This window comes from Rhodotorula paludigena (assembly GCF_050403205.1).
Source record: "Rhodotorula paludigena JCM10292 DNA, Rt_paludigena_JCM10292v1_ctg4, whole genome shotgun sequence".
Classification (NCBI taxonomy): domain Eukaryota; kingdom Fungi; phylum Basidiomycota; class Microbotryomycetes; order Sporidiobolales; family Sporidiobolaceae; genus Rhodotorula; species Rhodotorula paludigena.
In genome coordinates, this window is record NW_027481454.1 from 1 (window position 1) to 125,102 (window position 125,102).

Here is a 125,102-nt window from a genome sequence, read left to right on the forward strand (position 1 = left end):
CCTCGCCGCCTTCCTCCCCTCCGCCGCGCCCGCCGCCACACGCCCCTCGTCCGCGCGCTCCCGTTCCCGCTCTTCCTCGCGCCCCCCCCCCCCCCCCTGCAGCCCCCCCCCCCCCCCCCCCCCACACCCCCCCCCCCCCGCCCGCCCCCCCCCCGCCCCCCCCCCGCCCCCCCCCCCCCCGCCGCCCCCCCCCCCCCCCCCCCCCCCCCCCCCCCCCCCCCGCGGAAGCGACGGGGTATGAGGAGACCAGCGGAGGGAAGGCCACGCACAGCTGCTTCGAGCAGACGGGGCACTTGCCCTCCGCATTGGGCGCAAGGTTGGGCTCATACAAACCCAGACTGGCACCGCCCATCATGGTGGCCGGGCTGAGGAGCGCGCTGGCGATGACCCCGCGCAAGGCAAAGTTGGTTGCGGTGCCCATTGCGGCATGGAGGTCCTCGGGGCTGTTGATGACAGCAGCAAGGCTGAAGGTGACCATGGTGAACAAGAACTGCAGATTGCAACGGACGGCAGAGCGAGAGACGAGGAGGGCGCGCGCCGCGAGACGAGGAGGGCAAGAGACGAGGGGAGCAAGTGATTGCCCGAAGAGGCGCAGGGTTGGCCAGCGCAGCGCAGCGGTTCAAGCAAGATTTGGTTGCAAGGCAGAGCGTACATCCCTGTGCTACTGCAAACAAGCGGCAAAGGATCGGAGGCCAACTCGAGCCGGTTGACGTGCGCTTCTTCTCTGCTCATCCACGCCCTGCCCGGCCAGTCAGCGTACCCTGAGTCAACTTGATGCAGCTCACAACACCCTGCGCGCGCCACACCAAGTTGCACGACAACCGCCCTGACCACATGCGCTGAGCCCCCACACACCACCCTCATTGGTTGGTCCATGTGGTCCGCACCACGCCACTGTGCGCATGGCGAGTGCTGACTGTGCCAGCACCCTTGCGCAGGCCCGAGCCTCCGGCGCCCTCGCCCCGGCGGCATTGACTCCCGCCCGAGCAACTCCGACGGCGGCACAACCGGCAACACCAACAACAATCACAACGCCGGCGAGGGCATCCCTTGCAACCAGACGGCCACGCTTCCCACCCTAATGCCATCACGCGCCTGCCTGCCCAGCAGTTGAGGCCCCAAGGCTGGCACTAGCACGCAGTCCTTGGACTTGTCAGACAAGCCTGAGGACATCACAACTAGTTGTAAATGGGCTTGCACGGGCTCAATGCACCCAAGCAACAACCTGCTCTGGGCATTTGACAGCAGCCAGACGTTGTTGTCAAGAGGGATTCATCCTACGGAGGTCTGTGGAGGTCTGGCGCTGTAGCAAGACTAAACGTGCATGCACCACACAGAACAAGCAGCGGCAGTGGGAAGGGAGGTTGAGGCGGCCCAGCAGGGGTCATAGTCTTCAGTGGAGTACCAAAAGCCTCACCGTCCTCTCAAGCGGGCCTCAGGGCGCTTACTGCCAAAACACCATTGCTGGTAATTACTTCACATCCTTATCTGCTGCTTGCTCAGAATCACTTCAGACACCCATTGTCAGCTTGCACATCAGCCAGACCCTTTCTTGTAGGGCAGGCAGATCCGGCACATGCAACAGTGAGCATCAGGACTGCACCTCTGAAGGTCTCCATCTTGCACCAATGTGCATGCCGAGAGACACAGAAGGCTGCATAGACTGAAGAGACAACCGCTGTGCAAGCATGCACAGGATTTGTCCGGATTGCTCGAGCTTGTGGGTGTGCAGGAGGTTGAGAAGGCCAAAGACAGAGGGACCTGTTGCAACAAAAATCCGCTTGCATGATACGACCTATCTTGTAGCTGCTCCAGCCATCTGCTGGGAGCACCAGCTCAGGGATTGGCCCATATCTGCAAGTGTCCCACACAGTTGCTGACAGTTCACCTTCTCGTGTCCGGTGCTTCCTTTTGATAGGTACCGGTACCAGCCAATTCCACTTGATCATCTGTAAAGACCAAGCTCTGAAATTGCTTAACGGATCGAGCTGAACTCGGCCCGAGGCAAAAGACAGGACAAGTTTCAGCCAGGGCAGCCGCAGCCCGCCACAGCGCATTGTGCAGTCCATGGCAGCCACTACAGAGCGCGCAGGCGCAGAGGCATCATCCACAAAAAGCAGAATACACTGTAACGAATTCCTACGCTGCAGCAGTAGGACTACGGGACAGAGAGAGAGAGAGAGCGGGTTTTCTGCGGTTACTGCGGGAAGAGCGGTACTGCAACGACTGGGCACAGGGGTATGCGACGGGGATTTGCAGAACAGATGCTAAGACGACATGAAGAGAGTAGGGAACAAGCGGATCAGCCGAGCACCTTGCGGATACCCTCGGCCTGCGAAGACGACACGCGATCGGGGAACACAACCTCGACGCGCACGATGAGGTCGCCCTTGGGCTTGGTCGCGGTCTTGCGCGTGATGGGCATGCCCTCGCCGGCAATGCGAATCTCCTGCCCAGGCTTGAGAGGCGATCCGCCGCCACGCGGATAAGGGACGTTGTAGCTGACGCTTCGCCCGTCGAGGTGCGTAAGAGTCTTGCTCGCGTTGCCTCCGCCTGCCGGACCCGCCAACGCGTCCACGAGGGGCACCTTGAGCGTGTAGACGAGATCGTCGCCTTCGCGCTTGAACGTTGGATGCGGCTTCTCCTCGATGACAAAGACGACGTCTTGTGCGCCGCCCGGCATCTCGTTGCCGGCCTTTGCGAACCGAATCTTGGTGCCGGGTTTGTAGCCAGGTCGGATGGCGACTGCAGAAATGAAAGCGTCAGTCGACGACAAGCGAGAGGAACACCCGGAAGTAGAGAAGCTCACCTTCGAGGACGTTCGCCTCCTCTTGGCCGCTCATGCGCTTCTTGGTGACGCGCAGCTTCTTCGTCGCTCCCTTGTACAGATCTTCGAGCGAAATGGGCAGCGGCTTGACTATGCGCAGAGTAGCGGCCCAAGAGTAACAGGCGAGAGCCGGAAAATGACGGCGATGGAGGCGGAGAGGATAGAAAGAGAGTCAGTACGACATGACACAATGTGATCGCCGAGTTAAACGGACGCACTCGCTTCAGGTGGAGGAGGCGGCTTCTTCGCGCTCGCCCCGCCAAAGTCGTCGTCGGAGTCGATGTCCATGCCGAATCCACCGGGGAAGCCGCCGCCCATACCACCGCCCATGCCACCCATACCGCCGAACGGGTTACCTCCGGCACCGCGCGAGCGCCGCGCACCGCCTGCGCCTCCTCCGCCTATGCCGCCGCCCATGCTGCCGAACAGCTGGGCGAAGATGTCGTTCGGGTCGGAGGGCGTGAAGCCGCCGCGACCGCCGCCGGGCATGCCGCCGCTGCTGAAGGAGAAGGATGTGCCGCCGGGGAAGCCGCCTGCGCCGCCTGCGAAGGGGTTGAAGCCTCCATTCATACCGGCGCCTTGCGCACCAGCGAACCCGCCCTTCAGGCCCTCCTCGCCGTACTGATCGTAAACGGCGCGCTTGTCCTTATCCTGCGCAGCGTGTGATCGAAGAAGACGGTTAGCCTACGGAGTCGACAGCAGAGAACGACTTCAGCGGAGGACGCACGATCAATACCTCGTACGCCTCGGAAATCTCTTTAAACTTCTTCGCCGCCTCCTCCGAATTGTTGTTGCGATCGGGATGGTGCTTCAAGGCGAGCCTGCAAGAGGGGAGGGGTGGGGCGAGATCGAAGGCGAGCGAAAGTGGGGGTGAAGGGGAAGGACAGCGTCAGCATTGATTGTTCCAGCCCGAGCTTGGGGGTTCGTGTTTGAAGTGCTCGTCAACGAGCCTCGCGAAACGCACTGCGAGCCAAGAAGGCGAGCATCGAGACGGCGATACAAGTGGGGGTGTATGCCTTCTCCGCCCGCCTCTCCTTCGAGGAGCTGCTCGAGCCCGCAGGCGCCCGCACAATGCCTCGAGGACCGCCGACCGAACAAGCGCCACACAGGAAAGCGCCGTACTCACTTCTTGTACGCAGACTTGATCTTGCTATCGTCGGCGTCCTTCGAGACGCCGAGCACCTGGTAGTAGTCGCGAGCCATGCTCTGTCGTGGTCGAGATGAAGCAGCAACGCTGGAACGGAGTGAGCAAGAGGATGAAGGAGGAGAAGAGACGCGGTGATGTAGCCAGGAGTGTGCCGAACGCAGTGGAAGCCCGCGGGCGGTGGCCGACCCGGGCACCGTTTCCAGCAAATCCGCGGCGCCTCTCGCACAATCGGACGGCTTCGACGTCGCCTCACTCTCTGTTCTTGCCTTCGTAAGAGTTACGAGGCGGCTGCGGCCCGAGAAAGGGAACAACAGAACGAGATGCATTGCAGAGGCGACGGGACATGCGGAACGAATGAGGATGGTATGCGGTACAGGACGTCAAGACGGGTCTTTTCATTCGACAGTCACGGTCGGCGTCGCGGTGCGAGGGGCAACGCGATCCCAGCTTGCGCGCTGGTCGTCTGGCCGGTCGGCGTCGAACCATCGCTGGTCGACAATGCGCTCCTTCACTGTGAGCAGCAGACTGCAAGGCAAGTCAGCCAGCTGAAACCCATGCACCTTACACGCGGCGAGAAAGCAAAAGCACCGATAGCCTGTCCTGATTGTCGAGTCTTGCACGCCACCAACCTTCGCAATCTCCTTCGGGTCGACTCGCTGGCCCCACAGTGCCGAGACAAATAGGATGCAAGAGCTCGCGATCGTGATCGGGTTGCGACCGGCGAGAACGCCATCGTCCACAACGCGCTGGCCGGTGAGCGAGCAGGCGCGCTGCAGCGGAACGGAGAGGGCGAGGTGGTTGCAGATACGCGAGATGAGCGAGTCGAGGTCGGTAGACGCTGCTCCATGCGGGGAGGACGTGTCAAAGAGCTTGTCGATCTGCTTGAATGCGGCCGCGATTTCCTGAAGACGACAGTGCAGAGTCAGCGTCTAAGCATGGCGCAGGCACGCGCACGCGGACGGAGGGAGTCTGAAACGATTGGCTGAACGTACCTTCTTCGACACGTTAGTCAACGCGACTATCTCCTTGAAGGTGCGCGCCACCCGTCCCTGCCTGCAGGCAATGAAGATGCAGGCGGCAATGATGGCGGCCTCGCTCTTCCCCCGCAGCACCTTCTCCTCGTCAACGCGCTTGAAGAGCATCTTGGTCGTATCGATGATGCTGCGCGGCAGGCTGATCGCCTCGCACATGGTCGCGATCTCGCGGAAAGCACTCTGCAGGTCGCGCCCGCTGCCGCCTTGCTGGTCTTTGGCAACGCGCGCAGCCGCCATCTGGAGCGAGCGCGCGACGCCCGTGTTGTTGTCTTTGAAGGAGATGACCGTACTGAGCTGCTCGGCGCTGTCGAGCAGAGGGTCGGCAGGACCTCCGACACGAGACGGGTCGTCGCCCTCAGAGTCGGCGAATGAACGCCCTGGATTGCGAGGAACGCGAAGGAGGGATGGAAGACATGTTCAATACAAATTCGAAGCATACAAGCGAGTTCAAGCAGAGTCGCACGGAAGCAGCACTCGTCTGAGAGACGGCGGCTCCTGCTTGTTGCGCAGCGAGCCTCGCCGGCCCTCGACCCGCACGACACAGAGCGAGGCAGGGGACCGAGGGACGAAGAGACTCACACTCCGAGCGCGTGTCGACGACCTTGTCTCCCAGCACGAGACCTGTCGAGCGCCACAAACGCAGAGAGCGAAGTCAGCACCTGTCACATCTCGCGAGACCGTGCGGGGAACAGGCGCACCACAGTTGCCACACACCAGGTCGCCCGAGCTGAATTCCTCCATGAGCTCCGTCTGGTCGCCGCAGTCCGGGCAGGTGAGTCGGACATTGAGGTCCTGGCGGAACTCCTGCGGCGCGGCGGGCGCGTCGGGGTCGACCTTGAGCGCGAAGGCCTGCTGCATCTTGTGGGGACTAGCACGCTCCCGCCTGTCCGAGCGAGAGTTGAGTGTGACGGCCGGACGAGAGGACCAAGGACGCTTCCTCTCCCCGAGACGACTGACCCGTCGACCGCGCTTTCACGATGGAGCTGATGCTGTGGCTGCTCCTTTCCACGCTCGTCATCGAAGTCATCTCGTGGGTCGGATCCGACGCCCTCGCCAACCTCGTGCGTCCTCGATCTCCTCGTCATGTCCCAGCCGTCCAGCTCACCTATGTGTCCGCAGGTGTACGCGCCGTTCTCGCCCACGGGCAAGCAGAACAGTAGCAAGAAGGCCGAGATTCTCCAGCTTCGCGCAGAGCTCGCTGCGACCAGCTCTCAGGACGAGTTCAGCAAGTGGGCTCGCATCCGCCGCAAGCTCGACAAGGCCGTACAAGAGCTCGAGACGCTGAGTACGTGCCTTCTCTTTGCATCTCGAAGCCTGAACTGACCCGCTCGTCCTGCTCAATCAGACGCTGGCTCGTCCGCCCACCGCAAGAAGTTCGCCTCGACCTTCAAATCAGCTCTCTGGGTCGTCACGACTGTCCTCCCATTCATTGTATCGAGCTGGAACCGCAAGGCTCCTGTGTTCTGGCTCCCCGAGGGCTGGTTCGGACCCCTGGGGTGGTGGCTCAGCTGCCCGAGTGCTCCGGCTGGTAAGTTCTCCTCTCGCTTCCCATTCTCCGGCAGCAGTCACACACGTGTGCAGTTGCGCTCACTGTGAATTCACCGCTGCTGGCGCGGTGCCACATATACCGAAGGGTGCACGACTTGACACAATCCATCCACAGGCGCTGTTGCCGTGACAGTCTGGACTATGGCGTGCCGCCGCACGCTCAACCAGATCAAGACGGCCGTGGTCGCCTTCATTCCGACACCCGAGGAACGTACGGTGCAACAGCTCGCCGAAGAGCAGGTCAAGCAGGCTAAGCAGAGCGAGAAGAAGGTCAAGGTTGGCGTCACGGCCGCGGGCGGGGAGGAGAAGGTAAAGGACGAGCTGTAGTCGGGCTTCATTGTATCATCCACTTCGTCTAGTACTGAGCAAGATCGCCCTGAGAAATGATGCAGGAGAGCGGAATTACTGCACGCGAAGCAGAGGCGGAAGGCGAACAGCGGCAATGAAACGGCCGCAATGCTAGCAGCCGATCTTTCTGTCCCTCCTTTCAGGGCAGATGCACTACCCGAGCTGCCTCGAGCCGCCAGACGAGCGCCAATGCTGTGATGCCCGAGCCTGTGGAACGTTGTACGCGACGCCGCCGCGCACAGCGCACAAAGCCGCCCACATCGATGCGACTCAGCCAGTAGAGAACAGGAGTCCAAAGTGAAAGCTTCAATGGGCGTAGCAGACAAGTACGGCGAGGTAGACAGCCAACAGCCACGGAAGTCTCGGAAAAGATGAACACTATGGTGCTGTTGGATAGCGCCTTGCGAGCCTGATGCGTGCTGCACTGCACATGGCAGCCAGAACGGCGGGTTCTGCCGACATAAATCGCAGTGCCCCGAGACCGGCGAAAGGCAAGCCGCGAGAGCGCGCGACGGCTCCTCCTCTCGCTCTACCCTGCCCGCAGCTGTCTCCGCCCGTACATCCAGTCGGGCACACAGACCAGCAGAAGCACTCTCCAGGGCCACCCTTTCACCCCTCCCATCCCTCCATCATTCCTGCCCAGCAGAGTCTGATCGACCCGAACCAAGTCACCAACTTGACGACCGACATCAGACTCGCGTGAGCTCTCCCGACACCCGCACGAGGTCCAGCATGATTCTCACACGCACTGCCCGTAGCGCTCAGCCGGCCCACCCGTCTTTGACGGGCACGGGGGAGGAGGAGAACGGGTGGGGGGCGCACCGAGTCACCTCGGTCGCACGCGGTCGGGAGGTTCGTGAGGGCCCCTACGAGCTCGGGCACGACGCTTTCGCTCCGACCATGCCGTCGCAGGCTACCCTGCGCGCGCAGAGCCCGCTCTTCGGAGACGGCGCAAGCGGGGCTTACGCGGCCTCCATCTCTCAGGAGCAGCAGACGTGTACGCCTTGTGAGTCAACGAGTCTCCCTTCGACCCCCGTTCAGACCCCCGCCAAATGCGCACCTGCGGGCACGAGCGAGTTTGCCGCTTTGCCACCGCCCGTTGCTGACTGGGCTCGCCTTCTCGTACCAGCGGACCTCGCCCAATTCGTCAACGACGATCTGTTCGGACCGGCCGCCTGCGCCGAACCCGTATTCATCGAAGAGCCACAGCTAGCGAATGAGGCGCTCCCGCCGCTCTACGGCCCGCCCCTCATCCCGCTCGCCTCGCGCCCGACCTCCACTCGCGCGCCCTTGTCGTTCCCGGACGTCAACGCTCCGATGCCCGCCGCAACGACTTCGCTCTCGTTCGCACAGCCTCAAGAGCGTGCACTCGAGTTCGACGCCGGACTCGCATCGCCGCTTTTCGACCAGGGTTCGCCGTTCGATGCTCCGGGCAGCGCCTATGCCTACGGATTCTCGAACTCGGGCGGCGAATACGACGCTTCTCCGGCGTTCTCGGACGTTTCGCCTGCCTGGGTTGAGAACGGCGACTTCAGCACGGGTAGCAGCGTCAGCCCGGAGCTGCGCGATCTCAACCTCTTCGATCCACTCGTCCAGCAAATCAAGCCCGACCCGGACGCCATCTACTCGCCGGTGATCGCGCCGACCGAATTACAGGACATCCAGATCTCGCCGCCCGCGCTTCTCCCGCCGCCGCTCGCCTCGACCGCTGCGCTCTTCCCGCAACTCGGCAACCTCCCCGCGCTGCCCAACCTTCCTCGGTCGCAGACGCAGCAGACAGCGATCGAACGCGCTGGCCCGCCCTCGCCGCCCGCTACGCCCGCGCTCGATTCCGACGCCGAGGCGTCCGTGCCAATGGAGGACGACCCGGATGACAGCGACTTCAACCCGGACGTTGCCGCTCGTCGCGGCGTGCGCGCCTTATCGACCGCTTCGCCTGTGCGCTCGACCCGGCGCTCGACGGCTCGCAGTGCTGTCTCGCCGTCGGCCCCGAGTGCCTCCGCGTCACTGGCGCCTGCCGTTGCTGGCGCTCGCATCGCTCTCGACGCGCCGATTCAGCGGCGCAAATACCAGGTCGACTCGCGCACGTCCGCCAAGCCCGTGCCGAAGAGCCTCCGCACTAAGCGGGCTCGCGCCGAGGCACGTGGCGAGGAGGTTCCGCCCGAGGCGAAGGCGATCGACGAGGCGGCGCGGCGCCGCGAGGCCAACACGCTCGCTGCTCGTCACAGCCGTGCGAAGAAGGCGGCCTACGTCAAGGGACTCGAGGAGGAGAACGAGATGCTCAAGAGCATCATTGCCGAGCTCAGGCGGGCCAACGAGGAGCTGCGCGGGGAGGAGACGAGCAAGAGGAGGAGGTTGTCGGTCGAGGGCGAGGGCGAGGACGAGGGGGTGGACGCTTGAGCGCGAGCCAACGATCGAGCGGCGACGCCGTGCAGAGGCGAGGGTGACGACGACGCGGACCGACGAGCGGAGACTGTGCGACACGTTGTATCGACTACTACACCATTCGACGACACGCTCAACCCCAAAAACACGCGCAAAACCCCAGATAAACCTCGAGGTCCCGACCTCGAGATCAAAAACACCACCCTCTGCGCGTTCGTCCGTCCTCTCGTCATTACCACCTGTACATGTCTGTACTCTTCCGCCCTCGCCTTCGCCCTCCGACTCGCCGTCGGCTTCCCCGCCTTCTGTGCCTCGCCTGCCTTCGGGATCCATTCTCTCCTCCCTCCTCGCCCGGCCCGCCTCCACATCGACCGCGCCGGCGCGACAAAAGCCCCTCCTCGGCAAGAGCGCGGTCGTACGAGCGGCACCGGTGGACGACCTCTTCATTGAGTTTGCTCGTCCACGGAGTTTTGCCCTCGTCGCTCGGTTGCCCTCGGCCGGCACGGTGCCCTTCTCCCAACTTCAGACCCGACAAAACCTCCGAGACGCACATGATCGTAGCGCACGGACTCGGCAACGCATCGACAATAGGGAGGGCGGAGGAAGGGAAGATTGGCAGCAGGAGCTATTAGGTTAGCTGGCTTGTAGCAGCGTCCTTCTTTAGTTAGCGCTCCCCACCTCGTCGTCGTTGTCTGCGCAATTCGTGTGTTTCTGAGCATGTTTCGTGCCGCATGCGAGCGCGAGTGCGAGAGCCAGAGATCCCGATGAGATCCCGGCTGCATCCCCTTCCGCTCGCTGTGCTCTTCCACGTCCTCTTTTTCCGCTTGCCTGTCCATTTCGACGCTCAGAAAAGTCTACTGTCTCGCTGCTCTCGATACGAAGCCGTCGCATCGCCAGAGCTCGAGGCTCCTTCGCGACCCCCCCTCGAAGCTGTACTCCGCACACACCTCGTGTCACCACACGTGGGCGCATCAATGAGCTCGACGTCTGGCAAGCGTCCTCGCAAGGCGGCTGCGGCTGGCTTCAGCTACGCCGAGCCCGCGTCGTCGAGCGACGAGGACGGCTTCGACGAGTCGCCCGAGTTGACGCGGCAAGGTGAGTCGCGGTCTCCCGCGTTGCCAGACTCGACTAGGAGGCTCATTTTGCCCACCAAAACAGCCCCAAAGAAGGGCAAGGCCTCGGCCCGCATGACGGAGGACTCGAGCGACGAGGACGCGCACCCTCGCAAGAAGGCGCGCAAGGGCAAAGCCAAGGCAAAAGGCAAGGGCAAAGCCAAGGGGAACGGTGGCGGCAAGGGCGGTCCGACATTGCTCGATCTCCTCCCCCCCGAGCTTGTCGTCGAGGTGCGTCGACCCTCGCCCCGTCGTCCGCAAGATCCTCGCTGAACCGCACATCATGGGATTTGCAGATCTTCTCGCACCTCGATACGCCCGACTTGCTCTCCCTCAGCCAGGTCAACAAGCAATACCGCGCGCTGTTGACGGCCAAGGCGTCGAAGCGCCTCTGGGTCGAGGCGCGCAAGGATTTCAACCTCCCGGACCTCGCGAAGGGCGACATTCAGGAGTGGCAGTACGCGAGTCTATTCTTCGACGATGTGTGCCAGTCGTGCGGTCACAAAGGCGCGATCGTCGTCGACTGTTTCCTCCGCTCGCGACTCTGTAAGACCTGCCGCAAGGTCAAGTGCGTTCCGTTCTCTTCCTTTTCTTCCTGCAGTCCCGAGGGCTCATGCGCCGCTACCAGGATCGTCAAGCTCGAGACGCTCGACCGTATCAATCCGAAGCTGAAGGCCAAGTTGCACCCTCTCGCCATCGACTGTGTCATCCGCACGCCCGGTGCGTTAGCAATGCTTGTGAGATGAGCGACTCGACGGGCCGACTCTGACTTGGTCGGTACAGGTGTCGATTACGGCCACACCTATGGCACTGCCACTCCTCTACGTACGTGATCTGGCCGGGTTTTGGGGACTGATACTGACCAGCGATACCGATAGCGTGCGCTTCGGTGGACGACCTCGAGTACTTCTCGGCCGTCCTGCGGGACCTTGAAGACCAGGACGAGGACAGCGACATCGCCGAGGGTCGTCCGGACCTTCCCTCACCCTCGCTCATTCCTTCAGGCGAAGGCTTCCGCCGATTCCGCTCGAGGCATTCTTCGAAGCGCGTGCACGCCTCCAAGCGCTGGAGCAAGCTTCAAGACATCGACAGCGACATCGACGACGACGGCGACTCCGCAAGACCCTCGCAGCGCATTGTCAATTTCATCGCGGACCGCAAGGTGGCCCTGATGCAGTACCAGCAGGTCCGTTGACCATGTCTATGCCGTACGAGGGGCTGATTGACACCGGCTACAGGATGGCGAAACGCTCAGCTGTGTCTCCCGGGACGTCAAGGACAAGAAGCGTGCACTTCGGGACGCGACCGCGCGCGCTGCACAGCGGGAGAAGGACCGCAAGCTTTACAGCTCCGACGGTCGACCCACGCAGTATGTGATCCCGCTTGCCCTGTCCAAAGCCGCAGACCAACCCTTTTCCGCGGCCACGCAGGATCAGGCGCAAAGTCCTCGCCCTCGACCTCGACTACGACCCGCGCTCGTACGTCTTCCGTACCTTGTCTGCGCTATGTACGAGCTGAAGCGCCGGAAGCGTGACAGGTTCATGGATACTTCGTCGTGGAACTCGAACAAGCTCGTCAAGAGCGACTTGCCGCTCACCGAGGACGGTGCGTAGTCTTCCAGCGCTCCTGACACAAACCGCTGACCCTCGCAGCTTGCGACAGAATGGTCGCGCATCAAGCCTCAGATACTCGAGCTGCTCGACCGTCAGCGCTCTCTCGCCCAACAGCGCAGAGACAAGCACGATCCCTGGAAACGCCAGCTCAGCCAGCAGAAGTCGCTTCGCAAGCACTACGACGGCCTCCTTCAGTCGCTCTCGGCATCCGCGCGCCCCTTTGCTCCTCTCTTCGTCGACTTCCTTCTGCTTCCCGCCGTCAAGGCTCTCTGGGAGCCGGGTACCAACAAGACCGTCGCCGAGAACGATTGGCTCCGGCAGCTCGACGGCATCAAGGAGGAGCTCGAGCAGTACCGCCTCGAGCTCGGGATGCATGCCCGTGCCATTATCCTTGAAGCCACGGTCGATCCGAAGAAGCGCAATCCGGGCGATGACGAGGGCAATCTGGATCTCCACGACGACTTCTTCGCTCTCGCGACTTCGTTCGTCTGCTGCAGCTTCAAGAACTGCCCTGTCAGGGACCAGAAGCATCACGTGTGGGATCCGCAGCAATCGAGGTCGTGGCAACACTACAAGACGATCACGACGACGGCGGATTCGCCCAACAAGCGCTGGCTCGGCCCGCTCGTCGAGGTGCTCGAGCATGCCCACGAGAAGCACAACGAAGCCGACTGCCTCAAGCACAAGAAGGACCTGAAGCGCGACCCGCAATTCCGCTTCCAGCTCCCGCTCGAGGTCGCTTGCGGCATGTCGGCCATCCTCGAGCTCAACGACCTCGACCCGGCGACGGCGGGCAAGCGCGAGCTCGACCACGTCGAATCGGTCCTGCGCGAGTACGAGTGGGAGAACGCCGCCACGACCCGCCGCAAGGTGCACGCGCGCGGCGGCAGGCCCGCGTGGCTCAACCTCGTGAGTCCGCACGCTCTGTTCCGAATAGCGAGCACGCCTGACTGCGTTCGTTTCTGACTGCGCTACAGCTCACGCTCGTCAAGCGCGAAGGCGAGCGTCTCGGCCGCATGCGCCCGCCGGCTACACTCGACCCGCCGTGCATCGTCATCCGCCGGAACAAGTCCGAGAAGCTCGAGCCGCTGTCGGACGATGACGACGAGGACGAGGACGACATGGACGGCGACGGCGAAGATGACGAGGCGCCCCGCAAGAAAAAGGGCAAGCGCCCCGCGAGCGTGTTCGAGTCGGACGAGGGCGACGAGGACGAGTGAATGCGCCTGACGTGCCGGGTCGATGCAAAGGGGACGTCAAGGGGACGAGTCGCTTGTTGTGCTTGTCGCAGGGGAGGGTCGCTTGCAGTCTGTGCCGTCTTTGCCCCATCGTTTGACCTTGCTGTGCGAGCGAGTCGAGGTTGGCCCAGCGGAGAGAATGGCAGCTTCCGATTGTGTAGCTAGCAAAAGCCGAGGGCACAGAAAGGATGCGAAGGAAGGAGTCGTTACAAGGTGCAAGAGTGGTGATACAACACGTCGACGCCACGTTCATCCCTGCCTCTGCGAGAGCGAAGGGAGTGTCAGTCGGACGGAGAAGACGGACACGAGCATGACGCGAAGACCCACCTGCTTGTGCTTGGGGTCGTTCTGGCACAGGATGAAGAGGGTCCCCTGCCGCCGGACGGTGTAGCACCCGCTGCACAGCTTCTTGACGCTCGAGCGGACCTTGTACCCGCGGTGCTCGCCGACGGCCTTGGCCGCCGCGTTCGCGCCCGCGCTCGGCCGGCTGGGCACGCCGACGATGCCACTCGCGGCGGGAGCGGCGCGCGGGGCGCAGCGCGCGCAGCCGCAGCCGCGCGGGTGCGACGCCTCGTTCGGGGCGAGGCGCGAGGCGGGGCGCGACTGACCGGCGAGGGCGCCCGGCTGGGTCGGAGTCTGGACGATGGTCGAGACGGGCGAGGTGCGCGATGCACAGCGGGCGCAGCCGCAGCGGGCGGGGTGCGAGGCCGGGGTGAGGAGGGACGAGAGGGAGCGCGAGGGAGTCGAGGCGAGCGAGGCGCGGAGGGCGCGCGCCGGGTGGCGCGAGACGGAGAGCATGTCTGGCGAGTGCACGGGTGTCACAAGAGAGTTCAAACGAGGGCGCAGGCGGGTGCGAGGGAGATCGGGTCGGTTGAGAAGGGCGAGGAGGAGAAGGTGAGCATCGTCGAGTCGCAAGCTGCGCGAGAAGGGCAGCGTGGGAGCCAGCGTACCTGTCTGAGACGTTCTGAGGAGACTCGTGCTACTCTTGCAAGTCCAGAGGGCGGAGAGGGGGCTGACGGCCGGCTGCGTCTCTCGTCGCCGTCTCAGAGGCTCGCTCGCTCTCGGCCGCCGCCTCTCGCCTCCGCCGCCGCGCTCCCGGGCACACGCAGAGCCGCTGCACGCCAGACACCGCACTCGCGCCCCGCCCCGCCCCGCCTCCCACGATGCTCCGCGTCTCCCGGCAGCGCATCGCCTCGTCGCGCCGTGCCCTCGAGGCCACCCGCGCCCTCTCGACCACCCAGCCCCGCCGCGCAGACATCACCCTCGAGATCGATGGTGTCCCCGTCACCGTCCCCCAGGGCACCGCCCTCATCCAGGCGTGCGAGAAGGCCGGTGCGTCGCCGTTTCGCCTGCCCGAACCAACCGTTGGCGACAGGTTGCAGTCTCGCCACGACTCGCTTGCCTGCGCCTCTGGCGGGCTCTCCGGGCTGCTGCTGGGGTATCAGGGCAGAGTGGCGGCTCAAGTAGCCGTACGAGGTGCCGTGGGATGGGGGAGACGGCAGTCTCCACCGTCTGGGCGGGGCAGTGCCCTGGTCACCTTGGCACGCCTGGTCGAGGTCTGCGCGCAAGCCGGCGTCGTCTCCGCTGTCAGTAGATGCAGCTGCGCCGCCCTCCGAGTCGCGCACGCCCGTCGCCTCGCAGCAGATCCTCTCGTCCTCCTCGAGCGACTCTCGCTGACCCTTTCTTGCACGTTTAACCCCTCCAGGAGCCACTATTCCTAGGTTCTGCTATCACGACCGCCTTAATATCGCAGGAAATTGCCGGTGAGCCTCCGTACGCGCTTGAAAGACGAGAAGAACGCGGCGGGAGAGGACTTCGATCTCTCCCTCCCGCTCTCCGTCTTCACACGCTCTCTCGCCCGACTGACGCATATTCTGCTCGTAGCATGTGCCTCGTTGAGGTCTCCCCCGGCCCGCCCAAGCCCCAGGCGTCTTGCGCGCTTCCCGCCATGTCCGTTCTCGCTGGCCCCTCACGTTTCCACCTCTGCACTTTGCTGACCTGCTTTCGACATGTAGGCCCGGCCAGAAGGTCAAGACCAACTCGCCTACCGTGCACAAGGCGCGCGAGGGTGTCATGGAGTTCCTCCTCGCCAACCACCCGCTCGACTGCCCGATTTGCGACCAGGGTGGCGAGTGCGACCTGCAGGACCAGTCGATGCGCTACGGCTCGGACCGCACGCGCTTCCACGAGATCACGGGCAAGCGCGCGACCGAGGACAAGAACTTCGGCCCGCTGATCAAGACCTCGATGAACCGCTGCATTCACTGCACCCGCTGCGTCCGCTTCGCCAACGAGGTCGCCGGCGTCCAGGACCTCGGCACGTCGGGCCGTGGCAACGACATGCAGATCGGCACCTACATCGAGAAGACGATCAACTCGGAGATGTCGGGCAACGTGATCGACCTCTGCCCCGTCGGCGCCCTCACCTCGAAGCCGTACGCGTTCGAGGCGCGTCCGTGGGAGCTCAAGAACACCGAGTCGATCGACGTTCTCGACGCGGTCGGCTCGAACATCCGCATCGACTCGCGTGGCCTCGTCGTCATGCGCGTCGAGCCCCGCCTGAACGACGACATCAACGAGGAGTGGATCTCGGACAAGACCCGCTTCGCCTACGACGGTCTCAAGACGCAGCGCCTCAACACGCCGCTCGTCCGTGTCGGCGACCGCTTCCAGCCCGTCACTTGGCCCGAGGCGCTCCACGCCATCAAGGACGGCCTCGCGCAATCGGGCGCGCAGGGCAACGAAATTCAGGGTGTTGCCGGCGCGCTCGCCGACTCCGAGTCGCTCGTCGCGCTCAAGGACCTCGTCAACCGCCTCGGCTCGGACAACACGACCCACGACGGCGTCCTCGCTTCCCTCCCGCCTGCGCACGGTGTCGACCACCGCGGCGCCTACACCTTTGGCTCGTCGATTGCTGGCGTCGAGTACGCCGACCGCGTCCTCCTCATCGGCACCAACCCGCGTCACGAGGCGGCCATCATCAACGCCCGTCTCCGCAAGACGTGGCTCCGCAACGAGACCGACTGCGCCCTCATCGGCGAGGAGTTCGACTCGACCTTCGGCTACGACCACCTTGGTGCCGACCTCGCTGCTGTGCGCAACGTCCTGAACGGCAAGACAGGCGACTGGGCCAAGCAGCTCAAGGACGCCAAGCGCCCCATGATCATCGTCGGCAGCGCCGTTGCCGAGCACGCCGACGGCGCGAAGGTATACGCCGAGGTGGCCAAGTTCGTCGAGCAGAACCAGGCCAAGTTCGTCAACGACGAGTGGGTCGGCTACAACGTCCTCCAGCGCGCGGCGTCGCGGACAGCGGCGTACGACGTCGGCTTCGTCCCGTCGGGCGAGGCGGCCAAGGCAACTCCCAAGTTCGTCTACCTCCTCAACGCCGATGACTTCCAGCCGTCGGCGATCCCGCGCGACGCCTTTGTCGTCTACCAGGGCCACCACGGCGACGTCGGCGCGCAGTACGCGGACGTTGTCCTCCCCGGCTGCGCCTACACCGAAAAGTCGACGACGTGGGTCAACACGGAGGGGCGGACGCAGCTCGGCCGCGCGGCGGTGCCCCCGCCCGGCGCGGCGCGCGAGGACTGGAAGATCGTGCGCGCGCTGTCCGAGGTCCTCGGGCACACGCTCCCGTACGACGACACGGGCGCGATGCGCGACCGCATGTGGGACGTGTGCCCGACGCTCGTGCGGTACGGCGACCTCGAGCGCCCGAGCAGCGTGCTCGACGCGGTCAAGGCGGTGCGGGCGCAGGGCGAGCGCGAGGCCGAGCGGAGGAAGGACCTCGGCGGCAAGACGGGCGCGTTCCAGAAGCCGTTTGGCGACAACTTCTACCGCACCGACGCCATCTCGCGCGCGTCGGTCACGATGGGGCGGTGCGTCAAGGCGTTCGTCGAGGGCAACCCCGAGACTGGGTCGCGGGTCTACGGCGACGACGGGCAGGTGCAGGACGGGATCCACGAGGCGCGCGCATGATGCTTGCTAGACGCGTAGACGACCCGTGCCTCCCTCTGTCTGCAGCCTCTTCCTTTTCCTTCTCGGCCTTGCATGTGTAATCTTTGATCTTTCGCAGTCTCTGCGGTTCTGGACTGAGTAGAGTGGCGGACGTTCGAAGTTGCGCTCTAGCCTGGAACCCTGCACAGGGCAAGAGGTGTGTTCCGCCTGGTTTGAGGGGGAGCACCACCTCTTGCCGCTCGACGCATTCTGTTCAACTCGCCGGCATGGCCGTAGAGGGCGTGCCGCGCTCGATAGACGCAGTCACACGCGCCTGTCTTGCTCGTGGTCTGCCCAGTGCCACAGTACGGACTCTTGTCGCCTAGTCGAGTCGCTCATCTAGTTGACGAGGTTGCCTCCCTGCAGTGGCTCTCGTTGGTCCGGCAGGCGACTGCAGAGCTCGACAAGAGCACCACGGAGCTCGAGCTGGAGGTGACTGGTGCGCACTTTCACGATGTCGCCTGGCGAACTCGCTGACCTGCATCTCCACCCCACTCAGACTCGCTGCTCGCCCTCTTCGGGACTGCGAAGGTCCCGTCGCCGCTCGTCATCGAGTACCTGCGAGCAGCGCTGCGGAGCGACTATGCCGGTCACATCACTCGTCCAGGGTACACCGCCTACGCTGCGACCCTTCGCACCGATCTCTCCCTCCCGGCGGCCGAAGCCATCTTCTCAGGCGTTCTCGAAGCTCTCAATGCATCACCAAAAGCGCCTTGTCACTCGGCGTCGAATGGCGAACAAACAGCTCAGGGACTCGTCACGGCTCTCGGCCGTATCGTCCCGCTCATCCTCTCCAACCCGTCTTCTACCTCGTCAACTGCGATCTGGCTCGCCCGCTTCGTCACCGAGCCGCCGCACCGCTTGGCCAAAGGCTCTGTCGACGAAGTGCTGCTCGAGCAGTGCGCCGCAGCTCTGCGCGAACGAGTCGAGGAGCTCGCGCAAGCGAGAGGCGTGTCTGCCGGCCGCGACGAGGCAAAGCTGCAGGCGGCGATGCAGTCTGCTCTCGCAAGACTGTCGGCAAAAGGGCGTCGGAGAATGCCGGCACCAGTCAATCTCGACCTCGTTTGTCGGGGTGCTGTTGGACCCGATCTGATCCTGCTTGTCTCCGACCTGGTGCGTCTCGCCGGGCACTGCATCAGCGTCTGACGCGTCTCACTGACTTCTTACTGAAACAGGTAATGCACCCGTACATTCCGACTCGGCATATCACATCACGTCTCGCCGCCCTTCTCGCTTACCGCGTCGCGCAAGCACCGTTTCGATCTTCGACCACGCATGAGGCCCTCTCGTCCACTCTTGCCGAATTTATTCGCGCGTGTGTGCAACTCGTTCAAGGGGCAAACAGGGAGGACGTCGTGCTCGAGTCCTGGCTATTCGCCAAAGTGAGTGGGATCAAATGAAGCCGTCACATCCGCCGGACTGATCGATGGCTTGCTTGCCCCACAGCTTCCTCGAGTTCTTCAACAGGTGCAGAGCGCGCCAGGATTGCAGCAGGTATGCCCGCGCTGTTCTGAATAAGCCATCCTGCTGACCACATCATTTCCGTAGCTGCACGACCCACTCGTGAGCGCCATGAGGGCGCTGCAAGGGGACGAGCAGGAGTCAAGCAAAGGCATGCAGGTCGAAGGGTGCGTCAATCCTTCAACTCCACCTCTTCTTCACGCTGACCAGCTTTTGCAGGGCCACGAGCACCTTCGACTCGTTCATCGCCGCGCTTTGCCAGCATGAATTGCTTTCGCCAGACGAGGGGGCTGAAATCTCACGGCAGCTCGATACGAGCGACGTCCAGCCATTCATGGTACGTTTCTCTCCTGCTCGGCTCCCCTTTGCGCCGTTCTGACCTCCTGCAACAGGCTGCCGACTACTCCGACCGACTGAGCGGTGCAAGTCCCGACGACGTAAAACACCTGCTTGAAGAGCTTCTCGGCTCGTATGCCTTGCAGCAGCCCATTGCCAAGGCGATCGTTGAGGTGAGCAGGCGATTCCTCCTCGGCTTGTCTCCGTCACTGACGGTTTCTCTCATTCAGAGCTTCGCATCGCAAGCACAGTCGAATGACCTACCGGGACTGGCATTTGCTTGCGATGTCCTTGTCGAGCACAGGGACGCCCTCGCTGTCTTGCTGCTGCACATCGAGCCTGTCGAGCTTCTCAGCCCGGTCCGCGAGCTGCTTGACTCGGTTGACACGTCACAGGATTCTTTCGGTGCGTCTCGCTATCCCAGTGTGGGCTGAATAATCCAGCTCATCCAATCGTCCGCAATAGGTGACAGCAACCCGATCGAGCGATACGGCAGCCTGGTCTTGTTCCTGGAGATTGTTGTGCACCGGTTCAAGGTGCGCCTTCTTTGTACCGTGCACCAGCACCTTTCCTCACTATCAAATAAACGCAGCTCCACGACAACCTCGCCCGGCACCTCGGCCAATCAACAAGTTTCTTTGTCTCTTGGCTGCCTGCCTCGTCCGCCGTCTTCGCTCTGCCCACGCTCAGCGACGACGAGCGAAGCACCATCAGCGGCTGGATCGGCGCGCTTTTCGGCGAAGGAATCTCGGATGACCTCATGCAGTACGCACCTTCGCCCGACTGCAAGCCCCTGCCTGCTCACCCCTTCGCACGTGCAGCGCGACGAATCCCCGCACGTTACTCCGCGTCGCGCCGACAATCCTCAAGCAGTCGCTCAGGGCGTGCCAAGCTGGCGTGGTCGACCTCGACAATCTCCGCGATGCGCTCTCGTACTTTCTGCAGGAGTTGCTGCGCTTCACGCTGCCTGGCGTGCTGCTCTGGCTGATTGAGAAGCTCGGACGAACGCCGTGCGTTTACTCGAGCGCCGAATCGTGTTCTCTCTACTGACTCCGGACCTGCTACAGACCGTCGACTCAGCAGACCGCGATGCTAGACCTCCTGCAAACGCTCGTCACCTCCGATTCCCTGCCTCCGCCTGTTCTCGAACTCGTCGCGCCAGAGCTGGCACGCTACCTCCTCGACTCGGCCGCACCCACACAACCACTCGACCGCGTACGCATCCTCAAGCTCATCGCGCCTTTTCGGCCCGTCGAACCAGCGCTCGTCTGGCCAGATGTCGTCGCGCCGACGCCTGCCGACCAGCTGCGCGTCGCGCTCGCTGAGGTGTGCGCCCCGCCCAGCTCGAGTGCACGAACGCAACCGGCCAATCTCGCCTCCGTCACTTCAGCCGCCCTCGACCAGTCCCTCTCACCCGCCGCCTTCCTGCGCAACACGCTCCTTCCCCTGTTCTTCTCGCTCCTTCCTTCTGCAATCGGCGATGCTGTGTCGATGCAGCGCACCTACAGCAACCTCGAGGGCGCCGGCGCAGCTCTTCTCGCCCTTCCGCTCGACGCGACAAATCGGCAGCCACTCCTCGAAACGTTCGTCTCGCAGGTCCTACTCCTTGACCTGCCGAGCTGGCTGGCGCAGCTTCACGGCGACACGGGCGTGGGCAGCGAAGCGGGCGGCGCGCGCGAGCGGCTCGAGCTGCTCGGCGATATCACAGCGGGCGCATTCGTGATCGCGCTTTCGCAAGCCGAGCAGGCTGCCGAAACCTTGCTCGATCTGCTTGCGAAGGGTGTCGAGCACGCCGGACGGGCGAGTGCACAGAAGCAGGACGGGCAAAGCGAGGAGGACACGGCGACGCCGCTCAGCATCTTCGTAGACCGCATCGTTAGCTGGTCTGTCCTGGTTGATAGATCGCCGCGCCTCGCAGCACTCGCCCAGAAGTAGACGATACGCAATTGGCAGTTCATTCGACTTCTTGCATGCGTGAGGTAGAGACAGTCTACAAGGGATGGCGCGAGTGAGCAACGGGCGACGATCACCAGTCGCTGTACTCGAATGGCGGCGGCACGTCCGCGATCGGCCCACTCAGCAGATCTTCATCGACGCCCGGTCCTCCAGCGACCGCCGCATCGCCCGCTGCCAATGCTGCCGCACCCGCGCCGCTCGTGTCGATCGCCTGCAGCACCGTGAGCTCGAGAAGGTCCTCCTCCTCGCTCGGCCGCGTGTCGCGCACAAGCAGGATCCCGCCTCCACTGCCGACCGCGGGTGCCGTGCGCGTCGCCGTGCTCGCCGCCGTTGCTGGAGACGACGGCAAGCCGGCATTGACAGGGCGGACGGGGACGTAGCGGGCGTCGGAGGGGAACGAAATGTAGGCGAGCTGGGCGGGCGTGACGCGTGAGAGGTTCTCGAGGCGCGAGGACGAGGGCTCGGGCGCCTTGCGCGCCGCCTTGTCCTTCTTGGCCGGCGACGACGTCGACGCCTCGGCGTTGCCACTCGACTCGTCCGTCTTCATCTCGGCATCGTCATTCGCCGTCTTCTCGTCGGCCGCCTTCTCGTCCTGCGGTGTGAGCATGAGGTCAGCTATTTCTTCTCTGCAACGGGACGGTCGAGGACCACAGCGTACCGTCTCCATGTCGTCGCCGCCCTTCTGCTCGGCCTCCTTAGCCTTCGCACGCGCAGTCGCCTTCGCCGTGGTCGAGAGGACGGCCGTCTTGACCTTCTCGACCGTCTCCTTCTCCTTGGGCTTGGTCGCCGGCTGGTAGGCAAAGAGCGAGGGCTTCGTGTTACTGATGAACTCGAACTTGGGGATCTGCAGCGTGGAACAGCGGATCAGCAAGCGGTCAGTGACTCTGGAAGTCGGGCGAAGCAGAGACAGGGCGCCGGACGCACCTTGAGGTCCTTGTTGACGCCGATGATGGCAGTCGGCGTGAAGGCCAAGCTCAAGCAGTGCGCGAGCGGGAACCAGTACCAGAACTGGGCAAAGAGCGCCATGCCGACGATCGAAGGCATGTTGCCGCTCCCGCTCTTGTTCTGCATCGAGATGGTGACGTTGCGCCCGCCGGCGTCGATGATGCCCTGCGAGAGGGCGGCGCCAAACTTGGCCATCGGGTCGGCGTGCTTGTCGGCGAGGATCTTCTCATAGATCTCGCGCGACGACGCCACCTTAGGGTGCGACGTCTCGTTCTGCTCGATGAGGATCATGGCGAGCGACATGCACGCGCCCTGGCGAACAAAGTCGACCGGGTCCTTCGTGAGGGGCTCGAGCAGCGCGATGGCGTCCTCGAGACCTGTGCCGGCGCACGAGATGCCGAGCGCGAGCGCCGAGCCGTAGCGCACGTGCGGGTTGTACGACTCGCTGAGGAGCTGGACGATGCGGGGCACCTGCGTCGGGTTGCGGAAGAGGATGAAGCCGAGCGCCGTGACGGCCGCGCGGCGGACGTCGTCGTTGACGTCCGAGACGGCGACGTGCAGGAGCTTGCGGATGGCGCCGTTGTTGCCCGTGCCGGCGTAGGCGAGCGCGAGCGCATACATACCGCCGTAGCGGAGGATGGCATCCTGCGGGCTCTGAGCATGAGCACGGCTCACAAGACGAGGAAAGTAGGAAGGAAACGCACCGCCTCGCCGATGAGCGTCTCGATCACCTGGTCGGCGCCCTCCTCCTTGCCGTAAACGAGGAAGGCAATACCAACGGCGAGGCCGCGAATGATCTTCTCGTGCTGCGTCTCGTGGGCGTACTGGAGCATCTCGTCGAGCGCCTTCTCCGACGCAGTGCCGAGCATGACGAGACCCATGGCGTAGCCGGCCGCCTCGCCCGCGACGGCCGAGTCGTTGAAAAGCACGGTGCGGAGCTCGTCATATAGCTCTGCAGAATGCAGAGGTCAGCCCACGGCGTAAGAGGAAGAGACGGATCGAGACGCACCCTCGTTACCGCTGCCCATCGCCGCAACACCGAGACCGAGCGCTGCGCCGTGCTGGATGACCTCGTCCTGGCTCGTCTTCATCGTGTCCATGAGGTACTTGACGATGTCCTCCTTGCCGTGGTTGGCATTGACGAGGCCGAGCGCGTACAGACTCCCGCCCTCGGAGTAGACGCTGCCGCTCGGGCCGGCGCCGGCGCCGTCCGCAAGCGGGAGGTACGGCTCGAGGATGGCCTTGCCCTGCGCGAGGTTGCCCTTGTGGATGACGCCAAGCGCGGCCGTCGTCGTGAACTTTGACCAGTTGGACGCCTTGCCGAGGAAGTCGAGATTCTCGCGCAGGAAGAGATCCGACGTCGTGCCGGCATGCGCGAAGGCGTTCATGAACGAGATCGCAGAGTGGTAGATCGAGTTACGCGGCTCAAGGGCGTCCTGCAATGTACGACCGTCAGCATACGGCAACGAGGAACATACAAGAACGAGAACGCACGAGAGTGCCCTTGAGGATGAGCAGGTCGGCCTTGTTGTTGCGGTACAGGAACTCGAGGTACAGCTTGATGCTCTCCTCGCCGCTGAGGATGGTGACGATGCGCTCGCGGTGGAGCTCGGCGCCCTCCTTCGGCTTCGACTCCTCCGCCGCTGCGGGCGCCCCCTCGGCGCCCTCGACTGCCGCAGGCGCCGACGCCGGGCCGGCAAGCGATGTCCGCACGACCTGCAGGAACTCCTGCGTGGCCGTCTCGGCGAGGTCGAACGCGATCTGGTACGCGATGAGAACGTTGTCGTCTGCCGGCGCCTCGGATGCGGTCGAGTCGAGCTTTAGGAGGGACGAGAGAAGGGAAGAGGCGAGCGACGGGTCGTTGAGGTAGACGAAGCACTGAGTGATGGCGAAGTAGTCGGGCGACGGAAGGGATTCGAAGAGCTTGATAAGGAGTTGCAGGATCTGCGAGCGGCTCGTCTGTGAGCGTGCTATGCTCACTCAAGACGTGCGGAAGAGGACGTACCTCGTTCTTGTAGCTCCTGCTCTGCCCGCCGACCGCAACGCCTTCCCGCACCACCAGGTTCAAGATCCACTCAAGCAGGCTCGCGTCCTTAGTCTTGTCAAAGATGCGCTGCACGACGTCCAGTCGCCGCGACGACAGAGCGACACCAAGAGCCTGTCCAGCAAACGGGTTAGCCCAAAGAGCGAGGAGTGGCAGGGGAGCAACGCAGAGGAAGCACGCACCTGCTTGAACTCGCCATCCCGCTCGCATCGCTCAAACATGCGCTCGACAACCGCCTCGAGGCGAGCGTCGACATCGCGCGGTACAGGTGCCGGGTCAACGGCGCTGGCGGAAGGAGCGTTGTGCGAGCGCGAGGTGGTGTACGAGTCGATGGCTTTGGCTGTTGTGGCAGGATCAGCACTTGGTCGTGAAGCTCATCAACTAAGCACGCACAGATGATGGTCTCGACGTATTCTGCCTCTGCGGGCGAGACGTCTCCGGCGAGTTCGACATCGAAGAGCTTCTGAGCACCGAGGGCGAACGCGAGCGCCTCGTCGAGATTGCCGAGGTGATAGTAGACCTTGGAGCAGACGAGAGACGCCAGCTGACGCGCCGGGAAAGCCGTGTCCTCGCTCAGCGCCTCGCTGTCAACGCGGACGGCGAGGAAGGACGTCGTCAGCGGGGAAGACAAGTCGACGGCAACTCGCTCGTCTGGACCGGGGACCAGCTCGCAAGAGAAAGCCAGACGCACATTTTGACGACATGGTCTGCGACTTCAGTCCAGAACGTGTCGATGCGGGCGTTGACGGTGCGGAGGGCGTGCGCCTGGAGGGCGGCCTCGGGCTCGTCGAGCAGCGAGAGCAGGCCTGTTAGCGGGTGGGATGCAGTCAGTAGGTGCTCTCGAGCTAGTCTGGCCCAAGTCTGGCTCACCCTGGGCGGATTGCACCATGACGGCGTGAAGGGTGTCGAGGTGAGCGAAGCACCGCCGCTCTCGCTGCCACCACCTCGACGCTGTGCCAGTCTCAGCGAGTCTGGGTCTGTACGAGTCTGTGTTGCGCCTGGCGACTTGAGCTATACAACTTGTGCTCCGGTCCACCTCGCTCCACCTCCGCCTCGCGTCTCCTCGCTTGCGTGACCTTTCCGTGCTGGCCTGCGCTCCGCAGGGTGTACGCTCACTCGCGTCAGCATCACCCCGACTCGATGACTGGCACTCGCCACCTGCCGCTGCGCTCGTGGGGTCGGTACCGCCGCTCCGGCTTGTCCACCATTCATGGGCTGTCTCTGCTGCATCCCTCGCGCTCTCTGGCTTCTCCGTGACGCTCGTATCCTGTGACTCGCAGACCTTTCGCTACCGAAGATCCGGGCTCGACCGTCTAGCGTCCTTGTGCGTGGTCACGCTCGCGCCGTTGATCCCTTCGCGCGAGAGTCGACGAAGCAGGCCTCCGCTTTGCCTGCGCTGGACATCGACATGCTCCTGCTTCTGTCGATCCGGCACGTTGACAAACGAGAGATGCTGCCGTCGAGCTGGGCACGGACTCTCCGCGGACCGTCCGAGATCTCGCTTGTTTGTCCACTCGCTGGCCCGCTTTCTCACTCTTGTCCATCGGCATGTTGCTTCCTTTGCCGAGTTGTCACGCGCGTGCTTGGCTGAACAAGTATGAAGCATGCGATGCCGCACTTTGCCGCATGCTAGGCAACATCGAGCTCAGCAACGAACGGATCAAGACGCGGCTGATCCTCTGCAAGGCTGAGACTTTGCTGAGTACGACAAGCTTGCGCCTACCCCATCCGCCTTCAAGCTGCACATCATTTTCAGGCGGTTTGAGCAGGCGGCGAGTTTGGCACTGCAATACATATAGACAAACCGGCCGTCGGTGCGTGTCGTCCTCCCATTCCTGCGTGATGTGCCAGATCACAAAAGCTCAAGAGCGGCACACCGTGGCAGTACACCCGACAGCAATCAGCGTGACGAACCGGCTGGCGGGCTGCAGCATTTCAGCTGGAAGAGGTGATGCAAACCGTGTCAGAGCGAGCGGAAGCAGGACAGCTCAGAGCATGACAGTGAGGAGGAACGCCCGGGCCGATGCAAGCGCGTGTACAGGTTCAAGGATTTGCAGCACAAGAACGACGGCGCGTGCAAGGGGAAGGGCAACCGGGGGCACGAGAGAGAGCCTCGACCACGTGCGGAGAGAAGCACGCCGGCGGCAAATGCGGGGTAGTTTGGCCAGGGGGCATTTCAGCAGCCGCACGTTCTCCTGTTGAAGCGGCGCCTTGCGCGTTGCCCTCGCCCTTCCGAGCTCCTAGAGAACGCGCGCATCCGAGGGCAAAGACTACCTCTGCTCGCTGTTCGGACAAACAGCCCAGCCGCACCTGCCGAAACTCCCGCCTCGTCTCCCCACCTGGCTCTCATCTTCAACTTGGTGCAGTCGTCATGAAGGTGCGCACCAGTGCGGCCCTTTGGCTGACGCGACGCAGCGAAAGCTCACGCCTGCTCGCAACCACAGTTCGGCGCAGTCATCAAGGATGCGCTCTGTACGGTGATCATCCTCCTGGACGGCTTGGCGTGCAACTCGTACTGACCCTGGTGCACCTCTCCACCTCCTTCCGCTTCTAGACCAGGACTGGCAAGCATCCTACATCGACTGTGCGCCGCCTCGTCCGCACTATGCCGGGCTCGAGCTCTCGCTGACCGTTCGCCGTGACGTCGCGGTACCGTGCAGATGGCGGCTTGAAGCGCTTCATGAAGGACCGCCAGGCCAAGCACCAGTGGGACGATGCGGACGAGGCCGACTTCATCAAGGGTGCGCACGACCGCTTCGAGCTGCCAGTGCTCCGGGCTGCCTTGTCGGGGATGGCGGAGATTGACCCTTCGCGTCTTGCGGTCGTACAGCGCTCGAGAGCGAGCTCGACAAGGTCGCCAAGTTCCAGGAGGACAAGGTGCGGCAACTGTCAGGGTGGTGGAGACTGGCGAAGCCGCTTTGCACCGCTTAGCAGCTGACCTCGACTCTCGCCATTGCAGATCAACGAGCTGACGGACAAAATCACAAACTACGAGCGGGAAGTGAAGGAGTTGATCAACATGTCGGAGGATGCGCGCAAGAGCAAGAGGCGCTCAGGCCGGAACGAGTCGGCGACCGAGGGCGAGGAAGGTGACCCCGAGGCGTCCATGGCCGACACGACGGACGATGACAGCATGAGCGACACGTCGGACGACGAATTTGAGGACCGCTTCGTCGACCTCGAGGAGGACTTGGCGAATGTCATCGCCGACGTGCACGATCTGGGTGCGTCAAGCTGCCCAACCTCTGTCGTCATGTGGAAGAGACTGACTGCTGCTTTGTACAGGCCACTTCTCGCACCTTAACTACACCGGTTTCATAAAGATCGTCAAGAAGCACGACGTAGGCGGGAGTCATACCTCCGCTTCGAAAGATTGCTCATGCTCGTCCTCGCAGAAACGCACCGGCTTCACGCTGAAGGGCCAGTTCATGCGCGACTTCCTCGAGAAGCGCCCCTTCTACAAGGAGTCGTTCGACGAGATCATCGTCCAGCTCTCGCGCCTGTACAACCTCGTGCGCACGCGCGGCAACCCCGTCATGGGCGATTCGAGCGCCGGCGGGAACCAGAGTGCCTTCGTTCGTCAGACGACCAAGTACTGGGTACGTGCACATTTCTCAATCTGCTGTTGAGCAGGAGGTGGGAGGCGGAAGTGCCGAAGGGAGTAGGCGAGGACTCATGCTTTCGCTCGCCACCCGCAGGTTCACCCTGACAATTATGTCCAGCTCAAGCTCGTCATCCTCAAGCATCTCCCTATCCTGGGTGAGTAGGCCCCAGCATGAGCAGGCTTATGAGTGAAAGAAGAGGCTGACTTGTTCGTCCAACACTCCGAAACGGCTCCTAGTCTTCAATCCGGACAAGAACTTCGAACAGGAGGATGCAGCGATTTCGTCCATCTACTTCGACAACGAGGTGAGTCTTCGACTGCACGGACAGGTGCGATGTGACGCGCTGACCCTGTTGTGATCCTCCAGAACCTCGATCTCTACATGGGCCGTCTCGAGAAGACGGAGGGCGCAGAAGCGATTCGTTTGCGGTGGTACGGTGGCATGGGAGTCAAGCAGATCTTCGTACGCCCGCACGCTGCATCCGGCGAGGTGCGGGGCTGACGAGAAGTCCGCATGCAGGTTGAGCGCAAGACGCATCGCGAAGACTGGACAGGCGAGAAGTCGGTCAAGGCGCGCTTCCCCATCGCGGAGCACCTCGTCAACGATTACATTGCGGGCCGGCATACGATGGACGAGACGTTCGAGGCGCTGCGCAAGAAGGGCAAGAAGACGGACAAGGAGGTCGACTCGATGATCAAGCTCGCGCGCGAGGTGCAGGCGGCCATCAAGCACAAAAAGCTCGGCCCTGGTACGTTGTGCCTGCGGTACTAAGAGGAAGCCGCTCGCGGTCCCGGGAGGAAGCGGCGCTGACTTCCTCGACCGGCAGTCATGCGGACGTTTTACAATCGCACGGCGTTCCAGCTTCCCGGCGATGCCCGCGTGCGCATCTCATTCGACACGCAGCTCTCGCTCGTGCGCGAGGACAACTTTGACGGGCGGCAAAGGTCGGGCAACAACTGGCGTCGGACCGACATCGGCATCGACTGGCCATTCCCGCAGCTCCCGCCCGAGGACAAGGAGCTCTTCCCGTACGGCGTACTAGAGGTCAAGCTACAGACGCAGATGGGCCAAGAGCCGCCCGAATGGGTCCGCGAACTCGTCAGCAGCCACCTGGTACGTCTGAAACGCGCCTCTTTCGCTCCTCCACGCTCACGGGGTCTCCTCTACTTCCCAAATACGTAGGTAGAAGCCGTCCCGAAGTTTTCTAAGTTTATCCACGGTACGCTGCATGAATCGGAGGGTTGAGCGGTCGTTGACGCGATCTCTGGTGGTCCTGCAGGCTGCGCGACCCTCCTTCCCAACCGCGTCGACCTCGTCCCATTCTGGCTGCCACAGATGGAGTACGTTGACCTTGCTACACTGCTCAGCAGAAGGAGCGCTGACTCAGATGCATCGGTACAGGACCGACATTCGCAAGCCGGCGACCCAGCGTGCGCAGATCCAGCGCCCGGTAGCCTCAAACTCGAACACCAACTCTGGCACACCGTCCGAAGCACGATCGACCGACCTTGCGCAGTACACCGAGCCGCTCTCGGAGGACGAGGAGGACGAGGGCAACCGGCACGTGTCGGCGACGACGGACGAGGCGGGTTGGGCGGACCTCGACCCGCAGGCAGCGGCCGAGGCCAAGGCGTACCGCGATGCGCAGTCGAAGGCGCAGAAGCCTGGCGGGCGACCTGAGCAGAGCCACCTTACAGCGGCGCCGGCCAAGCCGAACAAGATGCAGGAGTTCTTCCCCAAGCTCACCCCCGCCAACCTCTCCAAGCTTCTCGACTCGCGCTACGAGATGGAGCGGAATCGCGGCCTCAACGAGGGCGCGAACGGGTCGCCGGACGACGCCGTGGCCGAGGCCGAGTCGACCGGAGCATCGGCGGCAACCGGTGGGCCTGCTGGTCTCTCGCTCGTGCCCGGCCGAGTCGAGTACGTCTCGTCCTTCCGCGCTGCGACAGGGAAGAAGATTGCCATTCCTGTCCGTGTCGAGCCGAAGGTGTTCTACGCGAACGAGCGCACGAGTGAGCCACACTTTTCCCTCGTCGTGCAGGAGCGCTCGCACTGACCTGCCCACTGCTCAGCCCTCGCCTGGATCGAGTTTTCCGTCATCATCTCGGCGATCGGCATTGGCATCCTCTCCTTCTCTGACCCACATGGTGCGACAACCTCGCTCCTGCGGCGATTCGAGACAAGCGCATCTCCGAGCTGACTGCGTGCTTTCCCCGTAGACGACATCGCTCTTGCTGCATCTGCCGTCTTCACCGCTATCGCCCTCCTCGCCATCATCTACACCGCCGGCATGTACTGGTGGCGCGTGACGGCCATTCGCAACCGCCAGGCGGTCAACTACCACGACTACGTCGGCCCTACCGCGCTCTGCGGCGCCATCCTCGTCGCCGTCGTCGTCAACTTTGCGCTCCGCGTCAAGCAGGGCCTGTGATCGTGCCAGCCGCCCTCGCAAAAAGACCTGTTACCTTTGCCGTTCTCGATGTGCCCGTCTTTTCGTTCACCTTTGTTCCCGGCCTAGCTTGATAGACTACTGCGCCCTGCGCCATGTAACACCGCATTCACTTCGCGCAATGCGTTCACGACGCTCTCTTTGAGGGCTGGAAGCGCGATTTCCTCTTCCACTCGCGCTGTCTCTCGCGAGTGTGCCACGGAGATGAATGGTGTCATACGTTGCATAAAGGCGTCAAGAGACAGAGATACCAAGGCGGAGCGACCCAGAAGACCCTCAGGCCAGCAGAAGGCGGATGCACGATGGACTAAAGAGGCAAGGGGAGAGAAAGGACAGGAGGGACAGCAGCTTCAGGCTATGGCGGTGTAGATGAAGCGATCCTTCGATGCGGCGGCCTCCTTTGTCTGGCGCTGGAACTCGAGCTGACCCCAGGGGACTGCCGAGGAAGACAGTGAAATGAGTGCCAGCCCGTGAGACAAGTAGTGGAAGTTCTGGAGCGTACAGAGAGTGGTGCACTTGCCGATGTTCGGGTCGACGTACCACGACTGCTCGCGCGAGAGCGTCGAAAGAGGCAGTCAGCGCGTGCCTTCGCACGGTAAGCCTGGGAAGCGCATGGGAAGGGGGACTCACGATGCCGCCATCGTTCTCCCAGACCTTCTTCTCCATCTCGGCACGCATCCTGGCAAACCACTCGTCCTCAACCTCCTGCTTGACCTCGACCGACGGCGCCGGTGGCCCGGCGTCCTTGTCACGCTTCGCGAGCGCCGCGAGGACAGGCTTGACGAGCTCGACCATCATTTCGACCGTGCACTCCGAGTTGAAGATGACCGACGAGTGACCCGTCACGCTGTTCGGGCCCATGAGAAGGAAGAAATTCGGGTAGGTCGCGACCATCGAAGCTGTGCGACGCGCGAACACGCGATGAGCGTCCTTCTGAGCAGGTGCGAGGGGAAGAGACGGGTCGCACTGAGGTACGTCTTGACTCCGTTCTTCTTGAGGCGCTCGACGAGGCTCTCGCCTTCGCCGTTGAAGACGGACAGCGGATGCAGGTAGTCGGTCACCTTGAAGCCCGTGCTGAGGACAATCACGTCCGCGGGGACCTCGACGCCCTTCTCGGTCGTCACCGTATGCCCCTTGGCCGACTTGATCGTGTCGGGGTAGACGAGGGTGAATTTGGGGTCGTTGGTCGCGGGTGCGTACTTGAGAAAGTCGATGATGCGGCGCTGCGGGACCGCGAATCAGCACTTGCGGCTTGAAGGGCGGAAGGATACGGGAGGGGGCACCTTTTGGCCAAACGGAAAGTCGTATTTCAGCTGCTCCTTGTACTTCGGGTTGGCGACCTTCTCGAGGCTGCGGACAACTCCGACCGGTCAGTCAAGCTGCTCGCAAGGGCGCAAGAAGAAGGCGTACTAAGCATCGCTTTCGCGCTTCATCTTTTGCTGACCTGCGACACCGTCGACCTTGTCCGTATAGGTGAAGTACGACTCGCACAGCGAGAAGACGAGGTAGCGCGTGACCGAAAACAGCTGGCCAAACCTCGACCGTTAGCGCTGCCGTCCGCGCGAGGCGAAGCGAATGGTGCGCACACCGGGGATCCACCGCGAGAGGGCGTTTGTGAAGGCGTTGTCGGGAATGACGGGCGGCGGCACGATGGCCTGCTGGCCGCGGGCGATCTGCGTGAGCGACTTGACCTGCCGTCGCTTGACGCGTCAGTAGGAGACAGCTGCAGCAGAGTGAGAGGGACCACAGACCTCGGGCAGGATGGTGGGGACGATCTGCGCTGCCGAGCAGCCGTTGCCGAGGATGACGACGTCCTTGTCCTTGAGCGACACGTCGTGGTCCCACTTTGCGCTGTGCATGACGGGGCCGTCAAAGTCGCTCGTGTCGAACGGCGGGTCGGCCGGGACCGAGAGGGCGCCGACGGCCGAGACGAGGATGTTGCACGTCTGGACGTGCGTCGCGCCCGTCTCGACGTGGCGCGTCTGGACGGTCCAGAGGCCCGTCTCGCGCGAGAAGCGCGCCTCGTCGACGACAGTGCGCAAGACGATGCGGTCGCGCACATGGTACTTGTCGACGATGCGGTTGTAGTACTTGAGGAGGCCCTGCCAGCCGGGCCATTGCGTCGAGAACTCCTTGGCCGGGTCGAACGAGAACGAGTAGAAGGCGACCGGGATCTGCGCGCGCGCCGACATCCGCGCTGAGCTGTTGCCACATCGCCAGCGCTACTCACCGTGACGGCCGAGTCTGCGCGACTCGACACCGGCCGATGGAGAACAAAGGGAAACGGCGACGCACGTCGCAGCTCGCTCCAGGGTACACGTTGGCCGACCAGGTGCCTCCGACCTGGCTGTCCTTCTCGCTGCGCACATCAAAGTGTGAGCAATGGCCTCTCGGGGAGCGAAGGGAGAAGAAGCGGACTAGACGACGACGTCGGTGAGCTTGAGGAGCCGTTTGAACTGTACGAGAGCCGCGATGCCCGACACGCCCGCACCGACGATGACGCTGTATGGGAGAAAGGCAAAGGCGGTCGAAGCGGTCAGTCGGGCGGAGAAGGTCGCGGCGGGACACGCGACTGATGAGGGAGGAAGGCGCACGCAGTCGAGTGAGCGGGGGCAGCAGGCGCAGCAGCAGCAGGCGCGGGAGCAGCAGCCATATCCTCTGGTGGCCAAACGCAGTGGGAAGCAGAGACAAGAGCTAGTCGACGGCAATCAGAGACGGAACAGGTCCGGGCATGGAGTCCGAGCAAGGCCCGAGCGGAATCTGGGGCGGACGCCGGTGGGCCGGGATAGCGACGCTAAAATTGCGGAGCCCGCGGTCGCGCCACGTCCGCGAGCTGCGGCGTGAAGTGCGAAGAAGAGAGACGCGGGAGTTCACGAAAGGAGGCGAGGGGCAAGGAGAGTCGACGGTTCTCTTCCTTTGCTTCCGTGTGTTCTCGGCTCGTTCAGACCTTGTTGAATCCGAGACGCAACGCAGCAGGGAGGCTCGCGAGAAGTTTGACGAGGAGCAAGCGCGAATCACCCTGGCACGCGGAAGCTTCCGACTTCTCGCAGATGCACTGAGCGCTACCCGTCTCCGGACCTGCGCACTGCAGCTTGCACTTTGGCAGAGAAGACGTCTCTGGCAGCCACCGCGCAGCATGGGCATGGCCACGGCCTCTCCCAGGGCTTGTCCGACCCCACCAGCTAGCTGGCTCAACCGGGCCACCGTAGCACAACTCTGCATCTGTGCGGCACAGAGACGAAAGACTCGAGCAAGTTGCACACTGCCTCCGGTAGGGGAAAAAGGGGAACAACGACGGCGGGGGAATGCGGGCGAGAGGGAAGGAGGGGTTTACTCGGCGGCGATGTTGACCTGCGACGGTGAAGCACTCGGGGGTCAGTAGGCGCCACTGCAGGAATGGGTAGGCGAGATACGCACGTGGGGGTTGAAGAAGCTGCAGGCGTCCGGGCCGACGAGGGAGAGACGAGGCATGAAGGAGGAGAGTCGGGCGCAGGGTCAGCCTTTCCGATGATGTGGTCAAAAACTGGCACAGATTGAGCGACGCACGGAGTCTGGTCGCCCCAGCTGTGTCGCCGTATCGACAAAGGCGCAGGAGGGAAGCGAGGAAGGAAAGAAGAGGTCAGCACTCGTGATCGTCCTCTCGACGAACGCAGAAGAAAGCAAGACTGGGCGCGGAGATGGCGTGTGGCGGTTCCAGACACTTACGGGAAGGCCTTCTCGCGCTTGTTGAAGTCTGTGAGCACGACCAGCGTCAGGTCGGGCCACACTCTGGAAGCGCCTGCATCTTCTCGCCGGATACCCAGCAAAGACACGCTTCCGCGTCTCGTCTGCTCCGGCGGCTCTCACATGAGGGAAGCACGTACAAGGCTGTAGAGCAAGGCCGAGTCAGTACCCGCCCAGTCAGAATGAACGAAGGACAAGGGGCGACGCACGTAGACGATGCGCTCGGGGAGCTCGCCGCCGTTCTCCTCCTTGATGTGCTCGAGGTGGTGCTCGTGCTCCTCGGCGAGCGACTTGGCGTTGAGGAGACCGATGATGACTGTCGAGCGGCAAGAGGGGACGGGTGGAGGTCAGCGTCAGCGGAAGTGAGGAGGGGGGAGGTGCTGAGAGCCAGCGGCTGGCCAGGCCCGCAGTACGCCGCCGTACAGGTACAGCTGTCCCCGAACGAAACGCCAAGCGCGCCCAACATGCCGTACAGCATCATCGACCTGGCCTCCTACAGCACCCGGGCGACCCCCTCGCGCAACTCGCTCGACCTCCCATCGCCCCGTCCCGTCCGCAAATCGGAGCGCTGAAAAACGTACTCGACGGGAAGGCCACGTAGTAGCTGTTTCGGCACACCCAGAGAGCGGGAGGAAAGCGTCAGTTCTGTTTGGCCGGAAGAACCGGGAAGAGGGGCGGTGTGCGGGTAGCAGGGCGGCGAGTGGTGCGAATCGAGCGGGACAGGGTGCATGCAGCAGCCTGCCACTGCCTCGTGCAGCCCTCGTGCAACCGGGGCGCGGTGCCCTTGCTCGCGGCCGGTGCGAAGGGCAGCGCGGGTCGCGGGCGTCCACCTCGGCGCGTCGTCCTCGCGGGGGCAGAACGGTGGGCGTAGAGAGACGATGGAGCGCACGTGATCTTGCGCCAGAGCTCTGCCGAGTGCTTTGCGTGCTCTGCGACGGCCTCGCGGGCCTTGATGAAGTCGTGCGCTGCGCCGGCCTCGGGGGCGGCGGTGGCAAAGGCGCGGCGGGCACCCTGGACGCGGGCGGCGGTGCGGAAGGCGGCGAACATGGTCTGCGTCGGGCGAGCGCGGAGGAGGCGGAGAGAGGACGAGCGACGACGGACTCAACTCTCGCCGGCCAAGTCCAAGTCGCCCTCTGCCCGACTCCGCACCGCTTAATTCGCCCAGACTGGACTGGCGAGGGGTACAGCGAGGCCACACGCAATGGCTGCGTACGCCAAGCTCGCGCCAGAGGACCACGCAGAGCTCGGCGCACTCGCAACACCGCCCCCGCTCACCCGCCCCGCCGTCCTCTGGCGCCTCGCTCGCTCTCATGCCGGCTGGGTCGTCGCCTGTCTCCTCCTCGTCCACGCCGTGAGCCCACTCGACCCGCTCCACCCCGCCAGTGAGCTGACGCGCGAGCGCACACAGCTCGTCAACCGCCCGCGCCGACTGCGACAGTGCTTCGACCCGTATTCCTCGCCAGGGTGTGCGTCCCGCCGTGATCGAGCGCGTCCATCCCCTCGAGCACAGTCTCACGCTTCGCGGGGACCCGCGCAACAGACATCTACCGCCCGACCAACCTCAGCATGCGGCACTTTGCCTACCACCCCGCGGCGTCCCTCGACGACCTGACGTCCTACACCGCGATCGACGACTCACTCGATCCGCCCGACGACGCACTGCCGCTCACGGCGCCGGCGTACGGTGACATGCTCAACCAGAGGGACAAGCCGAGCGAGCTGGACTGGGCGAGGGACAAGAGCGTCTGGTTCATTGGCGACTCGTGCGTCTCCCCGTCGCTCTTTCCGGATGATCCGCCTCGGATGCGCTCGAGAGACTGAGCAGGCTCCCCGCAGGCACGACCGCATGAACCTCGAGGTCTTTTGCCGGCAGCACGAAGAGGGCGGCGCCGTCCTCGACGTCCCGCACTGGCACGTCAAGGCCAACTGCCGCTTTCCCGTGCGTCTCCGCGATTCACCAGTCTCTCACGGCACAAGTGCACCCTCTGACCGCGAAGCCCGGCAGGACCTCAACCTCACCTTTGCCTCGTTCTTCCACTACGGCCTCTCGCCCGAATCCGAGTCGTCGCCGCCCGACGCGTGGAACATCCCCGCGCTCCCGACCTCGCGCGAGAACGAGAACCCGGGCCCGTACTCGGTCGAGCGCAAGGTGCGGGACGTGTGGCGGCCCGCCGTGAGCGAGGTCGGGCACCCGAGCGTCATCGTCCTCAACTCGTTCTTCTGGGTGCGTTTCCACACGCGCCTCTCTATCTCCTCCTGACTCGCGTCGCCGTACTAACACCCCCCAGGGCTGGCTCGACAGGACCTGCGCTACTTTGCGATCCACGCCCAGCACCACGACCACTCGGAGTACCGGCAGCGGTGGGAGCGCGCCCTCACCTACTCGGAGCTCGCGTGGCACCGCGCGCGCGTGCGCGTCTTTGTCGAGTCGGTGCGCGAGGCCTTTCCCGGCGTGCCCGTCATGTTCCGGCTCGGTGCGTCCCGCGCTCTCCTGCCCTCCCTCTCCAGGTGCTCACCTGTACCTTGCCTCGCCGCCGCCGCCGTCGTAGGTCAAGCGCACCAGACGAACCGGAACGAAGGGAACGTCGCAGTGTACCAGCTGAACCAGAGCCTGCGCGCCGTCCTCGCGCGGCTAGACGTGCCCATCTTCGAGTGTGCGCCCTCCTTCTTTCCGTCCCTTCCTCCGCTCGGCAAGAGGTGCTCACGGCGTCTTACCTGGCGCGAGCAGGGGCCGACCTCCTTTCCGGCGAATCGCAATACGGTCCGTCCCCTCTCCTCCTCTCTCCTCTCTCCTTCCCCGTCGCGCCTCCAAGCTGACGCCCCGAGCCACGCCCCCAACAGGCGACGACCAGCACCTGAAGCCCGGCGCGCCCGCGCGGCTGTTCGCCGACATGAGCATGTGGTACCTCTGGCGCGCGGCCGTCGCCGGGTGGGACACGTGCCTCGACTGGCCCGCCGTGCCCAAGGCCTGACCTCCCCTCCCGCGCTAGATGTTTGCGCACCGATACAGACACTCTCAACCTTGTACGACTATAGGCATCGTCGTAGAGCGGCGGCGTAGGGCCGTGCTGAAGTATCTATCCGTGCCTGTTGTTCTCTCTCTTCCTCGTGCGCATAGCACTTCTCACTCGTCTGCAGCTATCGAGAGGGCCGCATGGTTCGATAAAACACGGCATGGCGCATCTCGCAGTCCTGCTACCGCTAGTCTGCGTCGTCGTTCGCTACGTTGTCGCCCTTCTCCTCCCTGAAGCGGTTGAGATGGTCCGTATTCGGGTCGTATGCCCTGTCGCAAACAATGAGGCGTCGTCAAGTCGACGAACGGGAAGTAGACAGGTCGGAGCGCGGACGCACCAGTGGTTGAGCGTCTGCCGGATGCCCGGCGAGACGTCCTCCTCGTCCGGCTCGACAAAGTCTGCCAGATCCACCGCACCTCCGACATCAGCTCCTCTTACTCACGGGGTGCAGACACTAGAGAGGGGGCGAGCGACGCACGCACGCCGCGCTTGCGGTACTGCCCGTACAGCATGCGCCTGAACCGCCCCGTCTCGCCCGCGACGCCCTTCCAGCGCTGCACTTGGCGCACGTCGTCTTCGCACCGGCGACCGAGGAAGAACTGCGCGGTCGACGAGCGAAGTCAGCGTGCTGGCGAGCGGGCGGAGAGGAGTTGAAGGGACGGAGAGCGCACGCGGTAGTACCACTGGAACCACCCGCGAGCATCGTGTTCCGCTGCGCCGAACCCGCGATTCATCGTCAGCGACATCTCCGTGCACCGACGAAGCGGGTCAACGCACGCCGCAACCACCCGTTCTTCTCCCACGCCTCGTACGGCTGCCCCATGTGCGCCTGCCACTTGTTGACCGAGTCCTCGAGGCCGTCCGGGCGGGTCAGGTACTGTTGCTTTGCTTCATCAGCTCATGACGCAAGGGCAAGGGAGGGGAAGGGACGCACGAGCGAAGTGTCGAGCCCGGCATACCATTCCGAGGGGAAGTCGGTCCAGTCCTCGTGCAGCTCCTGCTTGCTCTTCTGGCTCTGCTATCGACTCTAGTGTGTCAGCTTGTGCTCTAAACCGGAAAGCGAAGGCACACGTACCTTGACAGGGCGGAAGAAGCCGCCGTCGAATGCGCCCTGGCGGATGATCTCCCTGTCCCAGGCGAAGGAAGAGTCATTAGTCCCCATTCTCGGTCCAGGAGACGTAAGCGCGAGGCTCACTCTGGGCTCAGGTTTGGGCGAAACTCGGGCCAGTCTTCAAAGATGAAGTCGCGAGTTGCTGCGTCGCGTTCCGGCATCGGTGCCGCTGTTTCGCCGCGCAAAGTGTCAGCATCAGCTTGAACTCCCGGGCCAAGGAACGCACTGATCACATAGTCCATCTGCCCGTCGCCCGGGCTGTACTTCTCGCCGACACGCGCCATCCTGTCGCCCGCTGCTCCAGCCTGCACCGCCCCCTCGCCAGCCTCGGGCCCAACCCGCCGCTTCTTCCGGCTCGCGAGCGCGCCGACGCGCTCAAACTTGGGCTCGACGGGGCGCTTGCGCTTCGGCTTTGGCGGGTCGGGGGACGAGGCGGAGCGGACGGGCGGCGGTGACGTCGGGGAGGACGGGGATGGGTCGGACGTCGTTGGCTCGTTGGGCGCGGCGGGCGGGGCGTCGAGCGGTGCAGCGGGAGAGCGAGCACGGGCGGTGCGTGTGCGGGCCATCAGAGCGAGGGTGAGGTGAATCGGGAAGGAGCGAGAGCGAGGCGCGAGGCGGAGCGAAGAGGCCGCGTGATGGCGCGCTTTCGCTTGTTTGCTGTAGCGTGAGTCTCTGCTACAAGCAGTCTTTCCCTAGCGGGAGCACCGGGACTGGGCAGGAGGGATGACCTGGATCGTGAACCGCCTCTTCCCGTGCTTCCGCGCGGACTCGTGGCTGTCGCAGACGGTCGCGGCGGAGCGGCTTAAAAGTTCACAATGACATTCACTACAGAGCATGAAGTGGAAAGGACGCGAGCTGGAACGGACGGACAGATGCTGAAATTGCGAGAGAACGACAACAAGGACCTCGAAAAGGCGGGTCAAGGTCAGCTACAAGGTCCTTTGCCGCAGGACAGGCACGAACACGCACCAATGAACGAATGCTGGGCATGACTACCGCTCTACTTGCTCTCCTCCTGAGCCTGCCCCTCCTGCGCTGCCAACTCTGCCTTCTTCGAGTCGAGGCGCAACTGGTTGCGCTTGCCGAGCACGCGCAGGATGTTTGCACGCTCGGCAGGTGTGCGGATGTCCCAGTCTACGATGCGCGAGAGGGTCTGTGGACGCACGAGACGTCAGCTGCACCGCCTTCCGCGAGGTTCCCAGGCCCCCCCAGCACGTGCAGGCGACGGAGGGAGCCAGAGACGCACGCCATCGCTGTTGACGACTGTCGGGCCCATCTTGTCGAAGAGGCTGAACGCCTGTCCGTTGACCTCGAGTGTGCCCGCCGTGTCATCGGAAGGTGCGGGCAGAGCGAGTGGGACCGGTGGTGAGGGCGCGACGGCGGCGTTGGCTTCCTCTGTAGGGTTCTGCGCAGGTTCAGACATGCCGTGTAGCTCCTAAGCGCGCGTTCTACAGCTGTGAGCGAGGTGGGGAGACGCAAAGAAGCGAGCGCGACTCTCTCCTTCTCGCCGTTTACGCGCTTGCACACTCGCTGCGTAGGCAGGACCTATCTCAACGTCGTGCACCTAGCGTCGTGTAGCAATGGTTCTGTCGACGAAGGCCAGGCCATACCGCCTCTTCCTCCGCAACCAGCAGTTCGACCTGTCGACCTCGCAAGTCGAGCTGGTCGATGTGCCCAACCGCCTCTTCGACTCCTTCGCGACGATCAAGAAATCCGAGTCCGGCTCAGCGAAGTGGCTCTACGGCGACCGGCGACCCGAATACTTCCCGCCCATCTACGACTACCTGGCAGGCTACCGCTCCGACCGACTCTTTCCCGTACACTTCCCCGGCCTGACTGCGCAAGAGAGCGCCGCCGCCCTCCTTGAAGAAGCGCGATACTTCCAGCTGAAGGGTCTGATCAGGCTCGTCCAGGAGCATCTCGACACGTACGACACGGCGCCTCTCCCGTCCTTTCGCTGGCCTGTTCCGTCTGCGCCCGAGGTACAGCAGACTTTCCGGCCGGCCAAGAACCTCAAGGACTTTGCGGCAACGGTGGAGGCGAGCGGAGCGGGGCAGAAGGAGCTCTACTCGCTGCTCAAGGGCCCGGCCGCCATCCAGCCGGACGAGTCTGTCGACTTCTGGTCCTTCCGCAATGTTGTCCTCCGGTGCGTCTGTCGTAATGTCCCCCATTACATCACAACATGCACTAACAATCAGTCTGAGGTCCGCAGGATCGACTTCCGCCAGCACAAGGCCGATGATCTGCCAGTCGTCGGCGTCATTTTCGTCAACCCCGCTGAGCGCGCCGCCGTCAGCTGCATCTGCCCGCCGCACTCGGACGTTGTGCCTGTCAACACGCTCTCGGCACGCCGGCTGCAGGGCACTGCAATCGTGGACGATGCTGCCATTGCGCTGCACTCCCTGCTGCGCTGGCCGGGCAAGCGTCGCTTCGAGCCGGCAGCAGAGGTGCACAGCACGCTTTCGGGTCTCAATCAGTACTTCAACCCGCAGTTTCTCGCCGCCGGAGACTGCGTGCTCGACCTGCGCGTGCGGAGCGCAATCGGATTCTGGGAGGACGGCAAGCTCGCGCTGGCGCAGGTTGTCGTGCGGCTGAGCGACCAGGGCGTGCAGACATGGGCGTGATCAACGTCAAGACTTGCTCGATGCAAGCCATGCCTGTCTCACTGCCCGAACAGAGCTGATGAACGTCAGATGAATGTTCCGTCCGAAAGACTCTCTCTCTCTCTCGACGGTGATTCCACACCAAAGCCTTGCAGCCCGAGAGAACAACTACTTCAAACCATTTGCATGCTTTACGAGACCGCCTGGATCCCTTTGAGAATTGTGACAACTCCGAACGCGCCCGGGTCCGGCACCTGCGCGTTCTGCAGCCCCTCGCGGTCGACATACGCCGCCCTGCCCGCCTGCGCGACGAGGTCCTTTGTCTCCTCGCACGCCTTCTCCGCCTCTGCAACGGCGGCAGCAAAGTCTGCGCCTCGCGACGAGGCGAAGGATTCGGTGAAAGCCGCGAGGGGGTCGATGAGCGTACGCGAGGGGCGGCGCGCGGCGGTGTAGTTGTAGAGGACGGAGAGAGCGTGGTCGAGCGCCGAAGCCCAGACAGCGGGAGTAGCCTTGGACGCGGACGCGCGAGCGAGGCCTGCCGCGAGCGCGTTCGACCAGATCGAGTAGAGCGCGCCCGAGGTGCCGCCCATGACCTCCTCGACGACATTGGCAAACTCGAAGACCGAGGCAATGGTGTCGTTGGGGTTGAGCTTGCCGGCGCGGATCATGGCGAGGATACCTGTGAGAATGGGAAGCAGGGATTCAGCTCGAGATGCAGGTTTGAGAGCCCGAGAAGAAGGACTGACCCTCGGCACCCGCCTTCAGCGTCAGACCAGCATCTCCGTCACCAGCAATCGTGTCGAATCGCGTGATCTCCGGCTCTGCCTGTACGAGCGCCTCGCAAGCCGACACGACGGCCTTCTCAAACAGCGCCGCGTCGGTCGGCGCGAGCGGGGTCGACCCGCCCTGAATCGCCAGTGCGGACGACGATGCGGAAGAGGATGTGGTACCGGGTATGCCAGGCTCGCCCTGCGAGGTGAAGCGCCAGCCGGGTGCCGAGGCAGGTGCATCGAAGAACTGGAGGATTTGGGACGACGAGTACTTGTCGCCGTCGCGCGGGAGGAGGAGAGTCGTGATGGAGAAGCCGGGAAGGTTCAGCGAGGTCTGTCGCGTACAGGAAGAGGGCATTAGCACTGGTCACAAATCGAGGAGTCACGCGTGAAGGGCGCGACAATCCGCAACGCACCATGACGGTGCCGACCATGATGCGCTTCACAGCGATCTTGCTCTGCCGCTCCTCGAGCGCCTTGACGGTGTCGTTTGCGATAGAGCTGAGCTCGAGCTCGCTCATCCCGCCGAGGTTGTTGACGAGGAGGATGACCTCGTCCTTGCCGTCGTGCTGGTAGGGGAGGAAGGCGCGCTCCTTGTCGGTCGTGTCGATGATGTAGGCAAGCATCTTCTCGACGAGCTCAGCCGAAGAGGGAAGCGAGATCTTGGCGATGCCACTCTCGTTGTGGATCCCTGAGTACGAAGTCCGAGACGGTCAGTTCAGACAAGTTCGAAGCGCCTTGAAGTTTGAGCCGTACCCATGCCAAGCTCCACTTCTGCAGGTCCGAGATGCGCTTTGGCCGGACCCGTTCCAGGTACGTCTGGAGCGTAAGAGATGTCAGCGGAGTTCTCTCCCGCATTCAGAGCGAAAGAGTGAGGGGAGCTCACGGCAATGCTCGAGTCCAGCTCCCATTGTCCCGACCCTCGTAGCGGAATACTCCGCCAGTGCATGAACCTCGTCGATGTCTGCACCCGTCTCCGCCAGCGCTGCCGCCAGCTTGTACACGAGGACGGTGCCCGCGAGACCACGGCGGCCAACGAGACGGCCTTGCGAGCGCGGGACGGCTACATCGTCGCCTACGACAGTAAGACGGAAGGGCTTGTCGGGTTGGGTCACGGCCTGCTGCTCCTTGGCGAGACCGAAGAGAAGGAAATCGCCGGTGCTGAGTGCAATGACCAGGGCGATGTGAGCATATTGTCCACGTTTGGGCAGATGCCGGAGCAGCTCACTAGCGCATGATGACAGCGAGAGTGCCCTTGTCGTTGGAGACGTGGTCGATTGCCTGCCGGATCTGACCGACATTCGGGGAAGCAAAGACGTTGCCGCAGACAGCGGCCGAAAGCAGGCCGTCGCCAACGAAGCCAGCGTCTGCAAAGAGAGTGGAACGAAGATCAGCACAAAGGCCCAGGTGGACGCTGAAGAAGCCTCCAAAACGCACGAGCAGGCTCATGTCCGCTCCCGCCGCCCGAAACCTGCAAGCAGCTCCCTTGATCTCGATCAGCGACCTTCGGAAAGAGTTGACGGAGGATCGCGCACGATAGCCACGCGATCACGCGGAACCTTTCGCAGGTGGGCGATGCGATGTGTGGTGTCGATAGCGAGAGCAGGATTGAGGCGACCGAGCCCCACTAGCGAGTCGACCGCAAGCTTCTGAGGGTCGTTCACGACGTGCTTGTGCGACATGGCGGCGCTCACAACCTCTTGTTCAGCGTGCTCAGCGAAAGCAGGGCGCGAAGCAGCCGGTACGCAGAAATGACCCGATCGCGCTGCACAGCCGAACTCCGAGCAAGGCAGGCGGGTGAAGGCAGAGAAGCGGCGGAAATCAGCGGATCTGCAGCCTCGGCGCCGGCCCACGGGTTGCAAGCAAGCCGCGGACCGAATCGGCGGGAGGAGAAGCGGAAGACCAACGGAAGACGAGGAAACGGCGCAAGCGTCCCTGCGCGCCCGAGCGGTCTACTGCCAGACCACTGCACGCCCTGCAGGGCTCATAGTGATGCTTCACGCCCGGGTGCCGCGGACGAGGCGAAGGCGACGGGCTCGAGCGGCGCCGGAAGTGCTCGAGTTCCCCCTGCTCCCCAAGAGAAAGCGACTTCCGACGGCCTCGCTTCTCCCCCACCGGTCCACTTTGTCGACAGCCGGAAGTCCAGCGCAGTCGGAAACATGGCTTTTGACCGGCGAGCAGGCTGCCGTGCTGTCCGAGGGCTTGCTCTCATTAACCCGCTACGCACTCCGCAACCATGCCCGACGTCGCACCTCTTCCCGTGCAGGAGCTCAGGAGCGACAACAACCCGAAGGTGAGCGCAGACGGGACGGCGTGCATGCTCGAGGCGCACGAGAGACTCATGCTGCGAGCCCGCAGATCGCTTCCGAGTCGCTTGTCCTTGCGACCATCCGCGTCCTTGCTGCCGACATCGTTCAAGCGTACAAGGGCGGCCATGCTGGCACTCCCATGGGCGCAGCTGCGATCGGCGTCGCTCTCTTCCGCGACGTGATGCGTTTCAACCCGCGCAACCCGCTCTGGCTCAACCGCGACCGCTTCATCCTGTGCGTTGCCGAGCTGTGGTGGAAGAGGCGCGCCGATACTGATGCTCTTCGACCTGCAGCTCCGCCGGCCATGCCTGCCTGCTGCAGTACATTAACCTCATGCTCGTCGGCTACGAGGCCTGGACGCTCGACGAGGTCAAGCGATACCACTCGCGCGACTTCAAGACGTCCAAGGCTGCCGGCCACCCTGAGATCGAGCAGGAGGCAGGTATCGAGGTCACGACCGGTCCTCTCGTGCGCTCTTCCAGCTTGCACAGCTCTTGCGAGCCTCGTACTGAACTGCCTCTACGCCACCAGGGTCAAGGAATCGCCAACGCTGTTGGTCTTGCGATCGCGAACAAGCAGCTCGCGGCGCAGTACAACAAGCCCGGCTTTGACATCGTCGACAACAAGATCTGGTGCTTCACCGGCGACGGCTGCATCCAGGAGGGCGTCGGTCAGGAGGGTGAGCGCAATCTGCGGCATTCCCGCACAGAGCGCAGAACTGATTCCTGATGCTGTTCTCCGCAGCCATCTCGGTCGCTGGCCACCTGGCGCTCGACAACCTCATTCTCGTGTACGACTGCAACAAGGTTAGTCGTTGTTCCGATTACACCCATGCGATTCGGCACTAAATAGACTGAACCGCAGATCACGGTCGACGGCACAATCAACAACTGTTTCACCGAGGACGTCCCGCTGCGCTTCAAGGCTGCAGGCTGGAATGTCATCGACGCCGGTCGTCCCGAGCTCGAGTCGGAGGCGGCCAAGGAGATCTCGTCGATTGCCGACGCGCTCCAGGCCGCGCGCCAGCACACGGGCGCACCGACGCTCGTCATGGTCCGCACGACAATCGGTTTTGGCTCGCGCAAGCAGGACACGGGTCCCGCTCACGGCCAGGCTCTCGGCGACGAGGAGGTCGCCTACGTCAAGCAGAAGTTCCGCCTCGACCCCGAGGCCAAGTTCGTCCTCCCCGAATCGGTCAAGCGCGCCTTTGCACACGTTGCACCGCGCGGCGCGGCTGCCGAGGAGCAGTGGAACGGCCTCCTCGCCGAGTACACCAAGGCCTTCCCTAACGAGGCGAAGGAGCTCGAGCGTCGTGTCAAGGGTCACCTGCCCGAGGGCTGGCAATCCCTGCTCCCGTCGCGCGACCAGCTTCCGACGGCTCCGCAGCCGACACGCAAGTCTTCTGGCATCGTCGTCGAGGCGCTCGCGTCCAGGTTCCCCGACTTTGTCGCCGGCTCGGCAGACTTGCTCGAGTCGACCTTTGTCAGCTGGAAGGGGATGGTCGAGTTCCAGAATGTGCGTTCTCCTCAACGTCGCGGCAGCGCTGCTGGTACTGACCAGTGCGTCTTCGCAGCCCGAGACAGGCCTCGGTAACTTTGGTGGCAGGCAGATTCGCTACGGCATCCGCGAGGTGCGTCCCCTGCTCTCAGCAGCTCTGATATCGTTGGCTGAAATCTCGTTCGTGATGCAGCACTCGATGGCCGCCATTGCCAACGGTCTGGCCGCCTACCTCCCGCAGTCGCCCGAGGGCACGAGCGGCATCATCCCCGTCATCTCCACCTTCTTCATGTTCACGCTCTACGCCGCTCCCGCCCTTCGCATGGCCGCCCTGCAGAAGCTCCGCACCATCACTGTCGCGACCCACGATTCTCTGGGCATCGGCGAGGACGGCCCCACTCACCAGCCGATTGCCCTCGCTTCCTTCTTCCGCGCCCTCCCTGGTCTCCGGCTGTGGCGCCCGGCCGACGCCGAGGAGGTCATGGCGGCGTGGCAGTTCGCGATCGAGGGCGAGGCCGGGCCTAGCGTGCTGTGCTTCTCGCGCCAACCTGTTCCCCTCCTCGACGGCTCGACCCGGACCAGTGCGACGAAGGGCGCCTACACCCTTGCGACGTACCCGGCCGGCTCGGCTAGCGAGCCGAGGGTCGTTCTCATCGGCACGGGCTCCGAGGTTGCCCTCGCCGTCTCGGTCGCGAAGCGTCTCGCCGCGTCAGGCGTCGCCACCTCGGTCGTCTCGATGCCGTGCATGGAGCTGTTCGACAAGCAGCCTTTGTCGTACAAGCGTGAGGTCCTCCCCTCGCACAAGGCGCTCGTCGTCGCCATCGAGGCGTGGAGCTCGTTCGGCTGGGCGCGCTACGCCCACGCGAGCGTGTCGATGCACAGCTTCGGTCACTCGGGCCCGCAGGCCGACCTGTTTGAGATGTTTGGCTTCGGCGAGGAGAACGTGACAAAGGTCGTCGGCGAGTACGTGCAGCGCAGGCAGAACGACTTCCCCGGCGTTGGTGACTTTGAGGAACTTCTCATCGACCATGTAGCGCACTAAGTGGCCGTCTGTACTGTACAAAGGTATCTTTGCTCCTGCTGTGCTTCGCTGAGCGAGTGAGACGCCTCCGAGTTGTCCAGTGCGGCCCCCACGTGAAATCCCCTCGCTCCGGCCGTTCACTTCGCTCGCCTGGCCGGGCATGGACGCATTTCTGAGGGTTTGGCGCTTCGCATCGCCCATCGACGACTCTCAGATTCGCAACAATCTCCCGCCCGACGCCCGCGCGACCTCTGTCACGCACCCGCGCCAGAACCTCCCGCAGGAGCACACGCCTCGCGCCGTCGTCTACGTCCCCAGCCTGGCGCAGGACAAACTTGACAGCTTCTGCGACTGGGTCCAGCAGTCGCTACAGGGCACGGCGCAGACGCCGCCTCCGAATGAGATCAACAATCTTACGGCCCGCTTCGGGTCGGGCTCCGCACTGAGGTCGTACAGCGAGGAGCAGCTCAAGCGCAAGATGATCTACGGACTCGACGCCGTCTGCGAGCTGTCCAGCCACTTCGACACGCTCCTGCCGCAGATTCACCAAGCCGGACCCGTCGACGTCGACCTGGAGCAGACGTTCATGGGCAACCTCGACGCGAACCAGCATCCCATCAGCTTTCGCACGAGGATCGACTTCGGCCTCTCGACAAACGGCCAGTTCAAGCTCATCTTCGAGGCCAAAATTCCCAAGGCATCGCTACCCGGCGGCCTCTTCGCGCGTGCCCAAGCGATCTTCGCACAGAGCCCCGTCCAGACGCTCGACTCGCTCGCGCACCAAGACTCGCACGTACACTCTCTCTTCGAGAAGGTGCGCCTCAACCGCTTCGCTCTCGCCCGGTTTCGCAGCTCACGCTTCGATGCTCACAGATGTGCGCCTCTCTCGGCACGCGCAACGCCTCGCACGCCATCTTCGTCGACTACCGCTCGTATTTCTACGCCCGGCGTGTCCCCTGCCAGACCCCCGACGGCAATGCGTCCTTCTACCTCGCCATCTCCCAGCTTCACACATTCACTGCTCCGAGCCCGTCCTTCCCCATCCTCGTCACGAGCACGCTCTACCCCGGATCAGAAGCACCGTCGGCAGTTGGACAGCGCATCGAGGTCGTCATTGCGACCTCTCCGATACCGAAGGCATCGCGCCTGCCGAAGGACATCGCAGATTTGACGGACCGCTTTAAGAGTAGCCGCCGCAAGCTCTTCGACAAGTTCTCTCGCATTCGCAACGGCAAAGGTCAACAGGCTTCTCTTGATATGGCGGACGCTGATGAGGCGGGAAAGCCGGAGGACACGGCGGAATGGGAGGGGGGAGACCTGCTCGCATGGGAGGCGCTTCTCTCTTTCCGCAACTTCGACCAGGTGCGTCGTTGAACATGGCGCAGATGATTGTGCAGGCCACTGAGCCCACTGCGTACTCGCAGGCCTCGCACTTTTCGATCTTCTTCCCCAACTCGACGGCGCCCCGCGACAACCACTTCAAGGTGGTCGACCCGACCGGCATCACCCACGCCGCGCTTTCTTTCCGCAACGGACTCGTCGAGAACTCGTCGCAGCTGAGCGCGACTAAGGGCACAGCATCGTTCGCTGATGACGAGACTCCGACCATTCTTTTGCTCCACACCTACATCGGCAGCGGCGCCGCCAGCCATGTCTATCTTGCGGACGTAGGTCCAACGCAGCTCTCTGGCAACATGGTCGTCAAAGTTTCGCGTAATAGCGAGTCGACTGCCATGCTGCTGGAGCACGTCAAGCACGCCGCATCACTCGGCGACAGCGGAATCGCGCCTCGCCTCGTCAAGGTTGCGATCAGCGCAGACAAGTGTTATCCGCTCCTTGTGGTTGAGGAGTATGGCGGCTCGAGCATCTCGAGCTTTGAGGAGCTCTCCGCCGACGAGAAGTGGGCCTCTTTCTCTCTCTCTCTCATCTGCCTTGACTTCGGTCTCTTGCTTTCTCCCGTACTGAACTGGTGCTTCCTCACGCAGGGAGAAACTGTTCGACCTCGCCATGGAACTCCACCTCGTGCACAACCTTCTCCACGGCGATCTGCGTCCCGACAATGTTCTCGTCTCCTCGCCGAATCTGTCAACCGACAAGCGCTGCATCCGCATCATCGACTTCTCGCATGCGCAGAGCAACCACGACTGTGCACCCGAGATGTGCCCGGAACTCAGAACGCTCGCGCTGGACCTCGGGTTCGATTAAGGGGCACGTCGTGGCCCGATGTTCGCTTTCGGTCCCTTCGCTTTGCCCCTTCTCGTAGTGATTCAACGCTATCTCCTGTTTGTCTGCTGTTCTGTCTGTTCATTGTTAGTTTACGCATCCACCTGAAACGCGACATGTGTCCGCCGTCCTTCTGCCGGTCTGCCTCAATCGCGGTCGCTCATATCCGCGCAACGGAGGCGGCTTCAACACTAGGCGCGCTGTACTTCACTCCGTCTGCCGTCTGAGCTATCTCGTTGCGGGATCCTTGCCAGCGACGTGGCCCTCAGACTGCGCGAGCCGCTCACTTCGCCTGCATCTCTCGCCTGTTCCCATCTTCAAATCCTTCCCCGCGAGCGAGCGCCCACTCGCACACGTGCGGGAAAGAGGTCCTGAGCTCCAGCTTGCTGCGCACCGCGATTGAGCCTCACCCTTCTACTCGTGCTCCACAGTCCTTAGCGCGATGAAAGCGGACGTGGGGCGCAGTGTTCGAGCAGACGCGCGCTCGGCCGCCGGAAGAGACTGATCGCTGTGCTGCTTCTGCTTCTGCTCCTACGCTGCACTGCTTCGCGCCACCATGCGTCGCTCGCTCGTCCTCCTTGCTGCCGTCGCGGCTCTGCCTGTCCTTGCGGTGATGCGGGTCCACCCACGCGCCAGCAAGACCTACTTGCCACCCTCGCTGGACGACTTCTACCGCCGTGCAGACGGCTTCGAGTCGGCCGCGAACGGCGAGATCCTCAAGTCGCGCAGCGTCGACACGATCTAGACGCTCTTTGTCGGGTCGAGCTATCAGGTGCAGTATAAGACGACAGCCGCGACGGGTGAGCCCGACACGACCATCGCAACGCTGTTCAAGCCGCTCGTGCCGGCCGACCCGCCGCGTATCTTGCTCCTCATGCGTGCATCGCGCTATCCCTTCCAGCTTCCCTCGTGCTTTCGCGCTCATTCTGGTCTCGCAGCTCTCCCCGACTCGGCCTGCATCGACTGCACGGTCTCGTACGCCTACGTTCCGCACCGCGATCCGCTCAACGCTTCTCTCACGCGCCTATCGATCGCCAACAACCCGACGACGGTGCACGATCTCCTTGCCGGGCTCGCGAAAGGGTGGTACGTCGCGGTGCCCGACCATGGGGGAAGCAAGGCCGGATGGCTTGCCGGCGTCAACGAGGCATTTGCGGGTCTCGATGGCTTGCGGGCAATGCTCAATCATCGCGCGACGCTGCCGAGCTCTGATGGGTATCAGGCGGTCTTGCGGGGCTACAGCGGTGGAGGCGCGTGACTGCATCGGCCCGCCTGCATGTTCGAGGCGTCTCACAACTTGTCCGCGTACAGCGCATGCTGCGGCTCGGGCGTCTCAGTACCTCGAGTCGTACGGCGCCGATCTCAACGTACGCTTCGCCTTCTCCACGCAAGCTTCAGTACCTCGGCAGTCTCGAGGCCTTCAGCGGCGGTGCCTTTTCATCCCTCCCTACGGCGGCTCTCGGCGGTCTCGCCAATGTCTACCCCGAGCTTGCGACCTGGCTCAACGCCTCGCTCAACGACAAGGGACACGCCGCGCTCCGTCAGGCGCGATCCGAATGCTACATCTTCGAAGTCGGGCTCGAGGTCGCGTCGTTCTTCACAAACGGCTGCGCCGCGTTCGACGAGGACGTCCCGCGGCGGTACTTCCCGTCCGAGGACCTCGGCGTACCGCGCACGGCGCCGACGGGCGACGCGACGGACGGGGTGATCCGGATCCCGACGCTCATGTATCACTCGTCGTCGGACGAGCTCGTGCCGTTCGCGCACGTCGAGCGCTACTTTGCGTCGCAGTGCGCGCGCGGCGGGAACGGGCAGCTCGTGAGCACGGCCGCGTCGGAGCACGTGACGGCGCTGCTCATCTTTCTCGGCGACGCGCTCGTGTTCCTCGAAAATGCGTTCGAGGGCAGGCTGGGCAACGAGGGCCAGGGGTGCTCGAGGAGGGACAGCCTCGTCGCGCCGCTGTTCTCGCAGGTGTACATTGACGCAGTCGGGGGGCAAGCGTGGGAGCAGATTAGGGGTCTCAACTTGACCGACGTGGTGGGCGGTGCGGTCGATACGGTCGGAGGTGTTTTGAAAGGGGTGACGGGTCTTTGTGGGCAATCTCCTAGACGGACTATCCTAGTGCCTAGGATTATAGAATGCACATCACGCAGGTTCTCGCGTCATCGTCACTCGAGAGCGCATCGAGAAAGCAAGCGGCTCCTTCCACCGGATCCACCTCGTCGCGCTACTCGTCATCCACCTTGACCTTCTTCCGTCCGCTGCTCCTCGTACCCGCACTCGCACTCTTGGCCTTCGCCTTGCCCTTTCCCTTCTCCGTCGTCTCCTCTCCTTCGCGCTTCTCCTCCTCCTCCCGCTCCTCCTCCTCCTCCTCAGCCTCCTCCTTCACCCTCTTCCCCTTGCCACTACCCTTTGCCTTCCCTCCCGCCGCCTTCTTCCCACCCTTCCCATACCCCTCGCAGTCCTCCCACCCACCCCGCTCGCCAAGCAGCTTTACGGCCTCGAAGAACTCGCGCTCGACCGGCTGCACACTCAGCCTCCCGCGGCGGATGAGCGCCGAGCCGGCGATCGCAGAGAGGTGCGAGGGCGTCAGGTAGGCGAGCGATGCGGGAAGCGCAGGCGTGGAGGACGTGGTGGAGGAGGAGGGCGCGAGAGAGGCGAGATGCTGCAGGAGCGAGAGCGGGACGAGGTGCTCGAATTTGGCGAGGAACTGAAGTTGAGCGAGAGGGTTGAACCTGGTCAGTCCGCAGCGCTGTGCAGAGACGAAGCAAGAGAGGCAAGAGTTGCCCGAGGCAACGCACCTCAACGTCGACCATGTACCACGTCGGGTCATCTTTCTTGCTCTTTGCGTCGTAGTACCTGCAGTGCGTCTCTTTTTCGTTGAACACCTGATCGTCACACGCGAGAAAGCGCGAGAAAACCAAGATGGAAAGGGCGAGACGCACGGGTGTTTCGCGTCGAACGCGTTGTAATCCGGGTAGCCCTCCTTGATTACCTTGGCCAGACCCGACACGCCCGGCACTCTACATCGTACAAGACGGGGCGCATCGTCAGCTCGGCATGCGGAAAAGAATGCGGCGAATCCGCGGCCCAGCCGAGGAACAGGACGCACTTGCAGTTCGAGGCGTAGAAGAGGCACTCGTGGCCGAGCTTCATCTGGTCGCGGAGGTACTTCTTGGCCTCATGATTGCTGAGGATGGGCGTAAACGATCAACAAGAGCCAGGGTGCGCGAGACCCTCGGGTCAGCAAGCGGGAATAGGCGAACACGCACCGCACGCCCTCCCAGGTCGTCGTCTGTGCGCAGCAGGCAGCCCAGCTGTCAGCGCGCTAGCCCTCCAAGGCGATTGCGCCTCGGCCGTGTCTCTGCGTGCGAGCAAGCAGAATCGAAGGGAACACTGCGACGCACGCGCTTGTCCTCGAGATCGTCAATGGAGAATTTGACGTCTACGCCCTTTTCGATGCGCGACTCGGGCTCGGCCTGTGGCGGTGTGCGGGTCCCGAGGTAGTACAAGTTGTTCAGAGGGATGGATGGGCGGACGAGAGGAGGGGTCGGGTGTGGGGAGGGGGTGAGGGAGGCGATGGCAAGGTCAGCGGGAGCGTTGGTTCAGCGCAGGGCGTGTCTAGGGATCCTCCAGCGCCCCTGACTCCCTGCCAGCCCTCCCTGCTGCGTGTGCGAGCGTGAGGCGGCGCAACTGATGAAGGGTGCGAGGTGGGGGAGAGAACGAGGCGACGGCAGCACGCGCGGGCAAGGCTGGACGTGCCTTGATGAGCCAGTGCGAGTACGTCGCGCCTTCGCTGCCCTGCCCGGCCCTTGCGCGCGGTGCCATGTGAGCCGACGAGGCGGTGCACCTGAGCTCGGCGCAGTTGTATTCGCGGCTACAACTGCTCGCGCCATTACAACTCCGTCCCCGCTCTCTCCTGCACGCGAGCCTCGCCAGGATGAGCACCAGCACGCGCAGGGACAAGGGCAAGGGCCGCGCCGCCCCGCACGCCGAGCCCTCGCTCCTCTCCAACTCGTCCGGCGCTCTCCCCGCCCAGGACGCTTCCTACGTGCCCCCCGCCCTCGAGCTAAAAAAGTACCTCCACGGCGCAAAGCAGCACATCCTCAAGAAGCACGCACACCCGCCCAAGCGCCACAAGGGCAGCGCCGGAGCGGGCGGAAGCGGCGGCGGCGACCGCAAGCTCGCGCACCATCTCGCGCATCTTTCAGCGACCGCGACCGCCGCTGCAGAGCACGCGTACGAGCACGACGACCTCTTGCTCAATCGCAGCAATGCCGGCGCGATGGAGGCGGAGGGCGACCTCGAGCGCACCTGGCGTGTCACCCAGGACGAGATCGCGCAGGGGAGTGCACTCGCCGCAGAGGGCAAGCAGCTCAAGCTCGAGTTGCCCGAGTTCGGCCCGTACGCTGTCGACTACACGCGCAACGGACGGTGCGTCACTCTCTCGCTCGGGTGAAGTGCGGCGGAGCAGCCGGCTGACCTGCGCTTCCGCGCTCGCCTCGCTTGGCGCGCGCAGACACCTCGCCATCGCTGGCCGACTCGGGCACGTCGGCACCTTCGATGTGCTGTCGTCGGCGCTGCATTCCGAGCTGCACCTGCGCGAGACGGTGCGCGACGTAAAGTGGCTGCACGACGAGAGCTTCTACGCCGTCGCGCAGAAGAAGTACGTCTACGTGTACGACAAGTCGGGGCTCGAGGTGCACCAGCTGCGGAGCCACATCGAGGTCAACAAGATGGAGTTCCTGCCGTACCACTTCTTGCTCGCCACCATTGTGCGTCCCTCCCTCTCCCTTTCCTGCGACCGTCTCTCGCCCTCGTTTCGCTGACGCCCGAGCGCTGCAGGGCAACCCGGGGTACCTCAAGTACCAGGATACGTCGACGGGGCAGCAGATCGCCGAGCACCGCACCAAGCTCGGCGCGTGCGACGCCATGGCGCAGAACCCGCACTCGGCCATGATTCACCTCGGCCACCAGAACGGTGCGTTGGTCGCGCCCACTGCCTGCGTTCTGCAGTGTCCGCCCGAGGACCCGATGCTTATGTTCTTTCCGCTTTCGATGGCGTGCAGGCACGGTCACGCTGTGGTCCCCCTCGGTCTCGCAAGCGCAGGTCAAGCTCCTCGCGCACTCGTCGCCCGTCGCCTCGCTCGCCGTCGACCCCTCGACGATGGGCCACCGCATGGTGACAACGGGCCTTGACGGGAGCGTAAAGGTGTGGGACGCGCGCATGTGGAAGTGCCTGAACGAGTATGGGTTCAAGAAGACGCCCAAGACGGCGTGCTGGAGCCAGAAGGGGATGCTCGCCGTCGGGTGGGGGAATCACGTCTCGGTGCGCTCTTTTCTCCTGCTCTTTCGGGTGTTGCAGGTGGACTGACGGGTCTTCGCTCGCACACCAGGTGTTCAACGACCTCTCGCGCCCATCAACCTCGCCTCGCGCCCCACCCCCGCCCTACCTCACGCACACCTTCCCTTCGACCGCCGTGCACTCTGTCCGCTTCACCCCCTTCGACGACACGCTTGGCGTCGGGCACTCGCGCGGCTTCACCTCGCTGCTCGTCCCCGGCGCGGGCGAGGCCAACTTTGACTCGCTCGAGGCCAACCCGTTCGAGACGAAGCGCTCGCGCCGCGAGCGCGAGGTGCAGAGCCTCCTCGACAAGATCCCCGCCGACCTCATCACGCTCGACGACTCTGTCCTCGGGCGCGTCGACAAGTCGGTCCTGCGCCGCGTCGACGACGAGAACCCGCACAAGCCCGGGTTCAAGGCGACGCCGTTTGCCAAGCGGACGCGCGCCGAGCGCCTCGTGCTCAGCGGGCAGGCGGCGCGCGACGAGGACGAGGACTCGGCGAGCGAGGACGAGGGCGACGACGAGGGCGCAAAGCGGGCCGAGCGCGCGCAGTGCAGGATCGAGAAGAGCGACGAGAAGAAGCGCATGAGGGGCAAGAGCTCGGGGTTGAAGAAGGCGCTGCGCAAGCGCCGGAGGAACGTCATCGACCCGCAGACGGTGCGTCTCTTCCCCGTGCTTATCTTGGCTTCGGGCCCGTCCAGCCGACTGACCAACTCGCTTGCACGTGCAGGTCGCGCTCAAGGAGAAGCTCGAGCGCCAGCGCGCGGCGGCGCAAAAGGCAAAGCAGAACCGCCTCGCCGCCGCGAGCGCGCAGAGCGGGACGCAGAGCGCGCTCGATCGCTTCAGCTTCGGCAAGTAGGCGTTGCGTCAGAGCGTCCGATATGTCTGTCGAGGGCTGTAGAGGCGCATCTTGTTGTCACAGTGTCCTGTTTCTCCACCAGCAGCAGGGTGTCTCAACTAGCGCGCGTACGCGGCGAGAGTTCATCTCGTTGCAGAGTACAGTAAAGGTGACCTGGCATGACGTAGGAGCACAACTGATGAGAGGCAGCCGAGAGGGCTCTGCGCATGCTAGACCGGCCGGGCATAAACCTGTCCTGACCACTGGCGCGGGCGAGGGAAAGCTCGCACTCAGAGCGGTGTTCAAATCACCCCTGGAGTACAATTTTACGTCAGCAACGGAAGGTGATGTGACGCGGAGATTTGAGACGGACTGCCACAGTCGGTGCCCTTGATCTTGCACGTTGAGAACGACGTGCATGAGTCGCAGCTTGCCGCGCGACCAATACCCAACCGCCACTCGGACACGGAGGACAACAATGCGTTCGCTGATTGGCGTGAGGTCGAGGCGAAGGTAATCGGCAAGCGACTGCAATGCAGGCGTTTTCGCTGCAGCCGCGCTCGGTGTGACGCAGTAGCGGAGGAGGACAGCAAGAGTTGTCGCCTGGTCGTCACTGACGAACGATGCCTGCTGGCTCGTGGATTCCCAGAATTCCACCGAAATTGGCATGCCGGGCTCGGTATCGCCGGTGTGCGCCAGTCGCGAATCCTCGGCTTGGAGGAAAAAGACGCCGACTTCGGGGAGACCTGCGCTGTCCAGCTTGCGACAGTTGATTCTGTGGACTAAGGGTCAGGAAGTGACCGTTCAAAGCGACACAAGTTGCGTACCGGAGCTGAACATCCCGGAAGACCCAGCATGGGTCGCCGATAACCGCAGATCCCCCTGCGGTGATTGACTTGGTAAGCTTTGGCGTGTAGTTGCCCTGTGCCGCCTGGCGAAAGCTCTGCAAGACAGGATCGGGCTGGCTGGATTTGCCATCCTGCCTTGTACGCCAAGGCCAGTACATCGGCGCAGCAATATGGGAAGCTTTGCCGAGCTCCCTTGCCGTCCGAGCTTGTAGCTTCTCTAGCTTGAAGAAACGCGCCTCCGCCAGCAGCGCCCTCAACGTTTCCTCCCGGCTAAGTCCCTCGAGCGGCTTGTCGAAGAAGTCGTCGTAGCCCGAGAGCCACTCCAGGATGAGCGGGAAGCACAACGGCCTGCGGTCCGTGTACAACACGCTCGTGTGTCCGCCCTTGACCCCGCCGAGGAAGTGGCCCGTGAACGAGTTGGGCGAGTCGAACCGGATCTGCGAGTCGGAGAGCGTGAAGCGTTCCTCGCGCGAGACGACCGGGTACGACGGCGGCGACACCTTCGAGGCAGTGTGCGGTGCGTTTCGAGCAGTGCGCAGACCGGCGAGGGCGTGAGCAGAGAAGGGAGCTGAGCGTCAACTTCATCAGCTTCGGCGGCCCTCCTTACACGCGCACGAAACTCGCCTAGTATGCTCGTTTGCTCCCGTCTATGAGTCTCTCGCATCCTTACTATAGCTCACAAGAAACCGCAAAGGCGCGCTCAAGGGACTGCTTTACGGATGCTGCTGTAGCTGAGGGGGCGGTGCAGCGGGCTGCCCAGCATCTCCTCCGAACTGCGCCATGTCCTGAAAGGTCGAAGCAAATGTGTCTGCGGAAGTGGAGAGCACGTGAGGGCTGGCCCTTGAGGTCGGACGGGAAAGGCAGCACGCACACGCCATAGCGAGATCGTCGGACGTAAACTGGTGTTGCTGGTTCGCAAAAGCGTCCGTCTGCAAGCTGTTGAGGAATGCGGAAAGAGCTGCACAGACGCAGGAGTGAGCGGGAAATTGCGCGAGTGACCAAAGGCATAAGCGGACCGTCATTGTCGAATTCTGGCGGTTGGGCTCCTCCGCCTATTCGCGCAGCCAGTCGCCGGAAGATGGCCTTTGTGGGTCGAAACCGTGGTCAGCCTATGCATAAACGATTGAAAACTGGGAGCGCGCACCATCTCGGCCTCGGAAACAAACGTATTCAGCCCAGCGGTGGCCGTCTTGATGCTCGTCCTCGAAGCCTGCGCACCCTTGCGCCCCGCCAGCGCACCAATCCAGCCTGCGCCAAGCCAGTACTTCTCTTGACGCGCCAGTGCATTGCGGCACAAGTCGAAGTTCTCGGTTGCACTTTGCGCGAGGAGGTCCGTCGAAGGCATGAGGCCTTGGTTGGCCGAGACGGAGCTTGCAACGACGGAGCGGCCGGTGCGGATGTGGTGGTCTGGTTGTACAACGGTGGTCAGACGAGGGAGGCCCCGAGCCAGAATAAGGAGACGCACCCTTGATCCAGGCGGAGATGGCGACAAAGAAGCATTGATTTACGAATGGCGCCGCAACATAGTCGGGCTCGTCAACAAGCTGCGACTTCCGCATGTCAGCACATGCATGAAGTAGCGAGCGGTGTCACACGCACGTCGGCAATCCCAATTACCTGCGAGATCTGCAAGCAGCAGCGGGTCACGACGCTGAGTCGGTCCGCCAGCGACATGTTCGCCGCCTTCGTCCGAGGATAGATGAGCGGCGGGCCATAGAGCATAATGACGACGCAATTGTACTGCGCATGCGCAGCGTAGCACTTCAGCCGTAGAGTCGAGCAGGAGTGGAGCGGAGGAAGGAGCCGGTGACGTACCCAAAGATGCAGGTGCAGGAATATGGGGCCGGTACCAGCGTCGTGATGCTTGCGGAAGCTGCAAGAATTTGATCGCTGAGCGCTTATTCGTACAATGCGCAACGTGAGGCGGGAGAAGGGGAAACGTACTTGAGCGAGGACCAGCGAAGAGCGGGAGGCAGCTTGGCGTAAGCCCCGGTGATGGCGTCTTCGAGCGGCTCGAGACCTCGTACGTTTGCCGCCTGGTGCAGTGGCGCGCCCGACTCGCTCGTCTGGTCATCTATCGAGCCTGCTTGACCCGAGGTTGATGCATCGGCGGGAACCGCCGTCTCCCATTGTCCCTTGACGTTGTTGACAAAGTCGCACATGTCGCCGTATAGGAGCATGAGCTGGCAGTAGGTGGGGAATGCGGAAGGAATGGCCGGGTCGGCGCCTGTCACGCGAGCGATGTCATCGATTGTCGGAGCCGGGACCTGCACGTGCGTGTGGTGTCAGTATCGAGCACGCAAGGGCTGAGAGAGGGTCTGACCGAGATCTCGTAGCTCTTAATCGTGACTGGGCGACCCGTGCCGAGCGAGAGCATCCGGTCGTGGGCCACGACCGCCCACCAGGTGAGCCGGTTCACAGCTTGAGCCTCCGCGTCAAGATGTGCGTGCTTGATGTTCTGTGGATCAGACTGCGCGTGAGTCGCGGCTCGAGCCAGCGAAGTGACAGAGGGAAGACTAGCGAGGGTAACGCACGAGGTGCAGCCCCAGGTCTTGCGCCATCCGCAAAGCCATCCCGCTGAAGCTCCAGAACGACCCGTCATTGTTCAGACCGAACTCGTGCCAGCTGAGCAGCAGGAGCGATTGGACGGTGCGAGTTGACGGGTAGCCCAGCATCGGAATGAGCATAGACTTGGCCTTGTCGGCGAAGGGCACGCCGTAGAGCCCGGGCGAGCGTGAGGTGTCTGGGCCCTTGATTACAGGAGACTCGGAGAAGCTGTGTATTGCGTGGTCAGCAGGACATACGAAAGCTGGTGTGAAGGGCACATCGCACCGAGCAGCCACCGCGCAGATCGAATTAACGAGCATGGGCGCGTCGACGCTAGTTGGAAGTTCGAGGTTGTCGAGCTGGTCGACGATACGGCGGTTGAGAAAGGGAAAGACAGAACTGAGGCGGCGGAAGAAGACGTCGAAAAGCTCCGACTTGATCTCGGGTCGCGGAAGATCGGAGCCTTCCGCGAAGAAGCGCTCGGCGCGCGATGCAGGGATGTAGGGAAAGGCGGGAATCTGACTGCCGTGCTGGTTGTATGGCGCGGCAAAGGAAGCGGGCTCGTCGAAGGCGGGGAAGGGGAACGAATCGGCCAGCGATGGTGACTGATCTCGAGAGAAGGCAGGCGGAGCCGCCATTGAGATGACGATCTGCTCGAGACCAGGCTGGATACCGGTGGGGCCGAAAGGACTGTAAATGTGAGCAGTTAGTGGACCCCGAACGCGACGGGGGCGAATCGGCCGGATCAACGCACCGAAGGTAGGAAAGCGGCGGGACAGGCACGTTGTCTTCCGGAGGACGCGCGTGACCTGAACCTCCAGTGTGGCGGTCATTGCTGTCCAAGAGCCCGCTTGTTGCGGCAGATGCCGCTGTTAAAGGGCTAGACCGCTGCACATCCGCCTGAGGCGAGGCAAAGGGCGCGAAGAGGTCGAAGCTGGTCGGCGGCGGCGGCATGACAGCAGCGTCTGCCAGGACTTGAACGGAGTTGAAGCCCGGTTGCGGTGGTTGTGGCGGCCGCACAGCCGCGTCGAGCAGGTCGTTGAGCGACGGTCCGACAACGGCTGCCGGCGAAACCGACTCTCCCGCCGAGCTGCTCGCCTCGGCGGCAGCCGGCGCCTGCAGTCCTCCCATCGTTGTCGCCCAAAGCTGCGGACCGTCGGCAGCGGACGACGCTGCAGTAGAGCGAGAGGCGGCGGCTGATGGAGCGCGGCTCTTTCGCCTCTTGCGCCCGTCTTCGCTCGGATCTGGAAGCTCGCACACTGCGCCGCCCTTGACACACTCGCCGCAGACGGGTCGCACACCGTCACAGCGCGCTCGACGCTGTCGAGGCGCGGCGCAGGTCAGTGCTCGCTCCTGTGGGGGATGCAACCAGAAGTCGCGAGGTCGACGACGCACGCTTTTGCAGCGACGACACGCCTGCGTGATCCTGCTCCTCTTGCGCTTCGACTGCTGTTCGTCTGCCGGATCCTGCGCTTGCGCAGCCGGTCCCACCGTGTTGCCCCGCTCGACGGCAATGTCCCCGCGAGTCGTCGAAGCATCTCCGACGGAAGTGCTAGCCATCGTGAAAGCGGCCGAAGTGCTGCGACAGGGCTACTGGTCGCCCTTTATAGCTGCCCACGCTGCTCCTGCGGCGACAGAGGGCGAGATAGCGTGAGGGAGACTTCCGAAGGATCGGGGATCAGCCTGCGATGAGGTGCCGCGGTGTCTCGCATGAGTTTCCACAGGCCGCGCCTCGGAGCGCTTACAAGGATACAGAGACGTCTAGATGCAGATTATGCGCACGATGCTACTCAAGTGTCCTCCGGCTCAGGATCTGGTTGATCTCGTACCGCTCACTCAGATATTGCTCGAACGAGGGGAAGTCGTGTGGCTTCTTGCCGTCGGAAGCGTCGCTGTCCTCGGCGTCGGCCAGGTGCGACGCCTTGTCGAGGAGGAAATTGGCGAAGACGATCAAGGTGGCGTAGCTGGAGGAGCAGGCGCTCGTCAGCTACGGGGGCGCGCATGTTTGCGCTGAGTTCAGAACGCACCGGTAGAGGTAGTTGAGTGCTTGATGGAAGAGCGTGCGGCGCTTCTTCGAGTTCTCCTCCGCCGCCTCAACGCGCAGCTTGAAAGAATAGATTGCCGTGCGGAGGTTCTGCACGGCTTCCATGTCGCTGCGAGCGCGAAGAAGGGCACGCAGGTTCGCGAAAGACAGTCGAGGAGGAGGGAATGCGTTGTAGTTCGAAGAAGGGCGAAGAGCGGAACGGTCAGCGTTACCTCGTCCACAGGAATGGAAGACACTAACGCACTCGATAGCCCGATCCGTCAGCCGCTTGGCGAGCTTGCCATGCTTGAGCACGCCAACGAGCTGCAGCACGAGCTTGTACTCGCCCTGCAGGAGGGGCTCTGCCTCTCGCCCGTCCCAGTGCAGATTGTGCCCTTGCTCGGGCTCGATGTATGAGGACGACATCTCGAAGGCAGCTTGGCGATTGAACAGGATGCGATAGACGAGCGCACACGCAACCCTAGCGGAGACTGTATGTCAGCCTGGATAGAAAAGGAAGACAGAGAAGCTCAGAGCACAACGCACATTCCGGTGGTCGTGCGGCCGCGACCTGGGGACCGATTGAGGGCCGTTAGCGAGCCAGTCACGCAGCAGGGAGGCTATGAAACGCACCCATCTGGCAGTTCCATGCAGCTGAGAAGTTCTCCTTGTCGTGGCCCGTGAGCGCACTCGACAGGCGGCGCTCGATGCGCGAGAAGATGCCGGGGATCGGGGCCTGCTCATCGGTGACTGCACAGCACAGGAGAGGCTCAGCGAAGCCCGAAAGAATCACAAGGGCTGAGCGCAGAGCGAAGACAGGAGATGTGCCTACCAGGAAGGCGGTCATAGTCGACCTTGAAGCCCTCTTTCTGCATGATCGTGTAGACCTCGCGAGGCGTAAGGATGCTGTTGGACGACGTCAGCTCCGTAGCGAATCAAGAAAGCGGGAGACGACATACTCCTCGGCTTTGACCTCCTCCCACATCGCCGTAACGGTGAAGTTGCCGTTCTCTTCGATCTCATCGTGCTGTCAGGAGAGGCGTCAGCCATCCAGTGCTGCAGAAAAAGGGCAGAGCGATCGAGGCGTACCAGCAGCACCTTCCCGCCGGTTCCTTCGCGCTCACGGAGCAAGTCCTTCTTGAGCTCGACCTCCATCGCTTCGACGGTGGCCGTCGTGACACCGGTGGTGACGACGTTCTCAAGCGGGCGGTCGAAGAGGCGGAGGACCTGCACGGACAGTCGGTGAGCAACTACTTGAACCATGCCGAGTGCGCCGCTCGCAGCCGAAGTGACCAGACAGACTAAGACATGAGCAACGTACGTGCGGCCTGCCGCTGACAAAGACCACCGGCTCCTCGCGCAAGCTCTGCCACAGGATGAGCGTGTCGCGCGCGCCCATCTTCTCGAGCGCCCTCCTGAGTCCATCAACGGTGGGCATTCCTGTGCCATACACCAATGGCCCGGACTGCTGCTGCGCCTGTGCCGAGGCGGTGCTGATAGGCGTGCGGAGCGCAGCCTCGCTCCCGGCAATGCTGAGCGGCACCCGGCGGAAGTTGGGCGAGCCGTCAACCCGCTCTGGAAGTGCCATCTTCTGCAGGCCGGAGAAGAAGTCGCTCTTGACGACCGTGTACGCCGAGAGGATGCGCCCAGAGCGATGCGCGACGAAGTCGGCAATCTCGTCGTTCGAGGCGGTCCCACTCGAGATGGCCGACTGGGTGAGCGGCGTGAGCGCGTCGAGGCCGGCCTCGTCAAGCTCTTTCTCGATCGTGCGGAACACTGGGCGCTGGCGGACGAAGTCTTCGTACGAAGCGGTGCGGCCGAGGTCGCGCCACGTCTCCGGGCGTGACTCGTTGAGGAAGGCGCGGAAGAGGATGAGGAAGAAGTACGCGCTGCGCGTCGCAGGAAGGTGAGTGCGACCATGAGAGTGAAACGAAAGAGGAGGACGTACCGAAGCTCGCGCACGCCACGGGCGATCCACTTGTCGCGCGTCTCGCCCTCCGAGTCGAGCGCCTGTTGCCGCGCATTTTCGACCGCTTCGAGCAGGTCAAACGGCTCGCCGCAGGCAGTCACAGCTGCGTCGACAGCGTTCTTGACCTGCGACTCGAGAGCATCATCAGCGCGGTTCTGCCGGCCAAGTTGCCTTGCGAGCGGAACCTACCTCGAATCCGTTGCGGATGACGCGCAGCAGATTGTTGATGATGGCGAAGCTGGGCCGGCTGCTCTTGGGCGCGTGGTGCTTGCCGCCGTGTCGCAGCCAGTCCTGGAGGAGCTTGATGATGACGAGCGTGCGAGTCGTGCGGCCGCGCCCGAGCTGGTCGTTGACGAGAATGGCGGAGGAGTCCATGTCGAGCTCGGTGACGACTTCGATGATGTCGCGGACTGCATGATCTAGCGTCAGTACCTTGAGAAGCGGAAAATAAACGGTAGTAGCGCACGGTCGGAGAACTCGGGGAATTTCTCTGCGGTGATGGGCACGCGGATGAAGCGGAACGCCTCGCCGCACTCGGCATGTCCAACAGCGTCCATCATCTCGCGCATCGTCTTGATCTGCTCCTCTCCGTCCTCAACCGTCTCCCACACCGGGTTGACCGAGCCGTCGTCCGTCTCGGTCGCGACGAGGATGCGACCCTCGAAGGTTTCTAGCTCGGAGAGAACATCGGACTTGAGACGCGACTCGAGGAGCTCAAGGCGGGAGCTCGAGATGCCGCTGTGTCCGAGCGTGTCAGCGACTTGACCAACAATCAAGGCAATCGGTCGAAGCACCTGTAGGACTTGACATTGCGCAACGAGACGGCTTGTTGGCGAAGCACGTAAGGTGTGCCGCTATCGCAAGCAGATGTCAGCGCGGGGCACTTGTACAAAGCGAGACGCGACGCACTTGATATTGACCAGCGGTTCCTCCCTCACCCCGATCCACACGATCTTCTTGTCTTTGACGCCGTCGTGCCCGTCCATGCCCAGATCGCCTTTCACGCGCTGCAGCACGGCGCGGATTCCTTCCTCGGTCGGCTGGCTCAAGCCGTACAAGAAGGTCGGTGCATCGGCAACGGCGTCCGAGATGTGACGGAAGTTGGTCGCGCCCCGGATGAGAGGCTTGGAATCGGGAGAGGTCGAGAGCCACTGGTCGAGCTTGAGGATGAGGTTGGGCCGGAGGATGATGCCTGAGCGAGCCTGCGAGTAAGGTGAAGTCAGTTTCGTGCTGGACGCGCAGAAGGAGCGGAGCTTCGCACCCGGATGATTTGCTGCGCCCATTCGTCTCCGACCATCTCGCCGCCCGCTGCCGCATCCCCCTTGAGCTTCCTGCTCGCAACGACCACGGACTCGCCGAGCCTGTCGGCCTTGGCAATCGCGCTCAGGTCCTGTACGGGTGCAAAGACGTAGAAGTGGCCCGGCGTCGATTTGCGCAGCCGGGTGAGCATCTTGGCGATCTCGGAGCGGCGCTTGAGCCAGGTCGAGAACGTCACGTGCTCGGTCGGCGTCTCGCGCGAGGACGGAGAGGAGGGCAGTACGGGAGAGGGGGACGAGGTGTCCGAGATGAAGGCGCCGAAGGCGAGAAGGAAGAAGTAGCGCTCGAGGGCGGCAAGGGCAGACTGGCGGTAGGCAGCGGCGGTGCGCTCATCAAGGAGAGCGAGCGAGGCGTAGCGGACGCGGTACTGCACGATAGACTCGCGCAGGTTCACCATGGCGTCACCTGCAGAGACGAAGTTGTCAGATGCGTTATGCCGCGAGAAAGTCTCTGACTCACAGCTGTCGACAACGGCATCGACGACCTTCTTGACCTGGCTGCCATCGTCGAGGCACGAGAGGAGCGAGAGGATGATGTCAAAGTTGCCGAGGAGCGCGGAACTGCACGGCGCATCAGGCTCAGGCTCAGTCGGCTGACTTTGTTTGGATATGGAGATGCGGGACGGACCGCAGATTCTCCAGGAGCGTCGATTGCGAGCTGAGGATGCCAAGGATAGTCGTCTGGCTGCGTGTCGGCAAGCCTGGGCGTGGTGATGCACCGAGTGTCAGCGAAACAAGCGTTGCTGAAAGCGGCTGACAGTCGAACGACAGCGACCCACTCTTCGAGAGAACGTGCATGAGCCTGAGCAAACTCCGGTCCCGCCGCGCCTGCTCGCTCTGCATCCTGATGACACGCATCGCCGCGTCTCTCGCGCCGTCTCCGCTCCCCGGGCTCTTCGCGCCCGACGCGCCGCCATCGTCGTCGACGACCTCGGCGAACGGATCCTTCCTCCCGTGCTCGATGAGCATCCTCCGCCTGACGAGAAGCGCGACGCTCATCGCGAACGTGCTGCGCACTACGCCCGCGCCGCAGTTGAACACGAGCGCCGTGCTCGTCGGTATGCGGCGCAGGCGCTCCGTGTAGGCGTCGAGGTACCCGTCCATGGGCGACTGGTCGCGCGCGACGGGCGTGCGATGGTACGTCACGTTGTATCCCTCCAAACGGATCTCAGCGAAGAGTTCGGCGGCGGTCAGGACAGAGGAGGGGGAGACGGAGACCCAGGACGGGTGGATCGGGCCCGAGTAGGGCTCCGAATGGATGAGAACGAGACCGCCGTAGCGAGACGCTTCGCGCAGCACATCGTCCTTGAGGCTGCGGGAGCAATTACTGTCAGAAGCGCAGGCGAGGTTGAGCTGGAGGGAGAAACACACCGAGTCTCGATTTCCTCGAGGTTCTCGACGCGATTGCTGATCGAATAGGTTTCGGTTGGGTCTGCGGGCTGTATACGTCAACACCCTCGCCGATGCTCCGCGATGAGAGCGAGACGCACGCGCTGCCTCCCTCAGGACGTAGGGCTGTCCTCCGATGTACAGAATCGGCTCCTCACGCGTCACAAACCACGCAACCTCCCTCCCCTTGTCCCCCTGTCCGCCCTCTTTACTCCGCAACAGGGACAGAAGGGAGCGCACGCCCGTCGCGGTGGGCTGCGCAACTCCCCACACGCCGAGCCCGCCCTCGCGCAGGTTGGTCGCGCCCGTCACGTTGAGGCCAGCTTCTCCGCCCGTTGCCGCCGTACCGGGATCCGAGCCCGGGTCATGCGCTGCGCTTGCAGCTTGCGCCGAGTTGTTCGCTGCGGTCGGCGACGAGGCGGACGAGGGCGGCTGCGCTGCAAAGCGATAGTCGGACTTGAGGATCAAGCCGCGCGAGAGGACGCTGCCGTGCCGCGACGGGACGACGCCCGCCGCAAGGCGCGCTAAGTTGAGCGGCGCTGCAGGCAGCACGTCGCTGTCGTCGTCTGCGGTGCCCTGCGCGCTGGCAGAGCGGTCGAGGAGCGACCCGAGTGGGGGAGCGGGACCATCCGACGAGTTGCGCCGGTGCGGCGAGTCTGGGCGCGTCTGCTGCCTCCTGGCCAGCAAGGGGCTCTGCGCCGGGCGCTGCCCCGCAGTCAGGTTGAAGCCGCCGTGCTGCACCGTCGGGGACGAGGCCGGGGTGGAGTCGAGGAACGCGCCGAGCGGGCGGCCGAGTGGAAGCGATGTGCGGCGCTTCGAGTGCGCAGTAGGCGAGTCTCCCGAGTCGGCCATCGCTCGACCGGAAGGAAGCGCCGTAGAGTGCGGAAGCGAGCCTTTGTCGTCGTCGCTCGTCGCTCGATCGCCGTCATCTCCGTTCGACCTCGTCGGTGCTCTCCTTCGTCTTGCCTGAGCCTGTGCTAGCGCGGATCCAGTGTCTTTACTTCCACGCACCCTATCTCGCGCTCGCACTTTTAGTCTAGGTGTCTGCTCACGTTCGCTCACCTTCATCAGCTGCAATCTTGCTCCCGCTGTTGCTCGCTCTCTGTGTTCTATCGACCCGTAGGACCTACACGTCACTATGTAGGGCTTACAATGCTCACGAGACAAAGTCGAGCTCGACCGAGAACATGGCATATGTGCAATCGCTAGATCCAGTTGTACACGTTCTTCGCCTCCGCATCCTTCCAGTGATTGACGGCTGCTACTCCCGCTTCTAAAGGGCCTTGTCGGAGGACTCCTCGACGTGCTCGAAGTCGAGCGGGCGCATGCCCGCGATGCCAGCCTTGCTCTTCTCGATGTTGGCCGCACCCGTCTCGATCTGCTCCTGGCGCTGGGCGTTGCGGGCGTAGCGGATCTCGCGCGCGAGCTTGGCCGACTTGGGACCGATGAACCACGACGTCTCCTGCGAGAAGAGGAGGTCGAGGTCCTCGAGCGTCTGGCCGGTGGTTTCGACGTCTGTGTATAGGAGGATCATCGTCGTGAGCAGGTGGGACAGGGTGTTCAGCGTGAAAATGCGAGCGTACAGAAGAAGTAGACAAGGAAGATGAAGGCGAAGTTTGTGCATGCCCAGACAATGTAGATCCTGCGAAGGGGAGACGGATGAGTCGCTGCAACGTGCAGAGGAGCGCAACACATGCCGCACTGGTAGCCGATGGTGTCGATGGCCACAGGCGTAATCATAACGACCTAGGGACAGGGAAGAGAGGCATCGTCAGCGCGGCGCGGCGAAACTAGCGCATTGAACGTCATCTGGACGCACGAGGAAGGTGAAGAGCCAGTTCGTCATCGTGGCAAGAGCTGCGCCTTGTGCACGGATTGCTAGAGGGCAGATTTCGGCTGGGTACAGCCAGGGCACAGAGAGAAGTCCGGACGCCTGGAAGCGAGGGGAAGCAAGGTCAGTTCGGCTTGCTGCCGCTGGCAACGTTTACCGCTATTCGACCGCAGCGGCGCCTGATGCAGTTCGTCTCCTGACTCACAAAGAAGAAGTTGAAGACGAAGCTGTGCTCGAGAGAGTGTCAGGCCGAGTGAGCGGACAGAGGGAGAAGGAGTGACCCGACTCACAGCATGACGGCAGCAACGATGCCCTTTTTAGTGTTGCCGGTGTCCTCAGTCATGCCCGCCAAGATTGCCATTGTCGCAGCTTGACCCGAAACCGAAAAGATGAGGAGCTTGCGGCGACCGACCCGCTCGATGAGCGGGATAGGGACGAGCGAGCTGAGGAAGTAGGCGACGCCCTGCAAGCAGCCATGATGTGAGCTTCTGTTCGACGCCGCACCAAGTGGTGAAGAGGAGACGGCTACGCACGTTCAGACCACTCAGGAGAAGTGAGAGGTCGTGAGACAAGCCGACCGAGGTTTCGAAGATGACGGCTGCGAGCAAGAACGCGAGTCAGCATGTACAGCCAGGATTGTTGTAAACAAAATGACACTGATGCGTACGAGCGTAACTGCGTAACAGTAGAGGTCAGCAAGCGAGGCGTCTAGAAAACAGAGCTTGACGCACTAAGTGATCAAGTTGATGCCGGAAATCTGCTGCATGAACTGCGAGCCCATGCCGAGCAGCACGCGGTGGAAGAAGCGCTGCTCGCCCATGGTGAATACGGTCGTGAAACCCTTGGACGTCGCACGCTCCGTTTCGATTGCCGCAAGGATCTCGTTGAGCTGAACGTCGACGCTGATGGTCCGTGCCTTCTCGTCGGGAATGCCGTCGAGCCGCCACAGGACATCACGTGCCTCGGTGATCCTACCGCGCGCCGCGAGCCAACGGGGGGACTCCGGGAGGAAGATGATGGACGAGACGGTGATGAGGGCAAAGGCGACTTGAAGTGCGAGAGGAAGGCGCCACTGAGCGTCGGTCTGGTCGTTACGCAATCCGTAATCTACCCAGTATGCGAGCATAACACTGCGGGCGAGCGTAAGTCAGTAGAGCAGTCCCCAAGGGCATCAAGGTGCAGTGAGCTCAGCGGACCCGAAGATGTTGGTAGCCATCTGTGTAGTGCGTAAACGCGGACAGGGGAAAGGCGAGAGATAAGGGGTTGGGCGAGAGGAAAGGGATTAGGCGAGAGAGAGGGGAAAGGCGAGAAGAAAGGAGCGTCAGGATGAATCGTCACGATGAGGGACGGGGGTCGAAGTGACGGGAACTGACCTCGATGACAACGGCCCGCCCGCGATGATGAGCCTTGGATGTCTCGTTCTGGTAGACAGGAATTCTGGGAAGCAGAAAAAAGGGCGAAGTCAGTACCCGCGAAGAGGAGGTTGACCTTCTCAGGCGGGCTCACGTCGCAGTCTGCAGCGCAGAATGTCAATACGAGCATCAGGGCGCTTCTGAAGAGACAAGCATACGTTCAGACCGTTTCCGAGGCCAGTAACAATACGGCCGACAAGCATTTGCGCGAGGCCGTACGACTGTGGCGCAACAACCTCCGGTCAGTCCCTTTTGCGGCACCAGATAGCTTTTCCCTCGAAGTATCGCCTGAGGAAAATGTGTGGAAAGGTGCTACGCACCATGAACTGGAGAATGGCGCCGATGGCGAGAACAAACATGCCGAGGATGATGGACTGGCGACGGCCGAGCTTGTCGCCGAAGAAGAAACCGAAGACAGCGCCGGCAGCGCAGCCGAGCTCGTAGACCGCGACCGTGAAGCCTTGCAGGGTCTTGTTCGTCGTCAACATCGGAAATTGCCGCTGGAAGGGATCGCCGGTCAAGAGCCCGCCGAGGACACCCTCTGTAAAGCAATATGTCAGCGGTGCTTCTGGCACGTCTAGCCTTCACGATGATAGATCCACGAAGACGTACGATCATAGCCGAAGAGGAGCTAGCGGGGAGGGTAAAAGGCGAGGTCAATTCTTCTGAGCTTTGCCATCAACAGAGTCCAGCCGCAGACGCACCATGCCTGTAGAGGGAGCGTTGGACGCCGTCGATCAGCATGCTTAAACGATTGTCACGCAACGTGCTAGGCTCAAAACGTACCAGAACCACAGCATGCCGTGATGGAGGCCATGAGGAGATGCGGCGGCAGCCTGTTCATAACCCATGTGTACGGCTCCGAGAAGGGCTTCATGGTAGCAGCTGGTCGTAGTGCAGCAGCAGAAGCAGCAGAGTTCGATGAAGAAAGAGCACAAGGGCGGAAGTGGAGTTTCTCTCCGCGCGGAGGCCCTCGTAGGAAAAGCGCGTCGTGGGACGCGATCGCGACCCGGATGTTCGGATGCTTGCTATTTGCGAGCGCGGGGCCGAAGTCATCCGGCGCCGCGGCTCGGAGAATGATGATGGGGCTCGGTTGCGCAGGAAAGGAAAGTCTCGTGCGCGGGCGGATGTCGCCTCCACGGACCACAGGCTGTCCTCTCGGAAATCGTCTGCGCAGGGAACCGCCGCTCACCGGTGCAATGTCGACCTGCTCCCACCGCACTCGAAACAGGAGACGACTGCACATATCACCATGGCCCCCGTAGCGACCATCGTTTCCGACACGACGCTGCCTTCGGGCCCTTTGCCGGAGCGCAGGGCGGCTCCCGGTGCTCACGCGCCCGTTCCGGCGCTCTTCTCGCTCGCTGGGACCGTTACTTTCATTACGGGCGGTGGGCGTGGACTGGGACAGGCGCTGGCGAAGGGTGTTGTGCAGGCAGGCGGAAGTGTCGCGTGCATCGACCTACTCCCGCAACCGACGAACGACAACGGCGAGTGGGACCAGATCCAGAAGCTCGTCGCGCTCAACGGAGGAACGGCGTCGTACCACATTTGCGACATCACGAACGAGGAGAAGATGGCGCAGACGTTTGAGGAGGTTGAGAGGTTGGCGGCTCCGGCAGTCCTCCGCGGCGTCATTGCGTGCGCCGGCGTGCAGCAGATGATTCCTGCCATCGACTACCCGATGGACGGCTTCCGGAGGATCATGGAGATCAAGTGCGTCGTTTTTGCGCACCCAGCGCGCGACACCGCGTCATTTTCAGCTTCTCCTGACTCTCGCTTCTCCCGCAGCGTTGCTGGCGCCTTCGTCACGGCCAAGGCATCCGCCAACTTCTGGGCGAAGCGCGACATCAAGGGCTCGCTCGTCATGATTGCGTCTATGTCGGGTTCGATCGCGAACCGCAGCCTGACCTGCACGGCGTACAACACCTCGAAGGCTGCCGTCCACCAGATGTGCCGCAGCGTTGCTCAGGAGTGGGGCCCTGCGCATGGAATTCGCGTCAACACCCTCTCACCTGGCGTGCGTGCCGCTCACATGCTCTCGACTGGCTCACCTGGACTGACAAGCTCCCCACCTCGCAGTACATTCGCACCGCTATGACCGACCAGCTGCTCGCCGAGAAGCCCGAGGTGGAAGAGACCTGGATGCGCGGCGCGCTCCTGAACCGTCTCGGCGCGGTACGCTTTGCCCTGCTCCGCTTGACCTTCTCATCTCGCTGCGACTGACTCTCTTGCTCCCGCTACAGCCCGAAGACTTTGTTGGCCCGGCGGTGTTCCTTCTCAGCGATGCGTCGGCATTCATGACCGGCGCGGACCTCCGAGTCGACGGCGGTCACTGCGCTTCTGCCTAGAGTCTGTTGTGTCTCTCCCGTTCGACTGTATCCATGAAACGCGGCGTCTAGAGGTTTGTACATGAGCTGCCCGATGTCTGCGTCTGGCCCGACAATTGCTGCCATGCTGTCTGAAAGAGCACGTGGCGCTGGGATGGTTTCTTGCTCTGACCCTCTCGCGCGTCTGCTTCTCGAGCCATTCACCTTTGGGGTATCGCGCTATACGTCCACAGCTGTAGCAAATCGCCCTTCTTGCTCGCTTTTTCGATCCTTGGCACCCGATCGACCTCGAGTAACCATCTCTCAGCCGGCAGCGCCTAGTTTTTGCGTCGATTCCGCCTTGAATCCTCACCACTCGCGCGAAGCGGGCTTGGCTTGCCCCGTCACTCGTGCACCGAGAGAAGCGAAATACATCTACGGAGGCGTGTTCTGGTTTCGGGAGGGCACGGCCTCACCGTTAGGAAGACTGGGCGCGAGTGCGGGCGTCGATGGTGACGGTCAGGCCGCCGCGACAGAGGTCGCGACGCAATAGCGAAGGAGCACAAGGTGGACAACCCAAGCGCTGGAAATCGGGGAGACACAGAAAGGGATGAGGGCAAGTCTAGGCGAACGTCTTGTCGGAAGTGCCAGTCAGGAGATTCCCGCCACGCAGCATACGGACCTGAGCTCTCAGATGCGCGCGAGCGATCGACGATTCGCCAGCGTATATAGAGGCTCAGGCATCTAAGTGAAACAGCCATAATGCCGGTCGCGATATGAGCTAAGTGCACGACAGGCTTTCTGAGAGGATGGATCGATAGCGTCGAACAGTGAACTGTGAAAGGACTGTCAAGTGCAGCGCCCACGGGGTAGCCGCAAGTGAGAGGACGAATAGGAAAGCGAGTGGTGCCGCAGATGTGATGAGAGAAGAGCGAGCGCGGGCAGACCCGGAGTCTCTGCCGTTCGCGTGAATGCCTGGGCTAGCCCGTCGGTCCAACGGCCGATACCTCGCGAGAGCCCGTACTTGGTCGAACAACCGGATGTTACAGGTCTAACGGGCGTATGGAAGAGCCCACGGCAAGACGTGATGCAAGAGAGGGAGAGGCAGTTCATGCCTGACTCCGGCCGAGGAGACGGGCGAGCTCTGCGGACGAGGAGCACGTCAGGCCATCGTCCATGATCCGCAGATCGAAGTGCACCAAGGCCTGTTGCCCCTGTACGTAGAGCAGCGGGCCCCGCCGGAAAAGGAGGAGCTGAAAAGGACGCACGCTCAATCTCCATGCGCTCGTGCGTGACCGAGGCCTTGGGCGTGTTGCTCTCGTTCTGCGGAATCTGGACGTCCTGCTCGCGGACGGTCCATTGCCGCTCCTTGGCGAGCGCCTCGAGCTGCGCCTTGTCTGCGAGTTGGGGGGTCGTCCGAATCAGCATGCGGCCTCGAGCGCGCGCGGAGGGAAATCGAGGCGAAGGGGAGAGTCGGGCGACGGATAGAGTCGGGACGCACCCTCGATGCCCAAGAAGACCTCGACCGTCTCGCGCCGGACGCTCCCAAAGCTCCGCTCGACCTCGTCGGCAATGCTCTTCTGCACGCGCGCGTCCCACCCCTTTGCGCCCTTGCGCAGCGCAGCAACACCCTCGCTCGCCTTTTTGTCCTCGTCGCCCGCGCGGGCGAGGAGCCAAAAGGCGCGGAACTGGCGCGCGTGGAGGAGCGCGCTCAGCTTTGCGAGGCGCTGCGCCGTCTCCTTTTCGCCGTGCGGCTCGGCCGGCTTGGCCAGCTCGTCGTCGTCGTCGTCCGAGTCGGGGAGGGCGGGCGGGAGGGCGGCGCCGGTGACGAACGAGTCGGAGAGGAGGGACGACGCGAGCGAGAAGTCGGGCGCGAAGGGGGCGTGCGAGAGGGTCTGGAAGAGGATCGAGAGCGAGGCCGAGGGGGAGAGGATGGCGGGGTTGAATTGGCTGCGGAGGGCGTGGGTGCACACGGGTCAGTGGGAGAGGAGGGCAGGGAGGGGGAGGGGGGACGGACTAGAGCTTGAGGAGGGCGAGGTTGGCGAGGAGGTCGTACTGGTCGTTGGCGAGCTGCTGCTGGAGATAGTCCTCGAGCAGGTGCACGTCTGCACAGCGCGTCAGTGCGCGCGAGAGGGAGTACGAGCGAGGTCAGCGCGAGCGATGAAAGGGAAGGGCGAGCGGGGGAAGCGGCGCACTCGAGGGGTTGTAGCGGTCGACGCCCGAGATGAGCGTCTGGATGTGCGCGGGGCGGTCTGCCTGGGCCAGCATCGTCTCTGCGCGGATCTGCAGCGTGGTGAGGTCGAGGCGAGGCGACTCTGCGAAATCGCGCCCTCGCGTCGCCTGGCTTGCTCCCCTCTCGCGCGCTTCCCTCTCCAGCTACGCGTTCAAGTAGACATGCGCTCAAGCAAACGTGCAATCAGAGCCGCACGGCCATCGTCAGAGGCAGAATGTCTTTCTCCAGCGCGCTACGAGGAAGCGAGCTCAACGGTGCCCGACGTGCCCCAGGCAAGTACGAAGGGGAAATGGATTGATTTGGCTCTGAGGGACCTCTACAAGACAGTCTTGCGCGAGCCGCGTTCAGCGCCGCTCGAGGTCGCCCTCCTGCAGCCTTCTCGCGACGATCCCTCCTCCGCCTTGTTCTCCTTGTCGAGGCGTGCAGAGGGTGCAAAGCACGGTAGCCAAGCACACGGTCGTTCGCGCGCCAGTGGGATAACCCCTCGACGGGCCCCGAAAGTTCTCGACAGACACGGCCGCGCAAGGGAAGGTCGAAATCGTGATGCAAATGCAGAACCAGACAACAACGGACACACACAGGCGTACAACACGTCCGTAGGCACGTACAACTGCGAGTGCAAGGGCAGGTCAGCTTCAGCGCTGCCAACGATTTGCACTGCAAGGAAGGGGAAGAAGACGCACCTCCTCTCGCAGGACCGCAACCAGACAGCGCGGCCGGGGAGTCTTCAGCGCCGCATTCCGCCGCCGCCTCCGCCTTGCGGACAGTGATTTGCGAAGTGGCCCTGGCCCCCGCATTTGTAACAGGTGATCTGGCTGTCGAGCGCGAGTAACGTGGCAAATGTCAGTACGAACGCTCGTATGAACGCCCGGTCTCGTCGCACGCTCGCGGCGCCCTGCGCACGACAGCACCGCCGCGGAGCGCGCGGAGACCTCTTTTTGGCGCGTTTGAAGACCCCAAGACCGGGAGAAAGAGCGAAAGCGCACCTCATGTCCCTCCTTCCCCCTCCGCCACCAAACCCTCCCCCTCCTCCCCCGCCGCCTCCTCCTCCGCCGCCGCCCCAGTTGCCCGCCCCCGCGCCGCTCCGCCCCGTCGGGTCCGCGGCGTGCTCGAGCCAGTCTTTGCGGTACAGGCGGAAGGTCGCTTCGGGGAGGAAGCGCGCGCCAGAGACGTCGGGGATGCGCGTCGACGAGGCGGGCGGTTCGGGCTCGGGCTCGAATTTCGGACTAGAGTGAGGGAGAGGGAGGGAGAGAACGTCAGTGGAGGGCGAGGAGACAGGGGAGAGGAGAGGGAGAAGACGCACTGCCCGAAGGGACAGTCTTTGCCTTTGGGGCAGAACCCGACGAGGTACGAGGGGCAGACGACGCGGCGGATGTGCTTGAGCTTGCAGTCGGGCCCTGCGTGAACGGAGGAAGGAGGGTCAGAGAGAGAGCGCAGAGGCAGAGAGAGGGAGGAAGACGAACCGTCGGGGCAGAACCCCTTGCGGTACCGCGGGCACTCGCGGATGCGCATCTCCTCGGTGACGTGGAGGTACATGCACTGCATGCGCGCCAACGTCGGTCAGCAAGAACACGACAGAAACGAGAGAGATGACTGGGTCCGCACCTCGTCGCCGTTGGAGCAGAAGCCGTACTTTGCAAAGAACCAGCACTCTGGCATCTTGCGCAGGTGGTACTCGTGCATGAACTCGCACGACGTGCCCTTCTTGCACAGTCCGCGGAGCCAGTGCTTGCACACGGTGCGGGCGTGGGCGCTCTGCGGGATGGGCGGCGGCGGCTGGAAGTTGAGGGGCGAGGGCTGGACGTGGCGCTTTGGGCAGTGGGCGCCGCGCGGGCAGGCGTGGGTCTGGACCCAGTCGGGGCAGAGCTGGGCGTCGGTGTCGAGGCGGAGGGCGAGGTCGTGCTTGAGGAAGGGCTCGACAGAGAGGTCGAGGTGGTCAAAGAGGCCGCGCGGGGCGAGGTCGAGCACCTGGGCGGCCATCGTGGCTAGTGCGCGCGTGCACTCGCGGGTCCAGCTGCCTCGAACCAGAGAGCGAGCGAAGCGTTACCGAGCGGAAGGAGGCGGCGACTCGTCGCGGCGAGCGATGACAACGACGGCGGCGCTCTCCCTCTTCCCGCTCCCCCGTGCACTCGAGCACTGCGCGAGACGGGTCCGCGCTAGCTACGATTTGATTCACCTCGTCACACTGGTGACCACTCCCGCTTCCTCGTCCTCCGGCACGCCGCCGGGCTGAGGTGGCTTCCGGGATCGCTGTCGGGGCAAACGAGGCCTCGGGGACGAGCTGAAGAGCTCTTACAGGTGACTATGAGGCCGCTTCCCGGTTCGGCCCACCCGCGCTGTGCCATTCGGTTCTTGCTCTCTCCCAAGGCGCGTAGGACGGCACTCTTTTACCCCGCGTCACGCTGTACCTGGCCGACTGGCCGGCCTTTCTCGCACAGAGCATGGAGCGCACGCGGGCGGACCGGGAGGTAGCGCACGGATTGTGCTTCCATGCTGCATGCGAAGGGGCCCAGACTCTCCTCGCCGTGGCTGGGCTCTGCTGTGCACGTCCTACTTGCAGGGCATTGCCGCCGCCTGCTCAAAACAGATTGGAATGGGCTCTGACTGGGTGACTTCTCAGCGGGCTTTCTTTTCGGAATGTCGGGGACTGCCAGCGACGGGTCGGGCGAAGAGGAAAGGTGACTGAGGGCGTCGGGGGATGGTGCAGCGGCTGGCGCACGAACTGCGGCAGAGGTGGGGGAAGATTTCGAGAGGAGCAGGGCGCGGCGCAGGAGCGGAACCAGAAGCGGTCGAAGAAAGTTGTCGACGCGGAAGTGGAAGGAGGCGAGGCGAACGAGGCACGCGGCCGGGACCAACATTGTGGCGCGCTTGAGGACGACCGTGTGGTCATTGCCCAAGATTCGCATCTTGCGTTCATCTGCAGTTGATTTGCCCCTGCTTTACCTTGAGAACCTCTCCTTTGCCCCTTCGCTCGTCCCAATCGGGGTCGTCTTCCACGCCATTGTGCCTGGTCGAGAAGTTCCCTGCCCTCAGAAAGTCTATCGGAGCTGGCCAGTCGTCGCTGGAGCCCGATAGGAGAGCAAAGGCGCGTCTCTCGATCCGCCCCACCTCAACCGCGAGCCGCTCGTCCTCTCCGAACACGCTCTCGTCCACGTCGAGAGGATGCAGCTGCACGATCAGTACCTGCTCTACGTCGGGCCCGACGCCTACACGCTCATCGGGCAGTCGGACCGCCCCGAGACGCTCACCCTCACTCGCGCATCGTCGCACGTCTCGATCAAACGTGCGCTCCCGCCTCGTGTCCGCTGAAGAGCCGCGCTGACTGCCGAGGGGCACAAACACGCAGCTGGCGCGCACCCTCCCGCTCGCGCAGAGCAGGAACTCGTCTGCTATGGCTTGTTTGGCATCATCAGTCTCCTGCATTGTGCGTCCATCTCTCGCTCGCAGCACGCGTCGAAGGGGATCAGCTGACTCGCAGAGGCGAACAAACACAGCCGACTACCTGATCGTCATCACCAAGCGCACCAAGGTCGCGACCGTCCTCGGCCACGCCGTCTACGCCGCCGGCGACTTTAGCGTCTTCCCGCTCGAGCGCCAGTCGCACGCCGAGCTCCTCAAGCAGCCCAACGAGGCCTACCTCCTCGGACTCGTCAAGAGTCACCTGTACAGCGCGCCGTTCTACTTTACCTACGGCGGGTACAATGTCACGACCCGGCTTCAGCAGCAGGAACTGTCGGACAAGCCTCTCTGGGAGAGCGTGCGCTTGTGTCTTCTGTCCGCCAGATAATCTGCCGTGATTGCTGACTACGGTGCCGTGCGCGGACCAGGCCGATGACCGCTTCTTCTGGAACCGCCACCTCCAACGCCGCTTGATCGACGCGACCTCGGGTCCCAGTCAGGAGGACGTGCGTGTTCCTCGCTCCCAAGCGAGCGTAGTGCAGCGCTGATGACGAGCTGTCACCGCGAGCAGTACAGCCGCTTTATCCTCCCCGTCATCTTTGGCTGTGCGTCTCGTCCTTTCTTTCACACCTACCCAGGGCTCGACTGACCCGCTTTCTTGCTGACATTCAGTCCTCGAGTTCAAGCCCGCGACGATCAACGGCCGCGACTTCCTCTTCGGCCTCGTCTCGCGCCGGAACCGGTACCGCGCCGGCACGCGCTACTTCTCGCGCGGGATCGACCAGAGCGGCAACGTCTCGAACTTCAACGAGACGGAGCAGCTCGTCCTCCTCGACTCGCAGGGCGGCAAGGCCGGCGTCGGCGGCGCGGTGAGGGGCGAGCTCCGGTTCTCGTTTGTCCAGACGAGGGGCAGCGTGCCCGTCTACTGGGCCGAGATCAACAACCTGCGGTACAAGCCCGACCTCAAGATCCTCGACCTGTCGTCCACGGTGCGTGCGCGCGCTCCCCTACTCTCGTTCGAGCGAGCACCACATCATCCCGCCGAAACAGCTGACCGTCGTCGCCTCCGGCAGGCCGAGTCGCTCAACCGCCACTTTGAGCAGCAAATCTCGCTCTACGGCGACCAGTACCTCGTCAACCTCGTCAACTCGCACGGGTACGAAAAGCCCGTCAAGGAGGCGTACGAGCGCGCGCTCGACGCCATGGCCAACCCGCGCGTGCACTACACCTACTTTGACTTCCACAAGGAGTGCAAGGGGCTCCGGTTCGACCGCGTGGGCGTCCTGATCGATGGGCTGCACGAGGAGCTCGAACAGCAGGGGTGTGTCGCGCCGATCCTTTTCCCTCGTCTCGGCCTCGCGCACTCGCAGCGAGCCGCAGCTGATGCTCGAGTCGCGCGTCGCTACAGCTACTTCTTCCATGACACAACCCAGTCTCCTAGCCAGCCGCAGCGCAAGCAGACCTCTGTCGTGCGGACCAACTGCATGGACTGGTGCATCTCCCTCCCTTTCGGCCCCCTCCTACTTCTCCAGCTGACAGAATGCGAGACACAGCCTCGACCGCACCAACGTCGTGCAGAGTGCGCTCGGCAAGTGGGTGCTCAACAACCAGCTGCGGCAAATTGGCGTCCTCAGTGTCAAGGAGAGCGTCGAGGAGCACCCGCAATTCCTCAACCTGTTCCGCAACGGTGCGTCGTGGCTCGCGGTCTCGCATTAACTCCCTTCCGTGCTCTTATGCGAAGACACCGAGCGCTGAGCTGTGTTGTGATGCACAGTCTGGGCGGACAATGCCGACACGGTCAGCCGCGCCTACTCGGGCACGGGTGCGCTCAAGACGGACTACACGCGGTCTGTCTCCGGTCACTTCCCCTTCTCGCGAAACGGCACCTCATACTGACCACGCCTGCGGCACGTCGCAGCACGGGCAAGCGCTCAAAGGAGGGCGCGCTGCAGGACGGGATCAACTCTGTCGTGCGCTACGTCAAGAACAACTTTCTCGACGGGCCGCGCCAGGACGCGTACGACCTCGTCACGGGAACATGGGTGCCGCGGAGGGGCGAGGAGGTCGGTTGGAACGTCGACAAGCGCGAGCTCGTCGTCCGCGCTGTGCGTCCCCCTTCTCCTGAGGAGCTTGCGAGGGCGTGCGTGCGCGTGAACCTGAGCTGACGTGGCGGTGTCGCGGCTTCACAGGCTCCGTGGGCGCTCCTCGCGTCCGTCTTTGGCCTGTTCCTCTGCGTCTTTGCCGGCCCCTTCATCCACGGTGCGCTTTCGCTCCCTCGCCAGCTCTGACCTGCCCCTTCTCTTCCACGCCCCTTGCTGACGACGTCATCCACGCGCGCAGACCATCTCCTCCCCGTGCGCAACCTCGCGCTCGGCTCGGTCGTGCTCGCGGCGCTCTCATCGCACACGCTCTCGACGCACGGCATCGCGTATGTCAACCACCCGCGGCTCGTGCGGCAGGCGCTCGACGACGTGCTCGACTACGACGGCAAGGGGTACGAGTCGGGGCGGCACGGGCGGCCGCTGCGCCCCAAGCGCGCGGCGGCAAAGGAGAACAAGGGCGGCGAGAAGCTCGTGAGCGTCGAGGGCGCGGCAAAGGCGCGGCAGGCGCGGAAGGAGAGCGTGCTGCCGAGCATGCTCAGCAGCCCGCTCGTGACGAAGCAGGACTAGACGGCGTTTGGATTGGGCGGTCGGGAGGGGAGTGGAAGGCTGTGCCTTCAGAGCGGGTCCGTATGTCACCGCGCGCAACGATGCTTGTCGTGTTCGGAAGCGCTACGTCCCGGGTGTCTAGAGGTGGGACGATGAGAGTACCGTCTATCCCAGCAAGTAGGCAGATCCGAGCGAGAGGGCGCAGCGAGAGCGGAACCCTGCCAGACGAGACGACGGAGAAGGGGACGGCCGCGCATCTGCGCAAGTCGGAGTCCCGCACAGCTGGTGCAGCGCGAGACTAGTCTGCACAGGAGTACTACTTGCACCCGCGCGCGCTTCCCTCGCTTGCATCTCGCGCACTCGCTCCTCGACCCGCATCTCTCCCGTCGTCACCTCCCCGCGCCGCTCGCGCCCACTCTCGCCCGCCAGCGCCGCACCCAGCCCCTAGTCGGCCATGGGCAACTCGGCCTCAAAGGACAAGAAGAGCCAGCGAAAAGCCCTCCAACAGCAGGGGGCGGCCGACCCTCCCGCCTCGGCACCACCACAGCGCTCGGCGAGCGTCAGCAGCGCAGGGGCAGGGGCAGCACCGGAGGGGGCGGCAGCAGGAGCATCGGCAGCAGCAGCCGCACCGGGCGCGGCAGATCGAGCGGCGGGCGCAGGGAGCGATGCCCGAGGAGGCGCAGGAGCAGGAGCACCAGCAGCAGGAGGGAGCGCGAGCGGGGCAACGCTCGGGACAGAGGTGACACCAAGCAGGTCCCGCTCGTCGACGACGGCGTCCGGCCAGGCGCGCACGCCCGCCGCGAGCCTCTCGTTGACGCCCTCGTCGTCGGCCGCCGACGCCTCGGCGCCGCCCAGCGCGAGCACGAGCGCCGCAACCCAGACCCAGACCATCCTCTCGAACCCAATCTCGACCCCGGCGAGCTCGTCCCTCTCGCCCGCACCGGGCAGCGCGGCCCTCTCGACCTCGCCGACGTCGGCCGCGCCGAGCGGAAAGAGCGCCGCGTTCGACATTGACGACATGATCTCGCGCCTCCTCGACGCCGGCTACTCGGGCAAGGTGACAAAGTCGGTCTGCCTCAAGAACGCCGAGATCACGGCCATCTGCCAGGCCGCGCGCGAGGTCTTTCTCTCGCAGCCGACGCTCGTCGAGCTCTCGCCGCCCGTCAAGATTGTCGGCGACGTCCACGGACAGTACAGCGACCTCATCCGCCTCTTCGAGATGTGCGGCTTCCCGCCCAACGCCAACTACCTCTTCCTCGGCGACTATGTCGACCGCGGAAAGCAGAGCCTCGAGACCATCCTCCTCCTCCTGTGCTACAAGGTCAAGTACCCCGAGAACTTTTTCCTCCTCCGCGGCAACCACGAGTGCGCAAACGTCACCCGCGGTGCGTCCCCGTCCAGCCGCTGCCTCTCGGAACCACCGCTGACCCTCACCTAGTCTACGGCTTCTACGACGAGTGCAAGCGCAGGTGCAACATCAAGATCTGGAAAGGGTTTATCGACGTCTTCAACTGCCTCCCGATCGCGGCCGTCGTCGCGTCCAAGATCTTCTGCGTACACGGCGGCCTCTCGCCCTCGCTCTCGTCGATGGACGACATCCGTCGCATCTCGCGCCCGACCGACGTCCCCGACTACGGCCTCCTGAACGACCTCCTGTGGTCCGACCCGAGCGACACGGCGCTCGACTGGGAGGACAACGAGCGCGGCGTGAGCTACTGCTTTGGCAAGACGGTCATCGGCGCCTTTCTCGCGCGTTACGACTTCGACCTCATCTGCCGCGCCCACATGGTCGTCGAGGACGGCTACGAGTTCTGGAACGACCGCACCCTCGTCACCATCTTTTCCGCGCCAAACTACTGCGGCGAGTTTGGTGCGTCTCTCGGTCCTCCCTCTCTCTCGAGCGTCGACGCGGACTGCCCGCGCTGACGCTCTTCTTCCTTTTTTTTGTGCGACAATAGACAACTTCGGAGCGGCAATGAGCGTGTCGGAGGACCTGCTCTGCGCCTTTGAGCTGCTCAAGGTGCGTGCCCTTCCCCTCATTCCTCCTCTTCCCGCCGAAACTCATCCTTGAACCTCGCACGCCCACAGCCGCTCGACACGGCGCAGCTCAAGCGCGAGCTGGCCAAGACGAGGCGACGACTATCCTCGAACGCGTCGAGCGGCAGCACATGAAACGCGCCCGTTCCGAAAAGTACCATTGCTGTTCTCTCCTCTACCTCGCCCACCCACGGACGTTACTCCCCCCTTTTTCCTCTCTCCTACTCTACTGTCTTTCTACCACACACGTCGCGCGCCATCGGCCGCCGCGGTCGCGGCTGTTCTCTCGCCCATCCTCCCTTCCTCCTCTTCGTGTTGCGCCCCCTCGGCCCCTGTTTGTGTCCCCCCGCTGTTCGTCGTCGTTTCGTTCCGTTTCGCTGCGCTTTCCCTGCTGTACTACCTTGTGCCAAGAATGTGCATCGATCCACCCACCTCTCGGGCTAGATGTTTCATCGTGCGCGCGAGCACAGCAAGCGAGCGAGGGCGGTTCGCCGCTCTCCCTAGACGCGACGATGCCACGTCGGTGGGACCTGGTTTCTGCATGTTGCGCGCCGGACGCCGCGCGCCGCGACGCCCTCTCCTTGCTCCCTCCGCTCAGTCCTCCCTCTCCTGCTCGTCCCTCTCGCGGAGTGACTGCTGCTTCCTCGCCAGAGTCCGTCTACATGTCCATCCCCGCTGCACGAAAGGCAGATGGTACACCGCCAACATCGCTGCGTCTTGAGGCTGCTCCCCCTGCTACATCTCCTTGGCCTCCTCCGCCATCATCCGCCGCAGGGCAAGTCTCCTGCACCAGCCTACTTCAGACGAAGAAGACGAAGATGTCACCGTACACCCCCTCCCGCGCTCGGCTGCCGAGCTTCTCCACGTCCTGACCGAGGCGAAACGCGATGTGGGCGACGGCTCGGTTGTGCTGCACTGCGAACGAGAAGGCGCTTCCGCTCGCGATCTGAAGCGCGTCTTTGCTCACGTGCCGGCGGTCGTGCGCGTCTACGTTTCGCCAGAGCGGCTCGTCGTGGAGCTGCCGGGACTTGCCCGCGCAACTCTGCAGGCCAAGTTTGTAGAGCTTCTGAACCGAGCTATTGAGAAGGCGGGACTCGACACTGACCTTGACTACGCAGGAGAATCGAGTGCGTGGTCCCGTTCCCTAGCACTTGTCGACCTTACTGACTGGATTGAAGGCAGTCGTCAACACTGCCGACGGCATACGGCAACACAACTCATTCTGGGGACCTGAAGGGGTCCCGAGCGAAGCGCAGGAAGGTACTCACATGTACCTGGAGGTGCTCTCGACGCAGACCCTGTCGAGCGCTGAGAAAAAGGCGCAGGCATATCTCGCGCTCCCCTCGGTACGCACTGTTCCCCGTCTTTCGCTTCTAGCTCTCACAGCCTTCCTGCTGCAGACCGGCTCGACCCTCCTCGTCAAGCCCGCCTTTTCGCGCATTTCCAGCCACGAACGTCCCATCTCCAGCCCGAGCAATCTGCACCTCCGCCTGGAGGTCTACAGCATAACAAGGTCAGCGGTGCCGAGCAACCCGCCAACCGTCACCAAGGAGCTCCTCTTCAGCATAAACGAAGGCGATGTCCCCTCCAGCTCGGTCACCATCGACATCCACAAGCTAGTTCCCAAGCTTGCGCCCACCGCTCCGCCGCTCGTGCTCCTCCCAGGCGACCTCTCGCGTTTCTACACCAAGATTGTCGATCGCGTCAAGATCGAGGAGACGGAACGTCGCGTCCGCAATGCGAACCGCCGCAAAGCACGCAAGCGAGCTTAAGGTACGCGTGTTTCCCTCGCTTTGCTTCCCCCCATTTCGCTTGCGAGATCTAAACTCTTCTCGCTATGCATCCTTCAGTGTTCTTTCAGTACCCGCTTGCCCGTCATCGCCCGCCCCGGCTGTTCTGCCTATCCTCCTTCTTCCTGTCCGTATTGCACCTCTTCCTCTGTCTGTTCCTCCGCTGTTTGTCTTTGTTGTCCTTCCGCCCTGCCGCATCTTTCTCTGTAATACGACTGTGCGTCAGCAACATCACCTTGCGTACTGTGCGCAGCGAGTGACGAGAGAGGGATCTCATCGTGCGCCGAAGCAGGCGAGGCACGCACGCGTCGACCGCGCTTCTTGTCAACCTCGTCCCTCGCTTCCCTCGCTCGTCGCCTTGTACTCATTCAAGACAGCTCAGCTGTGCATCGTCCGCTCTCTGCTACCTCGCTGCACGCCTTGCTCGCTGCTTTTCCTCCTCCTCCTCCCCATCCCACGCTCCATCGCGCGCGGAGGTCCGCCCAGCTCGCTCGACGCTTCCTCATGTCAAGCGGGAGGAGGTGCGCTCTGTACGGGCCGGTGGCGCGCTACCGTCGTCCGCGTTCGCATGCGCCGACCCAAATGTTCGAACTCTCGCGAGCGTCGCGCGCACGCGTGACATGCGACAAGCAGAGCTGCGCATTCGACATTGTCCCTGTACACGTCTGCATGGGCTGTGCGGCCGCCAAAAGGCTAGGTTCAGAGGCCGCGAGCGCGGGCTGCGGAGGCGGGTTGGACTCCTGCTGCCTGATGCTTTCTCCGTCTTTGCCGCGCTGGCTTTCAAAAGTATGCTGCTCAACTCTGTCTGCTACCCTCTGGCTTCCCAGATTGGGTGCATGACCGTACAGCGGCGGACCGCTGCGACTGTGGTCTTTCCGCGTGATCCGTTCTGTCCTCTTTCCGAGCTCACCACACCGCGCTCCACGTGCTCAAGCCTTGAACATGTGAAGAGATCCAGACTGAAGGCACGTGTAGGCTCTTGCGGATCCGCTTCCGCATGCGCTCTGCACAATCGCCTCACTTGCATGCTCACCTTTGAAATCTGATTCTCCTCTTCACGACACCTTTCTCGCGCAATGCGACTTCGACCTCATCTTCCGCGCCCACATGGTCGTCGAGGACGGGTGCGAGTTCTGGAACAACCGCACGCTTGTCACCATCTTCTCCGCGCCAAATCACTGCGGCGAGTTTGGTGCGTCCCTCCGTTCCTCGTCCCTCCTACCGAGCGTCGACGCGAAGCCTCCGCGCTGACGCTCTTCTTTTTACTTTTTGCGTGACAATAGACAACTTCGGAGCGGCAATGAGCGTGTCGGAGGACCTGCTCTGCGCTTTTGAGCTGCTCAAGGTGCGTGCCCTTCCCTTTCTTCCTCCTCTTCCCGCATGAACTCATCTCTGAACCTTGCACGCCCGCAGCTGCTCGACACAGCGCAGCTCGAGCACAGCAACAAGTGCCGGAGGTCGCTTTATCGGGGCGGGGCACTCTGCTCGGCTCTTTCTCTCCTTTGATTGCCACGATCTCTCGAGTGCCATACCGGAACAGTCAGAAAAGGGTTTCAAGTCCAATATATGTTGCCGAAACAACGGCACGGACTTGAAGAGTTCAGATGGGCGGGGAAAGTGTGGTGGGAGAGGAGCGGGCTAATGGCGCAAGTGCGGCGGGACCAGGTGCAAGAGTGGGTGCGGACGTGAGATGGTGCTCCCAGGAGTAGATGGATCACCTGAGCACGGTGGAACGCCTACTGCTGGAGCTTAAGGAGATCCTCGATTTGGTTGTCGCGGAAGGGGACAAGCGAGCCTTCGACGTGCGGGATGTAGGCTGGAAAGCCCTTGTTGATGGCGTTTAGAGTACCCCACGACACCTCACCATTGACATCGTACGTCTTCTGCCCAAAGCCGGTGCCGTCGACGGAGCGGTACACAATGGGCGAGTCGGCAATCGACTCGTCGGCCGAGAGCTGCGACCACTCGGCGCTGCTGCCCGCGGGGTAGATCGTTGACGTCCCGATAGCGGACTGGACATGAACGGCATTCGAGAGGATTGAGTAGACGCGGCCGAGGGCCGTAATGACCTCGGCCGTCTCATAACCCGCCATGCCGATGGCCGATTGCGCGGTCGCGTTGCCAAACGCCGGCACCATCTGCGCCAAAACGGATGCAGATCAGCGCATGAGCTAGAAGGAAGCCGGAAAAGAGGTCGTACAGGCCAAGAACCGACATGAATGTCTTCAGTCTGAGCCTGCATCAGCCATGTGGCCTCGGGCGCTGTGTGCTCGCCGCACTCAAGAAGGCCAATGCGTCCAATAGGAGCTGTTGTGAAGGTGGTCAGGAACCGAGTCCTGCCCAGCGGGCAAGCTAGAGCAGGCCACCTACTGTTGACAGCAATAATCATGTCGGTTGTGCCATCGGACCACAGGTCGCGCTCCGAAGCTGCAGGTAGCTAGTCAGGAGGGATCATTGTTGGGGTAAGTAGCACTAGCGCTTACCAGAGGGACGAAGCTTGTGGCGGCGTATGAGGACATCGCCGTTCGGGTCGAAGAGTGCCTGAGCCATGTAGAGGTTCGTTGCCGTGCGTTCCGAATAGCCGATGGCAACATATATCTCATTGTCCCGAGCAGCCTGTGAAACCTGCGTCTGAGCTTATGCCGTCCAAACGGACCTGAAGGCGGCAGAAAGAGACTAACCTGGGCAAGCGAGTCCCACTGCTCACTTCCCACGACAAGCGAGTTGTTGATGTACATCTCGACATGCGCGGCAAGCCAGGCATTTGGTGATCCTGGTGCAATCAAGCCCTTCGGGTACCCTGAAAAGGACAGAAGTCAACGAGGAGTTCGGCCAAGCAGCTAAGTAGAGAAACTTGTACCGGGGAACCAGACCTGCACGAGTCACGGTCTATTGTGGTCAGCAAGCGGCAGTCGGTCAAGGAAGACAGAAATTCACCTCGGGAAAGGCAATGAGGCGTGCGCCTTTCGCGGAAGCTTCGGCGATGAGCTCGACACCGTACGCAACGGTCGCATTGAGATTAAGCTCAACGTCGGTCCAATTCTTGTTGGACATTGGCATAGGCCAGTTGACCGGAACGGCTCGTACAGCTGCAAGCGTGAGATTCGACTTGTCCCACGTTTCCGCGACGCAGCGACGCTGAAGGGGCTGTGCATGGACAGCATCGACGGCGGGAGCGCGTGCGGGCGCTGCTGAAGCCAGGGCACAAAACGCAGAGCCCAGCGCGAAGGTAGACAACTTCATGGATCCGGCCGGGGAGACGAGGGAATGAAGCAGGAGAACGAGAAACGGACACGCGCCGGCCAGATGCACGACTCGCCTGAGCTGCACGACGATAGCCTTATCTTGTCGATTTCGCGCGCTCAACTCTGAGAAGCTCCGGACCCAGATTTGGCGACGAGGGTGACCGGATCGCTCGGACAGCCGTTTTCGCCGGCGGGGCACACAAAACCTTGGCGGACCTACTCCGAAGGATACGGAAGAATGGGCGCAAATAATTCGCCGAGCATGGGTGCGGGTTTCAGCGTCCAAGGCGCATCTCGGCGCGGCCGTACAAATCTAATGCGCGGCGCAGTATGGGGTACGTAAGCGATGGTGCGGCGAGCCAGCTCGGATTAGAGTGGTGGCTGTGGACAATGAAGCTTGTGAGGATCAGCGCGACTCGGTATAATACGAGACGTCAGCACAATCGGCTCTCGTGGAAGAAAGGACGCACTACATTTCGCTCAGGCGTAGCTGCCAGGGCGGGAAACCTCGGAGGCGGAGATATGATCCGCCGAAGACAAAGAGGAGGTCTGGCTCGGATAAAGGAAGTGCTGCAGAGCGTGCAAGATGAGCCAATGTCCCAAGAGTGCGAGGGGATGCGATGGTCCCACCGTCGATTGCCTCGGCTACTCGTTCTGAAGTGATACTGGTGACACTGGATGTTGCTGCGATATCTCGGGCGACTTGGGCGAGACGAGGTCGACCAGCCGCACGTGACAGGAGGTTGAGAGAGAGTTCGGGCGACGTAAAAGAGGTCAAGTCGTCGCCCACCAGAGTCGAAGACGATGCAGCTGCGTGCGAAGGGCGGAGTGAGCCATGAGCCAACTAGTCAGAAGGATGAAAGGGCGGCACACCACTGGCTTGCTCGTCTTGCGCAAAGTCTGGCACCTTGACCGCGGGAGGACCCGCCAGCTGCACCGCCTCCTTCACCGACGCGACAGCGTCTAGCGTCCTCAATTGCGCCATGCCTTCCTTCTCTAGCATTGCGGCATCTCCGTGCACGACAAGCTGCAGCTCGCTTGCGACATCGGTCACGTTACGAACGAGAAGGCCTGCGAACGAGAGGAGGTGAGCAAGAGAGGGTGATCTCGGACGTTCAGCAAGCGCGCACCTGTCTCATCGTACACCGAGAGTGTCTGTATACCCAGTTCGCGGCTCCACCCAAGCAGTCTTCGGACCTGCGCAACCTTGTGCTGCAGCGCCCAGAGTCCCGCCCAACTCCCTGTCCCCGGCACGAGTGCGACCGCCAGGTGCTTCGGGAGCTTCTGCCAGCGCTTGTGTCGCAAGTCAGAGGCTGGCGTGGGCTCAGAATGCTGTCGGAAGCGCGGGAGAGAGACGAGTGCGGCGAGTCGGGCGATGAGACGGAGCAACCGCGTACTCGCGAGGACGGCGTGCAGTGAAGCGAGGACGGTCACGTGCAGGGGCAGCAGCAACGTCCGTGTCAGGACCGCCATCCGCTTGCGCCTTCGTGGTGAGAGCGAGACGGGAGGAGTGTTCGAAGTGACAACGACGAACGCAAGGAGACAAGCGGAGTCCGCGGAATCGGTCGCAGTGATCAATGTGCAATACAACATCAGGAGATGACGATACGACACGAGCTAGAGACACGGCTCTATTTGGTCAGCGACGACTTGGTCACCCTTCTCGTCGCTCCTCCCGTCGCGAGCCTCCGTGCCGGATTGTTCTGGTCGCGCTCGCCCAGTGCAGGCGGTTTGACCCTCCTCAGCCCCTCCTTGCCAGTCGCACCGATGACCGAAACGAGCGAATGACGGGCGGGCGCCGGCACGGGGACGCGCACGACAACGGGGGAAGGCGTCGCGCGCAGCGTCGAGTTGGCGCTCGCTGCTCCCCCGGGCGAGCCACCCTCTGCGCCTTCTTCGGGCACGTCTGCGAGCGCGCGGGCAGCTGCTGCATCGGCTGCGCGGATGGCGAGTAAGCGGTCGAGTACCGAGGGGCGGTCCGAGTCGAGGTCGATTGAGGGCATGAGGCGGTCCTGTGGTCGCTCGCGCGGTCGGGGTGTTGCGCCAGTCGGCAGGTCGTGCCAAACTTTCGACTGGAGGTCGTTCTGCAGCTTGTCGGCGAGCGCAACAGTCTCGGCATCGATGCTAGAGATGCAGCGGTCGGCGAGCGATGAGTAGGCGTCGAGCTGCAAGACCAAGGCATCAGTAAGCAGCGTGTGCGACGAAAAGGTAAGTGCGCACCTCCTGCGCAGCGCCGAGGGTCACCGCATCGGCGTCCCCCTCCGCTGTCCGTGCCGACTGGCTCCAAGCAGCGCATGTCTCGCCTGCATGCGCAACGACCGATACGAGCGAGGTTCGCGTCGTGCTCCGGGTTCGGCGTGCAGCCATGGTGGCTGGTCGGGGCGGACATTAGCCACGAGCTGAGCAATCAAGAGAAGGTTCATCGAAGCGCACCGCGTGACGCATGCATGTGCACGTAGGTCGCTGCGCGGCGCAGCTCATCCAGCTGGTCCCGCCGTGCCGTCTTCGCAACTCCTGCGAGTTCGTTGACACCTGTGTCGATCCCAGCGAGCGAAGAACCGAGAGCCTGCGAGGAGGCCACCGTAAGCAGCGAGCCTCCACACAAAAACGGCGAGCGACGCACCTCCTGCCCGGCAGCGGCTGCACCGGCGCAAGCTCCTGCCATATCCTGCAGTCGTAGGTCGACCGTCGTGCGACTCTCCTCAAGTCCGGACAGCTGCTCGTCACGGGCCACGCCGAGCTGCTCCTTCTCGCCGACAAGCCCGACAATCTCCTGCTCGACTTCACCATACGCCTCGGCAAGGCTCTGCCTCCTCCGCTCAGACGCAGTCGCCAGCTCGGCGCGCACGCGTCGAAGGATGGACGCCTCTTCGGCACGAAGGTGCGTCTCCTCCGCGGCGAGATTCGCTTGCAAGCGGGCAACGACTCGCTTGAGACGGGCGTTCTGCGATGCGCGACGGGTCAGACAAGTTCGTGACTGGCAGAAGAACGGATCAGCGCACCTCTTCGGCGAGAGCAGCGGCGTCCTCCTCCCGCAGAGACGCGAGGACCTGCTGGTCAGCGCGCAGTTGTGCCGAGCACTCCTCCTTCGCGGCCGCGACAGGCGCGAGCAGCTGGTCAATGTGCATATTGATCTACAAGAGCGTCGCATCAGCTTTCCGTTCGGTGAAAAGGAGCAGAGAGGGGAGACGCACCGCGTGGTCGTGCTGCTGGATCTGCTGCTGGATCTGCTCGCGCTGCGCCTGTTGCTCCGCCTCGACATGCTGTGCGCGCTCGGCAATGCGCTCGAATAGGGTACGGCACGTCGACTCGACAAGTTGGCGGAAGGCTGTCGACTGCGCAGAAGACGTGTCGGTCGAGGCAGAAAGGTCGGCGAGGAGGGAGGCGAAGTGCTCGAGGTGCTCGCCAACAAGCTCATTGGTAGAAGCGAGTTGCTGCATGCAGGGAAACACGTCAGGGCAGATTGGCAGCAGTGAACTCAGAGAACGGACCCCTCGCTGTTGCCGTGCAAAGTCATCAAGCTGCGTCGCGAGCTGCTCAACGAACTGATCCTGTGCTTCGCGCAGCTGCGTCGTGCGCTCGTCAATCTGCTTCGTGCGCGCCGCAATCGTCGTTCGGGCGTCGGCGATCATAGCGTGGTTTGCGCGCTCGACATCGCTTTTGCGATCTGTTGCAACGAATTCAGCATCTGGTCGAAGAGGGGCATGAGGAGCGTCAAACGTACTCAGCTTTGCCCGCAAGCCTTCAACATCGTCCAGTGCGTCGCCAGCAGCCTCCTTCCAACCCTCGCGGCTCGTCTCGAACGCATCACGCAGCACCTCCTGCTGCGCAAGTCGGAGCTTCGTCTCCTCCAGCTCGGTCGCCGTGCTCGCCAGCTCGCCCTTGACCGAGCCGAGCTCGTCGCTCGTGCGCCGAAGCTGCTCCTCGCGCGTCGAGAGGAGGCGGAAGTTCTGCTCGAACTGGTCGCGCGTCGTCTGGAGCTGCGACTCGGCAATCTCGAGCTTGCGCTTGGTCTCGTCGTAGTTGAGCCGGCCAGTCTCGAGCTCTTGCCACGTCTCTTGCGAAACAAAGGCGCCCTCGTGTCCACGAGCGGCCTGTCGGTGTGGCAGCGTCAGCTCTGCGTGTGCTAGAGAGGCAGGCCGGAACGCACGTTCAGGTCCGCCTTGAGCCGCTCAATTTCGGTCGCGAATTGATTCAACAGGACATTGCGCGACACGCGCTGGTTGACCTCGGGGCGGTTTTGGATTGACTTGGCCTGGTGCGCGTACGTGAGTGTCGAGGCCGTCTCCTCGTAGCTGACGGGCGAGATGGTCGCGATGATGGTCGTCTTGGTGCGTCCGCCAAGCGAGTCTTGCAGCAAGCGCGTGAGTTTCGACTCGCTAGGAGCAAGTGGCTGCGTCAGCAGGTGCGATCGAGACCATGTAGGCGAGCTACGCACCGGTACGCGATGTGCTGCTTCTTCGCCGAGTCGCTCTTGTCGACAAGCTGATTGATGACCCTTCCCAGCGCAAGGAGACTCGCATTGATCATGCCCGCCTCGCGCGCGCGGCCTTGCACCGCGCCGCTCCGCCCGACGTTCTCGGACCCGGCGAGATCGACGAGGTTGAGCTTGCCGACCTTGAGGACGTCCTGCCCCTCCTTCGAGTTGTCCTTGATGTGGACGTTGATCGTGAAGATGGAGTGCGAGCGGCTGCGGAGATTCTGCTTCAGCTTGACGTCGAAGACGGCGATGAGGGAGCCACGCACCTCGACCGCTCGTTGCAGTTGGTCGCCGCGATCTGCCTTCGCTCACTGCCGCGCCGCAAGACACGCAGGCCGTCCTCGGCGCTCTGGATGAACGTCTCCTCCAACCCCTGGATGACGACGCCTGTCGAGCCGTTCTTCGTTTCCTCGTAGATGCGGAGGGTCTTGGGCCCAGCGGCGGGGGCCGCGCTCGGCTTGGCGCCTGGCTCGGGCGATGGTGCCGCAGAGGACGTAGGGGTGAGGTCGAGCGAGTCTTGCGAGTTGAGATCGCGCAGCTCCTCGTTGTACAGCTCGATGAAGGAGCATCGGACCGAGTACTCGCACTTGCTCTCGGCGAGACGGTCGAAGAGCGAGTAGAGCGTGCGGGGAATAATGCCGGCATCGGGGTGGAAAGTTCCGTGGTAAGGCGACAGGTTGCCCTCCATCGTGTACCTGCGAGGCGGAACGAATGCGCGTTAGTTGCGGCGCGCACCCCAAACTCGAAGCAGAAAGACCCCCGTTTTGCCTGTACCGGTCTGACCGTAGGCAAAGATGGTGCAGTTGTAGCCCTGGAGCACTTGAGCGAGGATGGGCTTGGCGACATCCGTGTAGAGCATGCCCTGGTCGGCATCGGGTCCATACACGGTTCCGCGCGGCTCCTTATCTGCCTCGTGCGGATGGACGCCAAAGTCCCAAGTCTTGGTCTGTGGTGCCGGCGTCGAAAGAGCGGTCGTGCCGAGGTTGGCAGAGGAAGGTATGGTCGGGTTCGGGTCGGTAAGCTTGACCTCGGTGCCGCGGGTCGCCTTGACTTCCGCGACGGCCGGGACATCACCCGTCTGTTCGAATGTGGACAGGCCACTGAGGGACAGGTTTGAAACGGGTCAGCCGGGTGACATCGCTTCAACGAGGCCGTGTTGAGAGACAGGCAACAACGACTGACCGGCAGCGGACAACGACCTGAATGTTGCCGTCCGTCACCTCACGCTTTGTGCGGGGTTCCTGCGTGTCCCTCGACCCACGCAGGCCGGGCAGCGGAGGCGACGTGAGGCTCGACCCGGACGAGGAAGCGACGGAAGCAGCGAGCGGAGCGGGCGGTTGCCGCGAGGCGAGGGGTCGCCTGCCCGTCGTCGATGCACCCAGAGCGGGCCTGCGCATCGAGCTCATCGTGGCTCAGCGGCGATGAGAGCGGACGAGGCGGAGGACGGGCCAGGTTGATGCAGCTTCCCCTCATGCCGATCTTTCGCTGCACGTGATCCTGTCTTCAAGACTCTCGAAAAGCCACGCCGCCTACTATGCATAAGAGTGTTGCACAGGGCGCAAACTGACACCCCAGAGCCGCACGAGAAAGGAGGCGCCCAGAATGCCTCAAATTTGGCTCGGCCGCTCCCAAGCCGCTCCGAAAGTCTCCCTTGATGCGTATTCGCGCGACTTGCCAGCGGGCTCCGTACACTGCCATTTTGTGTCTCATTCGCCCGTCAGTTAGTCGCGCGCCTCGCGCAGCTGGCAACGCGATTGGTCGGTCGAGCCCGTTCGAGAAGAAACGGACGAAGAATCGCACGACGTCGAGCTGTGCTGGCCTGCAGTGCGATGGGAGCCAGAGAGCGGAAGGCCTAGAGGCGCAGATTCTGTTCAGCAGAAACCACGTAGAGAAAGGCAGAGAGCGCGGAGAGCCCGGAGAGCAAGACAGGTCAAAACGACGGCGTCGAGCAAGCCAGTCACCGCCTGTAGGTGTCCGCTTTGTGCAGGGCAGTGGAACCCTGTCACGAGGTGTGACACGGATAGGCCGTCGACGAGATGAACGCTGTCGAGGTTCGATTGAAGGCTGTTCCGAAGCGTCTCGAGCCCGAAGCGCCCAGAACGTCGCGCTAGAACAAACGAGCGGGCGGCAGGCAAAGCAACGAGCGGAAGCAGCGAACGGAGAGGCGTGAGGGCCCGTTGTCGGACAGTCTCATCAGCACCAGCAAGGACCAATGCTCGCCATGCCAGACGGTGGCATACGAACACGATGGCAGGAGCTGCTTTCAGCGCCACGGTGCATAGCAGTCGGCTCGCCCCTCAAGCGATCAGCTCGCTAGTAGATCGACTGCCGTGCGCTTCGAGCGGCAGCTTTCCGCCGCGGTCTCATCAGCTGCAGGAGAGCAAAATCAGGGCAGAGCGCAGGTCGCAAGAGCGGGCCGGCCGCTCGAGGGGATGCCGAAGCGGGAGTCGGTGCAATCTGGCTGGAGCAAGCTGACCAGGAACGACACCGTCACGGTGGCCTGCCAAAGGTAGGTAGGTCGACGAGAGGAAGGGCGAGCGATCGCTGCAGAACCGCCGGACCGGGCCGCGCTGGGCCAGCGAGCTCGGCCTCCGGGCCATTTCTGTTTTGAGCCGGTGCAGTGCGGCCCGTAGCAGGCCGTCGTGGCGTGTCGATGGAGGACCGACGGTCGGAGTTTCGACTTCGACCTTTTCCTCCCGAAGAACGGGCGCTTGTTTGCCTGCTGCGAAGAGCGACAGGCGGGGCACCTGCGCTACCTACTGGTACGAGGGAGCGACAAGCGGGCCGCGCATGGAAGTGCGGCTCTCCAGCTCGACGTGCCCGAGCTTCTCCTCCTCTCCGCATCGCGCTCCGCATCTGGGCTACATGTTCCAAAGTTGGGCTTCCCCTCTCCGCGCTTCCCACAGAGGTGGGAAGGCTATGACGCACACCTCTCGAAAGCGGCTTCATCACTTCTCCGCGTTGCTGGAGGACTCGCTGGGGCTCGAGGGGGGCGACCGACCCGGCGAAATCTCTGCTTTCGGGGTGCATGGGGGGTTCGCGCCGTCTCTTGCTCTTCTCCTCTCTCCTTGACCAACACCGGCAGCGCGCGCTCGAGTGCTGTGTCCGGCCTCTTCGCCCCTTGCTTGCTTGCTTGCCTTCTGCCTGGTGGCCACGGCTTCTCCCGCCTTATTGCCCCTCCTACGTTTACCAGCCGAGTAAACAAAGGGCGTTCGACATGTCTGTCCCCGCCCAGCAGCCCGAGCCGACTCAGCAGCTCCCCTCCGACCCGCAGGAGGGCGAGGCCGCTCTCGCCGACCTCAACCGCGAAGACCTCGCGACGACCACCCAGCTTCCGGAGGATGCCAAGACCAACAGCGCCGGCGTCCCGTCGTACTTCGGTTTGACCGGCAACAAGCTCATCATGGCGATTACGGCAACCTCGACTGTCGGCTTCCTTCTTTTCGGGTACGCTCACGTCTCCGATTCTGGACGACCGGGAAAGACTCGATGCTCATGACGACCGCCTCTACAGTTACGACCAGGGCGTCATGAGTGGCATCATCACCGGAAAGCAGTTCTGGCGGGACTTCCCGGCGTGCGACGAGAGGGTGCAGGGTTCGCAGCGTGCCGCTCTCCTCCAGGCTACCTACACGGCCATCTACGAGGTGCGTTTTGCTTCGATCCTTCGTCACATGCGCGAAGCAACAAGCTGACGAGCGATCTGCTCGACAGGTCGGCTGCTTTGCTGGCGCCGTTTTCGCTCTCTTTTTCGGTAACAAGACCGGTCGTCGCCGTATGATCATGGCCGGCGCTGCTGTCATGGTTGTTGGTGTCGTCAGTACGTCGCCGTTGCTCTCCACACGCCCATTCAACCTGACTGACCTTCGCGTTGTGGTGCAGTTCAAGTCGCGGCTATCCGCGGTCACTGGGCCGGCGGACAGTTCCTTTTCGGCCGTACGAGTGCGTTGTTACTGTGTTCTGCTGCGTCAAGCACGAAGAGGTGATTGACTCGTCTGAACGCACTCGCAGTCACCGGTATCGGCAACGGCATGAACACCTCGACTATCCCCAGTTGGATGGCCGAGTGCTCGCGCAGCCACAACCGCGGTCTCCTCATCTGTATCGAGGCATCCATGATTGCCATCGGTACCGCTCTCGCGTACTGGTGAATCGAGCTGCCCTCGCACAGCCATCTTGAGGCCGTCGTCTGACGTCCATTCTCGCAGGATTGACTTTGGTCTCTCCTACGTCGACTCGTCGGTCGCCTGGCGCTTCCCCATTGCCGTGAGTGTTCGGATTGCTCAGAACACCGCGACTTCAGACGCTGAAGTGTCGCCCTTCGTCTCGCAGTTCCAGATCGTGTTCGCCATCATGCTCGTCTACGGCGTCTGGTTCCTGCCCGAGTCGCCTCGCTGGCTCATGCACGAAGGCCGCCATGTCGATGCTCAGCGTGTCGTCGCTGCGCTCACGGACGACGCGTACGACTCGGAGGCGACCATCCTGCAGACTCGCATCATCATGCAGTCCATCGAGCAGTCCCACCAGCTCGGCGTCGTCAAGAAGCGCAACATGTTCTCCAACGGTCCCACTCAGCACTTCCGCCGCATGCTCTGTGGCGCATCGTCGCAGATTTTCCAGCAGATCGGCGGCTGCAACTCGGTGCGCCCTCCCATCGTCGGCCAGCTCACTTGACGCGAAAACTGATGACTCGCACGCCGCCTAGGTCATCTACTTCGCGCCAGTCATCTTCGAGCAGTACTTGCAGCAGACCCGCACCCTCTCGCTCATCCTCGGCGGTGTCAACGTCTCGGTCTACGTGCGCTTTGCCTTCCGCTCTCGCGCTCGCGCCCAGCTCACGGTCTTCCAACTCTGCAGGCCATGGCTGCGTGTGGCTCGTACTTCGTCATTGAGCGCCTCGGTCGCCGCAAGATGTTCCTGATTGGGTCGTTTGGCCAGGTGCGCAGTGCCCGTCCCGCCCGCCCTTCCTCGCTGCGAACTGAACCCGCTCCTTACAGGCCGTCTCCATGATCATTACCTTCGCTTGTACGTCGCCTCCCACTCTCACTCTGTCTAAATGCTGACCGCTTGTCCGCCCAAACAGGCCTGATCCCTTCGGCCAGCCTTCCGGAAGGCGAGACGACGAGCGCGACGAACGGCGCCGTCTTCGGCCTCTTCCTCTTCCTGTTCTTCTTCGGGTCCACGTGGCTCGAGCTGCCCTGGCTCTACCCGGCCGAGATCAACCCGCTGCGCACGCGCACGAACGCCAACGCCGTCTCGACCCTCTCGAACTGGCTCTTCAACTTTGCCGTCGTCCAGTTCACGCCGCCGTTCCTCGACGCGAGCGCCTGGGGCTGCTTCCTCTTCTTCGCCATCTGGAACGGTGAGCACGCTCGCCGACCGTGACTCCTGACCCAACGCTGACTCGCCACCGCTTCTCCAGCCCTCTTCATCCCCGTCATCTACTTCTTCTACATTGAGACTGCCGGCAGGACGTGCGTGTTGCTCATCTCTCCCTTCGAAGCAAACGAAGGCGCTGACTCCAATCGCCTCGCCCCATCAGCCTCGAGGAGATCGACCTCATCTTTGCCAAGGCGTACGCCGAGAACCGCGGCTACGTCGCCATGTCGCTCGAGCTGCCCAAGCTCTCGGACGAGGAGGTTCGCTCCGAGCTCGACCGCCTCCACGTTGAGCACCAGCGCAACAAGGGCCGCGCGGCCGACGTCGAGCAGCCCGGGTCGGACCAGAACACGCTCGCCGAGGCCGAGCAGGAGATCCGCGCCGACGCCAAGGCCATGAATGAGAAGAAGCAGAAGGTCGGGACGGACGAGAAGGCGCAGCAGAGGGAGCTCGACGTCTGAGCGAGACGCGCTCTGACCTATAGATTCGAAGGCGGCGATGGCGACCGCCAGGAGATAGACGGCGAAGACCCTTTCCTCTAGACTACGTTGTACAAAGATCCTCATCCCCTTACACCGCATCGTAATCCGGATCTCCTGCACTGTGCCGATGAAACGTTGCGGGGGGGCCGCTGAGAGAAAGAGACGGGCAGGATCTGAGGGTTCCGGTGAAGACGAGTCGACCTTCCGCGACGCCCTTACTACAAATTGCTCGTCTGCGTTCGTCCGGGCAGACGAGGCGGCGAAGTCGCCCTGTAGAGGTGCCCCACTTGCCTTTTCCCACCTGTCCGCAGCGCCGACGCGGCTGGCTGTCTGCGGGACAGATGAAGCAGCGCTTGCACGTCAGTATGCTGCTCGGCTCGTACCCGCTTCAGCCGCCTCTCACGCCTCACCCGCGCCTTTCCCCCCGACGAGTCTTCCCACGGTCCTTAGCCACGATTTCAGGTGAGCTTGCTTACCAGCGAGCTGCTTTTTTTCCTGTATAGCTCACCTGTGTGTGACTGGCCGAGCAGAAGTGCTTTCGTCTGGAGACCAGACTGCATCCCACGCAGACCCGTCCACTGGACTCGTCGGCGACGTGACTAGCGGGTGCTTTGCGGGTTCTGCGGGTGCGTACGAGACTCAACGGCGCTACCGAAAAGCCTGAATATGAGTCAGCCGTCTCAATGCAGCATCTTGTCCTGTGCCAGTCGCGGACTGGCTCGAACAACCGGGCGTCGCTCCGAGTGCGTCGCCCCCTTTCCAGCTGGTGCCTCTGTTCCTTGCTGATAAGAATGAGCACGTTCGCATAGTGGATCGGTGGCCCCTTTCAAGCGGCAACACGAGCGGGACGGACCCGTCGGGCGTCTTCATTCCCTACCAGGACAACCTTGAACGAGCGAATGCAATAATTCGGCAGCAGGCACTGCAGCTGCACCAGTACAAGATTGAGATGGACCACCTTCGCAGCGACATTCGCTCCCTGATCAGAGCGCTACCTCCGTATCGCAATGCTCATCCTTCCCGTCCGTCACGTTCGTCGCCTTCACCCTCTCCTTCCGCCTCCGCCGAGCCCTTTTCCGCCCCTCACGGCGCAAATGCACTCGCACCTATCGCTTCCTCGCCTCGCACCGCCCCGGAAACGCCAGCGCCAGCGCACCAAGCGCACCCGATCGCCCCTGCCGCCGTCGCCAACTCCGCGCCCCTTGAGCCCATAGAGGGCGGACAGACAAGTCACGTCACAGGGGGGGAGCAGCGCACAAGCTGGGGGCGCCGCATCGGCAGCAGGATATCGAAGCTTGCTAGGAGGACTTGAGGGAGTTCTGAGCAGAAGGGAGGGAGGAGGAGCGAAGCGTCGCATGCGCCCTGTTGTTGTTCAGCGTGCCGTACGTGTACACATTTGTTGCTCCCTTCTTGTCGCTCTCATTGTCTGAACAGGGAAGGGGCTGCCGTGACACACAGCAAAGCGGGATGAAGCGCTCGAACGTAGTGACTTCTGTTGGAGGAACCGCTCCGCAGACGGCCCCATTCGATAGCGCACTTCGACGTGCGGACTGAGAATTCTCTCGAATTGCCGCACACACCCGCAGAAGCGCCCTTGGAGACGCATGGAGGCGGTGCGCTTCGCACCTTCGCCTGTCGCTGGGGGCGGACCTGCGGTCTGCATCCGTCCTCGCTCTGGTCGCATCGAGCTGCGAGACCAGCTGCAGCCTGGCCGAGTCTAGATTGAGCTAGGTCTACCGCTGCGCCCACTTCACCGCACGCAGTCGCTTCCCGCGTGCGCCGCCTCCGACCTCACGTCCTCGCCTCGCTCCGCCGCGGCAGCTCGAAGCACCGCTTTATCGGACGAGCACGCGCCCCGCACAAGTCAAGAGCGGCACGTTCAGTCAGCGTACGCGGTGCGTCTCCTCTCTCTGAGCCTGTGCCGGTGGGTCGATGCCCCCGGGGGGCGCGAGCGATGAGAATTGGAGGGACCGCAACCTCAACGCACACCGCGCGGGAGAGCTTATCGAGCGCGCTTTGGGTGCACGCGACCTCTCCCGGGTCTGTGCGTGCTCGTACAGCCTCTCGGACGAGCTGTGGCGGCTCGCTGCTGTGCTCGCTGGTCCTCCTCGCGCGGTAACGAGCGGCTCTCCCTCTCACGCCTCGCCAGGCCCGCCGAGCACCTTTGCCAGGCTTGCAGACCCGCTGCACGACGCTCAACCGCAAACCGGACTATGTACAGTGAAGCTGACCGGTGACGTGATCCCTCTGGTCCAGGCCGAAGTGCTCGTCGAGTGGGGCAAACCATCCCGGGTACTGATTTGCCAGTGCGCCCTCACTCCAGTCACCGTCGCGCTCGAACGCACGGCTGACATCCCATGCCGTCTCCCTCGCAGGTCCCGACACCATCCCTGCCCGCTCGGCCGCGCCGACGAGTCCAGCCGCCGCTTCCGCCATGTCGTTCCACCCTAATCAGTTCTACCTTCCTCAGAACGGCGTGCCGAACCCGCAGATGATGCCGCAGGGCTTTCCGGGCGCGCCGGTGCCGGTCCAGCTGGGGCAGCAGGCGGGGCAGCCGTTCAACCTCGCCGCCCTGCAGCAGCAGCAGCAGCGGAGCGTGACGCCGCAGCAGGCTCCGCCACAGAGCTTTCCGGGCATGGCGGGCATGCCCGGCCAGCCGTTCATGGGCGCCCCGCAGCAGCAAGGAGGGCTGCCGCCCGGCCTCATGCAGCCGCCGCCGCAACACCAGCCCGTCGTCGGTCCGGGTGGCGCGCCTCAGCCGGGGCAGGTCAACATGGCGGCGGTCGAGCAGCTGCTGCGGTCGGGTCAGCTCACGCCCGAGCAGTTCTCGACACTCGCGTCGCAAATTCGGAACCACCAGCAGCAGCAGGCGCAGCGGCAGGCGCAGGCTGTCGCTTCTGCGTCGCAGCAGCAGCCCGTCCCCTTCCTCGGCGCAACACAGCCGCCAGCGCCTATGCCCGCCATGCCTGTCGCCCCGCCTGCGCTTCCTCAGCAGCAGCAGCAACCGCCGCCGATGTCGACGACGCCCGTTCCGCCGGTCAATGGCGACCGCATCCCCGTGCACGTCCTGCAGCAGTACTTCACGCAGCTCGGGCAGGTGCGCTCGGCCCAGCAGAAGATCGCCATGCTGCAGACGGCGCTGCAGACGGGCTTCGGCGGCGCGGGGCAGCCCGGCGCGGACGGGAACCAGCAGCGCTTGAATCCGCAGCAGCGCCCGCTGGTTGAGAAGCAGCTCGAGGACACGAAAGCGCAGGCGGCGGCGATGATGCAGGCGGTGCACGCCTTTCAGAACCAGTGGACGCCAGCGCGCATTCAGAACGATTGGCAGGTACGCCCGGACCGTACCCTGATCCTGCTGGAGGCCGGAGCTCACCCACATGTCGCGCTCATGCACAGTTCTACCAAGCTCAACGAGCCGGTCAAGCGCCTCCTCAGCCCCAAGCGCCTCAGCAGCCGCAACAGCAGCAGCGTCCGCCCGCCGCGCCCGGCTCGTCCGCACCCGCGCCGAATCTCTACAACAGCCCGCAACAGCAGCAGGCGGCGCTCACGGCGCAACTTCTGCAGCGACAAGCGCAAGCCGCTGCCGCCGCCGCCGCCGCCAAGTCAACGGCCGTGCAGCAGCCACAGCAGCTCCCAATCCAGCAGCAGCCGCTTCCGCCTCAGCAGCCTCAGCAGCCGACGCCGCAACAGCAGTTTGCGCAGCTGCCGCAGCAGCAGCCAGGACTGCCGATGCAGGGCCAGCCGCAGCAGGCGCAGGCGCAGATGCCGCCATTGCACCTACTCCAGACACAGGTGCGTGCACTCGTCGGAACGAGCTCTTGCCCCAGTACGCTGACGGGGTTGACGGCTCGCAGCTCAACCCGCAACTCTTCATGAAGTCGCTCTTCGAGGTGATGCGCAAGCGCGGCGAGCCGATCGAGACGGTCCCGTCCATCGATGGGAAAGAGGTTGACCTGTACCAGCTCTACCAGAGCGTCATGCTGAACGGTGGGAGCAGTCGCGTACGTCCTCTCACCTCTGCCGCTCGCACGCACCTGCTTTCATTTGCCTGACCGCTCTCGTCTTCCGCTTTCCAGGTGAGCCAGCAGGGCATCTGGCACCGCATCGCCGCGCAACTCGGCTACTCTGTCGACGGCAGCGTTCCCTCGATGCGCGACGCGCCGCCCGAGACGCAGCGCCTGTCGATTGAGCTCGCACGCGTGTATCAGCGCACGCTGCGCCCGTTCGAGGAGGTGTGGAGCAAGAGCCTCATCAAGCAGCAGCAGTCGATCATCGAGGCGCAGCGCAAAGGGCAGCAGCAGCAGGCGGCGCAGGCTGCGCAACAACAACAACAGCAGCAGCAGCAGCAGCCGCAGCAGCAGCAGCAGCAGCAGCAGCCGCAGCAGCAGCAGCAGCAGCAGCAGGCCGCCGCTGCACAAGCGGCAGCCGCCGCGCAAGCCGCCGCCGCAGCGCAGGTGCGCCCGCCTTCGCAGAACGCGCCGCAGCGACCTGGCTCGGCGGGTCTGCAGCCCGGCACGCTGAGCGCGTCGCAGCTCGAGGCGTCGCGGCAGCAGCTGCTGCAGCAGGCCAAGGCGGCTACGCTGGCCGCGCAGCAGCTGCAGACCGGCCCGATTGCTAAGGGCGGGCAGCAGAGGGGGGCGCCGGGTCAGCCGCGCGTCAACACCGAGCCGACGCTCGAGCAGATTGCGGAGGCGAAGAATGCGGTCGCCTTGCTCAAGACTGAGGTGGACAAGACGCGCAGTGCGCTCTCTCTAAAGATCGTGGCGCAGACGGACCGTGCTGACGAAGTCTTTGGCTCGCAGAACCGCTCAAGCCCGTCGAGGTGCCCGACAATCAGAAGCAGACTGTCGCGCAGCTGACGCATGATCTCGTCAACTCGGTCAGCAAGGTCATGGACACCCTGCCGCTCTTCCTCGCCATGACGGGCGACATCGGCGCCGTGCGCAAGATTCTCACCTTTGTGCGCCTCGCTCACTTCGCTTGCATCGTCTGCAGCTGACTGACGGGTCGCTCCTTCTGCAGTCCGGCATCTTCCAGGATCAAATTCGGTTCATGTCGTCCAACCAATTCGCGCTCGACATCAACGGCCTGACCCAGCTGCGCGAGCAGTTCCAGCGGTGCTGGGACTTTATGCGGCAGAACCCGCTCACGCGCGCTGGCGTCGCGTCCACGTCGGGCCAGTCGACCTCGCCTCAGGTCAAGCAGGAGGGCTTCTCGGCCGCCGCAAGCAAGAACAGCCTCCGCGTCGAGGACCTCAAGCCGCCGCCTGTCAAGCATCGCCGCCAGACGTCGGGCGTGAGCCCGTCGGCCGCGCCTTCGCCCTCGACGCCGCAGACGACGGCGGGCTCGCCTCCGCAGGCCGGAGCGACGCCTTCGTCGTCAAAGCCGCCTGCGAAGAAGCGCGCGGGAGCAGCCAAGAAGGAGCCGGCTTCTTCTCCCGCCGGCATGCCCGCCGCTTCGCCCGCTGCGACGCTCGCCGCGCTGCGTTCCGACCTGATTAAGGACTCGCCGAGCCCGATGGGCATCATCATCCCGCATCAGGCGCCACTGCCGCCCGAAGAGCCGCCGTCGCTCAAGCGCAAGCGCGAGGAGGAGGAGATCGACCGCGACCCGAACGCTTTCCTCGAGAAGACGCTTCGGTCACTCGAGCCTTCTGCACCCTCTGCACTCGACTTCCTCGTCACTGGATCAAATTCGCTTGCCTCAAACAGCGCATTCACCGCTGCCGATGTCGACCCGGCAATCCCGCCCATCGTCGTCGATGGCTCCCTCGCACCGCTCTCCTTCACCGTCCTCTCCTCCTCGGCCGACCCTCTCTCATCCTCCCTTGCTGCCCCTTCGCACATCGACGCGCCGTCGGAGGCCTTCTTCGACTTTGACTTCTACATCGACTCGTCTGCGGCAGGCTTCGACACGCCGGACCACATGGACGCGCCCACGCCCGATCTCATCGGCGGCGGCGGCTCGACGTCGGCGCCCACTCCCGCTACGCCCGCCGACGCACTCACGGCAACGCCAAAGAACCCGCCCGCATCGCTTGCGAAGAGTCCGCGCAAGTCGCCCACCGTGACGGCCATCGCCGAGCCCGAAGAAGCGGCCCTCGACGATGCGTTCTATTCGGCCGGTGGGACTATCGTCGACGACCTCGACAAGTGGCTCGCTGGCGGGTCAGGCGCGGCCGGCGGGTCTGGCGGGACACTTGGCAAGGACAGCCTCGCCACCTTTTCCTGGGAGACACCCGGCGATGCCGCTGCCGACGCGCCATTCAGCAGCTGGAGCCTTTATTCGCAGTTCTAGTCGTGTTACCCTTGCTCATCTCTCCCCTCGCGTCGGAAATCCGGAACGCTCGTCCCTCCTCGCCTCGCTAATGCTGTATCCATGTCCTTCGTCCTTCTGCGGTTCGCATCTGTTGTCTCGTCTGTTGGATACTCCTTAGTTCTCCTCTACATTGCCACATCGTAGGCCAGTATTAGGTTTCCCCTCTCACGACCCGTCTCTCGCTCTGTCTAGCCGACCTCCGCAGCAACATAGACCTTTACGTCCCGTTCGGCTCCGTTCTCTCGGACTCTTTGATCGTGCTTCGACTACGCCTCGCTTGTCAAGTCACTTGTTCCCTCTCCGAACGTTTGCACCCAATCACGACGAGCCTTCTCAACCTCGATTATTGTCTACCTCCCAACAAACCTCATGCACTGCGCTGTGCGTCGCTGACTAGTACAAGTACTGCCGGCGCTTCTCTGCAAGCCAAGCAGCGCGGTTTGGGACGTCGTAGATGAGGGCCTGACGATGGCCGAGCTGGAGGAGGGAGCCTTTGCCAAGGGAATGGGGGTTGCTCGGAGCACTGGTTTCACCTTGCTGCCGTTCCACTCGCTGCAGTGCTCCGCAGAGTGAGCGGGAATGCACGGACAAGCTGCTGGGCTAGAATGCCGACTCACTTTGTCCAAGCCAAGGGCGGTCCAAACCCTCAGCAGCAAGTCGCGCATGGCGGATCCAGCATCCTGTAGGCGCCGAGTGGTGAGCATGGACGAGAGGAAGAGGCGGACACGCCGGAACTGACCCTGTAGTCGTAGATCACCCCGTTGACAATGACAGTCTGGTCCTTGTCGCCCTTTGCCGCAGCAGCGGCAACAAAGCCGGACCACCTGACCAAGCGCCCACGGCCCTCTCCGCCGACGGCAACGAACCAAGTGTTGAGCGCGGCGTCCCTGAGGTCCCGCTCGACGGAACGCAAGCGCTCCTCAGGGTGCGGAACATCGACGCCGCGTTGTTCGCCAGCCCGTTGCAGTCGCCGGATCAACGAGTTGCACGCTCGTAGCAGGTTGTTGCGGAACAGCTTGAGTTGCTCAGCAGGATGTTCGGACATGATCGAGGCGGCGAAAAGAAGGCAAGCTTCGTGACCAAGCGCGTGCAGGCGGGAGGAAGGCGGGAGTACGGCTTTGCAGACTCAAGCGTGAACCGGAAACCCCGTTGCCACAGAACGGACCGTGCTCATCCCCTGAAAGAAGAAAAGCCGGCAACTCCGAAGGAGATAGGAGAGGGACAGTCTTCGAGCGTTGAGCGCAAGTTGAGCGGGCAACAACTTTCGAGGTGATCAGCAGCGCCCATCAAGCGCATGAGACGACGGTGTAGCTAGAGTTCTCACAGCTCACAGATGCAGCCGAACGGGGAGCGGGCAGCTTTGCACGAGCTGACGAAGGAGTGCGAAGTGGGCCTTCTCATCCCCGCTGAAATGAGGATTCCACCGCACCCGGCGCCTGAGAGGTCACGCAAGCTTCAGAGCCAGCGGCTCTTGACCCACTGTGTCCGATCGGGGATAGAGTAAAGCGCCGCCTGCCGGTATCCGAGCTGGACGAGATTGCGAGAGTCCTCGGACAGCGAGAGCTCCGGCAACACCGAGGTCTGCTGCCGCGCGAGGCGCTGCGTGCCAATGAGATCAGCAGCGACCTTGTTGAGCTCACGTTGAAGGCGCAGGACGCACAATGCCTAGGCCTAGCGCATTCCAAAGATCGTTCAGGAACTGACGCTCGGTGGAACCAGGTGCCTGCACCCACAATGTCAGAACATGCGCTCTGACGAAGTAGAGAGACAGAGCGCAAAACCAAGACGCACCGTAATTCTTTCAATGCGTGCGGGTACGACCACGAGGTTGTCACCATTCTCCTTGACCGCCGACTCGACAAGCTCCGCCCATCGCGCTGCCTCATTGCGCGGCCCGGGTACAGTGGCCCACCAAGTCGGGTCGAGCGTGCGTCTGAGGTACGATTTGCTCGAGCCGGGCCGTGTTGGCGCGAGCGCGTGCTCCAGCGTCCGCTGAGCTTCTCTTAGTCTGTCGCGGTGGGCGTCGTCGGCTGCGTGGCTCAGCTCCGCGGGCAGCTGCTTGAGTCGCGTCTTGATCGCCGAGCGCAGAGCTTTACGGAATCGGTTCCAGTCTTCCGACATCCGACGAGTCGCGTGCAGCCAGCGGCGGGAGAGCAAGAAGGAGCAAGCGGAAATGGGACAGCCCAGAGTGCTCTTGACGCACAGAAACGGACGGAGTATCCGCGGACAGCTCGGCGACGCGGGCCGGTAGACGGGAAGCCGTGAGGAGACCTTCAAAGCATGAGTCGAGCAGAAGCATGCAACTTTGCTGCCTTGCCGTGATACCAGAGAAGTCAGTTTTCTATATCGAACGACTTATCGACTCAAACGAGAGCTTGGCGCTTGCTCTGAAGCCACGCGGAACGATCGTGTACTTGGTAGACGGCAGCCTGGCGATATCCGAGCTGCACAAGGTTGTGTGGCTTGGGAAGCTTGTCGAGAGAGTGCTCCGTGTCCGAATGACCTGCTCTTTGCCTTTCAAGACGCTGATAGAACGTAGCGAGTAAGCAAAGGAGCTCACAGAGGTGGTCGAGCGGCGTGGAAGCGCACCCGATCCAGCCCCAGCGCAACCCAGACATTCCTCAAGAACCGCCCTTGAGTAGGCTGACTTGCCTGCATACGTGAGGAACCCTGCCAGCTAGAGCGCTCCCGCACGTACGGCAACGGCAACGGCGCGGCTATCGAGGAAGTATCGAAGCGAGCAATACGACTCACCTCCGCTTCGTAGATCCGCGTGTCCACCACAACGGTCTCCTTACGCGGATGCCACACGACGTCCTCTACGAGCGCGGCCCACCCGAGCAGGAGCAACTGGTCTCCGCGCCGGACTCGCTTCCACCAGGCGAGGTTCAGGCGACGCTGAAGAAGTCCGTTCCGCGCCTCTCGCAGAGTCCGCCTGTGCTCGGAGAGGCGCAAAGCCTCGTCTGCGCTCTTTGCGCGCCGTATAAGATTCACGAGTCGCACGAGTTGTCGGCGGATGGCGGAGAGCAGGCAGGTGTGAAGCTTGGCGAGAGCCTCCCTGTCCTCGACGTCCGCCATTCCCGTCGTGAGGCACGGCAGGCGAGAACGGGAAGCAGACACAGCAAGAGAAGCCACAGATCCGAGAGACGATCTCGAGCAAGGAGACGATGCGGACATGCCGTTCGCTCCTGTCTGTCGAAGCGGAGGGACGGCAACGGGAGAGACCGAGCTCCGTGGAGCTGAAAGTCCACCTCGCGCGCAGACTGCCACGGAGAACGACGCCAGGTCGAAAAGACCCCCAGCCCTGAGACCAGAGACAGCCAGGCGAAAGTGCAGACTACGTCCGAGAGAACCCCACAAGCGGTACGGACTGGAGCAGGTGGAGCCGCGCCAAAGCCGCGTAGTTGAGCACGAAACCCGAACCTCATACTCCGATCCGTCACTCGCCGCCCTCGCAGGCCACTGCTGAAATCTGTATGCACACGGAAGGAGGTCCGAAAACGTCTCCACCCAAATTCTATCTACCTGCGCACCTGCGCGCCACGGGGCCCAGGTCGCTCACGCCTTTCCCGTGAGCTGCAGCCCCTGCCGCCTGAGCTTGGCCTGCGCCTTGTCCTCCTCCGCGGCCGACGCCTCTTCCTGGATCGCGCGGCGCTCGGCGCGGTCGCGTTGCTGTCAGGTGGTGGTACGAGGTCAGCGGGGCGAGAACGGGAAAGGAAGGGAAGGGGGAAAAAGGGCGACGGACCAGCTCGGCGACGAATTCGGTACCCTGCGAGAACGACGCGACGCGACTCGATCAGCGGTCGCGCTCTCGACGCCACCGAAAGGTAGAGGGAGGAGAAGAAGAAGGGAAGGGACGCACCCAGTGCGCGGCCGTGTACTGCGACACGTACCGGTACAGCTTGCGGTGGTTGTCCTCGCGCTCGTCGGCGGGCATCGTCAGCGCCTGGTGGATCGCCTCGCCCGTCTCGGCCGTGTTCCACGGGTTGACAATCAGCGAGCCGTTGAGCGAGTGGGCTGCGGGCGCGCGCGGGAGTCAGCGGAGGAGGGAGGAAGGAGACGAGGGTAGAGGGCGTGAGACGCACCGGCACCGGCAAACTCGGAGAGGATGAGAACGCCGTGGCTGTCGCGCTGGCAGGCGATGTACTCGTACGCGACCTGTCGGGCGTCGAGCGGCGATCAGTATCCTTCCCACAGCCGAACAGCCCAACGAGGGGAACGGAGCGCACGAGGTTCATGCCGTCGCGGGTCGACGTGATCAAGCACGCGTCCGAGACGGTGTAGAGCGCCGTCAGCTCGGAGAAGGGGACCGAGCGGTGCATGAAGTGGATCGGCATCCAGTCGACCGTGCCAAAGCGGCCGTTGATCCTCCCGACGAGCTCGTTGACCATGGCGCGCAAGTTCTGGTACTCCTCGACGTCCTGCCGCGAGGGCACCGCAACCTGCACGAGGACGCACTTGCCGATCCACTCGGGGTGCTCCTCGAGAAAGACCTCCATCGCGTGGAGCTTTTGCGGGACGCCCTTGATGTAGTCGAGGCGGTCGACGCCGACGATGAGTTTGACGCCCTCGAAGCGGCGGCGGAGCGCCGCGATGCGCTGCTGCACCTGATCCTGCGCGAGCGACTCGAGGAACTGGCTCGGCTCGATCCCGATCGGGTACGTCCCGACGGTCGCGTGGCGCCCGACGAGCTCGATCCGGTTCGGCGTGCAGCGCAGGTTGAGCAGGCGCGAGCACGAAGAGAGGAAATGCCGCGCATAGTCGTACGTGTGGAACCCGATCAAGTCGCAGTTGAGGATGCCGAGGAGGATCTCGCGGCGGACGGGGAGCGTGCTGTGGGTGCGGCCAGTCGTCAGTCTCGGAGGGGTTCTCGGCGCAGAGGGTCCAAATGCGCGCACCGGAAGACCTCGGAGCTGGGGAAGGGCGTGTGGAGGAAGAAGCCAATCTGGACGTCGCCGACAAACTCCTTGCCGTGGCTCCCGTTGATGCCGGCGGGCGCGACCGAGTTGGGCTTGGTCGCAAAGTCCGAGCTGAGGTTGAGGCCGTCAAACATGGCCTCGACGTCGCGCTGGCCGTTCTCGCCCATCGTGCCCGGGTCGCGCCCGAGGAGGTCGCGCAAGTAGACGGGGACGAGGCAGAGGTGGTAGTCTGCGCGGAAGCGTGCACTCGTCAGTACTCGCGCTTTTTGCGACGCTCAGGGGACGGTGTTGACGCACCCTGGACCCAGACAATGTCGCCCGAGTTGACCTCTTTCTGAATGGCCTCGGCAAAGAGGAGGTTGGCCTGGCGGTACGCGAGCCAGTCGGTCTCGTCGAACTGGATCTCGCCGGGGTGGTCTGCTCGGTACTCGCTCGTCAGTGCACTGGTGTATGAGAGAGTGGGAGTGCAATCAGGGCGCACAGTGGAAGAAGGGCCAGAGGATCGAGTTGGAGAAGCCGTTGTAGTAGCGTTCTGCGACCTCGGCCGAGAGGTAGACGGGGATGCACGAGAATTCGGTCTGGAGCTTTTTGGTGATGAAGTCGCGGTCGATCTCGGGGACGTCAAAGCCTGCACAGTGCGAGAGGGAGTGAGCGAGAGCGTGGGATGGCTTCCGCGCGCGGGACCTTCGCACCTGGCCAGCCGATCCACTGCGGGTTGCGGAGCGAGCGTGAGCGCTGGCGGGACACGGCGGTGGAGAGAACGAGAAGGGACGCACGACAAAGTCCATCTTCTTCTTGCAGCCCGAGAGGGCGGAGGCGAGGCCGCCGCTACTGACGGAGAAGCGGTATCCGCCCTCTGCGGATTTGTCGGCGGTGACGCTGACGGGGAGGCGGTTTGCGACGACGATGAGCTGGCCGCCCTGGCTGCTGAGCCTCGAGGTGTGGAAGGCCTCGGTGTCGGACGAGGTCGAGCGCTGCCGGGAGAGCTTGCTGGGGCTGGCCATGACGGGCGCCGGTTCGGGTCGGGGCGGGGGTGAGGAGCAGGAGGTGCGGGTCCCAAGCACTGGAGCAGGCAGTGCACAGAGCGAGAGCGCGCAGGAGCGAGAACGAGGGCGAGCGAAGGCGGACGAAGCGAGCGCGCACGAGGGCCAAGTTGGCGGTGACGCAGACGCGCAGTTCGCACGCACTCGCACCCGCGCGGGGAGAGTGGCAGAAGCTAGCATCCAAGTACTCAGTGTGTCACACTGCCCCGATCACGGCAAGTGCGCGCCTGCGAGGGGTCGCCGGTGCGCGTGTCTCTGTCTCTCTCGCTCGCTTGCACCGCGTCTCGAGGCAGCCGACACCGTCGACTCGGCCCACGCACGCGCAAATGTCGTCGGGACTGCACGAACGCGACAATGGCGAGTCTGCACGCATCCCCACTCCCACCCCTTACGCGCTCACCCCGCTCACCTCGCCCTCGTCTCCCCACCTCGCGTGCAGGCGTCTCGTTCCTCCTCCTCATCTCGCGACAGGGCAAGGTCCGCCTCGCAAAGTGGTTCACCACCCTCTCGACCCGCGCAAAGTGTCGGTCCCGCTCCCTCTCTCCCTTGCGCTGTCACCCGCTCACCTCCTCTCCTGCGTCCTCATCAGCCAAGATCGTAAAGGACGTCACCCAGCTCGTCCTCGCGCGCCGCACGCGCATGTGCAACTTCCTCGAGTACAAGGGTGCGCCCCCGCTCCCTCCCAGTGCGCGCGTCAAAGTGCTGACTGTTGTTGCACGCGGCGCAGACTCGAAGATCGTGTACCGCCGCTACGCCAGCCTCTTCTTCGTCACCGGCATCGGCCAGCAGGACAACGAGCTCATCACCCTCGAGCTCATCCACCGGTGCGGCCACTCCCTCCCTCTATCCCTTCCTCCTGCATGACGACTCACTCGCGACTGCCGCGCGCAGCTACGTCGAAGTGCTCGACCGCTACTTTGGCAACGTCTGCGAGCTCGACCTGTGCGTCGTCGTACTCCCCCTTCGCACCATTCCGCCCTCTCTGACCGCATCCTCCGCGCAGCATCTTCAACTACCAAAAAGCCTACTCGGTCCGTCCCCTCCCGCTCCCCCCTCTCTGCTCCTCCACTCTCTACCTTCCCGCTGACCTCGCAATCGACCGCACGCAGATCCTCGACGAGCTCATCATAGCGGGCGAGATGCAAGAGTCGAGCAAGAAATCCGTCCTGCGCGCCGTCGGCCAGGCAGACGCCATCGAGGAGCAGGAGGCGAGCGAGGACCCGCTCACCCGCCTCGGCCGGCCCTGAACCGCGCGCGCGAGTGGTACGCGAGGGGGCAGGTTCATAACCCCGGACCATCGAGTCGCGCCCGAGGGGAGGGGCGGGCGGGCTCGGTGTCTTTCTCTTCATTTCTCCTGTTTCATTGTCGTGCCCCACTTCCTGTATTTGTACCACCAGGCATCCGCTCACGCGTTCCGGCTGTCCGAGAGAGGCGCTCTTCGCGCGCGTTTGCCTCCCACCCAACTGCGCGGGTCTCCGAACCCGTTTGCGTCGCGGTACAGATGCCTCGTGAGAGCGACATAGCTCGAGACTCGCGCGAGGAGGCACAGCACGTACAGGCGGGGCCGACGAGGTCGACGCGCCGTAAACACAGCGAGATCCCTAACACAGAGTGAGAGACAAGGCAAACGTCGCATAATTAGTACTGCAAGCTGATGCACGCCCGCGCTCCCTCCTCCGCAAGAGCGCCCATTATTACCCCTCTCTCCCGCGCGCGCCTTCGCCGCGCGCCCCTCTCACTGCGCCTTCCGCCTGAGCTCCTCCTCCTCTGCGCGGTCCTCCTCCTCCTCGCGCACGTCGCTCGCCTTGATGCCGCGGACGATGCGCACGAGGATGCGCCAGATGAGGTACGACCAGAAGGCGTTGACGAGCTGGAGCGCGAGGATCGGCGCAAAGATCTGGTACCTGTTCCGTCGTCGCGTTCTCCTCCACCGTCAGCCCTTCTTTCTCCTCCTCATCTTGCAAGGGAGAGAGGGGGAGGGAGGGGAGGGGACGCACTTCATCCAGCTCGGGATCGCGCCCGTCCCGAACCCGTAAAAGAGCCACCACCCCTTGTGGCCCAGCGGCTCCGAGGTCCAGCTGCGCATCGCCGCCGGGATCAGGTCGTACTCGTGCCAGACGGACCACAGGATCTTGAGGTTCAGGTAGTGCCGCATGTAGCTGCGCGCAACGAGCAGCCGAGTGAGCCGGGTGCGACACGAACGGGGCGGGAGGAAGCAGGGACGCACTGCCACACGGCGAGGAAGAAGACAAAGCTGACTTCGCTCGTGCGCTGCAGGTCGAGGTAGTTGAGGCACTTGGAGAACTACGAGTGTGTTTGCCCGCACGCTGGTCAGCGCTGTTCGAAGAATAAGGCAGCGGGGCAGACGCACGGCGAGGCAGATGTCGGGCAGGTCCATCGAGACAAAGACGGCCGTGCCAATCAGCGTCAGATTGATCATGTCTGCATGCGTGCGAGCAAGTCAGTGCGGCTGTTCTGAGGAGCGGAAAGCGCCAGGGCGTACAAGACCAGCCGACGAGCCAGAGAGTGACGATGTGGTGGATGACGAGCTCGACAAAGTCGGTGCGAGGCTTCTCGAGGCTGCAGCAGGTGTTGGATCAGCGTCAACGTCTGTCACGACAGCTAGACGCTAGGGAACGCACCCCATGACGAGAATAATCATCTGCTGCAGCCAATACGAGCTGCGGAAGCACTCTTCACGTCAGTCCAGGCTTCTCCTGGCCCTCACACGATGCCGAACGCACAACTGGAGGAGGTAGTAGCTCTTGAGCACGCCGTCCATACGCCTTTGTTAGCTCGAGCCGGTCAGCATCTCACGCGGAACGGAGGTAGAGCGGTGAGGAGGGGGCGCACCAGTGCGGGTAGCCGAGCCAGAAGTGCTCCGTCTGGTACCACCACGACGGCTGACGGGACATGACATACTGCACACGGGAGCAAAGGGTGAGCAGAGTGCGCGAGAGCTGCTTAAAGAGAGAGTCGGGTGCAACGCACGAGGCCAAACGCGCCCGAGGCCGAGAAGTAGACGACGGCGTAGGCCTGCTCCATGAAGCGGGTGATCTTGCCCTCTGTGCGGAGGCCGAGCTGGCTCGCGAGCGGGCGGATGAGGTACTCTGTGATGCTCTGGCGGAGGAACGAGAAGACGACAATGTAGAAGGCGAGGAAGGCGAGGTCGAGCGGGCCCTTGCCGTACCGCACGTGGTCGTCGCCCGGGATGGGCGGCAGCGCGTACGAGATGGTGACGAGCGGCGTGAGCGGGTTGCGCTGGCCCTCGGGGAGGAGGTGCTCGAGGCCCTGCCACGCCGCGAGGACGGTGCAAATGACGGCGAGCGCGCTCTTGGGCTTGACCAGCCACGCCAGCGGGCCCTTGGGCGCCGTCCATGCCGCCTTCGCCCCGCCTGCGCGCGGCTTGTTGGCGGCTGCCCCCGGACGCGACACGTCCGACCCGAGCTGCTGCAGCGCCTCTTGCGACACGCTCGTGCTCCGCTTGCGTGCACCCGTGGCCATCCTGAGCGAGTGTGCGCGCAGACAAGCGAGAGAGAGATGCAAGGCGACGAGATGAGCGAACTTTCGGCGAACGCGGCGCCTCGCTCGCGCGCGGTGCCCGACGCGCCCGACACGGCCATCTCTCGCTCGGCACAAGGTCTCCTAAGCCTGACATTGCGCACGGGCTACCGATCCATCCCAAACGCGCTCGTAAACACGGCCGTCGGCGTCTTGGGCGGTGCAGGCGACGCGACAAACCCGGGCAGGGGCGTCCTCGGGCCCTGCTTGGCGTCGACGAGCCGCTCGAGCATGAAGCTTGCCGTTCGGAAGCCAAAGTCGGAGCACACTGCACCGAAAGGAGCTGCTGTCAGTCGCGGCGCTTCAAGCGGGGCGAAGGGAGACAGCGCACCGAGGATCCCGCCGACGATGCCGGCAAGGCGCACGAGGAACTGCAAGAACGTCGTCGTCCGCTCGCGCACCGTCAGCGCCATCGGCTCGATGTCGTACTTGAAGAAGATGCCTTCACCCCGTGACCAGTCAGCGGGCGTGTGTGCGCAGCGAGAGAGGGTGACACGCACCGGGTACACCCTTGCCGTGCTCCGTCTCGCGGCTCATGTCGGTGACCGAATACTGGTTCGTATGCAACACTCGCCGTGATGCATCGATGTAGGTCGTCGACACGACGCTCAAGAAGTACTGGAAGATGTGGAAGTCTGCGTTGGGGCGGGTCAGTACCGGTCTCTCAACCGGCGAGAGACGGCGCGGACACACGTGCGGAAGTGGTCTCGCTGCGGTGGGCACAAAGGAGTCAGTGCTTGCGCGAGGGTTGCGGGGAGCTGGGAACGTACACCGAGTTGTCGAGCGGCTGCACGATGCGCGGGAAGTACGGGCCGAACGAGAGCTCGTGGATGACATGGCTCAGGTTCATAACTGTCGGCGTCGCTCAATCAGTACAGAATGAGCACAGAGTGGCGGAAGGGACGCACGAGCGTGGTCGGTGTGCTCCCAGCTCAGGTAGCCGTGTCCGAGCGTGGTCTGCGAGTGCGCTCAGGTTCAGCTGGACGCGCTCAGTCAGCCAGCATGAGATACGCACGATGTGCAGGTTCCCCGTCACCTTCTTGACATCCATTGTACCGTAGATCTGCGCCATACAAGCGGCGTCAGCTCTCGCACAGAGAGACGGGACGAACGAGCGACGCACGCGGCACGCCGGCCCGTTGTCGACGACCTTGGCCGTCTTGGCAAAGACCTTCTTGCCCCGCGAGTCGCGCAGCATCTTGCTCGCCGACTTGCCGCGCGTAGAGTGCGTGCTCTCGATCGTGCGCGCGCGGCCGACTTCGAACGTCGTCTGTTTCGCGTGCGAAGGTGAGCGTGTTTAAGGGTTGCGGAGGAGGGGTGTTGCACGCACGCCATCCTTCTTGAACTCGTCGCTGATGTGCAGGCGGTCCCCTACTGCATCTCGCACGTCGACGGTGAGGTCTGTCGAGAAAGCGTCCGAATCAGCGCATGCCACTCGGACGGCGCGAGGCAGCATTGGAAGCGCAACGCACAGTGGCACGGTGTCGCGACGGTCGCGTCAAAGTTGAGCTGGAGCTCGTGCGCGACGCCCTTGTCGACGCGGAACTCGTAGCTCGCTTCGCCCCACAGGTACGCCTTGGTCTCGCTCCACACGAGCAGCGCGACGATGCAGCCCACGAGCACCGTAAACACCCCGCCGCGGGTCGTCTTCTCGCGGTAGGTCGCGTTGGTCTGCGGGACGCGGGTCGTGAGCCGTAGACGGGCAATGGGGCGGTGAAGAGACGCACCTTCTTGAAGGCGTCAAAGGCAGCTAGCGGTGCGGGAGCAGCTACGACCGAGGCGAAGTAGCTCTCCTGGGCGGGCGCTGTCATGCTCATTGCCGGGAGAGGGGAGGTCGCGGGAGGATTGTCGGCGGAGGTGGGGAGGACGAGCAGGAGAAGCTAGCCCGGGGCGCTCTGGGCTTCGCGCGACGCCTAGCAGATGTGCGTAGCTCAGTACGTCTCCCGCGCGGATCCGGGCAGAGCGAGCGCGTGCGTCGCAGTCGAAGTGCGCCGGTCCTCGTCGTCGCGGCTTGTCCCTCCACTGCTTCCTCCACCGGCAATCTGTGCAACGCTGCTGATCGAAAATGCTCTCAAAGTGCTCGCTGGCAGCAGTTCATGCAATCCGCCGGGCCACATTGCCCTGCTTCGCTCGCCCACCTCGACCTCCTTTCTTCAACTGATGAACCAGCTGCACAGTAGACATCGCTTCCTGAGCTTCTGCGGAGCTCGGAGCTGTCCTAGGCATGTGCCACACAAATCTCGATGCATTCGTGCTCTCATTTCCTTCGGGTATGCGCGACGAAGCTGCTTGGGCCGGCTAGGCACCCTCTTCAGGTCTGCCACCGGCTGACTGGCGCATGCTGAGCTCTGGAGGCGTCATACACCGCAAAAGACACGGTTAGTTGATGAGCGATTGGAATTGACTCCGGAGACAGGCTTGTGCACATGAAGCGCTTTAAACCAACTTTAAACCCACGACTCCTCTGGCCATGGACCGGGGCTGCAAGCACGGGACGCAGGAGCACATGAGCTAGACGTCACACATCCTATTCTGCCTCATGAAGCCCTCACTGAGGCATGAAGAAAAGGAGGAGAGCCTGAAGAACAGCCGAGAACAGCGCTTCCGCGTCGGGCAAAGCAGGCCATGCCGGCGCCGCACGCAAGGTCGCTCTTTGCAGAGGATCTGCAGAGTGCATCTGCTGCACATGTGCTCACAGGATATACGCCTCGCAGCATGCGCCCCTGGCTGATATCTCGGGACGGAGCGTGCGGGCAGCCACTGCCCTATCCGCTTTGCCCGGAACTTGCCTCGTGTCTTCCACGCTTCCTGACCCCTAGTTGAGATCGCTTGCACCTGACCGCCGTCCGAGATGGAGTACAGAACTCCGCAACGAAAAGCAAAAAAGGATGCCCGAAGTGGGATTTGAACCCACGATTCCCTTCGGAAGAGGATCTCAGCAATACCCGCAGGTACAGTTCTTAAGGCCTCCGCAGTAACCAACTGTGCCATTCGGGCCGAAAATCAAATCACGTGCGCACGAATCTGCTGTGTCATTCGTTTACACGGGCATCTGCACCTAGGGCTTCGACTTGTTGAAACTCTTGCAGGGCACTGGACAGTCCAGCCTTTATGACTCGGGAGCTCGGTGGATCCGCGGATCTGATGCATAGCAGCGGCGGGGATAAGGGAAGAAGGAGCCGATTTCCGAGCAGAAGGAGCGCCGAGGACAGAACGAGGAAAAGCCACCCGGAGCATACGTAGTGGCCTCTGCTGGACCGCAAAAAGACGACGTGCCCCTGCTGCGGGCAATACCAGCAAGTGAGAGAGCAGGAAACCGTGGCCGAGACGGGACAACGCGGCGAGAGAAAGGACACAGGCCGCGAGACCGGGCTGAAACAGTAGCGAGCGAAAGCCTAGCCCAAGGACACCGCACCCGCAGCAGCACTGCCGCACCGACCTGTACCCGACGAGAACGAGGTCGGTCAACGAGCCAGACTCGACGACGGAGACGAGGCGGTCACTCTCTCGCCACCGCACCGCACGCACCAGAGCAAAGATGCAGGCGCTCAAGCTGGCACGCAAGTACCCGAGCTTCTCGCAGGAGGAGATGATGCAGCTCGTCGACCAGTTCAAGTGCGTCTCGCTCGCCCTCCCCACCTCGACCCGAGCATCCGCGCAGCGCGACGCAACGGGCGCGGGTATGCGATCGTGTGCTTGCGTGGCTACTGCACGGTCAACGGATCCCTTGCCTGGGCCGGACAGCCAGCGCAGGCATTCAGCCGCCATCGCCGCGTCATGCCGAACGAGGACAAGGGATGCGCAGCTCGCTGCGGAGGGAGCGGCAGGAGCATATGGAGGCCATCAAGGGGTCAGTGAACATGTGCGAGGCTGTCGCGCACTCGCGCGCGTTCTTGCTCGACCGGGCGACGAATGAGGCGGTGCTGCCCACCTCGCTACTTGGACCACGCACGGCAGACCCAGGCCCGTACAAGCAACACAGATGCTGACACATGGAGCACACACAGCCAGATCGACCTCGACTCGACCGGCCGTCTGCCCAAGTCGACTGTCCTCACCGCCCTCTCGACCAACGCCTCGTCCAGCTCGCCCGCAGGCAAGTACACCTACGACCAGGTCCGCGAGACGCTCAAGACCGTCTCGATCGACTCGTCCGGCCAGGTCGAGCTCGACGACTTTGTCGACCTTGTCGACAAGCTCCGCTCGGGCGCGGGAGCGACGGCAGGACAGGTCCACCGCGGCGGCGCGTTGAGTGGGCTTATGGGCGGCACGGCGCCGGCCAGCTCGGCCCAAGCGCAAAGCTCGGCTGCGCACGCGAGCGGAGGCGGAAAGGTGCTCGTCAAGGGATCGAACACCAATATCACGCACTCGATCAACGAGGATGAGCGCACCGAGTTCACGCGGCACATCAACCAGGTGCGTCGGTGCGCTCGAGTACACAATGAGTATGGCTGACGTGTCGTTGTACTGCAGGTCCTCGCAGGCGACGCCGACATCGGCGACCGCCTGCCTATCCCGACCGACACTTTCCAGATCTTTGACGAGTGCCGAGGTGTGCAGCTTCGTTGTCGCCACATGTCAAACACGGCTCACCTTTGCATGCGCAACAGACGGTCTCCTGCTCGCCAAGCTCATCAACGACTCGGTGCCCGACACGATCGACGAGCGTGTGCTTAACAAGGCGTCCAAGGCCAAGGCGCCGTCGGCCATGCCGTCGGCAAAGTCCAAGGCGACGCTCAACAATTTCCAGATGACGGAGAACAACAACCTCGTCATCACATCGGCGAAGTCGCTCGGCCTGTCGGTCGTCAATATTGGCGCCACGGACCTCAACGAGGGCCGCGAGCACCTCATCCTCGGCCTCATCTGGCAGATCATCCGCCGCGGTCTCCTCGCCAAGATCGACATCAAGCTGCATCCCGAATTGTACCGCCTCCTCGAGGACGGCGAGACGCTCGAGCAGTTCCTCCGCCTCCCGCCCGACCAGATTCTCCTCCGCTGGTTCAACTTCCACCTCAAGGCCGCCAACTGGCCTCGTCGGTTCGTTACTAATACTGGTGGCCATACGTTTTCTCAGTCTGACCCCGACGATTGAATCGTCCGTACGCAGCGTTTCCAACTTCAGCAAGGACGTGTCGGATGGCGAGAACTACACGGTCCTGCTGAACCAGCTCAAGCCGAACGAGTGCTCGCGGGCACCGCTGCAGGAGAAGGACCTGCACCAGCGCGCCGAGAAGGTGCGTTGCCCAAATCACTCGCCTTCGCGAACAAACCTCATTCTGATCGTTTCCGTCCGGCGATTCTGCAGGTCCTTCAAAATGCCGACGCGATCGGCTGCCGCAAGTACCTCACGCCCTCGTCGCTCGTCGCGGGCAACGCCAAGCTCAACCTCGCGTTCGTCGCCAACCTGTTCAACACGTGGCCCGGCCTCGAACCGCTCGAGGAGAACGAGCGCCCCGTTATTGAGGACTTTGATGCCGAGGGCGAGCGTGAGGCGCGCGTGTTCACGCTCTGGCTCAACTCGCTCGACGTCGAGCCCGGCGTGTACGACCTGTTCGAGGACCTCAAGGTGCGTTGCCCGTCCGCGCAAGCTCTCCGGCACATGACGCTGACCGCTTGAATCGCGAACACAGGACGGCCTGGTGCTGCTGCAGGCGTTCGACAAGGTCATCCCGGGTTCGGTCACCTGGCGACGAGTGGCCAAGACGCCGATGCCGCTCTCTCGCTTCAAGGCGGTCGAGAACACCAACTACTGCCTCGACCTCGCCAAGCAGAACCACATGCACATTGTCGGCATCCAGGGCGCCGACCTCGTCGACGGCCAGCGCACCCTCACGCTCGGCCTCGTGTGGCAGATGATGCGCCGCAACATCCTCAGCACGATGGCGAGCCTGTCCAAGGGCGGGCGCGAGATCTCGGACAGCGACATCGTCAAGTGGGCCAACGAGCAGGTGCAGAAGGGCGGCAAGCGCTCGACGATGCGCAGCTTCAAGGACCCGAGCCTCAAGGACGCAAAGTTCTTCCTCGACCTCCTCGAGTCGCTCAAGCCCGGATACGTCGACTACTCGCTCGTGTACGACGGGCGCACTGACGAGGAGTGCAAGGCCAACGGTGCGTCTTGGTGTTCGGACCGCTTAGCGTCAGCCGAGTAGCTGGCCTCGTCAACCGATCGAGGCCTGCTCGCGGCTTGCCAGAGATGTCACATCAACTGACGCTCTGAATCCTATCTGTGGTCAGCCAAGCTCGCCATCTCGATCGCCCGCAAGCTCGGGTGCGTCTAGCCTTCCGTGCTCTGCTTCTCCCAAAGCTCCTTCGAGCTGGGAAGCTGTGCTACGGACCATTCCTTGCTCACACACACTCTTGCTCCTACAGCTCGCTCATCTTCATCGTCCCCGAAGACATTGTCGACGTCCGCCCTCGCCTCGTCCTGACCTTCTGCGCCGCGCTCATGGCCCTCCAGGCTGGCGGCCTCTGAAAGACTCGCTCGCCCCCTCTCCCCTCGTGCTTTCTTGCGTAGTCGCTCTTGTTGTGCAAAAGGAATCGTCTACTGCGCCTGCACTGCGAGCGGGATCTGGCGGGAGAGCGCAACCTTCTCAAGTCCGTGCTGGGTCTTTCTCGTCAGGACTCGGCGCGTCGCTCGCGAGTTGAGATCGTACTGCGGAAACTGACAAACGACGACAGCTGCATGGCGTGTCTGATCGACGGGTTTGCGCCAAGAACCAACCAAGAACGAATCTCTCCTCCTGAATCGAACCGATAAGCCGAGTTTGGCCGCGCCAGGACGCTACAGCCAGTCGTCCGGGCTGCGAGCGCACAGACAGACTAGAGAGCTTATTCAGGCGAGACTAGCGAAAAACAGACCGCGACAGGGCGCGAGAGAAGCCTGCGCAATCAGGCCCACGTTCGTCCAAGAGGACGAGAGTCGGAAAGGGGGCGACGTTCAGGCAGATTCTGTGGGCGCGCTGCTCGTCCTTCTCACCCTCTTTCCACTCACTCGAGTCCAGCTGGACCTTGCTGCTGTCCTCCTGTGCAAGGAGGCGGCTTCGCCTCGCCTGCGACGATGCCAGTCTGGTCGACAATCCAGCAACGTGCTGCCCTCGACTCCCTCGGCCGCACCCCTGCCGACAGATCCAATCCTGTCCTTCCCTTTGACGTCAAGGAGGCCGCGACTCTGCTGCAACAACGTGACCCCAGGCTGCGACCACTTGCTGATCCTCGTCGAACGTGCTCCCCTCGACTCGCGAACGCCGTACTCGGTGCGAGTTCGGCTAGAGTCCGCTGCTCTCAGCTCGCAACTCCCTATTTTGCTTTCGCTTCGTTTCAACGCCCGCCATCAGCTCCCTCTGCGCACCTGCCAGCTCGTGTCTGGGGTTCGCACAAGTGATTGGCTTCGCCCTCGATTTGACGACCACCTCTCCCCCGGGTCGAGAACTCGCTGCTCTCGGCAACCGTTCGAGCTCGCGCTCCTCTCTCTTCTGCCACCCAGAGCTGTCCGCCCGTCCCGCTCTGTGCGCCAGGTCTGCGCCCGCCCGTGCTCGTCCGCCTGTCGCAGCCTTTTCAAGCCGCGACTCGGAACCCGCGCTCGCCTCTACCCCGCATTCCGACCTTTTTTCGCCGTTCGCGCGCCACACGTTCCTCGCCTCGGGACTTCCACCACCATGAGCGCCGCGCACGACAACATCGTCGAGCACGAAAAGAGCCATCCCCAGCTCGACGGCACTTCGTCGCCCGGTACCGGCTCGACCGCCGCGAGCTACGAGGGCAACCTCGACAACCTCCTCAAGGAGGCGCTGTACCCGGACGACTCGTACACCGCCGACGGGACGTACTGGGCCGACCTGCCGCGGCGAGAGCGCTATGCGTTCATCAGCAAGCAGCAGGGCGCAGAGGCCAAGCGCGAGTTTGCATGGATCTGGCAGATGTTCAAGCAGGACCCCATGCAGCCGTTCCGCACCTACTGGCGCAAGTATGTCCTCACGGGCATGGGTCTGTTCGTCGAGGGTGCGTTGGGCTCCTTTTCACGTGCTTGGCGCCGTTGTCGACGAGGAGGCAGAGCTGACCTCCCCTTTCCGCACAGGCTACGTCCTCTTCTCCATCGGTAACCTGAGCGCGCTGTTCAAGAGCGCTTGGCCGACGTGCTGGGGCTCGTACACCGACTGCAACAAGAGTGAGTCTCCAGCTCCGCCTCGGGCGAAACCACCTGTTGACCGGATCTTTCCCCTCAGACTGGGTGGACGCCGTCACCTACCTCGAGATCATCGGTATCATTGTCGGTCAGTGCGTCGTCGGCTACGAGGGCGACTGGATTGGGCGCAAGTTCGGTCTCTGCCAGGATGCCCTCATCATGCTCATCGGTTCGATCCTCCTCACCGGCGTCTGGAGCAACAACCTTAACGCCTGGGTCATCGTCTACGGCTGGAGTCTCTTCATCTACGGCATCGGCGTCGGCGGCGAGTATCCCATGACGGGCACCAAGGCGCTCGAGTCGAACGTCGAGGGCCCCACTGGCGCCCGCGACGACCGTCTGCACCGCGGGCGCAACGTCGTCGGCGCGTTCCTCATGCAGGGCTGGGGCCAGGTGTTCAACCAGTGCATCCTCCTTATCTCGCTCATGATCTTCCACTCGGGCGACACGACGCCGCCGTTCTCGCCGCGCTCGGCGCAGGCGACGTACCGCGTCCAGTTCGGCCTCGCCGTCATCGTCCACCTGTGGCTCTTCTACCACCGTCTGTACAAGGTCAACGACGCCGACACGCAGATTCAGGCCGCCAAGCGCAAGCAGAACACTAGCGGCTACGACATTCACTCGCTTCGCCTCCTCAACAGCCACTACTGGGGCCGTCTCGTCGCCACTGCCGGTATGTCATTTGCGACTGACCATTGTGGTGTTGTTTTGAAGTTGTGGGCTGACGAGGATCCCGCCCTTCACCCCTGCCCTCCGCGCCTTTCTCCTTTTCCCGCCATTCACCTTCATCAGGCGCTTGGTTCGCCAACGACGTCTTCTTCTACGGCACCAAGGTGCGTCGAACACGTTCTTGTGTCTGCGGCGCCATAGGCTGACCGCTCCTGCCGACCGCAGGTGTTCTCGTCGACCTTCATCGGCATCATCCACCCTGGCGCATCGCTGGTTGTGACCTGGGAGTACAACCTGGTACGTGCACTCGTATTCATGATTGAAGTGTTGTGCGGGCGCCGCAAGCGTGCGAGGTCTCCGGCTCGACCTGCCGAACTCGTGTGTGGATCCGCTGACCTCTCGGCTCGTCCTCTCGCAGATCAACCTCGCCGTGTCGCTCTGCGGCTACTACCTCGCCTTCCTGCTCATCGACAACAAGTTCTACGGCCGTCGCAACATGCAGCAGGTCGGCTTTGCGTTCGACTTCTTCATCTACCTCTTTGCGGCCATCGTACGTTTCGTCTCTCCTCTCTCGATTCCGGCCTACTTGGCTGACTCGCTCTATGCCTTTACAGTTTTTCAATGAGTTGCGAGTCAACGGCGCACCGATCGCCGCGTTCCAGTTCATGTACCACTTCTCGTCGTTCTGGAACCAGTTCGGGTGCGTCCCGTCGCCTTTCTTCTGCACACCTGCTCACACTGACACCAGCATAATACCGCAGACCAAATTGCGTCTCGTTCCTCGTTGCTGGCGAATGTTTCCCGGCGTCCATCCGCTCGACGGCGCGTGAGTCTTGATTTCGCGAAACCGCCTCTCGTCCTCAGCCTCGATCGTGCTCTTGCTCACCACGCTATCCATACAGACGGCTTCTCCGCTGCGTGTGGCAAGCTCGGCGCTCTCCTGCCGACTGTCGTCTTCCACTACCTTGACGACCGCAGCAAGTTCTGGTCCGTTGCACCTTTGCCTTATTTCTTTCGACTTGGTCCTGACACTGCGCCGCATAGGTTCGCCATGCCCTTTGGTGCTCTCGGCGTCTTTGTCACTGCGGTCTTCCTGCCCGACACGACCGGCCTCGACCTTCGCGAGCAGGAGCGTGCGTCGACTTTCGCTCTCCTTTCGCTCGAATTGCTGCTCACGCGAACCCTCTTTCCTACAGGCTACTGGCGTTGCGTGCGCGCGGGCCACCCGGAGCAGTACCACGGCATTGCGATCCACCCGCAGCACCTGTCGTGGTACGAGCGCGTGGTGCTCAAGCGCGACCGGTTCTACGACCCGGTGCAGGACCGGATCGACCGGATCGACGAGCTGCGCGTCATGTACGAGTCGCACCTGATTGCGCGCGAGGACGCGACGGGCGCATCGTACGACCCGGACCACAGCTTCATCTCGGCCGACGTCGAGCGCTACTTTGCGCTCGAGCAGCCCGTCGACAAGCGCGTCAAGCGGCAGATCACCAAGGAGGCGGCGATCCGCGGCGAGTTTGCCGCGAACGAAAAGGTGCACCGCTCGGCGCTCGAGGAGTCGCTCGGCGGGCGGGTTTGAGGGGTGGTCGGGCTCATGTGAGGAGCGGAAAGAGATGTGCCCGGTCGCCATCTCTCCTTTTTCTAGACCGTTTTGTTCTACATCTAGCTCCTCAGCATTGTAATCACTGTTCTAGACTCTACGGCAGCCTGGCGTCAGAAGCGAGAGACCGAGGCCGCAGCACCGCCTCGTCGTCGTCGTCGTTGCGTCGCTCTTTACACCTTTGGCTCCGTCTCCGCTCAACGTCGACAGGATGGATCCTGCCGTCGACTTTGTGCTCGTCTTCTCGGTCGACCCCGACTACAACTCGCCCGTGCGCGGCCTCGGCCACGGGCAGGACCAGGCAGTGCGGGCCAAGCGAGTCGACCAAGTCCGCGACGAGTTCTCGCGCCTCGTCGCCGTCCTGCAGGCGGCCGACCTGACAGTGACGAGCCGGCGCGGGGCCAAGGGCACGAGCACGGTCCTCGTCTTTGTCAAGGCGAGCGAGAAGCGCGTGCGCGAGGAGGCGACCCGCGAGAGGTGCGCATCATGACGTCGACCCTCCTCGCAACCGCAGCTGATGCTTTCTGAGGGGCACACAGGCTCTCCGACTGGCTCCATGGTCTCGCCAGTCCAAAGCCCAGCCCGCGCCAGCCCCGCGACTTTGCCGCAGAGCCGATCGAAGAGTCGGAGCGACTCCGCCTCGTCTACTCGATCCTCACCGTGAGCCTCGCCTGGAGCCTCGCGAGCACCTTGTAACTGCTGACAGTGAGCTCCCGCAGTCGCCGCGGACCGCGGGGGCGACGTCGGTGCGCTCGAGTGCGTCGACGGGCCTTACGTGCGGGCTTCCCGTCGCGTCGCTGCTCCCGCCGACGCCCGCCAACAAGGTCGAGTTCCCGCACCTTTACGATATGTTCCCGCCGCACAACCCGGCGTACAACAAGCTGTGGCTCCGCCGCTGGGCCAAGCTCCCGTCCAACTCGCCCTCGGTCACAGCGAGCAAGAACCCGCTCGACCTCTTGACGATCCCGCAGAGCGAGCTCGACGACCTCAAGGCTCACCTCGGCGAGCGTGTCGCCATGTACTTTGCCTTCCTCACCTACTACTTCCGCTCGCTCGTCTTCCCGTCGACGCTCGGCCTTTTCTTCTGGCTCATGGGCCTCCCCTACCACCCGCTCCTCGGCCTTGGCTTCGTCGGCTGGAGCCTCATCTTTGTCGAGTCGTGGCGCCTGCGCGAAAACGCCATCGCCGTCCAGTGGGGCACCTACCATCTCGATCGCGTCGAGGCCGACCGCCCGGGTTTCCAGGGCGACGGCCTCGAAGTCGACCCCGTCACGGGCGTCACGCGCCAGAAGTGGCGCTTCCAGCGCACCCTCACCCGCGGTCTCGCGAGCCTCCCGGCGTATTTCACGTTTGTCGGCGCGCTCGGCGCACTCGTCTCGGGCATCTACATCGTCGAGACGCTCGTCGGTGAGGTGTACGACGGGCCTGGCAAGCGCTTCTTGGTGCGCTTTTGCAGTCTCTCGAGCTAGAGATTCAGACTAACTTGACTGGCACTCCGCAGACCCTCGTCCCGACCGTCCTCTTTGTCACCCTCGTCCCACAAGTCTCGGCGCTGTGCGTGCTTTCCTGCGCTCGCTTCAAGTCGTGCCATACTGACACTCTGACACGACAGCTGGGGCTTCACGGCCACCAAACTCACCAACTTTGAAAACCACCCGCGCCAGTCCGAGTATGAGGCGTCGCTGACGGTCAAGACGTTCGCGCTGAACTTTGTCGCCGCTTACGGCAACCTGCTCCTGACGAGCTACGTCTACGTGAGTGGTCGTTGATGGCCCCGTCGGCGCACGATCTGACCCCGCATCCGTCACACAGATCCCGTTCGGCTCGTTCCTCGTCCCGCACATACTCCAGCGCCTTCCGTCCCGCCACGCCGCCGCGCTCTCAACCTCGACGTCAAAGACGCTCCAGTCCGGCTCGTTCAGCATCAACGCGTCCAAGCTGCACACGCAGCTCGTCGCCTACTCGCTCACGAACCAGATCACGGGCGCGTTCCTCGAGGTCGGCCTCCCGTACCTCAAGGCCAAGGTCCTCCCCAGGGTGCAGGAGAAGATGCACTCGTCCTCGGTGCAGGGCAAGCTGCGCGAGGTCGAGAACGACCACGAGGACGAGAAGGACTTCCTCAAGCGCATCCGCGAGGAGCAGCAGCTGCCGACGTGCGTTCGAGCTTCTCACGATCTACTCTGCTCCTCTCTGACTCAGTTTGCCCTCTCACAGCAACTACATCTTCTCCGAGTATGCCGAGATGGCGACGCAGTTTGGCTATCTCGTCCTGTTCGGTGTCATCTGGCCGCTCTCGCCCATCTGGAGTCTTGTCAACAACTTTGTGCGCCCGGTCTGCTCCGTACCCTATGTGTCGTCGCTGATCGCCGTCCACGCAGTTCGAGATCCGCTCGGACGCATTCAAGATTGCGACGCAGGCTCGCAGGCCCATCCCGAACCGCGAGGCGAGCATCGGGCCTTGGCTTGAGGTCTTCGTGCGTATTCGGTACTCTCGGAGATGAAGTCTCGAGCTGACTGCTGCTTCTGCAGGGCTTCGTCTCTTACGTTGGCGCCCTCACCACGTCGTCCCTCATCTACCTGTACCAGCCGCGCGAGACCTTCCCGGGCACCGCGGCGCAATACGTTGCCAACCTCACCGCGCACAACGTCACGCTCCCCGCCGACGGCAGCGTTCCCTACTGGACGACGCGCCTCTCTGCCGCGCAGTCCGCCTCGCTCCCTCCCGCCTCGGACGCGCCCGAGCTGCTCGGCGCGCTCCCGCCCGCGCACGGCTCGTTCCTCGCGCTCGACGCCATCAAGCGCACGCTCCTCTTTGCCGCCGTCGTCGCGCTCGCGTCGTCGCACCTGTACACGCACGCGCGCACGGGCGTCCGCTGGCTCCTGACGCGCCTCGCGTGGGACGGGAGCATCGCGCACCAGCTGTCGAAGCGGCGCGAGCTCGAGCTCAAGCGCGCGTGGCTCGACGAGCA

At 63.2% G+C, this 125,102-nt stretch overlaps 45 protein-coding genes across 45 annotated transcripts in view; 22 read left to right on the forward strand and 23 right to left on the reverse strand.

Annotated features, from left to right (window-relative positions):
* Window positions 1–269: 269 nt before the first annotated feature.
* Window positions 270–478, reverse strand: JCM10292_004685 (uncharacterized protein; the record flags this gene model as incomplete). The annotated part of the gene is made up of 1 exon (XM_076646221.1): window positions 270–478. A coding segment is annotated over one exon (209 nt), but the record flags the coding sequence as incomplete, so codon positions are not given.
* A 1,824-nt stretch (window positions 479–2,302) lies between these two features.
* On the reverse strand, window positions 2,303–4,030 carry JCM10292_004686 (uncharacterized protein; the record flags this gene model as incomplete). The annotated part of the gene is made up of 5 exons (XM_076646222.1): window positions 2,303–2,745; window positions 2,810–2,917; window positions 3,046–3,478; window positions 3,555–3,648; window positions 3,954–4,030. 5 exons carry the CDS (start codon window positions 4,028–4,030, stop codon window positions 2,303–2,305), a joined length of 1,155 nt encoding a protein of 384 aa, XP_076507978.1.
* Window positions 4,031–4,369: 339 nt separating this feature from the next.
* SUA7 (transcription factor SUA7) lies at window positions 4,370–5,866 on the reverse strand (the record flags this gene model as incomplete). The annotated part of the gene is made up of 5 exons (XM_076646223.1): window positions 4,370–4,499; window positions 4,563–4,876; window positions 4,967–5,385; window positions 5,588–5,629; window positions 5,707–5,866. The coding sequence occupies 5 exons, from the start codon at window positions 5,864–5,866 to the stop codon at window positions 4,370–4,372; spliced, it is 1,065 nt and encodes a 354-aa protein (XP_076507979.1).
* Window positions 5,867–5,985: 119 nt separating this feature from the next.
* Window positions 5,986–6,883, forward strand: GET1 (GET complex subunit GET1; the record flags this gene model as incomplete). The annotated part of the gene is made up of 4 exons (XM_076646224.1): window positions 5,986–6,069; window positions 6,128–6,293; window positions 6,354–6,536; window positions 6,672–6,883. 4 exons carry the CDS (start codon window positions 5,986–5,988, stop codon window positions 6,881–6,883), a joined length of 645 nt encoding a protein of 214 aa, XP_076507980.1.
* A 753-nt stretch (window positions 6,884–7,636) lies between these two features.
* Window positions 7,637–9,304, forward strand: JCM10292_004689 (bZIP transcription factor; the record flags this gene model as incomplete). The annotated part of the gene is made up of 2 exons (XM_076646225.1): window positions 7,637–7,910; window positions 8,034–9,304. 2 exons carry the CDS (start codon window positions 7,637–7,639, stop codon window positions 9,302–9,304), a joined length of 1,545 nt encoding a protein of 514 aa, XP_076507981.1.
* A 959-nt stretch (window positions 9,305–10,263) lies between these two features.
* Window positions 10,264–13,234, forward strand: JCM10292_004690 (F-box protein; the record flags this gene model as incomplete). The annotated part of the gene is made up of 11 exons (XM_076646226.1): window positions 10,264–10,384; window positions 10,448–10,632; window positions 10,698–10,969; window positions 11,030–11,121; window positions 11,185–11,226; window positions 11,280–11,587; window positions 11,640–11,770; window positions 11,832–11,879; window positions 11,939–12,006; window positions 12,064–12,923; window positions 12,992–13,234. 11 exons carry the CDS (start codon window positions 10,264–10,266, stop codon window positions 13,232–13,234), a joined length of 2,370 nt encoding a protein of 789 aa, XP_076507982.1.
* A 267-nt stretch (window positions 13,235–13,501) lies between these two features.
* Window positions 13,502–14,050, reverse strand: RTC6 (mitochondrial 54S ribosomal protein bL36m RTC6; the record flags this gene model as incomplete). Its single annotated transcript, XM_076646227.1, has 2 exons — window positions 13,502–13,513; window positions 13,580–14,050. 2 exons carry the CDS (start codon window positions 14,048–14,050, stop codon window positions 13,502–13,504), a joined length of 483 nt encoding a protein of 160 aa, XP_076507983.1.
* A 365-nt stretch (window positions 14,051–14,415) lies between these two features.
* On the forward strand, window positions 14,416–17,230 carry JCM10292_004692 (uncharacterized protein; the record flags this gene model as incomplete). The annotated part of the gene is made up of 4 exons (XM_076646228.1): window positions 14,416–14,584; window positions 14,958–15,015; window positions 15,137–15,202; window positions 15,268–17,230. The coding sequence occupies 4 exons, from the start codon at window positions 14,416–14,418 to the stop codon at window positions 17,228–17,230; spliced, it is 2,256 nt and encodes a 751-aa protein (XP_076507984.1).
* A 245-nt stretch (window positions 17,231–17,475) lies between these two features.
* On the forward strand, window positions 17,476–20,980 carry JCM10292_004693 (uncharacterized protein; the record flags this gene model as incomplete). The annotated part of the gene is made up of 13 exons (XM_076646229.1): window positions 17,476–17,490; window positions 17,615–17,687; window positions 17,748–18,361; window positions 18,424–18,630; window positions 18,695–18,742; window positions 18,797–18,876; window positions 18,929–19,046; window positions 19,102–19,218; window positions 19,276–19,450; window positions 19,511–19,581; window positions 19,638–19,810; window positions 19,867–20,055; window positions 20,113–20,980. The coding sequence occupies 13 exons, from the start codon at window positions 17,476–17,478 to the stop codon at window positions 20,978–20,980; spliced, it is 2,748 nt and encodes a 915-aa protein (XP_076507985.1).
* Window positions 20,981–21,071: 91 nt separating this feature from the next.
* On the reverse strand, window positions 21,072–24,879 carry RPN2 (proteasome regulatory particle base subunit RPN2; the record flags this gene model as incomplete). Its single annotated transcript, XM_076646230.1, has 11 exons — window positions 21,072–21,593; window positions 21,660–21,845; window positions 21,926–22,591; window positions 22,651–22,898; window positions 22,956–23,382; window positions 23,441–23,890; window positions 23,952–24,104; window positions 24,173–24,330; window positions 24,384–24,574; window positions 24,682–24,796; window positions 24,861–24,879. The coding sequence occupies 11 exons, from the start codon at window positions 24,877–24,879 to the stop codon at window positions 21,072–21,074; spliced, it is 3,135 nt and encodes a 1,044-aa protein (XP_076507986.1).
* A 1,482-nt stretch (window positions 24,880–26,361) lies between these two features.
* On the forward strand, window positions 26,362–30,026 carry VTC4 (Vtc4p; the record flags this gene model as incomplete). The annotated part of the gene is made up of 18 exons (XM_076646231.1): window positions 26,362–26,367; window positions 26,435–26,462; window positions 26,545–26,574; window positions 26,651–26,731; window positions 26,821–26,867; window positions 26,950–27,214; window positions 27,276–27,331; window positions 27,386–27,589; window positions 27,689–27,749; window positions 27,832–27,899; window positions 27,962–28,057; window positions 28,115–28,343; window positions 28,422–28,708; window positions 28,778–28,814; window positions 28,875–28,935; window positions 28,997–29,607; window positions 29,668–29,742; window positions 29,815–30,026. The coding sequence occupies 18 exons, from the start codon at window positions 26,362–26,364 to the stop codon at window positions 30,024–30,026; spliced, it is 2,454 nt and encodes an 817-aa protein (XP_076507987.1).
* Window positions 30,027–30,394: 368 nt separating this feature from the next.
* Window positions 30,395–32,697, reverse strand: JCM10292_004696 (flavin-containing monooxygenase; the record flags this gene model as incomplete). The annotated part of the gene is made up of 11 exons (XM_076646232.1): window positions 30,395–30,480; window positions 30,547–30,589; window positions 30,675–30,943; window positions 31,012–31,267; window positions 31,328–31,394; window positions 31,455–31,570; window positions 31,631–31,735; window positions 31,796–32,218; window positions 32,340–32,403; window positions 32,463–32,546; window positions 32,639–32,697. 11 exons carry the CDS (start codon window positions 32,695–32,697, stop codon window positions 30,395–30,397), a joined length of 1,572 nt encoding a protein of 523 aa, XP_076507988.1.
* A 677-nt stretch (window positions 32,698–33,374) lies between these two features.
* On the reverse strand, window positions 33,375–34,814 carry COX13 (cytochrome c oxidase subunit VIa; the record flags this gene model as incomplete). Its single annotated transcript, XM_076646233.1, has 6 exons — window positions 33,375–33,395; window positions 33,462–33,477; window positions 33,750–33,777; window positions 33,973–34,083; window positions 34,349–34,371; window positions 34,657–34,814. 6 exons carry the CDS (start codon window positions 34,812–34,814, stop codon window positions 33,375–33,377), a joined length of 357 nt encoding a protein of 118 aa, XP_076507989.1.
* Window positions 34,815–34,968: 154 nt separating this feature from the next.
* JCM10292_004698 (uncharacterized protein) lies at window positions 34,969–36,739 on the forward strand (the record flags this gene model as incomplete). The annotated part of the gene is made up of 8 exons (XM_076646234.1): window positions 34,969–35,233; window positions 35,308–35,530; window positions 35,604–35,706; window positions 35,773–35,991; window positions 36,070–36,241; window positions 36,317–36,421; window positions 36,496–36,528; window positions 36,609–36,739. 8 exons carry the CDS (start codon window positions 34,969–34,971, stop codon window positions 36,737–36,739), a joined length of 1,251 nt encoding a protein of 416 aa, XP_076507990.1.
* A 229-nt stretch (window positions 36,740–36,968) lies between these two features.
* On the reverse strand, window positions 36,969–38,458 carry JCM10292_004699 (uncharacterized protein; the record flags this gene model as incomplete). Its single annotated transcript, XM_076646235.1, has 9 exons — window positions 36,969–37,050; window positions 37,119–37,179; window positions 37,260–37,380; window positions 37,453–37,493; window positions 37,559–37,658; window positions 37,716–37,796; window positions 37,857–37,908; window positions 37,977–38,061; window positions 38,119–38,458. The coding sequence occupies 9 exons, from the start codon at window positions 38,456–38,458 to the stop codon at window positions 36,969–36,971; spliced, it is 963 nt and encodes a 320-aa protein (XP_076507991.1).
* Window positions 38,459–38,892: 434 nt separating this feature from the next.
* Window positions 38,893–39,315, reverse strand: JCM10292_004700 (uncharacterized protein; the record flags this gene model as incomplete). Its single annotated transcript, XM_076646236.1, has 2 exons — window positions 38,893–39,045; window positions 39,139–39,315. The coding sequence occupies 2 exons, from the start codon at window positions 39,313–39,315 to the stop codon at window positions 38,893–38,895; spliced, it is 330 nt and encodes a 109-aa protein (XP_076507992.1).
* A 157-nt stretch (window positions 39,316–39,472) lies between these two features.
* Window positions 39,473–40,516, forward strand: JCM10292_004701 (uncharacterized protein; the record flags this gene model as incomplete). Its single annotated transcript, XM_076646237.1, has 2 exons — window positions 39,473–40,038; window positions 40,105–40,516. 2 exons carry the CDS (start codon window positions 39,473–39,475, stop codon window positions 40,514–40,516), a joined length of 978 nt encoding a protein of 325 aa, XP_076507993.1.
* Window positions 40,517–40,686: 170 nt separating this feature from the next.
* On the reverse strand, window positions 40,687–42,947 carry JCM10292_004702 (uncharacterized protein; the record flags this gene model as incomplete). The annotated part of the gene is made up of 8 exons (XM_076646238.1): window positions 40,687–41,174; window positions 41,242–41,599; window positions 41,682–41,956; window positions 42,022–42,084; window positions 42,152–42,426; window positions 42,494–42,632; window positions 42,703–42,736; window positions 42,801–42,947. The coding sequence occupies 8 exons, from the start codon at window positions 42,945–42,947 to the stop codon at window positions 40,687–40,689; spliced, it is 1,779 nt and encodes a 592-aa protein (XP_076507994.1).
* A 554-nt stretch (window positions 42,948–43,501) lies between these two features.
* JCM10292_004703 (transketolase family protein) lies at window positions 43,502–46,113 on the forward strand (the record flags this gene model as incomplete). Its single annotated transcript, XM_076646239.1, has 8 exons — window positions 43,502–43,558; window positions 43,624–43,808; window positions 43,868–44,042; window positions 44,106–44,253; window positions 44,319–44,380; window positions 44,439–45,089; window positions 45,148–45,204; window positions 45,265–46,113. 8 exons carry the CDS (start codon window positions 43,502–43,504, stop codon window positions 46,111–46,113), a joined length of 2,184 nt encoding a protein of 727 aa, XP_076507995.1.
* A 139-nt stretch (window positions 46,114–46,252) lies between these two features.
* JCM10292_004704 (uncharacterized protein) lies at window positions 46,253–48,297 on the forward strand (the record flags this gene model as incomplete). The annotated part of the gene is made up of 4 exons (XM_076646240.1): window positions 46,253–46,906; window positions 46,966–47,454; window positions 47,517–47,992; window positions 48,078–48,297. 4 exons carry the CDS (start codon window positions 46,253–46,255, stop codon window positions 48,295–48,297), a joined length of 1,839 nt encoding a protein of 612 aa, XP_076507996.1.
* Window positions 48,298–48,871: 574 nt separating this feature from the next.
* Window positions 48,872–50,444, forward strand: JCM10292_004705 (uncharacterized protein; the record flags this gene model as incomplete). The annotated part of the gene is made up of 6 exons (XM_076646241.1): window positions 48,872–49,045; window positions 49,088–49,193; window positions 49,254–49,565; window positions 49,627–49,663; window positions 49,725–50,352; window positions 50,424–50,444. The coding sequence occupies 6 exons, from the start codon at window positions 48,872–48,874 to the stop codon at window positions 50,442–50,444; spliced, it is 1,278 nt and encodes a 425-aa protein (XP_076507997.1).
* Window positions 50,445–50,542: 98 nt separating this feature from the next.
* On the reverse strand, window positions 50,543–52,143 carry JCM10292_004706 (EVE domain-containing protein; the record flags this gene model as incomplete). Its single annotated transcript, XM_076646242.1, has 7 exons — window positions 50,543–51,025; window positions 51,117–51,174; window positions 51,261–51,338; window positions 51,428–51,505; window positions 51,588–51,610; window positions 51,723–51,794; window positions 52,078–52,143. 7 exons carry the CDS (start codon window positions 52,141–52,143, stop codon window positions 50,543–50,545), a joined length of 858 nt encoding a protein of 285 aa, XP_076507998.1.
* Window positions 52,144–52,255: 112 nt separating this feature from the next.
* UTP7 (Utp7p) lies at window positions 52,256–54,519 on the forward strand (the record flags this gene model as incomplete). Its single annotated transcript, XM_076646243.1, has 6 exons — window positions 52,256–52,749; window positions 52,835–53,090; window positions 53,161–53,296; window positions 53,385–53,644; window positions 53,712–54,317; window positions 54,391–54,519. 6 exons carry the CDS (start codon window positions 52,256–52,258, stop codon window positions 54,517–54,519), a joined length of 1,881 nt encoding a protein of 626 aa, XP_076507999.1.
* A 286-nt stretch (window positions 54,520–54,805) lies between these two features.
* Window positions 54,806–59,453, reverse strand: JCM10292_004708 (uncharacterized protein; the record flags this gene model as incomplete). Its single annotated transcript, XM_076646244.1, has 15 exons — window positions 54,806–54,811; window positions 54,901–55,273; window positions 55,326–55,914; window positions 56,218–56,304; window positions 56,363–56,429; window positions 56,491–56,753; window positions 56,812–56,890; window positions 56,946–57,086; window positions 57,162–57,219; window positions 57,291–57,613; window positions 57,670–57,804; window positions 57,881–58,121; window positions 58,179–58,583; window positions 58,648–59,213; window positions 59,289–59,453. The coding sequence occupies 15 exons, from the start codon at window positions 59,451–59,453 to the stop codon at window positions 54,806–54,808; spliced, it is 3,498 nt and encodes a 1,165-aa protein (XP_076508000.1).
* A 226-nt stretch (window positions 59,454–59,679) lies between these two features.
* On the reverse strand, window positions 59,680–65,442 carry JCM10292_004709 (uncharacterized protein; the record flags this gene model as incomplete). The annotated part of the gene is made up of 20 exons (XM_076646245.1): window positions 59,680–59,857; window positions 59,921–60,046; window positions 60,182–60,397; window positions 60,463–60,487; window positions 60,550–60,666; window positions 60,749–60,822; window positions 60,876–60,943; window positions 61,006–61,143; window positions 61,238–61,805; window positions 61,865–62,010; window positions 62,075–62,295; window positions 62,352–62,623; window positions 62,680–62,739; window positions 62,795–63,087; window positions 63,147–63,607; window positions 63,662–63,762; window positions 63,830–63,902; window positions 63,981–64,513; window positions 64,573–64,633; window positions 64,692–65,442. 20 exons carry the CDS (start codon window positions 65,440–65,442, stop codon window positions 59,680–59,682), a joined length of 4,482 nt encoding a protein of 1,493 aa, XP_076508001.1.
* A 421-nt stretch (window positions 65,443–65,863) lies between these two features.
* JCM10292_004710 (sugar porter family MFS transporter) lies at window positions 65,864–68,710 on the reverse strand (the record flags this gene model as incomplete). The annotated part of the gene is made up of 17 exons (XM_076646246.1): window positions 65,864–66,105; window positions 66,174–66,232; window positions 66,293–66,336; window positions 66,410–66,523; window positions 66,627–66,648; window positions 66,712–66,884; window positions 66,955–67,019; window positions 67,089–67,096; window positions 67,153–67,551; window positions 67,618–67,637; window positions 67,795–67,858; window positions 67,928–67,935; window positions 67,992–68,054; window positions 68,154–68,374; window positions 68,446–68,464; window positions 68,538–68,542; window positions 68,620–68,710. The coding sequence occupies 17 exons, from the start codon at window positions 68,708–68,710 to the stop codon at window positions 65,864–65,866; spliced, it is 1,617 nt and encodes a 538-aa protein (XP_076508002.1).
* A 375-nt stretch (window positions 68,711–69,085) lies between these two features.
* JCM10292_004711 (uncharacterized protein) lies at window positions 69,086–70,184 on the forward strand (the record flags this gene model as incomplete). The annotated part of the gene is made up of 4 exons (XM_076646247.1): window positions 69,086–69,549; window positions 69,625–69,853; window positions 69,916–70,011; window positions 70,080–70,184. The coding sequence occupies 4 exons, from the start codon at window positions 69,086–69,088 to the stop codon at window positions 70,182–70,184; spliced, it is 894 nt and encodes a 297-aa protein (XP_076508003.1).
* A 1,067-nt stretch (window positions 70,185–71,251) lies between these two features.
* Window positions 71,252–72,410, reverse strand: JCM10292_004712 (uncharacterized protein; the record flags this gene model as incomplete). The annotated part of the gene is made up of 5 exons (XM_076646248.1): window positions 71,252–71,286; window positions 71,411–71,539; window positions 71,644–72,092; window positions 72,160–72,247; window positions 72,338–72,410. The coding sequence occupies 5 exons, from the start codon at window positions 72,408–72,410 to the stop codon at window positions 71,252–71,254; spliced, it is 774 nt and encodes a 257-aa protein (XP_076508004.1).
* Window positions 72,411–73,102: 692 nt separating this feature from the next.
* JCM10292_004713 (uncharacterized protein) lies at window positions 73,103–74,355 on the reverse strand (the record flags this gene model as incomplete). Its single annotated transcript, XM_076646249.1, has 5 exons — window positions 73,103–73,190; window positions 73,362–73,601; window positions 73,679–73,772; window positions 73,839–73,914; window positions 73,981–74,355. The coding sequence occupies 5 exons, from the start codon at window positions 74,353–74,355 to the stop codon at window positions 73,103–73,105; spliced, it is 873 nt and encodes a 290-aa protein (XP_076508005.1).
* Window positions 74,356–75,537: 1,182 nt separating this feature from the next.
* On the forward strand, window positions 75,538–78,443 carry JCM10292_004714 (uncharacterized protein; the record flags this gene model as incomplete). Its single annotated transcript, XM_076646250.1, has 13 exons — window positions 75,538–75,658; window positions 75,722–75,799; window positions 75,870–76,132; window positions 76,203–76,280; window positions 76,346–76,379; window positions 76,447–76,763; window positions 76,848–77,095; window positions 77,183–77,266; window positions 77,328–77,461; window positions 77,549–77,621; window positions 77,693–77,879; window positions 77,964–78,033; window positions 78,115–78,443. The coding sequence occupies 13 exons, from the start codon at window positions 75,538–75,540 to the stop codon at window positions 78,441–78,443; spliced, it is 2,016 nt and encodes a 671-aa protein (XP_076508006.1).
* A 433-nt stretch (window positions 78,444–78,876) lies between these two features.
* JCM10292_004715 (serine/threonine-protein phosphatase) lies at window positions 78,877–80,594 on the forward strand (the record flags this gene model as incomplete). Its single annotated transcript, XM_076646251.1, has 4 exons — window positions 78,877–79,807; window positions 79,861–80,292; window positions 80,381–80,442; window positions 80,511–80,594. The coding sequence occupies 4 exons, from the start codon at window positions 78,877–78,879 to the stop codon at window positions 80,592–80,594; spliced, it is 1,509 nt and encodes a 502-aa protein (XP_076508007.1).
* A 1,133-nt stretch (window positions 80,595–81,727) lies between these two features.
* JCM10292_004716 (uncharacterized protein) lies at window positions 81,728–82,231 on the forward strand (the record flags this gene model as incomplete). Its single annotated transcript, XM_076646252.1, has 2 exons — window positions 81,728–81,805; window positions 81,860–82,231. 2 exons carry the CDS (start codon window positions 81,728–81,730, stop codon window positions 82,229–82,231), a joined length of 450 nt encoding a protein of 149 aa, XP_076508008.1.
* Window positions 82,232–83,985: 1,754 nt separating this feature from the next.
* Window positions 83,986–85,303, reverse strand: JCM10292_004717 (uncharacterized protein; the record flags this gene model as incomplete). Its single annotated transcript, XM_076646253.1, has 7 exons — window positions 83,986–84,387; window positions 84,450–84,556; window positions 84,620–84,676; window positions 84,733–84,865; window positions 84,931–85,049; window positions 85,110–85,122; window positions 85,187–85,303. The coding sequence occupies 7 exons, from the start codon at window positions 85,301–85,303 to the stop codon at window positions 83,986–83,988; spliced, it is 948 nt and encodes a 315-aa protein (XP_076508009.1).
* A 1,822-nt stretch (window positions 85,304–87,125) lies between these two features.
* On the reverse strand, window positions 87,126–90,662 carry JCM10292_004718 (uncharacterized protein; the record flags this gene model as incomplete). Its single annotated transcript, XM_076646254.1, has 11 exons — window positions 87,126–87,659; window positions 87,715–87,866; window positions 87,928–88,060; window positions 88,118–88,438; window positions 88,497–88,628; window positions 88,689–88,928; window positions 88,986–89,161; window positions 89,219–89,588; window positions 89,645–89,873; window positions 89,933–90,184; window positions 90,241–90,662. The coding sequence occupies 11 exons, from the start codon at window positions 90,660–90,662 to the stop codon at window positions 87,126–87,128; spliced, it is 2,961 nt and encodes a 986-aa protein (XP_076508010.1).
* A 30-nt stretch (window positions 90,663–90,692) lies between these two features.
* JCM10292_004719 (uncharacterized protein) lies at window positions 90,693–91,380 on the reverse strand (the record flags this gene model as incomplete). The annotated part of the gene is made up of 2 exons (XM_076646255.1): window positions 90,693–91,074; window positions 91,157–91,380. 2 exons carry the CDS (start codon window positions 91,378–91,380, stop codon window positions 90,693–90,695), a joined length of 606 nt encoding a protein of 201 aa, XP_076508011.1.
* Window positions 91,381–93,191: 1,811 nt separating this feature from the next.
* Window positions 93,192–95,814, forward strand: JCM10292_004720 (sugar porter family MFS transporter; the record flags this gene model as incomplete). The annotated part of the gene is made up of 13 exons (XM_076646256.1): window positions 93,192–93,421; window positions 93,489–93,621; window positions 93,689–93,794; window positions 93,857–93,916; window positions 93,986–94,121; window positions 94,183–94,240; window positions 94,307–94,615; window positions 94,680–94,772; window positions 94,832–94,912; window positions 94,972–94,999; window positions 95,058–95,336; window positions 95,397–95,448; window positions 95,517–95,814. 13 exons carry the CDS (start codon window positions 93,192–93,194, stop codon window positions 95,812–95,814), a joined length of 1,863 nt encoding a protein of 620 aa, XP_076508012.1.
* A 2,455-nt stretch (window positions 95,815–98,269) lies between these two features.
* Window positions 98,270–102,132, forward strand: JCM10292_004721 (uncharacterized protein; the record flags this gene model as incomplete). The annotated part of the gene is made up of 6 exons (XM_076646257.1): window positions 98,270–99,163; window positions 99,232–99,627; window positions 99,690–99,836; window positions 99,912–100,575; window positions 100,638–100,795; window positions 100,858–102,132. The coding sequence occupies 6 exons, from the start codon at window positions 98,270–98,272 to the stop codon at window positions 102,130–102,132; spliced, it is 3,534 nt and encodes a 1,177-aa protein (XP_076508013.1).
* Window positions 102,133–103,608: 1,476 nt separating this feature from the next.
* JCM10292_004722 (uncharacterized protein) lies at window positions 103,609–104,274 on the reverse strand (the record flags this gene model as incomplete). Its single annotated transcript, XM_076646258.1, has 3 exons — window positions 103,609–103,752; window positions 103,814–103,876; window positions 103,945–104,274. The coding sequence occupies 3 exons, from the start codon at window positions 104,272–104,274 to the stop codon at window positions 103,609–103,611; spliced, it is 537 nt and encodes a 178-aa protein (XP_076508014.1).
* A 1,437-nt stretch (window positions 104,275–105,711) lies between these two features.
* Window positions 105,712–108,076, reverse strand: TPS1 (alpha,alpha-trehalose-phosphate synthase (UDP-forming) TPS1; the record flags this gene model as incomplete). The annotated part of the gene is made up of 10 exons (XM_076646259.1): window positions 105,712–105,825; window positions 105,899–105,922; window positions 106,016–106,170; window positions 106,239–106,311; window positions 106,383–106,986; window positions 107,052–107,301; window positions 107,370–107,489; window positions 107,554–107,700; window positions 107,765–107,780; window positions 107,849–108,076. 10 exons carry the CDS (start codon window positions 108,074–108,076, stop codon window positions 105,712–105,714), a joined length of 1,731 nt encoding a protein of 576 aa, XP_076508015.1.
* A 365-nt stretch (window positions 108,077–108,441) lies between these two features.
* Window positions 108,442–109,362, forward strand: APS1 (Aps1p; the record flags this gene model as incomplete). The annotated part of the gene is made up of 7 exons (XM_076646260.1): window positions 108,442–108,472; window positions 108,555–108,638; window positions 108,705–108,779; window positions 108,843–108,939; window positions 109,007–109,057; window positions 109,119–109,146; window positions 109,225–109,362. 7 exons carry the CDS (start codon window positions 108,442–108,444, stop codon window positions 109,360–109,362), a joined length of 504 nt encoding a protein of 167 aa, XP_076508016.1.
* Window positions 109,363–109,850: 488 nt separating this feature from the next.
* Window positions 109,851–111,619, reverse strand: JCM10292_004725 (uncharacterized protein; the record flags this gene model as incomplete). The annotated part of the gene is made up of 9 exons (XM_076646261.1): window positions 109,851–110,019; window positions 110,113–110,274; window positions 110,343–110,419; window positions 110,487–110,557; window positions 110,619–110,695; window positions 110,758–110,796; window positions 110,860–110,901; window positions 110,969–111,036; window positions 111,107–111,619. 9 exons carry the CDS (start codon window positions 111,617–111,619, stop codon window positions 109,851–109,853), a joined length of 1,218 nt encoding a protein of 405 aa, XP_076508017.1.
* A 164-nt stretch (window positions 111,620–111,783) lies between these two features.
* Window positions 111,784–113,493, reverse strand: ERV41 (Erv41p; the record flags this gene model as incomplete). The annotated part of the gene is made up of 11 exons (XM_076646262.1): window positions 111,784–111,944; window positions 112,008–112,118; window positions 112,177–112,311; window positions 112,370–112,386; window positions 112,447–112,528; window positions 112,585–112,633; window positions 112,692–112,739; window positions 112,800–112,946; window positions 113,007–113,077; window positions 113,149–113,347; window positions 113,404–113,493. 11 exons carry the CDS (start codon window positions 113,491–113,493, stop codon window positions 111,784–111,786), a joined length of 1,110 nt encoding a protein of 369 aa, XP_076508018.1.
* Window positions 113,494–115,214: 1,721 nt separating this feature from the next.
* SAC6 (fimbrin) lies at window positions 115,215–118,151 on the forward strand (the record flags this gene model as incomplete). The annotated part of the gene is made up of 9 exons (XM_076646263.1): window positions 115,215–115,291; window positions 115,684–116,092; window positions 116,150–116,228; window positions 116,287–116,716; window positions 116,787–116,913; window positions 116,985–117,245; window positions 117,310–117,787; window positions 117,914–117,947; window positions 118,049–118,151. 9 exons carry the CDS (start codon window positions 115,215–115,217, stop codon window positions 118,149–118,151), a joined length of 1,998 nt encoding a protein of 665 aa, XP_076508019.1.
* A 1,183-nt stretch (window positions 118,152–119,334) lies between these two features.
* JCM10292_004728 (uncharacterized protein) lies at window positions 119,335–122,112 on the forward strand (the record flags this gene model as incomplete). Its single annotated transcript, XM_076646264.1, has 11 exons — window positions 119,335–119,677; window positions 119,754–119,843; window positions 119,902–120,534; window positions 120,654–120,694; window positions 120,756–120,827; window positions 120,949–121,080; window positions 121,145–121,230; window positions 121,292–121,356; window positions 121,433–121,517; window positions 121,575–121,663; window positions 121,727–122,112. 11 exons carry the CDS (start codon window positions 119,335–119,337, stop codon window positions 122,110–122,112), a joined length of 2,022 nt encoding a protein of 673 aa, XP_076508020.1.
* Window positions 122,113–122,344: 232 nt separating this feature from the next.
* IST2 (Ist2p) overlaps window positions 122,345–125,102 on the forward strand; it is a gene marked incomplete at both ends in the record, with an annotated part of 2,978 nt that continues 220 nt past the window's right edge. The window contains 9 exons of the mRNA XM_076646265.1: window positions 122,345–122,610; window positions 122,673–122,793; window positions 122,853–123,575; window positions 123,635–123,687; window positions 123,746–123,887; window positions 123,946–124,286; window positions 124,348–124,456; window positions 124,512–124,607; window positions 124,663–125,102. The exon at window positions 124,663–125,102 is cut by the window's right edge and continues 220 nt beyond it. Of these exons, the coding sequence (XP_076508021.1) occupies window positions 122,345–122,610; window positions 122,673–122,793; window positions 122,853–123,575; window positions 123,635–123,687; window positions 123,746–123,887; window positions 123,946–124,286; window positions 124,348–124,456; window positions 124,512–124,607; window positions 124,663–125,102 (2,291 nt within the window). The remainder of the gene's footprint in view (window positions 122,611–122,672; window positions 122,794–122,852; window positions 123,576–123,634; window positions 123,688–123,745; window positions 123,888–123,945; window positions 124,287–124,347; window positions 124,457–124,511; window positions 124,608–124,662) is intronic.